The 144,179-nt window shown below is 38.7% G+C and overlaps 8 protein-coding genes and 1 non-coding gene across 14 annotated transcripts in view; 2 read left to right on the top strand and 7 right to left on the bottom strand.

Moving 5' to 3' along the window:
• The window catches only part of mttp (microsomal triglyceride transfer protein), an 18,556-nt gene extending 14,464 nt beyond the window's left edge, over positions 1–4,092 (bottom strand). The window contains exons 1-3 of the mRNA XM_059340742.1: positions 3,888–4,092; positions 2,229–2,413; positions 1,263–1,406 (exon numbers count right to left, since the gene is read on the bottom strand). Of these exons, the coding sequence (XP_059196725.1) occupies positions 1,263–1,406; positions 2,229–2,413; positions 3,888–3,948 (390 nt within the window). The 5' untranslated portion in view covers positions 3,949–4,092. The remainder of the gene's footprint in view (positions 1–1,262; positions 1,407–2,228; positions 2,414–3,887) is intronic.
• A 6,130-nt stretch (positions 4,093–10,222) lies between these two features.
• Positions 10,223–11,530, bottom strand: LOC131969660 (hydroperoxide isomerase ALOXE3-like). The gene is made up of 2 exons (XM_059330782.1): positions 11,044–11,530; positions 10,223–10,926 (listed from the first exon to the last, which is right to left on the bottom strand). The coding sequence occupies exons 1-2, from the start codon at positions 11,194–11,196 to the stop codon at positions 10,747–10,749; spliced, it is 333 nt and encodes a 110-aa protein (XP_059186765.1). The 5' UTR covers positions 11,197–11,530; the 3' UTR covers positions 10,223–10,746.
• An 8,361-nt stretch (positions 11,531–19,891) lies between these two features.
• Positions 19,892–35,464, bottom strand: LOC131977400 (tetraspanin-5). Of its 3 annotated transcripts, none has more exons than XM_059340700.1 (10): positions 35,031–35,463; positions 29,153–29,203; positions 27,389–27,535; positions 27,121–27,291; positions 26,877–27,002; positions 24,846–24,893; positions 24,113–24,229; positions 23,961–24,022; positions 21,791–21,843; positions 19,892–21,683 (listed from the first exon to the last, which is right to left on the bottom strand). In XM_059340700.1, exons 1-9 carry the CDS (start codon positions 35,112–35,114, stop codon positions 21,831–21,833), a joined length of 819 nt encoding a protein of 272 aa, XP_059196683.1. In that variant the 5' UTR covers positions 35,115–35,463; the 3' UTR covers positions 19,892–21,683; positions 21,791–21,830. The 3 variants fall into 3 exon arrangements, with proteins under 3 accessions (XP_059196683.1, XP_059196674.1, XP_059196664.1); XM_059340691.1 differs by having other exon boundaries at positions 19,892–21,664; positions 35,031–35,462; XM_059340681.1 differs by lacking the exons at positions 19,892–21,683; positions 21,791–21,843 and having other exon boundaries at positions 23,957–24,229; positions 35,031–35,464.
• Positions 35,465–37,545: 2,081 nt separating this feature from the next.
• acer2 (alkaline ceramidase 2) lies at positions 37,546–56,196 on the bottom strand. Its single transcript, XM_059340656.1, has 6 exons — positions 55,804–56,196; positions 55,287–55,401; positions 50,758–50,899; positions 50,068–50,205; positions 41,005–41,142; positions 37,546–39,322 (listed from the first exon to the last, which is right to left on the bottom strand). The coding sequence occupies exons 1-6, from the start codon at positions 55,915–55,917 to the stop codon at positions 39,136–39,138; spliced, it is 834 nt and encodes a 277-aa protein (XP_059196639.1). The 5' UTR covers positions 55,918–56,196; the 3' UTR covers positions 37,546–39,135.
• Positions 56,197–59,902: 3,706 nt separating this feature from the next.
• On the top strand, positions 59,903–64,877 carry rps6 (ribosomal protein S6). Its single transcript, XM_059340668.1, has 6 exons — positions 59,903–60,044; positions 60,665–60,796; positions 61,908–62,118; positions 62,660–62,806; positions 64,044–64,201; positions 64,620–64,877. The coding sequence occupies exons 1-6, from the start codon at positions 60,039–60,041 to the stop codon at positions 64,713–64,715; spliced, it is 750 nt and encodes a 249-aa protein (XP_059196651.1). The 5' UTR covers positions 59,903–60,038; the 3' UTR covers positions 64,716–64,877.
• A 779-nt stretch (positions 64,878–65,656) lies between these two features.
• On the bottom strand, positions 65,657–69,288 carry LOC131968401 (perilipin-2-like). Of its 4 annotated transcripts, none has more exons than XM_059329265.1 (7): positions 69,174–69,288; positions 68,999–69,034; positions 68,507–68,690; positions 67,606–67,688; positions 67,258–67,507; positions 67,030–67,166; positions 65,657–66,059 (listed from the first exon to the last, which is right to left on the bottom strand). In XM_059329265.1, the coding sequence occupies exons 2-7, from the start codon at positions 69,017–69,019 to the stop codon at positions 65,742–65,744; spliced, it is 993 nt and encodes a 330-aa protein (XP_059185248.1). In that variant the 5' UTR covers positions 69,020–69,034; positions 69,174–69,288; the 3' UTR covers positions 65,657–65,741. The 4 variants fall into 4 exon arrangements, with proteins under 4 accessions (XP_059185248.1, XP_059185261.1, XP_059185239.1 ...); XM_059329278.1 differs by having other exon boundaries at positions 68,999–69,029; positions 69,174–69,277; XM_059329256.1 differs by having other exon boundaries at positions 69,123–69,247.
• A 4,202-nt stretch (positions 69,289–73,490) lies between these two features.
• On the bottom strand, positions 73,491–73,572 carry trnas-aga (transfer RNA serine (anticodon AGA)). Its single transcript has one exon. It is a non-coding gene; the product is annotated as a tRNA-Ser (tRNA).
• Positions 73,573–74,733: 1,161 nt separating this feature from the next.
• Positions 74,734–133,150, top strand: LOC131977376 (nucleosome-remodeling factor subunit BPTF-like). The gene is made up of 36 exons (XM_059340644.1): positions 74,734–75,549; positions 77,943–78,765; positions 82,332–82,383; positions 82,600–82,768; positions 85,016–85,255; positions 86,187–86,396; positions 87,413–87,601; positions 89,255–89,418; positions 89,777–89,953; positions 90,432–90,613; positions 90,927–91,058; positions 91,838–91,967; positions 92,922–93,057; positions 94,689–94,991; positions 95,157–97,239; positions 100,526–100,650; positions 102,354–102,482; positions 102,712–102,862; positions 103,836–103,875; positions 104,254–104,479; positions 105,195–105,344; positions 109,055–109,185; positions 109,956–110,070; positions 110,318–110,535; positions 110,702–110,942; positions 111,602–111,885; positions 112,615–112,728; positions 113,499–113,660; positions 114,134–114,216; positions 118,934–119,159; positions 119,741–120,075; positions 121,169–121,342; positions 121,515–121,707; positions 122,363–122,447; positions 124,801–124,987; positions 129,902–133,150. Exons 1-36 carry the CDS (start codon positions 74,976–74,978, stop codon positions 129,936–129,938), a joined length of 8,970 nt encoding a protein of 2,989 aa, XP_059196627.1. The 5' UTR covers positions 74,734–74,975; the 3' UTR covers positions 129,939–133,150.
• Positions 133,151–136,505: 3,355 nt separating this feature from the next.
• Positions 136,506–144,179, bottom strand: part of LOC131977360 (UPF0450 protein C17orf58 homolog) — an 8,158-nt gene continuing 484 nt past the window's right edge. The window contains exons 2-5 of the mRNA XM_059340620.1: positions 143,166–143,828; positions 141,350–141,436; positions 139,095–139,286; positions 136,506–138,221 (exon numbers count right to left, since the gene is read on the bottom strand). Of these exons, the coding sequence (XP_059196603.1) occupies positions 138,034–138,221; positions 139,095–139,286; positions 141,350–141,436; positions 143,166–143,828 (1,130 nt within the window). The 3' untranslated portion in view covers positions 136,506–138,033. The remainder of the gene's footprint in view (positions 138,222–139,094; positions 139,287–141,349; positions 141,437–143,165; positions 143,829–144,179) is intronic.

Genomic DNA, 144,179 nt, shown 5'->3' with positions numbered 1-144,179 from the left:
CAGACTGAATGTAAAGATGGATGCCCCCTGGTGGCTGGCTGCAGGGCAGGTCATAAACCCCGCCCCCTTTCATGTCAGTGCAAGGGACGTGAGCCAAAATAAAACTCAATGTACACATAAAATCAATTTCTGAACATAATTTCCGTCATTTCAGGTAATTCTCATCATGCTTATGTATGCTAGTGTTCATTTTTCTGATAACTTTCCTTTTATGTAGGTGTTTGATGCTACAAAAACGGTGTAAGATCATGATTGACAGCTCGCATCATGCTCTGATTGGGTGTTTTAGGCAGGAACTCACTACCGAGGCTCACTACTGTGCAGACTCTGGCTCTAATGACCAGCAGACTGCAGCGGCCGTATCTGGGATATTTCGGCTTTTCTTTTGTACAGTAGGCAGAAGTGGAGACGCTCTCTCTGTCCATTATATATATACAGTCTATAGTCTGTGTACAACCAATAACATTACTATGTTGATTCTTCTTCATGCTTGACATGTTGGTCCCAATTCTTAATAAAGGGGTCTCAAATTGTATCCAAAATGTATTATTTTAATTAATTAACTTCCAACAATGGGACACCAGCCTCCTGCTTGAAAGACATTAAATGGGTTCCACTTTTCTTTTGAGATTACATTGCTTCATTTCCATTCAAAATGTTGTGGGATATCTATTATATTTATTACATGAAATGCTGCTCCTTGTTAGGATATGGTCAGATTTTACACATTACACCTTTAAACAACTATATTCACCATCTTACTAGCAGTTTTCTTTTACTATAAACTAATTTCATGTCTTCCTCTGAGACTTTAAATTTAACATCTGCCATTATTTTTTCTGTGGAGCATTATTGGATAGGATACAGTGATAAAAGTAACCTCAAACATCTGACAGTAAGTAAGACGACAGCGTGAACCTTATCCACCAACCTTCAGCCACTTTTACAGTCAGGCTTGTTCATTCATTCACTGACCCTCTGAACCAGCTGACCTTTGCACACACACACACACACACACACACACACACACACACACACACACACTAAGACACATCTGCCTGGGATTTCCCCTTCCAGCATCATCGCTAATCCTCTTAAGACTGTACATTGCTAGAAGTACACTACTGACTTTCTAACACTGCTTATGTAATCATAATATCCAGGAACTGTCGCCTTGAGTGATTATAAATGTAATTTTGATAGCATTTTAAAATGATGATTAAAAACCTTTTAACATAACAAGAAGTATTAAACATTCTTACCTTTCCATTTCTCAGATGCAACAAGAAAGGTTTAGTCAGAGCTGCTAGTTTGGTTTTCCCCAAAACGCTTTCTGTAGTGGCTCCATGGAGGACGTTCTTCTTCTCTGATCGGACGGACGCAGGCTCGATCCTCACATTTGAGATCTGTGAATGAGAGATGATTTAATGTGCGAATAAAGCCTGCACTACTCTTAGGCAACATTTTGCATTGTTAACACAGTTCACAATCACGTGCAATATTTCAATTTCAATTTGTTACACTGATATTACATATATACACGTATGTGTACCCATATTACCTATACCTATATATATTTCTTTTTTATTCTATTGTGCATATTCAAATCCTTTTCAATCAAGAATGAAGACTTTTATTTGATATTTTTTCTTTAATATTTCATCTGCTCGTTTTCAACTTAAAAATGTTATATTTGAATGTCATTTTATATATGTCTCTTTCCGATGCTTTTATGTTTTGTGTAAAGCACTTTGAATTGCCTTGTTGTTTAAAGGTGCTATACAAATATACTTGCCTTGCCTTGCCTTACTTATCTCTATTTTATTTTATTTACTCCAAATTATTTTACATTTTATATTTCTAATTGTACATATCTTTATTCCCCCCCCCCCCCCCCCCCCCCCCCCGATAAATAAAGTATTTCTGACACTGGTTCTGATTCTGACTTACTTATGTCGTAATAATGACTTAAATAATGAGTTCATCGCTTTTGAGAATGTTCCTCATTGTTTTGAGATACACTTTTTTCTGTACAAAGTCATTATATTTGATGCATTAAGTCATTATTTTTGAGAAAGTTTGTCATTATATGTCATTATGACTCACAGGATCTTTTTTCATCAACTTAGTGGAAATTGGCTTTCATAATTTGCATTCAGAAATATCCTGAGGATTATTCTAACTCTCGACATCACATCCTGTCTCAACAAGTGATCGGACCAACATACCGCCAGTTGAATGAGCTGGTCGTCTTTGCTGCTGGGACCTCTCCACACCAGGTTGACGTCCACATCACTCGAGATCCTATAGCCAGTACTGCCCCCTTTTGACCCTCTGGTCCTGTCCACCAGCACCTCAGTGCTGTAGCTGAATTTGTACAGCTGGTTGTTGTTCAGCCGGGGTCCAGCAGCACCTGAAGAAACAAAGGAAACACAGCTGGTGAGCAAACACGAGAGGAGGAACTGATCTGTTATAAGACTATTTTACTGCAGTGTGAAGATTCTGCAACATGCAACTTGCTGGCAAATGCATTTCTCTAACCAGTGGTTTAATTTCATCTATGAACCTTGTAAATATCAGCTTGTAGAAACCTAAATCATCACAGTGAGCATTCAGCTATCTTCATTTGTTCGTCACTGCATCCTCATGTCATAGTTGTAGGTTACTGTTATAAAAAACTCTTATTTTGTGGTGCATTCAAGCTCTAAAATCTTACATTTGAGTACTGAGAAATGCCTGTGTGATCAGAACTATAAACCCGGGAAACAAACAATAAGCTAACCTTGATAATATAGGAAGTATTATGTGATTTTGAAAGTTTCTTACAATAAAAAAAAGTTGTTGTTTGGAGCAAATTTGTAAATCTCAGATATCTGAGCTTCTCCGTGGCAAATGGGTGCATCGCATAAGTTAGTTTTGACAACAATACACAGTTTTAACTCCCTTGCCATCAACGATCATGTAACTTTGTGTTCACTGTGATGAATAACTTCAAAAGCTGTCTATCTCTTTAATTCAGGCCCTTTTTAATAATAAAGCATACTGAAACCTCCTGTTAAAAAAGGTATCATTTACTTGTGGCTATATAACCTCTCATCTGCTATTTTTAGACGTCAGGTGTTGGCAAATAAGAGCTACTTTACAAATTGCTCTTTCTCTTCTTTCATTTTTTGTTTCTTTTGCTGAATGAGTATGTGTGGATGGCATTGAGGTGATTCAATCAGCGGCCATTCAACAAGGTGTGTTCAACCTACAGGAGATAAAAGTCTCCTCTGCTCTATTAATGACGAGTCAGATGTGACATTAGGCCACGAGGGAGGGCAGACTGACGTGTCACTTGATTTCATCACCGGTCAATGAGCAGCTCAAATTCAACAAATAAAAGTTTGGTGGGTTTGTCAACAGCTGATGTGATTCTTAGAAAACGTCAGAAGCAAAATACCAGCAGAAATAATGTGCTTTTTGCTTCATGTTGTGTTTCATCTCCCTTGACTCCTTCACCTCTTTTCGATCAGTGATGTCACAAAGCAGTACTACGTGAAGCCACTCCATTGAATGAATAGTAGGCTGACACTATGGGCTCTGTAAGATCACACAGTGGGATTTACCTGACAATATTCATCCATTTTGGGGATTTTAAAGTATCTACAGCACAATAATATGAAGCTTGACACTTTAATGTTCAACTTTCTCTCTATGAAGAAGCATCCAATGTGTCCTTTTAAGCTACAAATAAACACATTTCTACTAACTGAGCCTGAAATAGACATTTCCTTACCCCAAATAGGTGAATTCAGCATTTATTAATTATTCTGCTGAAAGTTCCTGTTGGCCCTAAACATCACACACACTACCACAAACTCACAGAAATCAACCCATGAACTTACCTTTGTCAGAAGCTGAGACAGAGGAGACTGCACAAAGCAAGAACACAGATAGAGCTAACATTGTGTCCTCTCTCTGCAGCCAGAAGAACAGAAGAAGAGTCCGCGGCTGAAGTGGCACAAAAGGGCCAAAAAAGAAAGGAAGCAAGTATGAGCTTCTCCTATTATGTTTTATCTGAGGGGAGGGCAGACTCCAAACTCCACGCTCAAGTACTAAGTACGAGATAACCAGCAAATCATTAACCTGAGGAGCACTGATTTTACAGCAACTTCTGCCATTGACAGATGCTGCCAGGAGTCCCCTTTAAATACAGCGGGCAGCGTCTGCGTCTGCGCGCGGCCATGTGATCGATTGATCAGTAAAAATGGGATTATCTGATTGATTCATTTGATCAAGCGACCAGTCAGACTCGTCGTTTCTAGCAGGTGGCAACCCCCGAGTAGTCAACTCACAAGACTTCTTTTTATCTATAAATTAGCGCAAAAAGATCTTAATTTGCATAAAATAGCGTTTATATTTACCATGAGGTGGCAGAGAGACTTCCTCATGTTGGACACCTTTCACCTCATTTCTTCTTCTCGGGATGAACAGTCGCTACTGTGTCTTGGTTGGAGGAAAATGGGAAGTCTGTGAGTGAAACCAGCCCTCTGGCTCAAATTACAGCATCTCAGTGGAGCCAATTTCAGCAGAGGGTCACTCTGGGTGAAATACTGAATGTGGGATATTTTTAAACTAATAAATGACTTGCAGCATAACTTAAAAGTGCAACCTCAGTTTGCAACGTTAAAGTTGATTATAAAAAGGTGTTATCTGTGGGTTTTTTATGAGCAATTTCACTTGATAGCACCATTAATCACTCTTAGCAGCAGCTAGAGACTACTTCACACTTATTCTCCTGTTTTCATTCAGATTTAAAACACTTTATTATCACACTGTTGTGGGATTTTAAGGTTTATCAAGCAACCTTTACTTTAGTTAAAGTTAAAATGTTGTCCTTGAGCAGTTTCATGCCTCTTGACATCAGTGATGCTGCTGTTACGTTTACTTTTTTATTGATTAAGTCTTCTCATGTTAAAAAATCTTAAAGGCACAGTCCCAAAATCTAAAACACATATTTTTACTACTTCCTGTAGTGCTATTTTTAAGAGATTGTTTAATTTTGGAGATATCAGCTATAGACAGTGGTGGAAACGTTTTCAGATCCCTTACTTAATTAAAAGTACTAATAGCACACTGTGAAATTACTCCACTACAAGTAAAAGTCCTGCATTCAAAACTTAATTAAAGCAAAAGTACAAAAGTATCAGCATCAAAATGTAGTTAAAGTATAAAAAGTAAAAGTACTTATGCAGAATTACCTCACACAGATTGTCTTATGTATTCTAAATATATTATAAGATTATTTGTATTGATGCATTTATGTAAGCAGCATTTTAATTTTGTAAAGTTTTAAACTACTTATACTGTTATGAGGTTTGATTCAAATAAATGGCTAATCACTTGAAATTGATCATGTTTATTTATGTTAAATCTTGACCTGAAAAGTAACTAAAGCTGTCAGCTAAATGTAGTGAATACAGAACAATATTTACCTCAAAATGTGGTGGAGTAGAAGTAAAAAGTTACATAAATGGAAATACTCAAGTAAAGTACAAGTACTCCAAAATTGTACTTAAGTACAGTACTTGAGTAAATGTACTTAGTTACATTGCATCACTGCCTGCCTGTGCACTGCCTCATGGTTGTAAACCTCCACCAACCATTTACATCCACATTTGTCCAGACTCATGTGAAGCAATGACAGTAGAAAATATAAAAAAATGGATGTTGCTTCAAGAAGCTTTAAATTCTGAAATGAGGTTGCTTCCCACACATCTTCAACCGGACAGCTCAGAAGACCTGTACAGTCATGATAGTATTAGTGTCACCAATTCACCATCTGACCAAATTACTTTTGATCTTTTGGATATAAAATGCCAATATGGCCAAAGACACATTTTGTGAGGTTGCAGTATGAATGAATGCTTTATTTCCCCCCAAGGCTTATTTTTGCCTCTCCTGTACCATCTACATGTATACATTATATACATTACATTAACTGAATAATTCACATTGTTACAAAACACATGATACCTTAAACTGAAAAATCAAATGCAATCAAATTTCATTGTAATCCTTGATAATTTTAGACTTAAGTCTTGTCAGCCTGTTTCTATATTTTTTATAATTATCCTCCCTTTCCTTTGTTCGATGCTTTAAAAATTCCCTATATAGCTTGTTTTTCTTTTTACAAGCCTTCTCCAGTCCATGGTTTTCTACTCTTTTTAGAATTTTGTGTAAACTTTTTCACTGGACAATATCTGTCATAAAGTGTCAAAAACGTTTTCAAAAATGCATTGTAAGCATCATTGGGATCCTCCACATAAACTTCCTGCCAGTCGTGATTTGCCAGTAACCTTGACCTTTGGCCTCTGAGGACCTTTGACCTCTACTTTTAGATTTTTATCAAAATGCATGTGTTTATAAAATTGTAAATCAGATAACTGTAGCGGAGTAAGTGGAGTACAATCATTTATTATGAAATGTAGTAAATTAAAGGTGTAGTTAAGTCTTGGAAATGGAGATATAAGCCTTTTCTGGCGTCAGTCATCATGGGGAATGTCAACTCTCTGCCCAACAAGACTGATGAACTGGAGATACTGGTGAAGACTCAGAAAGAATACCATGAGTGTAGTCTCTTATCAAAAAAACATCAGTGGACAGCTCCTCTATTATCTAAAATCCTCACTTTGTATAGAGAGAGAGCAAAAACTGATCAGTGTTTACCAATTATTCCTAAACATTTAATCCAAATGGCTATAATTTAATGGTTTGATTCTGCAAACTGTCTTTTTAATTTAGAATTTCCTGTTTGGCTGTAGGAGCGAAGGATCTTTTGTATCTCTCCGTCCTGCAACGGAGAGATACAAAAGATCCTTCGCTCCTACAGCCATCAGGCTGTCTCATTCTAACAGAGTTACCAGATTAACTGAATTTTTTTTTAACAGCTCAGCACATAGTAAATACTTTTCATCACTGACGTCTTGAACAGAAGGAAAATTCAGATGGAAGCGTCACTGAAGACAGTACATGTGATTCTGACTGAGCACCAGTGGGGGTCAGTGTTCGTCTACTGCTGTCGATGGTTTCCAGTTTGTAGTTTCTGCAGGTGAATCTGAATCCAGAGCAGAGAACAGAAATAAAAGATCCCTTCAGCACTGATGTGTTTGAGTCTTCAGGTTTACATAATGTAATTCAGCACACAGACATCATCTCCGCTCTCCTTATCTGATGATGCCTTCACTGTCCTGAAGACAGTGATGTCTCCAACAATTAGGAAGCTGGTCTGCAGATAAGATAGTTCTGGATGTCAATGTCCATCTTCAGCCTGCCATCAGGAGCTGTTGCCGTAGTTCCCGAGCGGACCGAGTATCTCTCACAGATCATCCTTTACAGATAAAGTACCAGGAAGTATGTCATGACCTGTGACCGACTCAACATTTAACTACAAAAGCCTTTTAGTGCTGGAAAAACATGATGGCACTGGTCAAAAAGACACACTACTGCAGAACTGTTGTATATATTATCCCATAATAATACAAAAATAACACAATTGTTCATATATATTCTGAATGTACCAAACAATAAATGAAACAAAAGTGGAATACAATAGATTCAATTATTGAATTAACCCTCCTGTGGGTCAAATTGACCCATTTCAAAGTTTAAAAATCTAAAACGAAATAGTTGTTGTCAAGTATTTTTTCATAAAAAGAATAAAATTAAAAATGTAAAATAAAATAAAAAAGAAAAAATCAATGTCATGTAAAACCATTGTATTTTATATGTAGGTATTTCCAATGTACATAAAAAAGTTTTAACATGTATTTTTTCATGAAAAACGAGTGAACTATCCTCATTGGACCATGATCTGTGAGAGATAAAGAACACCATTGAACTAAATATTGATTGAAATGGTTAGTAATAGAGTTAATAATGAAATATAAACAATATTTATTGGGGGGTTGTGGTTTCTGACACTTTTTGATAATTAAACATGCCCCGGGTCAAACTGACCCATGAACATTATTGCTGTTTCTGAGAAACAAACATAACAGGAGGGTTAATTAGATGCAAAATTATACAAAATATATGTGCAGTGAAATGCTTAGATGCCCTTTCCTTCATTTAATGTGCAAATAACCCAAACGGATGAAGTATGAAACACAAAGAACAACATAAAGGGGCAAATATAAACTGTTTACAACAATAATAACAGTTAATGGGGGAGCATGCATTAATTCTATGTAATATGAGGTGATATGATAAACTTAACCACACGGTTGGTCAGCTAAGCATTATTCTCTTCAATAACAAATATCTGCATAATGAAAGGATGCTATTTTATTATTAAATGTGTATAAAAAATAAAACAACAGCTATTATTTCGCACTGCTTTAAAGCATTTTGTCATTAAACTGGAGAGCGAGTTGTGGGTGTGTTTTCCAGGATGGTTGATTACATCAGGGCGAACGAGTCTGCTGTTGTTTTCTAGAAAACAGCCGAAAGTTCCGCTGAGGTTTCTGGCCAAAGGTCAGATCTGAGGTTGTTAATCAGTCCCTGATAACACAGTACACACACACACACACACACACACACACACTTATCAAGGCAGAGTATCTTAATTGCAAATTATCAGTGTTTGTGTGTGTGTGTGTGTGTGTGTGTGTGTTTCTGTGATTGAGATTTATTTTTTAGGAGACAAACAGCAACGACTCCACCTCAGTAATCAACAGATGACTGTTAGAGAACTGAAAACAGTCTGAGACAAAACACACAAACAGCAGGAAGATGAAGCCTTCTGACGTCTAAAACTAAACTCATGTATTTACCTTTGTTATTTTATCAGCAACTTTTCAGAAACTCTGATGTATCTCAGGGTTTGTTTTAATCAGAATGATATTCTAGCTTTAGCTTTCAAGTTTTAGCCTCTTCTTTCATTAAGCTCAATTGTAAATAATGATAATTATAACAATAATAATAACAACAACAACAATAATAATAACTAGAAAATTTCCTCTGGGGAAATTCTGAAAGGGCCACGGAGGCTACTGCCGGTGTGTGTACACTATGATGAGATTCTTCAGAGATTTCAAACAATTAATACTAGTAATGTTATGATACTATATTATATACAAGGAGCACACCTACAACAAGCATTCCTTATCAAGTATTTATTTATACAGCAACCTCTGCCCTTTAACCTCAAAATGTGTGTGTGTGTGTGTGTGTGTGTGTGTGTGTGTGTGTGTGTGTGTGTGAAACATGTGTATCTGGAGGAGTGTGCGAGTGTGTAACTATGGATTGATAAAAAACTATATGACCTATCAAAACGTGGATTAATACACCGATACACAAGACTTTTGTCTACTGTTTAAAGTTTAAATGGAGTCTCTAGGTAAAATTAGCAGTCTGTGTTGAATGCGATGTTTTGGAATTTGACCAAGCGGTTAGCATAAGGTTTCATAAGGCTTATATGGTTTATGAATGTGACTATGATCTGTATTGGGTTGTATTAATGGATTATTCTTTACAGTAATTTCATCCACAAATGCTCCTCCTTTCAAAAGTTTATCCAGTGAACAGTAATAGGGTATAATTATGTTCTCTGAGCTTAATCAGATATAATAATAAAAATGTTTTCATAATTTATAACTGATAAATGGATTAACTAAAACCATGAGAGAAAAATACGCATTTTGAAAATACAATTTCAGACTCGAATCTCATAAATCAGATTTATTTCGTAAAACACTGAGAATCAGAATCTTTGTTTGTCAGTCTATTTAAAAGTACAGTTTGTAGGTAATGATGATAATAGCAATAATAATATCCAAGGCACTTATCATTACGTAGCCTGAGCCAATGCTTAACTTTGGTAAGGGGATGTGATCCCAGTTTACAGCAGACCTTAGTTACAGTTCAGGTTAAAAATGACCACACAGAGGAAGTATTACTAGACAGAAATTAATACACACAAATGAACCACACCCACATTATATCAGAGCAAACATTCAATAATATGAAGAATGACAACTGATTCAGTTTTAATCAAGAAATCAAAGAGTTCATTTTTTAATCATCATCAACAATATCCTAAATTAAGTTTTGGCACAGGGTTTAATTAGGGCTCTGCTATGATTATGAAATGACAAATCTGCCACATATCTTTTATATTCATATGCACAATGTGGACTTAGGCTGTCTGAGGAGTAGGGGTAAAAAAAAAAAAAAAAAAAGGTAAGTCAGTGTTGAGCAGAGACTATATATCGAGTTTTCTCAATCTAGCAACCTATGAGGCCCCCTAGAGGGCACTTCATCATATTTTATCTACCACAGAGGCATCCAAGAAGGCACTTTTGAACATGGGGACACAGGCTCACCTGGAGAACAAGCTGTAGCTTAAATAAAGGTTATTTATGCAACAGACATATTGATGTGTACTAGAAAAAATAATGGAGACAGAACAGAGTAATAATCTAAATAGGACAGACAAGTGCAAATTGATGCATTTTGTTCATGAGAGATATTTCTGTTTATATGATTCAATAAAGCAGCCTTATATGTATTTTAAATTTATTTTGATAAGATGTCCTGTATATTCATTGGCAAACTAAGAAGATCGACAGATCAGTGTAATAATCATGTTTAATCATTATGCACAGTAGTTTCTTTCCATTACGATATCAGCTAAAATCATCCAGTATTCCTTCTCAATTTTAGATTATGGCCGAGAGCTGAGGAGGTCACACCTTCTAATGTTCAAATGGCCACACTATTTTCTACATCTGCTGGATCCAAGTATGTGTATGGGATCTCCAGACTTTTATTTCTGGCTTTGATGTTTGTACTTAACACTTCAAGCTCTGCTTCAAAAACCTCGATCAGTTTGAGGGGAACCTCCTCACTGAAATGGTCCTGTGGGTACTGGCCGAGACGGACCTGGTGAGATTACAGAAATGTTCAAAGATCGTATTTTTGCTCTTTTGACGTATTATGAACTGAACACAACTTAAACATAAATGTTATGGATATTTTTATGAAGTGTTGGTCACTTACAAAGTCCGAGGACTGCTTGCTGAGAAGCCAAAAGACGGACAATCCGTAAGCTGTTGTGCTCTTGTTAGGTAATGTCTGCAGCATCTTGGCCTCGCTTGTTGTTCCCTTTGTGGTTGGTGGAGGATGTTGCAGAGAGGTGGGAGCGTTGGGCATCCAGCCACCATAGTCATACTGCAATTAATGAATGAGCAACATATGACTGATTAATGCTTTTAATGTCATGTTTATTACAGATTTTTGACCAGAGAAACTTGACACAGTTTTGAGCTGTATCTCAAAATAATCTTCAGGTTCACAGCTTTCAGATGATGTCCATCACGTTTATGTAAGATTTATTGTTGACCTGCTGTCTCCCCTTAAACATCCACTGCTCAGAATCCCCAATTCTCATTAAAAAGGAGTTTGAATGGTAAGAGCCAAACCACGTCAGTCTGAAATTAAGAATTTTATATTTCTTGTTAACTATTTCTTGTTATTTTATTGATGCTTCTTTTACAATTTTCTGACGCACTCGTTATTATTTACCGTTCCTTTCTCATTTTACCGTTCCAACTGTTATTTCCTGTCACTACCTTTCAAAGTTAAAGCACCCGTTTCATAAAGGACGGCACCTCTTCAAAATAACAGCATCACAACATTGTAAAACACCTAGATAATATACAAACATGAAAAACAAGCTATATAATACAAAAACAATAGGAACCTTGCTAAAGGTAATTGACAGTTGTGTTTAAAATAAATGGAAAAATGACATAGTGATTGGATTATTTAGGCTACTACTTTTTAATGCTATATTTTATACTCCACTTTAACAGTCTTATCATAACATGTATTATTATCAGTAGCAGCTCAAAACCAGATAATTTACTGTATTTTATAAAGCGATTAAATTAATATTGAGCAGAATTTAGTTCAGAGTTTTGGTCCGGCCCCTGCAACCTTCGTGGTATTGGTCATGTGGCTCCTTGCGAAAATTAATTGTCCACCCCTTGGGTAGTACATACAATTTGCCTAGCGCAATAAATTGGGCTCATACGTTAATGTCAGATCACAGACTTGGACTAGACGACTAAAACGGCATCCACTCATCTACAGGTATGCCTAAATACCAGGTTGAAATGATTTAATTCCCCATCACATTGGCAAAAAAATACGCAAATTCACAGTTTATATATTTTGTTTTATGTAAATACGTAATGATATGAGGAAACATGTTTGAAAATGTATATCTCTGTATACTGCCAAAACTTGACTACTTCAGCAATCACTCGTTCGTTTAAACAAGTGATGATCTGACACCTGACACCGAGCAATGTCTGTGTCAGTGAGCGAAAAAATGGTTTGCTTTTATGTTTAATATGTAACTTTCAGGTACAATTCCATATTAAACATACTTTTTTAAATTGTTCTTTTGTAATATATATTTTTTGAGACAGTGGATTTTAGGTCTTCATTAAATGTAAGCCATAATCATTATACTTAGAAGGAATTAAATAGATTTAACTTTTCTATGATATTCTAATTTATTGAGATGCACCTGTAATTATTATAACAATAACTATATTATTATATTTTGTAATGTAATTTAGATGCATTGTCTGTTTCTATGTGTCAGTCCTGTGATAGTCTGGAGACCTGTCCAGGGTGGACCTCGCCTCTCGCCCGATGTCAGCTGAGATTGGCTCCAGCCCGCCGCGACCCGAGTGCAGATAAACGGTTTAGGATATTGAAAGAATGAATTTAGACGCTTTGATACATGTGCGCATGCGCGAGTTGCTGGAACGCTCACTGGAATACCTGATGCTGTGACGTTTGAGTAATGTGACGTATATTTGGAATGTGACGTATGTGTGGAATGTGACGTAATTTACTTTGATCCTATTTTATACAGTATATGCTTTGATCTTGGAAACATGTGACGTACTATGGTGACATCAGACTTTATATATTAGATGGCTATAAATGCAGAGAGAGAGAATACAGAGAGAACTGAATTAATTTCAATATCTACTGAGACTACGAGGGACCACACTCCGAGGACACAGTTCGAAGAATCACCTCACAAGTTCACATTTTGAAGACTTCAAACCCAAACGGAAAGCAATATTATTCACAATGGATCAAGCCTTGATGACCATCAATATCACACGGGATTCTGTTCAGCCTATAGTGAACAAATATTTTGAGAGAATCTCCCCAACACAGTGGAGTCTGTTAGCTGCAGAGATCTTGGACTCAGACACAAGAGCTACACTGAGTGACATGCTGGCTGAAATTGTACAGTCAGTCTCTGCAGACATCCTGAAACTGATAATGTCAATGTTTCAGGACAACACTCCAGAGGATATATCTCCAGATGATCTCCCTACATATTTGGAGAATTTCAAACCTCAACTTGGAGACTCCCTCACTGATAGCTTTGCCTCTGCTCTTCAGTTAGCGCAAGAGAAATGTAGGAGTGCTGAAGAACTGACAGAACTGGTTGAGAGTGAAGTTACTGCAAAAGTACTCTCTGCTCTATCTCTGAGCACCAACACCTCTGTTTGGCCATCAGAGCCTGCCATTTTTGTTCATGGCTCTCTGTCCAAAACAGAATCTCTTCATGACATGGTGAGTCACACTTTCAAATGTCTAAAAAGACTTTTACGGAAGCTGAGCAGCCAGTGCCTGGGAATGTGTAGTTGGGAAAAAGCCTCTGAGAAATTACTAGAAAGAAGCTCTGAATCTCCCAAACCTATGCTAGTAATAGCAGAGGCAGAGAGATGTGATTCATCCCAGAGTGTAAAATCTAGAATCTCTGTCCCCTCTGCAACTCAAGCTGTGACTGACATCCTTCTCAAATGGTCTGGTGAGACACCAGAAATCGAACAAGAGGAGGAAGATCATCATTTTGCGGCATTAGATATTGTCGAGACGATAAATAATGACCTACATTACATAGAAGATGGACAATCTCCCTGCGGCAGTGAGAAAAGCACCTCTGTGAAGCCTCATTTTAACATGCGGTTAATCATTAGTAAGGTGAAAGACTTTTTTCAGTCTTCAGAAGTTCAGACTGTCAGCCAGAAAGTTAAAAACTATGGCTTTTTGAAGTTCGCTCAACGACAGTTCAAAAAAATGATGACAGAGCTGAGGACCGTATTCATGGAAGAAGAACAATACTTTGTTCATTTGTCATCGTATCCAGGGTCCCGGCCTCATTCTACACAAGATGAACATATCGACCAAACTTCTGATGAATCTTTGCCACAGTCTCCCAGGTCCAAATCTCAGTCCAGCCATCTAACCAACAAGAGGCCATTGCGTACTGTGACAAAGCAGCAGTCTTGTCAAATAGAGTTTGAGACCATCAAAGGTGATGTTGACGGCTTGTTTAACAACCTAACCCTGCTAGGAAATCCCTCAGGAGGAGACAGTAAAACTTTGGAAATTGCAAATTGCAAGGTCAGGAAGTTCTCAAAGGAACTGACTGATAAAATGTACGAGCAACTGATGGCTGGCCAGAGGTATCGGATTCCCAGGGTTCAAATAGGAAGATGTCTCTCTGACACTGTCATCTCTGTGGTCAGGAGGAGAGTGGATGCTAGTGGTTTCTACTTTGCTCCTGAAATTCTTTACGCCATCACAGAAGACATAGTGGGAAAGTTCTTGCAGCAGGTGCTTCTCTGGGTGGTAAAGGCAACACCAGAAGAAGCAATTCACAGCGACAAAGTATCTGGTGCAGTCAATGACATCCAGGACTTAGTGGCAAGAATGATGACCCCAGCACCAGAAGAAAACGAGGATAAGAAAGAGGCGTCCCCTGAAGCCACTTGCAGTCAGACTAAAACACTTTCATGTTCAAGTCAGACAAAAAGCACTGAGCTTTCGTCACGGAGAAGCTCAGGGTCGGCCAAACAGAAAATGTCACCTCGCAGCCAAAAATCAGAGACCAGCCGCAGTGATAGTGATCGCTCTCAGCATTTCAGGCACCATGTTGATAGTCGGGTTTTGACTGCATGCAAAAAGATGTCTTCACCAGTCCCTGACCAATCAGATGAGGTACTCTTGTCAACGAATACCTCATCAGAATCAAAGGGCTTCATCTCTGCTCTGCTCCAGAGGATTCTTATGAAAGCCCCTTGGAAGAGCAGAACCTCGGTGACGATGGCAGAGGTCCAGACTGTTGTCGAGCGTCTGTCAGAGAAGGTAGAGGAGGATGAGGACATGCCAAGATGTTCTGTCAGGACAACCCCAGAGGACATGAAAAACTTCAACAAGGTTGTGATGAAAGACCTTGAAAAGGCGTTTGGCTCCAAAAATGGAATACTGAAGGCTGCAACTGCATCGGACGATTCTTTTGATGAGGCTGTTTTGAGCAGTCTGCATGCCCGACTGCCTTCCCTCCAAATTCCAGCCCCGAAGTCCAAAGTTGCTCGTTTTTTTTCCACAGTTGGAAAAACTTTGGCCAAGCCCTTCCAGTGTTTCATGTGCTGCAGCTGCACTGACTAAATGAACATTACCGTCCCTTTTCCCTTTTCCCTTGCCCCTGCTTTTTTTTTTTACATACATACAGACATAGGGTTTACTCTGGGTGCTCCAGTTTCCTCCCACATTTCGATTAACAGTATAAAAAAACACGGAGTTACAGGGTTTAACACTGCCCTTGCAGCTATGGGTATAGTTTACATGTGGTTTTCTCTGGGTTGCTCCAGTTTGCCAGAATTTTGTGTCACAACAAAAAAAAAACTCCCAGAGGTGCAGTGTTAAAACTGTCTGCGCAGCGGTAGTCAGGTAAGATAACATCATTGTCCCTTTTCCCATGCCCCTGCTTCTTTTAACACCTCAAAGCATCCTGCATTCATCTTGATGGAAACAATTTAATAGGTTCAATATCACACCTTCCATCTCACCTGATTTAGGTCAGATGAGGTAGAGGATAGTGATTTTTACATTATTACAATACCTATAAAAATTCTTTCCTTCAAGATGATTGCCATTAAAGACCTTTCTCACAGTGGGCATTTGACATATAATAGCAGCTGTTCCATTTAGATGTGTTTGTAAGCCACATCTTAATCGAATATTTAATTTATAGTTGTACTGGTGTCAAAATGTCCGCTGTAAGAAACGTCAAGACATAGGGTTTACTCTGGGTGCTCCAGTTTCCTCCCACATTTCGATTAATAGCATAAAAAAACACAGAGGCACGGGGTTTAACACTGATTTACATGTGGTTTTCTCTGGGTCGCTCCAGTTTGCCAGAATTTTGTGTCACAACAAACAAAAAAGGTGCGGTGTTAAAACTGTGTCTGCGCAGTGGTAGTCAGGTGAGATAACATCACTGTCCCTTTTCCCCCGGCAGACAGAATCAGGGTCCAACAGACGACAGGAGGGCAGTTACCTGGAAGGGCTTGGGTGTGTTGAGCCTCCTTGAACACACTCTCAATCTCCCATTTGGCAGCAGTGAGCACACAGGCAGGTGTCACAGTAGGTTCCACCATGGTCTCCTCCTTCAGGCTCAAATGCTGAAGTCGAGAGAGTGTTCAGCCAGATGAGTGTGGTAGACAGGAAACGGATTGAAGCTGTCTAGTGAGGCTTGCTATGACCACCAGCTGCCTGATCATGTTTTGCAGCTTTTGGGCACATCAGCTGTTTTTCATTAGTTTTAGTTTTATTTTCAAATTCAGTTAGTTTTAATTAGTTTTTAGAGTGAGTTTGCTAGTTTTTATTAGTTTGTTTGTTTTGAAAATAATTGTATTAGTTTTAGTGTTAGTTAGTTAGTTGGCTAGTTGGTTAGTTAGTTAGTTTGTTGGTTGGTTTGTTGGTTAGTTAGTTAGTTTAGTTTAGTTAGGTAAACTAAGCTAATGAAATATAAACAAATCCTAAGTAACTCTGCCAGAGTTTCTCTTTTGAGTCACTTTTGCCGGTCCCAAGCCCGGATAAAGGAGGAGGGTTGGAATTGTTACATTAAAAGAAAAAACAAGAATCAACTAGAAAATTTCCTCTGGGGAAATTCTGAAAGTTCCACGGGGGCTACTGCTAGTACTGTGTACACTATGATGAGATTCTTCAGAGATTTCAAACTATGCCCTTTAACCTCAAAATGTGTGTGTGTGTGTGTGTGTGTGTGTGTGTAATTAAAATCACATAAAGTTACCTGTGTGTGTGTGTTACTGTGTGTAAATAAATTCCCGCAAGGCATTACGCAGTGTTTAGTCTGGGGAAACCTGAAATTAAAACTACCTTGTTACTTTAAGGTTAGGCCTAAATGTCTGGAACCTCCTAAAAGTGTAGTTCACAAGATTTAGAAGGTGTTGTCACGGTGACCTTAGGATATAAAATGGCATCACTTCATTATTTCATCCTATTAGACAAAGCATACGAATTCTTGAGCTATGGCCAAAGACATATTTTGTGAGATCGCAGTGACCTTGAATTCTAGTGAACGTTTGGGCCAAATTTGTAGAAATTCCCTCAAAGGGAGATTTTATGTTCAGAAGAACGGGACAAACACAATTTCCCTCAAACACACACAGAAAGCAACATTTAAATCAGCTTTAAAATGTGTTTAGAAAAATTAGAAGTCAACCAAAAAAACAAAGACAATACTTTGAAGTTAAAAAGTTTAACGAAATGAAAAAAAGAAAATGCAAACTGAGTAAAAACCAAAATGTCATTTATGTTGGGTTTTATAAATAAGAAAATTAAAAACAGGTGACAAGTTCTGGTCTCCCCCGTTCAGATTATTATTTAATTTCATAATTCTTTGAAAAACAATTATAGAATTGAGAAGTAAAAGAAAATCATTGTTGGAAGAAAAATAAAAGTTTTTTTCCTTTAATAACAAGCTTTTTAAATGTCTTTTAATGTGGATTTAAAGCAAAAGCACAGTGGAGTGACGCCGACACACCGTCCTCATCTTTGAACTCTTTCTGGTGCTGTTGAAGCTGAACGGGAACCTGCGGGCAGTTCTTCCAGCTCCACCGTTTCACTTGCATGACTCACAAACATGTCAAAACCTTTCATTTTGTTGTCCTAACCTCTCCACATCTTTCTAGCGGTGTACGGCTTAAAGCTTCCAAGTGGAAGCTCTGAGAGCAAGCTGTATTTACAGTAGTGTTCAATATAATAGCAGTCCAATGTGACTAACCAGATTAATCCAGGTTTTTAGTATATTTTGTATTGCTACATGGCAAACAAGGTACCAGTAGGTGCGGTCGATTCTCAGAAAACCAACAAGACCCAGCATTCGTGATATACAGCTCTTAAGGCTGTGCAATTGGGCAATTAGCTGAAAGGGGGGTGTTCAAAAAATAGCAGTGTCTGCTGTTGACTATACAAACTCAAAACTATTTTGTACAAACTTTTTTGTTTCTAGGATTTATCAATCCTGTGAATCACTAAACTAATATTTAGTTGTATGGCCACAGTTTTTTATAACTGCTTCACATCTGTGTGGCATGGAGTCAACCAACTTGTGGCACCTTTCAGCTGTTATTCCACTCCAAGATTCTTCCACAATTAATTTACATTTCTTGGTTTTGCTTCAGAAACAGCTTTTTTGATGTCACCCCACAAGTTCTCAATTGGATTAAGGTCCAGGGATTGGACTGGCCACTCCATAACATCAATGTTGTTGGTTTGGAACCAATATTTTGCTCGTTTACTAGTGTGTTTGGGGTCATTGTCTTGTTGAAACACCCATTTCAAGGGCATGTCCTCTTCAGCATAAGGCAACATGACCTCTTCAAGTATTTTGACATATGCAAACTGATCCATGATCCCTGGTATGTGATAAATAGGCCCAACACCATAGTAGAGAAACATGCCCATATCATGATGCTTGCATGACCATGCTTCACTGTCTTCACTGTGTACTGTGGCTTGAATTCAGAGTTTGGGGCTCGTCTCACAAACTGTCTGCGGCCCTTGGACCCAAAAAGAACAATTTTACTCTCATCAGTCCACAAAATGTTCCTCCATTTCTCTTTAGGCCAGTTGATGTGTTCTTTGGCAAATTGTAACCTCTTCTGCACATGCCTTTTTTTTTTTTTAGCAGAGGGACTTTGCGGGGGATTCTTGTAAATAGATTAGCTTCACACAGACGTCTTCTAACTGTCACAGCACATACAGGTAACTCCAGACTGTCTTTGATCATCCTGGAGCTGATCATTGGCTGAGCCGTTGCCATTCTGCTTATTCTTCCATCCATTTTGATGGTTGTCTTCCGTTTTTTGCCACGTGTCTCTGGTTTTGCTCTCCATTTTAAAGCATTGGAGATCATTTTAGCTGAACAGCCTATAATTGTTTGCACCTCCTTATAAGTTTTCTCCTCTCCAATCAACTTTTTAACCAAAGTACGCTGTTCTTCTGAACAATGTCTTGAACGACCCATTTTCCTCAGGCTTTCAAAGAGAAATGCATGTTCAACAAGTGCTGGCTTCATCATTAAATAGAGGCCACCTGATTCACACCTGTTTTTTCACTAAATTGATGACCTCACTGATTGAATGCCACACTGCTATATTTTTGAACACCCCCCTTTCAACTAATTGCCCAATTGCACAGCCTTAAGAGCGTGTATATCATGAATGCTGGGTCTTGTTGGTTTTCTGAGAATCTACTGCACCTACTGGTACCTTGTTTGCCATGTAGCAATAAAAAATATACTTAAAACCTGGATTACTCTGGTTAGTCACATTGGACTGCTAATATATTGAATACTACTGTATCTTTATTTATCTCCTATTTTAGTATTGATTAATGTGGCCAAATTCAATCAACTTTAACCTACAACCTTCTGTATTTACAGTCACTGCATCAGTTAATGAGGCTATGTACAGTATGTATAAACACAGACACAAGATTACAAAGACCCACATTTATTCAGATATATATTTACATCTTGTCACAATCCAGTTATTTACAAGAGGAGTACACATGAAACAAAAGTTATGATCAGGAGTATGTAGAAATTACAAATATGGCACTGAGTGGTAAGAAAGTGTGATCAGTCAACAACAATCATATGAAGCTTTTAGTGGAAAAAAAAGGATATTTGACCCCTGTTGCAGCGGTTACATTTATAATGCTGAGTTAAAAATGCAGAAATACTCTTTTTATATCTTTGTGTGAGGAAGTTGAGTTCATCAAGGCTGCAGAAGACTTGACTGCAAAGGAAAATCTCATATTGACATACTGCATGTCCATACGGCCTTTAAAACGTCTGCGTTCTACTTTCATGCTATGCAGTGATATGCTTCCAGGTAAAGAAAAGAAAAACAAGGTTCTCAAGTTTGCATTTAAAATAATGCTGGTGAGAGAGCCTGTGTGCTCCACTTTCAAGTACTGTATATGTATGCAGGCTATAAATCATTTCTAGCTTCAGTTAAGTGCAACCAAGCATGCCAGTCATTATGAGCATTGGAAATAGTTTTTATCCTCATTTTTCCAGTGAAAACTTAAAGATTAACAAATCTCACACACACACACACACACACACACACACACACACACACACACACGAAAAAAAGTAATTAGGCAGAATCCATCAAAAAAACACATTATAAAAAGAAACAGAGGAAAGTGACTGAATAAACACTGACAGTAAGGAAATGTGCAGGAAATTATACAACACTCATAATGCACTGAAAAAAAAATCCTGTTAAACTGTTTTTTGGAAATATATCTGAAATTTTGTGAGCACCATATGCAGTAGGTTTTTAAGGAAAAGTGCCCCCTCCAGTGGCTGCTGCTTGACTTAAATAACAGTCCGTCATGACAGAAATCTCTCTTATATGAAGATTAAAGTGCTTAAGGCTGAGTTTTGATTCGGATGCCATATCTTCTGCTTTCTTTTAGTATACTTACACGTTTTTTTTTAATGTCACTGCCAAAACTCTTAACAAACCAAGCCAACAACATCAATTATATTCCATCATGATACATGTTTTTATATCCACCTCAGCCCCACAAAACTCTGCATACAAACTGCATCTGTAGAATACAAGCATAATGTCACAGATGGAAATAAATCTATAGTGAATTCCCCGTCGCTTGAAGCAGACTCCATTAAACATTCAACAAAGTGCTAACCAGCCAATTCACCCTAAACTATAGTGACTATTTTACAAATATTTTTAAAATACTTAACATTAATGAAATACAGTTAGGAAAGCCAATGTCCTACCAGTAGACAAAAGGCATGCAGTGCATTTCCAGAATCACTTTAATCTTTGTACACAACCCTTCCATGCAGTGTTAAAAACTGCAGCTGTGAGAGATATAAAACCAACCTTTTCTGAATGAAGCACTACCTCTGATAGAACATCAAACCTACCAATTCATCAACAAGATCTTCACTTACAGACTTACAAACTAAAGCAACCTGAACTTATCCTTTGAGCCATTTCACCCTTAGCTGTTTATACTGTAAAGCACTTATACTGCATTTGTTTAATTGGTACTGTATGAGAGCTACAAAACATTTTAGAGGTTGCGCTTCATTCAGAAAAAGGGCCACAAATAACTCTAAAAATAACTCTACATTTACTATTTACATGTGAATGAGACTCTTTGTTTTGGACACATTAGCTGATTAATTTATTTCCCTTCACTGCGACGTCCAAACTGCAGAGTCCTGCAGAAAAGAAAGACCACTTCAGTGCAAAGACAATGCAGAAGGGGGAAAATCAATAGAATGAATCAATATAAATATAAATATTTATATGCCACAACATTAGCGATAAAATGTAATAGTGCTTACCTGGTACATCCTTCTTGCCTTTGGAGATTCTGTGGAGGTCTTAGGTAAACAAACTGCACAAAAACAAGAGGCAGATTTAGGAACAGATGCATTAAAATCAAGACATAAAACTCATAATTACACAAGACTCGCAGGCGGCGTCTTGTTGTGTAATTTACTTTGTGAGAGTGTCTGGCACAACTTCACCTTCTTCTGAAGTGCATGAACATTTAACAAGTATTTAACAATTTGGCAAATTCAATTGTAATCCACAGCACTATGAGATCATAACAACAAACCAAGAGATAATCCAAAACAGGAGGGATGATGGTTTCATAATTAGCTGTTATAGATACAAGTAGGGCTGGGCAATAATTCAATGCAATAATTGATCATCTTGAGTTTCCATCATATCATGCTAAAAACAAATATTGAGATATCGTGACACAAAATTACAGTCTAATTTGATACTAACAAGCGTTCGGGCTGGGTGATATGACAATATATAACCTGAACAATATAGAAATGCTTGTTGTTCATATTTTCAATAAATTTTGTACCGCAATGTAAAAAAAAAGTGGCCAAATTGTGTTACAGAACAGTAAACATTATTTGGAATATGCTTTCCGTTCTGATCCTTGCAAGAGGGGGCTGTAGTTTTTTCATATAGAGAATTTATTAACCAAATAACCAGAAAGCATTCTATATTATGATATATATCGTTATTGAGATAAGAAATTACCAATTTCGGGATAGAAGATTTTGCCCAGTGTTGCTGGAGTTTTGAGCCCTAAGGCTACACCTGAGGCCCAGTGGCATTAGGCTTAATGCTATCACCTTCATGCTCATATACTCACAATGAAAATGTAAAATGTTTGCGACCTTTTTAGTCCAACTATTTCAACTATCATTATCAGTAAACACAAAGTGCAGATGAGTATGGTGGTAATGTCATTACTTTGCAGGTATTTGGTGATAAAAAACAAGATATTGAACATTTCACTCAAAACACAAATATCAACCTCGTGCCCCAGAGAGATGTTCCCAACATTAACAATTAGATAGTACACTGCAACAAAGGGGTGTCTAAAAACAAGATAAAAACACTAAATCTGAGGGAAATTATCTTGCTGCATGGACAGATAATTTAACTTGACAAGATTTTTCAAATTAATATTGTTAAATCTAGAAATAAGCATGTTGAATGCTTTAAATAAGAAATAACTCTTAAAACAAGATAAATTATCTAACACTTCTAAATCTTATTTTTTTAAATCTTGTTAAGAAACAAATAATTTGCAGTGCAGTCTGCTCGGGCCAGTTCATCGCTGCTTGCAGCTTTAATTTATCTTGTTTTAAGAGTTAATTTCTTATTTTAAGCGTACAAGATGCTTATTTCTAGATTTAATAATCTTAATTTAAGAAATCTTGTCGAGTGAAATTATCTGCCCATGCAACAAGATCATTTCACTCAGATTTAGTGTTATTATCTGGTTTTAGACACACCTTTTTTGCAGTGTAAATTGCAGTGAAAAACCAGTGATTTGAACGAATTGGGAGCAGATTATTTCCTGTGAATATGAGTTACTTTTAATACAATTGTCCATGATTGCTAAAAATATTATACATTCATACATTACACATACTTAATAGAGTAAGTCGGTGTTTTCCTCTTCCTGAACCTTGGCCATTGTTCTACTAACTTTCTGTTTGTTTTAACTGCATACTTTTCTAATGCAGGACAAGGCTGTTTAACAGAGGAAAGGCTCTGTGAATATAGCTTGTGTTTAGGCCCCATTCATAAATAATAACTCAAACTTACAAAATAACAATTTAATTTAGTTTTATTCATAGAAATGAATTCTTGGATATGCTGAAGACAACTGCATATTATTTTTTAGAAGTTGTCTTACACCCTTGAAAATCAAGAAGGCCTCACATATGCCTGTGAAGTATTGGTGACCCCTGGAGAGTGCGGGGACCCCCAGGTTGAGAAAAAGTCAGTATGATCTGCTAACTCATCCAAGAGTTGTGCAGATATTTCACACAGGTGAACAATGTCAAACAAAGCGCCTGCATGTCTGGAGCTAAAAGTGATTTAATTTATCAGTTTTGCCACATCCTTACTGGTAAAGTATTGTTCTCAGTCTGAGTGAAAGTGTGCATGAATAAATAAACTGTTGCCACCTACCAACTCTCTCTCACAGCTTCAATGTCACTCACAAGATTCTGCGCTAAACAGATGCCAAAAATCTGTAACAAAAAAACAAAAAATGTCACATTATGTCCATTACAAGCTGACAGAGAGTGAATAAAAACTAAACCATCCTTATTCTTCCTCACCTGTAGTAATGCAATCCCAATAAATATGCCCGCCACAACTGTCAGGTTGTCTTGAAGCCACTTCTCAAACTGAGGAACACATCCTTTGATATAGATGAAGGTTCGCTGCTCAGAGTCCTGACAGAACACATAAAGCAGCGTTATAGCCGTGCAGATGAAATGTTTGGCTTTCACTCTGATTATCTTTTTAAAAGATTTAGTTTATTTGCAGTGCTTGGCGACATTGTTATTTTTAATGGGAGCACATGATTCTCCTCTCCATCTTGTGGTCTCCTCATCAGCCCTTCATAATAAAATCCCTCTGAAATAATGTTACCCGGTCGTTAACACACACTGTTTTTCTTCTCTCACACTCAAAAAACTAGCTCGCTCTGCCTTTTTCCTCACATTTAAAGTCAAGAAAACAAACACAGTCTTTTCCTTACATTATGCTTCCATGGAGTAAAGCCAAGGCTAATGATGGGGGAGGGCGGTTCAAGTCCCAGTGCATTGCTGCAGCATGAGTAATACCACACGGCCCCTAGTGCTGATGGGGAGCCAGCTGCTGTATTTTGGAGTTGGGGAACATACTGAAAGAGGAATATTGTGCCCAGGGTGGAGTACCTGATGACCTCATGCAGTCAAATAAACGTGCACAAGGCAAAATAAACCAGAGCAGCTCATCTTGCTGTTTCATAGCACTAACTTACTTTCAATTCCTGTTATTAACATATATTTCTGTTGAGCAGCTCACCGTTTTTGCTCGGATGTCGTAGCCACACTGAGTGTTGATGACGTCCTCCTGTGAAGAGAAGATGGTTCATGCTTATACATTTTTTATGAGGTAAAGACATTAAGAGATATATACTGTCATACACCGGGAAGACATAAAAGGCTTCTGCTGCGTGATGTCAGCCTGGACTTCATTTTTGGCGCTGCCAAGACTAATGTGCTGTACCATTATATATGTCCAGGAGAACACTGCTGTCCAGCGAGTTACTGGACTCTGTTTGGACTCCAGATGTGAAATGGACATCAGTGCTCCCATTGAACTAAACCTGCATGAATTTGATCAGATCAGAGCTGAAGACTTGAGATGCAAGACTTGGATTTGAGTCAGATTAGGTCACAAAACTGGGACTTTAGACGTGAGTGCTGTAAGACTTAACTCGTGTTTCGACTTGGTAAAATCCAGCGACAGGCAAGAAGCCTTTTATAGCCGCACAGGTTGAATATTTAATGACTGTGAACCGAAAAACATTACTAACACAACTGTGACAGTGAAAGTGAAAGTGTTTAAAGGATAAATCTAGCCTATCCTATATTTTTCTTTTTGTCAACAAATCCCATGAAAAAACAAAACCAGCAATCATCAATTTACTAACAAGTCCTGTTTGTGTAGCCAAAGCCTCACTGTTCTATTACACAAAGCTCCATTGTTTCCAGTATTGCACTAATGCATTATTTATTCCTGTTTGAGTTAAAGGTATAGACTGATGTTTTGAGTTATTTTTCCAAATGTTCCAGAACATTTTCAAACCCAGAGAAATTTGTGATTTTAACAAAACCAAGGTCTGTTTTATTTGGTCTGCTTTGTGCATGTGTAAGTGTTGTGGTCGTTTGCTAGAAGCCCTCATAAATTAACTTGTTATCCAGTTTAAGGCCATATTTTATGACATGCTTTTAAAACCTTGGTTACTTTTAGATCTATTTTTAAACCAGGTGAAGATTTCTAGTCAGCAGACATAAGTTAAGGTTAGCTGTCCCCCAAAAGGCATCAGAGAAACACTGATTTTAACGTGAAACTTCTTAATTCAGCGTCATTACCAGTTTTGATTAGCGGGCCCGTTTGTTTTCCAGGGGAGGAGACCTCTGTGGATGATTTGGCTCCCAGAAAAAAACCCTCCTGAACAACAAACACTGAAGGAACCCTCAGCAAGAGGAGCTGACTGTAGATGCCGCAGCTACTGTATGTTTGTGTTGTTTTTGGCACCGTGTCAACCATTTCCGTTGCTTCCTCTTTGATATGCGTTTAAGATCTGGCATGTGTTTGTTACAGAAACCAACACGCACTTCTAATGGGTGAGTCACACATTGGTTGTTTTTTTTATAGGAAAATCAGATTAATTGTGCCTTAAAGAACCTGTAATTAATTGCAACTAAATTATGCCTAAAAAGACTTAAAAACACCTCTGCACAGAACTCTATAGTGCTCTCACTGAGTCATGTGTTAAACTCCCATTTTATATTCATGCCAAGTGTTGCTCTCAGAGAGGATGACCCTTGTGGGACGGTACGTCTCTGGGTCAGCAAATAAAAAAATGCTCTTGTGCAACCTTCATTACAGTGAAGCACGGCTGTTTTCCTGAAGCACTGTCACTGATCTGCACGGACAGCAGCAGTTTGAGCATTTTTCTGCCAAAAAAAAGAGAGTCTCGGTCAAGAAAACTCCTCCCAGCCGCTCTCAGACTTTGCTTTGCTGGCAGAGTCTGAGGGGACTAAACACAGAGGCCTCGACGTCCTGTTGGAAGCCAGCCATGATGGTTGACAGCGTCAGCCAGCCTTCTGGAGGACGCAGATAACCAAGCTATGAGTCACAGGGAGGACCTTCACGATTTCCCCTCACACTAAAGCTTTCAACATGTTAGAAATTGACCAACTAACCCAACTTTAAGGCACAAAAAACACCAAATTGCACCCAAGGGCTTGTGTTTGAGCATAAATGGAAATGAACTGGCTGTGGATTAGAAAGTCTCATGTGTGGTAAGTTTTTGTGGCGACATACTGCTGGATCTTTGGTGCAGCAAGAAAAGGGCACTCCGCATTTCTCACGACTCGGGTTGGAATCAGTGCAGTTGAAGTAGATGTTCAAATTCCAGTCGTCCGCTCCAAAAGCTCCACAGCACTCCCACTGCAAGGTTAAACAGACACGAAAAACCCTCACGTATACGTCAGCAAAGTCCCACAGAGATGGTAAAAACAACACAGGAGTGAAATCAGCCCTTTGGATAAAGAAACACAGTGCTCACATATTCCTGGGTGAAGTCTATCAGGTTCTGCAGATCGATGTCGTCTCTGTAGGCCCGAATGTTGTTGTTAATGAAGAAGTTGAGCTGGTCCTTGATCCAATCTTTGAAGACAAAGGCCAGGACTCCTGCAGTCAGCTCCAGGAAGAAGATGATACCCAGGAACACGGAGAACTGAGACACATTTGACAAATATTATGATGAGACCAAGAAGATCAGAAAAAAAACGTAATTCTTATTTCTTCACAATGTGTTTGTCAAGGAAACGTACAAATTTGAGCAAGAAAGAGTTTTCTCGCAGTGCTCCGATGCAGCCAGCAAATCCGAGGATGAACATCACACCGCCGACCACCAAGAAGAGCCAGACCGGGTCAAAGCCCCCCAGGTCTGTGATGTGCGAGATGTTGGAGAGAACACCCTGGAAAAACACAGTGAGGGGTTACGTAACGTTACGATGATCACGTAATGGAATAGTACGACATTTTAGCTTATTCACGTTTTTGCCAAGAGCTGTTGAAAAGATCGATACCACTATCATCTGTACGGTAAATATGAAGCTGGAAGCACAATTTTACAAAGTCCAAAGTCATGTCTTTTTTTGTCTGATCAACAGTCTAAAACCCTCAAATATTGAATTTACAATTACATAAAAAGAGAAAAGTGCAGATCAACAAATGTGCAAACCCAGAACAAGAGAATATTTGGCAAGTAGTAGTTTTCAAGTAATAGTTCTACATTTGGAAATTAGGCTTCTTTTTCGTAAAGATGAGAACATGCCAGTCACACGTTTGTATGGTAAATATAAAGCTGGAACCAGCAGTCGGTTAGCTTAGCTTAGCACAAACACTGAAATCAGGAGGAAACTCGCCTGGTTCTGTCCAAAGATAACAAATCCACCTACCAGCATCATTGTGACTTACTCATACTTGGTTTTACACTTTTTGTACAGATTAAACAAATGATGTATGGCTTGTTAATCATGAGCTGGTGGGTAGTTTGGACAGAGCCGGCTGTTTCCGCGGCCTGCAGAATAATACCCTAATGAATTCAGAAAATGTGAGGAGGAAAAAATGTGTTCTGGTACTTCGCATATTTACAATAATGTTTCACTCCTTAGTGAACTGCCTTCTTGCTGGAAGTCTGGGAGCATTTTCTAATAAAGTATCTAGTTATCATTATGGACTTCCCAAGTGTTTCAGGAGTCTGTCAACACTGAAATAGGCAAATAAAAATAGCATGAATTTAGTAGGGAAGTGAAAATATCAAGCATTGATATTACTAACTAGGTATAAGTACATTAGATTTTCTTTATTTGAATGTCCGGCAGAAAAAGTCTGTCAATGGACAAATGTAGTTGATGACCTCTGATCTAAGTCTTTACAACACAGAAGCCTGTTCTCCAAATATTGCATTATTACTTGAAATATTTAAGATAATTATTCTCTGGTTCCAGCTTTGCACATGGGACTATTTGCAGTTTTCTTTATTTTATGTAATTGCAAACTGATTTTTTCAGAGGTTTTTGACTGCTGATCAGACAAAACAAGACATCTGAGGATCTCTTTGGGCTTCAGGAAATTGTGATGGACATTTGTATTCATCAACAATGAACTGAGTAATGAAGACAATAATCATCAGATTAATAAATACTGACACATGAAGGATGAGGCATAACCTAAGATATTATGATTTTTCAGTGAGAGGCAAGACAAACGAAAACTCTCTAGCCTGTCTGTCCCCCTTTTACACACGTCAGTACAGCGGCTGCACAATGAATGAATGTGTGAAGTGAATCAGATCTTTTCTTCTGTCCATTGTTCAGAGGGGCGTCCCACCGGAAAGCATGACATTCCTTTCTGATTCAGTAAAGCCACTGCTATTATATCATGCAGTGAGATGGGCGTAAACGACAGAAGACGACTGTAAATGATTTTGTTTTGTTTATGGATATTTTGCAGGTGCCCATGTGTGTAGAGATCCACATAATACATTGATACAACTGGGCGTCACGCAGAGAGATAAGCAGTAAAATCACCTTTTCGCTCCATGCCCACAGCCCGATGCCGAGGAACGCCACTCCAAGGAACTAACAGACACACAAAGAAGAGAGAGACAAGAGAGCGGGTTATTTCTGCTGCGACTGCAACATGTAGCCATCACACACAGAAGCATAGAAGAGAAACCACAGAGAGATTTTCCTGGCGGTGATCCATTAACTAAATATTTCTTGTGTCAGTCTGCAGTATCAGCAGGAGACTCCCACATGAGAAAGCATCTTCTAACAGCCTGAACGCATTATGACTGTACAAGTTTCCACCCACAGAGGAAAAGTTCAAAACCACATTTCAGGATCTGAGTCAAGCAGGCGGCATTGGAATTATAGCAGCCATTAAAAATGATAATGAATGTATTAATTTATAGTCATTGAAGTAATCAATTAAAACTCTCATCTGCTGGTTACACCTTCACGCATGCTTTTGTTTAACATCGTTATGTGAATATTTTACAATTTCTTATTATATTTTCTGGCTACTGGTCAAACTAAACCAATCAATCAAAAATTCTAATGATCTAAAGAAGCATTAGTAACTTCTTTTTAAGATTAGATTACATTAGATTCAACTTCATTGTCATTGCACAGTACAGTACAGGCACTTAGACAACGAAATGCAGTTTAGCATCTAAACAGTAAAGTGCATATGTATAGTAATATATTTAAATGCAATCTAAATAAATACAATAGGTTTTAGCAGCAGATAGCAGTAGGTAGTGCAAATATATTAGTATAAATAAAGAGCAGATGACAGTATATGAATAAATACATGGATAAATACAGTGCTCTTTTAAATTACTTCTTACAACCCAGTTTTATAGGTTTTTATGTAATGTTTCTTACTCTGTTTTATTCTATACTATCCTCTAGAGGTGCACTGCAAAAAAGCCAACTTGTATTTTTTGGCCTAAAGCAGTGATTAAAGTTGGTAAAACTTGGAAATATAAATTATTGAAATTTAGGGCAATAATGTAAGTTAGCACAACAAAGGAAGCTAGTTGTCTGCTCAGAAAAACGAGTTGGTGAGTTGTTGTTACTTATATCTTTAAGTTGTAGTTCAAAACAAGGGACAATAGTTCTGCTAACTCTTATTTCTTTGTTGCTAGCGGCTAACTGATGCTAGCGGCGCTGCTTGTTACAGCTACAAGAGTAGCCATTAGCGTATCAATGCTAACTCAAAATTATGGTCGCAACATTAGCTGACATTTCATAGCGGCGTTACAATCGTGCCAATTCAGCACATTGCAGAAGTTAGCAGAAGTAAGGATTAAAAGTTATTACAATTATAAGTTAGGAAATTTTGAGTTCACCCAACTTTTCTTTTTTGCAGTGTGGGAAGCACCACAGGCCCCACGATACGATTTTATCCCAATACTTGAGTCACGATACAATATTATTTTAAGCATTTTGCGATATGGTGAGTATTGAGATACGTTATATTGGGATTTAACTGTTTAACTTCATGTTCACAAAATTAAATTCAATCAAGAATAGTTTTGTCAAATAAGAGAAAATTATCAGTCTATTCATCTCGCTTCATTTTTTTATTTCTCCACAATGAGAGTCAAACCCACAGACTGACCAACAAAGTATTCTGTCAAACTGAACAGAACTGATATTAAACATGTATGGACGAACACAACTGCAGAATTTTCTCAAACTTTCCTCAACTTTAAGCTTCCCTGCTCTGAATTTTTTTTTGAATGAAATATAAAAAAGCCTAACTTTGCAGCGTTATTTCGACAACTTCCTGACACGATTTTAGATCTTCTAGTTTCACATGATATCAGTATCTCCAGTATATCCTAAAAGTAAGCCCGCTACAGCCTCCGGAAAACAAAAACTGGCCGTGTATCGATATAATATATCCATGGAAAATATATCGCGATACTATGCTGTATTGATTTTACCCCCACCTCTACTATTCTCTATAAAGTTGTCTTTTTACATTTTTATTCGGTTCTTATTACTAAATTACATGTATCTGTCTTGATCCTATGCTGTCTTTTATCGTGAGAATTGTTTTTCCAGGGCGTCCCGGTAGCTCACACCGGTAGAGCGCTAACCATGTATGCCGTGTGCTGCGGCGGAGCCGGGTTCGAATCTGGCCTGAGCTCCCTTTGCTGCATGTCTTCCCCTCTATCACACCCTTTCTATCTCTCACTATCAATAAAGCAACAAAAATCCCAAAAAAATAATCTTTAAAAAAAAAAAGAATTGTTTTCCAAGTTCTTATCTCTGCTCTGTTGCCCTTATGCCACCATTCTCCTTTGTGATTAACTGCTCTCTGTCAAATCACTTTGTAAGCTGTTGTTTTTAAAAGGTGCTATACCAATAAAGTTATTATAATTACACTGTAACAAATTGCTGTAAGAAAACAGCCAAATTGTGACAGTAACATACTTTTTTCAATTAAAAAAGGTAGTATACTGTAGAAAACAATGCACTCTGGGCAATATTTGTAGGTAGCTTGCCGTTTCCCATAAAATACTGTAATATACCATAAATAGCATTGCATTCTGGGAGTTATGGTAGAATCAACAGCGGTGAGGCTGAGAAAATACGGAAAGCTACTGTATTTCTAGAGGAGACATTCAGCCAACTCTGGTCTTTCCTTTCTTGGAACATCCATTTTAATCCTGCATTTCTTGAGCAAATCACAGGGTAAGTTGAACTATGTTTTATTTGTTAGATGATGTTTGCAGTATCAGTATTTTACTGTGAAATCAAGGAGATACAGGATTGTACTGTAATTCAGTATGTGGTTTTATCAAAGTAACATACTGTAAAGTAAATAACAGTAAGGGAACTGTAAAATTAACAGTAGAATGCTGGCAACCCTGCTGCCAGTATTCTGCTGTTAATTTACAAGACAATTGTTTACAGTGTATCTTTAGAAAACTGCTGTGAACCTCAAGAACTTTAACAAGACACACTAACAGGCTGAATCCTGCTGAGGGAATTATTCCTCCTAAAGAGATATAAAGCACTTTGCAGTTGAGCATGTGCAGTGGTTATTGGCGGAGCAGTCGCAGAGGAAGAAGGAGGAACAGATGCTTTTGACACAGACGACTTCCTGCGATGATATGTGGGGATGAGAGAGGTCACTGACACTCTGCAGAGCCTGACAGGTGGCCTTCCTCTTCATCACTCTGAGGTCACCGGAGGGCCACAAACTACTGGCTCCACTTACTTTCAAAAAGGGACAGACGACATATAATGACAGATGATATAACTCTGTCAACTAGTAAACATTGTTTATACTGTGATAGTTCCCCTTGGGAGATGAGTCAGTTGGCCTTTTGACAATGTTACAATGAACTGGACTCTCAACAAATACCAAATACAAAAACGTTGACTCTTGAATCTTGAGTATAAGCAAATAATAAAAAATTACCATTTAGGGGTTTCGGGGGCATATTTTAATGACATTTTGTAAAGGAGAATAAAGGTTCTTGTATGTTTTATTTAAGGCATCTTATTTTGACAGTCTTCTTGTAAGTTCTGTGGTGGATTCTGTTAACACACCGTGCTCTTATTTTGAAAGCTGCATGCGTTTAGCAACAGATACGGTACGATATGGCACACCCTTGGCAGATAGCAGTGGGTAGTGCAAATAGATTAGTATAAATAAAGAGCAGATGACAGTATATGAATAAATACATGGATAAATACATAAATACTTCTTACAACCCAGTTTTATAGACTGATTATATAACTCTGTCAACTAGTAAACATTGTTTATACTGTGATAGTTCCACTTGGGAGATGAGTCAGTCGGCCTTTTGACAATGAACTGGACTGCTGATTTGGATTTTCATATGATTTTTGCACCAAATTGTGAAATGTCAGGTATTTATATTAGTGGAGGAGCCATAAACTGACGTTCCCAGCTGGTTGTTTCATCCATGTGCGCGCTCATGTATCATTAATGCATGTTAGTAACACGGCAGATGGCCGCCCACCTAGAGCCCGGTAACGCTCGAGGTTTCTTACCGTTAGAGGGGAGTTTTTCTTTTCTCGTCTCTGTCGCCAAGTGTTTGCTCATGGGGGAATGTTAGGTCTTTGTAAACGAAAGCATTTCGTCTGGTCCGCATGAAAATGTCATGACATCTTTTCTGTTGTGATTTGGTGCTATGTAAATAAAAACTGACTCTCTGCAACTGCTTTTTTCATGCTGAATGGTTCATTTCCAAGAAATTCACAAGATTTGAAGCAGGATTCTTGGTCTCATAGTTGACAAAATTTGAACAATTTTAATTGACTAACAATATATTTCGTCAAGGACAGCCCTAATATTGTTATCTATACGAAATATTATAAATATTATAAATATTAACTTTCAACAATTGTGATGATTGATGATTGATTAATATGGAGCAACATTTCAAAACATTTTCTGGTTTCAGCTTCTCAGATGTGACAATTTACGGCTTTTTTGTTTTTGTTTCATCATGTAAATTGAAGATCTTTGGAAAGACAAAACAAGCAATTGGAAATGTCACATTGGAATACGTCCTGATGTTTAGACATCACATTAATCCAGAAAACAATTGATAGATTAAGCAATAAGAAAAGATGGTTAACTGCACCCAAATCAGTTTAAAGACATTCATGTCCAGCAGGTGTGACCAAGTAATTGTTTCACGAGTCACAAGTAACTCTCAGGTCTTTCCACTCATGTCCCAAGTCAAGACCTACAAGTCACAAGTTCTAAACTTTAATTTAGAGTCCTAAACTAGACTTTTCAAACAAATGTAATGCCTTTTTAACAGTCACAATGTCTCCTGCAGCTTGTTGGATGCTGTCAGATTGGATATATCCAAACAAAGTGAATCTGGGGAACTAAGTGTGGACTTGCTGGGAATAGTGTTAACAATAGTTGATTCAGGAAATTAAGAGGAATTAATTAATATGTGACATACTTTTTAAATAACATACTTTCTGTTCTTTGAGGTTGGGGAGAGGTACCAACAATTTTCAATTAAAAAGGTGCGAGTCGAAGTGAAATCGAGTCGAGTTGCTCATCTTTTATTCCATTTTGTCTGTCTGAGTCGACAGTCATTAAATGTGTGAGTCATGTGATTCATGTCCAGAGATCTGATGTTTAGTCTATAAAAGATCAGATAAAGGTGGAAAAAGCTCATCACAACTGCTCCAAAACCCAAATTATCTGGTTTGCTTTAATGTAAGACCTAGAGAAGCAGTACATTTCCACCACATTTAATCAATGATAGTTTCCTGTAAATTAAATTAGTAACTGGAGCTCTAATTCAAATCGCCAACTCCTCCTTTCAGATACTTTCACGCCTAGTATTAATGAATAAATGTTCCTTTAAAAGGCATATCACACTCTACTTCTCCAGAATAAACTGTGTCAAAAAATAGGCTCTATCTAAAAATGGAAACTGGCCCAAAAAAAAGGAACATCCAGATGTCTTTAATGGGGTTGCTGGTGTGTTTCAAAGAAAAGTGTTTGTCCCCCCTGTTGTTTCACTCAGCAGAGCTGCAGGATGATCAGGGATGAAGATACAGTTTGATCTGATTGTTATAGCAAAAAAAAAATTCAGATATGTAAACAAGTGATGCAGGAAAAGCCCTTCACACTGGCGCTGTGAACACAAAAACAAAAGCTGATAGGTGACAGTGAGCAAGTGCACAGAGGCAGTGAGCCTATTGCAGGGGGATGAAATCATCCATGTCTCCTGTTCGTGGAAATCAACAGGAAGAAAGAAAGAAAGAAAACGGCTTTCACGTAATTAGAGACAAAAGCTGCTGTTGATGGAGGATACAAAAACAAAAACATGTCCGAGTGTATTAATCTGAGGATAGCAGGCCCACAAAGCAAACAGGGACTTACCCAGAATATTATGTTGAATCCGAAGATGAAATACTTGATGCAGCAGCTCACTTCATGAGCCTTGAAATGCTTTCCTGACATCATTTGGATGGTTTTTGTTGGTTTCGCCCGCAGTGGGTAAACAGAATCACATCTATCCTCCTCTCATCTATCTTTGACAGCCTGGTGGTGGAAACACCTTCTTCTTTTTTATTCTTTAAGGCTCGACAAACGCGCCGTTATTGTTTCAGCGTGTGATAATAAACATCCTCTCCGTGTTTCCGCGGACAAAATGCGCAGTTGGAGTCGCAGAGGAGCGTCAAATCTATCGCAACCAGTAAAATATGTCAATTTATATTCCCGATTTGGAGCTAAAAAAGGTATAACGGTGAATTAAATCCACTGGAGTCAACCAGATTAAAACCGATGGTCTTCTATCTGACCCATAATCTAGACATGGCTGTAGTTTGATTGACATGTGTGGCAGCCAATGAGAGCCTTTGGTGATCACGGGAGGTGGGACTTCCTGTAGGAGAGGGCGTCAGTGCCCTCGTATGACCATGAAATCCAGTATGCCATGATATTTAATCACTTAGTATAATTTATTAATCGGTGACAAATTAATTTGGTTTATAATAGAAAATGCCATTAAAACATTTAACTTTATTAGACTATTGGGCTACGGGGACCAAATGTGTTTAATCTGAAATAAACCAATTTGAAATAGAATAATCATGTGAAAAAAACGAATAATAATAATTATAATTATTTTAGAATGAAACTGTTATTTAATCTATCTTTTTTTTTATAGATACATATTTTATTTACTTTTTTGTTTTTATTTTATTTTTATTTCACAATAATATTTTCCCCTATTTCATCACACAACCTGTTTGTCAATCAGGACTGACTAAAACTGAAATAATTTTCAATCTGTAATTATGAATTGTTAAATAATGATAGAATATTAATATTTGTTGTCTGTATTAATTCATTTCATTATGTTATCTATTGATATCATATTGAATCTATATAATAAAGATAATAATAGATATAATATTAAACACTTTTAAGATGTGAAATTGTGTCACATTACATTTTTATTAAGTGGTGCTCAGCAGGGACTTCATTGCACTTTTGTTTACATTCTCACATGGTGTTTAGTAAATCTCAAGCTTTTTTAATAAAATTAATATTATGGGACTTATGTTATCTTTCACAGCTTCTGTCATTTTTTCCAAGTAATCTCCGTCACCATGATATGCAGAATGAAGCCCAGAATAGAATTAAAGTGGAAGTGACTTCATATTTAAGTTTACACTGAAAAACCTGCAATCATTTATTTGATTCTAGCTTTAATAAAGGTTCATCACATTGGTGTCTCAGGGATCTGTAAATTTCTTTTGGAGGTTGTTCTTTTTCTCTTTCTTGTACTTTATTCACTGTCTTTGCACATGTTACTTGTTGTATGTATTTTAGAAGCACAATAAGTTTGCCTGTACTTATGTGTGCTTTATACTTAAACATAGGTGCATTGCTTTGTCTAACCGTCATGGTGCATATAGGGATCATGGACTATGTTTATATATGGTATTCATGTACTTTATATGGTGTCATTTGTCTACAGTATGCCCAAAAATCTGTAGATTTGTAAGCTGATCAGTGGAGGATGGTGGTGGTTCTGTATATAAATTAAATCACTTTATTCAATAAACAATTTTAATTTTCTTATAGTAAAAACTGACAGCAGAGGAAGAGGAAAGAAAGTCAATGAAGTAGATTTGGGAAAACTTTGCCCCCTGGTGGCACAAAGCATCGTCAGAAACAAAGCTACAAAATGTATAATTAACCATGACAAATATCTTTTTATGCATCCAACATGGTAATATATGTTTTTCGTAAAATAAACACCAGCAACGCCTTTGAGTATTGGCTTGATTTATTGCATAAAATAAAGTACTAATGTTCTAATCTATTACAAATATTTGTTTACAAAAACAGGATAAATTATGAAAATAAATATTTCTGTGCAGTTTGTCTGTATTGTCAATGCAGGCGGAGAAAAAGAAAAAGATTTATATACATGTCAGTCCATAAAAAAGGACTTAACTCATTCTTATGAGATAATAATCACACCTCATGCCAAGTCAAACATCACGATGCAGAGGGCAGCGTTTCACAGGCCGTCCCGTTCACACAAACTCCTTTAAATCTGAAGGGGATTCACACCAACAGTCCACGCTCGTGGATCTGATGTGTGGTTCAATATCATTTGCAGCACAATGAAAGTATTTTTGGGCACTACAACAACTTTGTTCACATTGTCAATAATACTGTCCCTAAAGTTTCTACTGAAGATAAAATAAATAAAAGAAAATACAAAAATCATGCAATATCAAAAAAAATCACTCACCCTTCAATTTTGGCTGCACTTCACTTAGAAAAATATAAACTGTTTTGGATAATTAAAAAAAAAAATACTCTCGAAAATAGTTGTTTTTTGACTTTTCTAAAATCACAATCCTTCATTCAGTTATTTTAGCCAGTTTGAGTTCCCAGAAGCCTCTGCAGGAGGACGGGAGTAAAATAATACTAGTTAATGCAGCCTGAGGCAGTTTTTCAAAAACAACATTAAAACAATGGTTTGTGGCGGGGAAAAAAAAAGCTTTGGTGATCCTTGTCTTTTCGAGTTAGTGTTTAGCTTTGCAACATCCAACATACTTCCCTTTTGTATTCTACATACAGGGTTCCTATTCATTTCTTTTGAATAAACACTGATAAATTCCATTAAATAGGTCAGAACTAATAAAACCTAATCCGTCACACAACTCTACCTGCTTAAACCTCAGCTACTTAGCACAATCATCACACTGCATTTCCCCTTTTAGAGCGAACAGTTTCAGGTATATCACACAAAGCACCTTCTTTAGCTTTTGTTTTCGTTTGATTAAGGCTTTTTGCACAGTTTCAATAATATCTAGCATGAAGTCTAAAATACTGAGTGTGGAATAAATAACCCTGAAGAGAAGTTTAAGTTGAGACATCTGGATGAAAAAAAAATCTGCAGTGAAATACTTAGCATTAAAAGCTGTACATTAGCAAACAAAGTGTTAGTACATAATTGTAATAATCATTGCATTGAGTCAAAGGCTTTGAGAACCATTCTTCATTTTGTGCAAAATGCATAATTATTTCTTTGAATTTTCAATCATATTTCGATTTCACATTCTGTGTTTTTTTTTGTACTTTAGGTTTTGGCCAATATCAAAGGGTACCTGTTCATTCACTAATATATGAATGATTTGCTTTCCTTTTTAAAATAACTGCATATTAAATTGTTAGTTATCAAAATATACATACAGGAGTATATTAAACACATTTATCATATACTTTTTTGAACAATCACAACGACATGCTGGAAAACAAAGTTAGTATGCTGATAACAAAAAAAAAGAAGCTTGCTGCATTTCTGGCATTTTAAATAAAACTTGCCTGTCCACAAAGAGGGCAGGTTAAACAGCCTGAACCCATTATGCATTTAAAACACATAAGGCTTTGTGTGTCTGTAACATCTTATGAACCAGCTTGTTGATTCATTGAGCATAGTTCGATTGGCTGAACAATATGAAGCTTTAATGCATTATGCATTATCACAGTTAATGAATCCAGTGCTTTATTGGTTTTAAATATGCTTTCATAATGGCCAGACTGCACCTATGAGATGCTATACTTGTGTTTATAAAGGCAATACAATGCTTTATAATGAGGTTTTCTGAGTTACTAGAAAATGTACAAAATCTCCTTTTAAAAGAAGAATACTAATACTGACATGATCTCAAATGTGAAGCCTGAGAGTATGTTTGGAACACTGTAAAGGTTTCTTGGCTCTGATGCTAAAAGTCTCCCTTTCATCGTTGTGTTCGACTCACTTATAACACCTTGTTGTTCATGACAGAGTTGCATGAACGCTGCTGTGTAATGAAACCAGATACGGACTGAAAGAGGAAAAGAGAAATCCTCATGTTTGGCCACAATGTGAATCACCTACATCGCCCGCTCACAGGAGCACAAGTGGCCTCATCCCGCTGCTGAAGCACGACCTGCTGAGCCGCACCCTCGGGTCTCCTTAAGTCACCTTGATGGCGGACTTCTTGTGGACGCAGAGGAAGGAGACGTAGGGCACGCCGATGAAGGCCCATTTCTCGTTGGGCCAGAACATGATGACGGGTCCTCGCTCCGGGGCCTCGGTCGCAACGTCAAAGTAGGCGAAGCAAACGCAACCCAAGTACGAAGCCAGACAAATGAGGATGTGCCTGCAAGAGCAAGAGGAGACTGAATGAACCAAACTGACTGAGAAATGGCTCCAAATACATCCAGGTGTTTGCATGTGCAGGATAACAACACAGTCATCAATAGTTACAGTCTGTTATTTGCAGAGGTGGAAATCCCCAGAAGCCCCACAATACGATATTATCCTGATAGTTACAATAGCTAATAGCCCCGCTGCCGTAACGTCGGTGATCTCGCTACGAGCCGGGGGACAGCGGAGCCGCCGAGAGACCTTTCGCTCTAAACTATTTAAAACACCATCTACAGCTAAAGAGAGTTTCGCGTCTGCTGCAGCCATGTTGGATCCGTAAGAAAACTACAAGCTTCCGTCTGCAGAGTAGTACGTGTCATCGTCTTGCCGTCCCTCCCCGTTCTGTGATTGGATCCCTAAAACAGGGATAAGAAACCTCTCTGGTTGCCAGACTGCCTGGAGGTTCGAAATGAAATTCGAGCGCGCAAGGCAGTATGAGTATACCCAGGCTAAGTGATGATATGATATTATTGTGATTTTAACCCTTTATCGGGCGAAGAACTATATTTGGTAACTTCAGTGGATATCAAAATGAGGTCCCCATGTCTCTCTGTTTGGTCGTAGAACCACATGGAATTCTTCCAGCTAATCAGCAAAGATCAGGCTACGTCATAGACAGTGACACCACGACATCTGAGAATATTTCAAGAAAAAAGTTGCAAATTTACTAGATTGAAGTGGCAAATCTACAAGAAAAAAAGTCGTAGATTTAAGAGATTTAAAGTGGCAAATCAGCGTGAAAAAAAGTTGTAGATTCACGAGAAAAAAGTTTAAAAAAGCAACTTTTTTCTCATAGATTCACCACTTTAAATCTCATAAATCTGCGAATTTTTTTCTCGTAGATTTGCCACTTAGATCTCGTAAACTTTTTTCTCAAAATTTACCCCCCTCCCCCGGGTCCGTATGTTGAACACATTCTGGCTGTATGTAATATCCTCCAATATTCTCTAGGGTTGAAATTTGGAATTTGCAAGTATTTCAATGAGTGCCCTGTTAAGGGTTAAGCATTTTCGATATGGTGAGTATTGCGATACAATACAGTGCGATTTAACCGTTTCACTGCATATTGTGTCAACAAAATTAAATTCAATCAAGAATTGTTTTGTCAAATATAAGAAAATTCTCAGTCTATTAATCTCACTTCAGTCTTTTTATTTCTCCACAGTGAAAGTCAAACCCACAGACTGACCAACAAAGTATTCAGTCAAACTGAACTGGACTGCAACACTTTCACAAACTTTCCTCAACTTGAAGCTTCACTGCTCTGAATTTTTTTAGTTTCAAATGATACCAGTATATCCAGTATATTCCTAAAATAACTACTACTACTACTACTACTACTACTGCCTTTTCCCCACCTCTAGTTATTTGAGTATTAAAAAATTTTGTGGTATTTTACATTTTTTATTTATTTATTTTTGTCCAGCAACATCCCTTATTCTTTCACGTTTCAGGATGAAAACCCTAATTTCTATGAAAAAGTTATCATGTTCTCACTTATTTAACATACATAAGACTCTACCACAAGTTTTAATAATCATATTTTCACTGTTTGAGTAGAGTACATACGTAGATTGTATAGCCGTATTAATACTCCAAACTATATTAACTCCTCTGAGTGGTCTCTGAGCTTACCAAGCGCAGTGTAGGTATGGAAAGTTGACAGATGACCACATCTCACAGAATATCCTGTCACTGATCCAGCAGAGCAGAGCCAGTGCCCACCAGATCCCTGAGACCAGTCCCAACTTGAACACACGTGGGTTTTCACACCTGCAACGACCAAACAGAGCCATGAGAAACATGTACAACTGTGAAAACACTCAAAAATTCACACAAACTTTTGAAAAGAACCAAAATCAAATTAATAATTAACATTTGATCTGTAACGCTGTTCATTCTTGCATATGACATTACCATCATCTAAGAGCATAAAAGTACACTTTTTTGTTCTTTTCCCCATTTGATATCATTCATAGCAACAGGAGATAAGCAGTTTAATGCAGGAAAACAGCATTTAACTCGAAATGAAAAATGATCTAACATGCAAAACATATTAACATTAATTTATCTGATGTGTTCATCTATTTTTCTGGGCACTGAAAATACAACACTGACATATAATCGCCTTGTCGAGTTGATATGGTGAGCTTGTTGGCAAACAGGTGCCTGTTTACACACCCAGCAGACGCTGAGCAATATTACAATCACGTGTGTTTCCATCACATGAATGTTAAGTCTCATATCAGTTTCCTTTGACCTCTTATTGGTCTCCAACAATCTGACTCTTAAGCTTCTTAATGCTCAATCATGTTCACCAGCTAATCCCCATCTGTGTCGTCATTTGGAGCAGGGCAGGTAGTGGGCAGTGTGTCTGCCGCTTAATAAAATAACTGCATATTAAATTGTCAGCTAACAAAATATATATACTAGGGTTGTCACGATACTAAAATTTTCAACTCGATACCGATACTCAGGAATTTAACAGAAATATTTTTATTAACAAGAAAAATGCAACGTGTAAAAATTAACAGAACCACAATATTTATAATAAAAACAGACGAAAAAAAAAGAAACTGCAACTATGATAACAAGCTTCAGGTCTGAGGTAGTGCAAAAAATAAATAAATACAATAAACAATGACAACTATAACAATATTTTGAGGCTGTATGCTGTGCTCGGGGGGTATCGATACTTTTGAAAATGAGTATCGTATCCGGATACAAAGTTTTAGTATCGATAAGTTTTTGAGTATCGATACTTTTGACAACCCTAATATATACACGTGAGTATATTAAAACACATGCATCATATACTTTCTTGAATAATCACAACAAAATGCTGGAAAACATAGTACACAGATAATCTAATAAAATAACTGCATACTATATTGTCTGCTGTGGCTAAAAAAATGAGCCTGGACAAATTAATTATTATTATAATTATTTGTTATGAGACGGTGAACAAAAATAGGGAGCTGAAAGATGTTTGAACACTTTGTAGGGCTGAGGTAAACTGCAAACATCATGCAGAAACATAATCCTCCACTCTCTTTTTCTTTTCAGTTCATGTCCATACAGGGTGTACATGGTGTCTTTCAGAGTACACTGAACTTTGTGTCCAGTTCTGGTTGTGCACAAATACTCCCAGCTGGTTCTGAGGTTTTGAAATTATTTTACAGCCTGTGTTGTCCACTCTAGCCAGGGTGCTTCTAAAGTTACAACAGAGATGTCCGCACCAGGATGTTAAATTCTAAGTTAGCACATTTATTTTTAGATAAGGGGATTATCTTCCCTTTCTTTTTGGGTGCTGACAGAACTGTGATCCAAGCACCAAGTCTCTGCACAACTATCTCATAAATGGACACACCATTGACCTAAAGAGGCATGTGCTAATCCAGAGCGCCTCTGATAAAAAACTATTCTTAGCCTTGTCCTCCTTAGACATACCAGTTACAGCCCTGCTACCGGCTGAGGCCAAAACAAAGACTGGGGCAAGGAAGCCTGACTGAAGCGTGCTGGTGACACAACTGTTTAGTCACTGTGACACAGTTTGTCACCTTCCCTTAAGACGGAGCTTTTGACGAAGTCATGTTGTTTTATATGCTTTAAACTTGAGTTACCATTGTTTCAAGGAGAAAGGAATGTTGGGATGAAACAAACTATTTCCAGTGAGCACAGCAACACACTAAGATCTAAATAAACAGGCAGCTGCAGAGGTCATGGAAAGAGTGTTATTTTAAAGTGAAGGAGCAGCCACGAGGTCTCTGTGACAAGAGAAAGATAATTTGCTATTCTAAAGCCCGCAGGAACTTTTTATCATCCTGCAGCTTGTTTGCAACCATGTTACTGTTATGACTTGCAAAATTCAGATGGAGGGCGGAATTATATACATCCGTACAGCTCAAAAATTGGAAATAGTGGACAGGGACTACACGGTGAACCGGCACACAGCAGGTATTGCCAGAAAATTTCAACTCATGTTGTATGTGATTCAAACACAATGAAGAAAAGTGAGTTTGAACTTGATTGCTTTGCCTGTTGTGGACACAAACTTCTTTACAAATGACTTTGTCCTCCAGACCTCCTACTACATAACAAGACAGATGAAGGTGAATCATATAATAGTCTAGAGGATTATAACTATTACGCATGTGGTCATGTCTACAACATTGGAACTAAAGTAGTATTAAATTACTTTTGTCTTGTTTTTGGCCGGATGAATAAAAGGTGCTTCATCATTACTGTTATTTATACAAACTAACTCTTCAGACATTATCAGGTTAGTTTGTTCTGTATCATTCCTGTTCTTAATGAATAACTCAGCTACTGTAGCACAACTAATGGACGTCCTCTACACAGAACAAGCTGTTCTTTCCAACTGGAAGTGACCTTGATCGGGGCTAACAGCAATAATGTAAAAAAAAGGGAAAAAAAGAAGAAAGAAAGCAAACAACAACAAATGCAATTTTAATTCAAATTTGTATATTGAGGCCCCATTGGCTCATTAGCTATAGTAGCTAACTTTAGCTTCGATTTTCTACCTTAACCACTCTAAGAGGTCTGGAAAAATGACATTATAAACTTGCATCATGGATACAAAACATGGTCAAATAAGTTTGTCACAGCACATTATAACTGCAACATTAGCTGCCTCAACTCCTCCACACTTAATGTAAGATAGGGGTTATGATCAGTGGTGGAAATTAACATTAATTTAATTTACTCAAGTACTGTATTTAAGTAAGATTTTGAGGTACCTGTACTATATAATTACTATGTAATTCTATACTTCTACTCCACTACATTTTGAGGCAAATATTGTACTAATTAGTCCACTTCATTTATCTGACAGCTGTAATTACTTTTCAGGTCGAGATTTAACATAAAAAAACATGATAAATGTTTTAAGCATGTTGATACGTTAAACCACATACAAGTATATTAAGTATTAGTATTAAGTTTTAATTAAGTATTAACATAATGCATCACTAATAATAATCCAATAATATATTAAGAATATATAAAACAATCTGAGTGGGGCCATTCTGCATAACGAGTATTTTTACTTTTGAGACTTTAAGTACATTTTGATGCCGATACTTTTGTACTTTAACTTGAGTTTTTAATGCAGGACTTTTACTTCTAATGGAGTGATCTCACAGTTTAGTATTCGTACTTTTACTTAAGTAAGGGCTCTGAAGACTTCTTTCACTACTGGTTATGATCCACATCTGCCGCCGTTTATCTGTGAGTCTTTGCTGTTGTTTTTTTAAACTATTTTTAAGTCCTAGTTTTTCCTGATTTGACTGATTGGAATATCTCTAAACAGCACAAATCATAGACGTTTGTGCCATGCTGGTCGTTGTTCCCTCAGAACCTGCCTCTGGTGCCCTCCGTCTGGAAAGCTGACGTAAGAAGTTGAAGCAATTACGTTTTTCTTCTTTCAAAACCTGTCCTCGCTATCTCGCTTTAAGTCAAGTAAGTCAATTAATGAACCAAACTGGAAAACTGTAACTGTAACTGTGTTACATAATTGGACCAGAGAGGCTGCAGGGAAAAAAAACGTGTTATGGATGCTCATCAGCAACAGGAAGTACAGAAATAGCCAGCCAACGATAGGACTTCCCAGAGGGAAATAGGCCATTAAATAGTCATCAATATTCTATTATACTGTTAAGTGTTTCAATCGATTATATTCATATGGGAACAAATCCAGAGTGTGCACCAGGGACAGACTAAGCCAGCGATGAGCTCTGTAACTGCCTTTACATACATAACCGCCATAAGTAAGCAACACCCCTCCCTGATAACAAACACACACTGACAAAGCCTTCACCGCTCAGCCGGATATCTGGAATACTGAGCCTATCAGCTCAAAGAGAAGTGTGTAAGATAAGAAATATGACATGAAAACCAGGACCTCTCCTCTCAGACAAGAGCGTTAGTGATTGTGGTGGAGAGTTTGAGTGTCGGGGGCAGAGATAAGTGAAGGAAAGGCCGTTCTGTCTATCTGGGGTGGAGCACTGCAGAGAGGCTTCTCTCACTCATGGGAAAAGAAAGGAAGAGGCGCCATAGGATCAGTCAAACAAAGCCTGATGTTTCTCAGAGACGCTGGACGTCTTTATGCATCGATTTTAATGATAGAAAAGTTTTAGCTTGCATGTTAGACATCACTTTCATCACATAGTTTTTACATGCATACGTTTGAAAAGACAGGAAACAAAAGGATCATTTTGAAGTAAAACTGAAAGTAAACATGGTAATAATCCCCCACTGCACTGGAAAAATGTGTTTGCGCACATCTGCATAATAGATCAAGATGAACCATGGACTCTGTCTGTAAACCATGACAGATGTTTACAGCAGATAGTTTGGGTAATGATTTTGCAGTTCATTTTGTTTTCTTTTCAAGATCCTTTTGCCAAGATTTGTTTTGCCTTAATGGGATGTCTCACAGCAGAGAAACAGAGCGAGAATGTTGAAGAGGAGAGATAGTAAGAGAGACAGATGCTGGCGGTATCGAGCCAGGGATTGCTCAATCACCGTATATGGTGCTGGCTACACAACAGCCTTGGTTGAACATTCAAGTTTTATTTCCAAATACGTTAAAATTATCTTTCGACCACTTCTGCTTATTGCCCCATCAGATCTCTTTTTAGAAATGTCACCATGTTTAAAGATGGGTATAATGTTGTAATTACAGATAGGAAATGATGACTAGCAGAGAAAAAGGGATGCCAGTTCTAGAAAGAAGAGGATTTATCCTTTACGCACTGACAAAATATGAGAACAAGTCTATTTTTTTTTATCCTGAGCAGATCACATTGATAGTATATCAATAGATAATAATAATAATATTTGCTGATACGTACATATGGCGTTATGTATATAAAAAGTGTACGAATGTATGCATTTGTCTGTACTTTGGGGCTAAATCTTTTCCAAGTTGTTTCTTTTTTTTATGTCAGTGGAGAGTTAAATATGAAGTAGGACTTAAGTCAAGGTCTATACAATGACAGATATATGTGAGAAATAATATTTCCCTCACTGTATCTGTTGTTTCAGTTTAAGTTTTAAAATAAATATCTGGAATACTACGGTCGAAGAATGGTTTCCTTCCATTATTTTTTTGAAAATTAACTTTGTGCAACACTTTCTGTCACGCTCATGTCTATAATGCATTATAATCCACTCATAGTACTGCACAATTATAGTCATAAGCACTCATAAATATTCATTATGCTTTAAAACAATAATCATAGCATTAAACAGCACATTATAATGACTTTTAAGGTCTCAAATCATAAATAATTGCTGTGTATTAAAGCAGTTTAATGCATTATAATCACTGTCATAATGCATTATAATGCGATGGTAGGGTTACAGTAACCCTAACCATATAACACATGATGAGTATGTTTATAATGCATTATAAACACCGTCAGTGAGTGACCAGCAATTATGAAGTATTATAATACTTGACCTTATGTGTGATTCTGTTATAAGTTATTATGAATATGTATGAATGTTTATAACAATAATTATTCGGGGCTACAAGCAGATTATAATACATTCTAACCATGTTTATAATGAATAATAGACATGGGCGTCACAAAAAAAGTATTACTGAACTTTGCTCTCATGCACAAACTAACTCTTCAGACATTTTCAGGTTTGTTTGTTTTGCATCATTCCTGTCTTTAATGAATAACTCAGCTACTGTAGCACAACTATCACCGGTTTTATTGGTTCTACACTACACTGGTTCTCCAATATTTGTTATGGACGTCCTCTACACAGAACAAGCTGTTCTTGTCCAATTTGAAGTGACCTGAATGGGGGCCAACAGCCGTACTGTAAAAAAAAAAAAGAAAAAAAAAGAAAAAAGAAGCAAACAACAACAAAATAGCCTTCCGTTTCGGAGGGCAAAAGTCCATCAGCCAGGGCCACAGGAATTCTCTCCCACTTAGCAGAACAAAAACAAGCTGCCTCAACTGATGACTGGCACTTTCAGTAATGTCAGGAATAACTAACAGGTTGAACAATGGATGACTTCAGGTTACAAGACTGACGGCGGTGAGTAAGGGATGTGGGAAACGGAAGCAGCAGCTCCACATTGTAGTGACGGAGGAAAGCAACACACGCACACAAAAGAGCACGAGAGGCTTGTTGTGTGTTTTCAGGAACATTCTTTCACATCATAGGGTCCTATAATTATCTTGGGACAGACAACATGTCATTAGAAAAGTACAAAAGGCCAAAGGTGACATGTTAATGTACTGTAGACTGCAGAAACTACATCTCAACACTGTTTGCCCTTTTGTCCTTTCAGCTACTTTACATTACAGCTGCTGATTCCACTCATATTCAGCTTTGAACCACTGACATGGTTACTGATATCTGCAGCTAAAAGTTAAAGCATAAGTGGAAATGTACGCATCAGGAAAATTAAAAATCGGTAACGCTTTATATTAAGGTCCTTGTAATAACCATTAACCATTAACAAGTAATAAGGCACTGTTCTCGCGTTAGATCCCTTTAGCTGCAAAAAGCATAGTTAACTGTTAACAAGTGCATAGTTAACTTATAATAGATGAGCAATAAAGTATGTAAGAGCAGATTTAATGTTGATTGTTGTGTGTATCATGGTCCAACTGTGATTGGCGGGTCCGCCTATATAGGTGGGAACCTTTTGGGGGCTCGTCAGGCGTTTTCCAACCGGAAGGGGAAAAACAGTTTTTGACCGCTACGCTATGCGCTTCCCTATACGCTTCGCTATACGTTACGCTGCGGTGCGCGGCGCTCGTTATGATGTATGTATAAGAGATAGGATGATTGACGCATGATATGTTAAATAAATGGAATTGTTTTGCATATAAACTAAAAATCAACTGGACTCTTATTCATCATTTTTGGCCAAGTAAAAGCGTGTCAATCAATTTTCCTGTTGAAATGCCTCAGTGGCTTAAAGCATTGGCTTAGCTTCTACAAAGTATATTTTAATATCAATAAGCAAACAAAAGATTAATAAAGGCATGGCAAAGACATAATGGGTGGGTTATGGGTGTTTGTAATGCTATTATGAAGAATTATAAGATACTCATGAGGCTTTTATTAATGTTCTTATTATACATCTCTTATAGCCTGCTATTAGCTGTATTATAATGCCATTATTAACACTTGTATAGGCTTATAAACACACAGTAATGGTAATAAGCATCTTGTAAGGACTTACAAGGGCCTTATTACTTGTTAATTAATCTTATTACAACGACCTTAATATAAAGCGTTACCTTAAAATCTTTCATAGAATTTTTTCAGGAAATATTTACAACTACTAACTGCCTGGTGTTTAACCTACATAGCAAAGGTTAGTTTGTTAACATAGGACCTGTTTAGAGTAAAAGAAGTAATGATGTTTAAATTTGATCCTATCATTACTGGTTATTTTGCAAATAAACCTAGTAACCCCCACCCCCGGAAATAAAATAAAAGAATAGATAAGAAAGAAGAAGCCTTTCTCTTGTTGTCTTTTTTATTTTAATGTTCTATTATTGTTTTTATTATTATTGTTTTATTTTACATCTTAAGTCTAACCTAAAGTTGGCTTTTGGACTCACTTAACCCCATCAACCCGTCATCAGTGACCAATTTTTAGTCATCCTACTGTATTGTATTGTACTGTATTGTGAAGCGTCCTTTCTTGAAAGATTATATAAATTTAAGTTATTATTAAGTAGGTTGTAAAAACTATATTCTTAAGGAGACAGACACACACACACTCACATTAATAAACCTGTAAAGTAATATACTGTTTGTTAATAAACTGTGTTCCTTGGACAATTTCCCTGTGCTCTGATATTTTTTTGTGTACTCCAAATCTTTTTCTTGGGAAGAAGGTTAGTATAGAGTCTTGTCCACTGGTTGCAAAAAGAAGTTTGATTATATAAAAGTATAATGAGAAAGTCTATGAGAAAATGAGCCAACTTCTCACTTGATTTATCACCTCAGCAGACACTTTCATAATGAGTTTATGGTCTCAGTCGCTTATTCCAAAACAGCATGACGTTCATTTTGTAAAGTATGCTCCCATTTAGAGTAAAATAGATGATAAAGCAGGGTATGCTTCAGGGCGTGTGTTTAACATCCCACACTGCCCACATTCAACATGTTTATGGCCTTGGCTCTCGCTTGCATTCTCTTATGTCTGACCGTAGCCTGATGTGTCTCTACCACGGTGCACTCTGTGTTTTCAACTTCTTTTCAGTTCAAAAACATTGAACTGCAAAATTTTGGACACATAAAATGTGTTGTTCAGCATTTGGTGGTGGAGATTCTTTAAGGAGTTGGCTGGCTGTTTGTTCATTTCTGATAACTCATTCCAACCAAGCTCCACCCTGTCATCCAATTATGGTCACTTCTGGCTCCAAAAAACAAGGTGGCGACAGTAAAGATGCCAATCTCAAGGCTTCGAATCCGTAGTCCACAAACCAATGGGTGAGGTCATGGTGACTATGTCCACTTCTTTTATACAGTCTATGAAGAAGATTCCCATCAGATGAGTACCTATATTCACCATTCGTCCCATAACAAAGCTACTTACTGATGTCATGATGCATAGTGTGATCAGAGTTGCACATTTACCTGCCCATACTCACCCATGCTGTTTTTCTTTGTAAAAACCCTTTCACTAACCTTTTGAGCTCAGTAATGAGCAGTGCGGTGCAGGGGATGCCCAGAGTCATTAGTGACAATGAGTTGACGACAGGTTTAACAAAGGCCAGCCCAGTGGTGATCCCTGACAAGATGCCGATGACCACTTTGAACCTTGACCTGAATTAAAAAGCAAAACAAGTCTGAACAACAAAAAAAACTGCATGGACAGTATTGTGAAACTCAGACAGAAAGCTCTTTCCAGAAAGCACAACAACACACAAACACTCAGACAGAAACGAGAATCACTCGGATACAAAGGGGGCGTTTTTAAGTGACAGCCTGAAGTGAAAGAGCAGCCATGACGGCTGTGTGACAATGGAAAGAGAAGTAAAGACATGTGATGCAGCTTTTCCTGGTGTCAGCTATCTCGGCCAGAGCTATTATTAAACTGGGAGTGATAGCAGTGGGGACACATCATGTGACAAAGCAGTGGCCAACAGTGAGCTGCACTAACACTGTGTCTACCAGAAATATGAGACATAAAGTGGCATTTGCCTTGTTGTGAAATTTAGTTCATGTGAGAATCTCAAAAGAAATCAAAGTGGGAACTAAAGTGATTTATTTTTGTTGTCCGTTTGCAAAAAAATGTCTGTTATTTTGTGTTAAATGACCACTGCCGCATCAGACACCTCCGGCTCCGTTTACACAAAGTCACACTAGTCAACATACCGATCCCTCCTGAACATCCTGGGGAGGTATCTCTTAGGAAACCACATGGCAATGGCACACATAAGCACCCATAAGATGGCCAGCTCGTCAAGCATCTGGCCGAGGAAGCTGAGGGTGGCGTGAAAATACGTCGATCCAATACCTGAAAGACAGAGACACAAATGGATTAATGAGAGCATGTCATGGTGTTTTCACACCTATAATGAAGTTTGTTTGCCCTGGTCCAAATCTGGGCTAAAATTCAAGTATTTTCCCTTTGGCTCGGTTTGTTTTTTAAACAGAGAAATATCCCAGAAGGCAATTCACACCTGGCTACAGGAGCTCAAACTTGTGGAGGGGAGCTGGTAGTTGGGTCAGATCAAGATCAATTTACATTCCCACCACCAGCTACGAACCTCTCCAACATTCGTTTGGGAGTGGACCAGGACCAACTCCTCTAAGGGTCTTGGTGAGGTCATTTTGGTCCCCACCTGAGTGTAATTACTGTGTTCACACCTGCCCAAATGAACCACAGTCCAATTTAACTGTACTAAAAACTGGTAAGGGGAAAAACATCCTTAAAAACCATTGAATGTGATCTGTGTTGGATATGTGGAAAGAAGAATAAAAGATTAATCATTCGGAAATACGCAGTTTGCGTCAGAAGCCCAAAACTTGTTGATATAAAACAGCTGATATGCTCCCATTTCCATTAAACAAATTGGCAAAGTAGCCAAAGTGATGAAAAACTGATAAAGCTACAAAGTTCACCTCTAAATGGGAACACTTCAAACTGAGTAAATGTGTAAAAAAAAAAATCATTACAGGCAGACGAGAGATTCATTTATCCCTTTTGGATATTTTAGAAATTTGATCTTAAATCCCCCTACCTCAAATTGTTTTTTACATAACTGCATTTTATTTATTTTAATTATTTTAACTTTATATAATTATCTAACCTCATCGTAAAATGTTATGGCAAGTTACATCATTTTTCAGACTTATCTCTTATCAATGATCTCTCGAGGTTGAATAAATCAATGACTGAAACAAGTTCATTTACTTAGAGTTATTTGGAAACCAACTTTACTGTTACTGGGAGTTTTGAAATTTTGTAGAAGGAAGGATCAGTCAGTGGCCCGTTTGTTATCATGGTCCAACAGACCTTCTGTTATCAGAATAATCTGTTTTCTTTACAGGAGATTCCTACAGTTCAACGAACTTTTGATCCAAAGCTGAGCGCTGCTCTCTGTCAGGAGTCACTAATCATGGCAACCTGTCAGAATGCCCATGTATCACTGGCAGTCAAGACAAAACATAAACCCACACCGCCTCAACCCTCTCATGGAAAAAGAGGTCAGACAATTATTTGATGAGTCATTTAGTCAATCTACAGAAAATAAATCTACAATTGTTTCTTTTTCTCTTCTTTTTACTTCAAATTTAGAAGAATGTACAGAAGGTTTGGGTAGCCCCCTTCCAGTTTATATATACATGTATATATGCCTATGCACGGAAAGAGATATTGATTTACTTGTTAGTTGGTTTTCACATTATCAGCAACTATTTCAATAATTAAAGGTCATCTTTGCTTTCAAAAATGAGGTTTCAACTTCTCATATAGAAATTTTAGCTGGTTTCTTCAGTCCTCTATGAAGAATATTTGGAGGTTTTAGACTGTTAGTTGGATTAAATGAGACACTTGAAGGCATTGTGTTGCTGACATTTTAAAGACGAAACTGTTAAAAAAAAAAAAATATATATATATATATATATATATATATATATATATATATATATATATATATTTACAAAAAATGAAAATTAGTTGTCAACCAATATGGTTTTGTTAATGACTGATGTTGATATATAATGGCATTATCATGTTTTTTGTTTTTGTTGCATCTGATAATTCAACAATATCATAATAATAGTACTCTTAAGAACAAAATTATACACAAAATTGCAGAACTTGTGCAAACATATTTACATTTACATAACACTGTAGTTGTTTGCCTTGTTACTGTTTGTTTAAAATGAGTGCACTGCAGACAGATCTACTTAAGCAAAGAAAATGTGTCACTTAAATAAATATCAACAGGTACTCAAAATAATTAACTTTGTAAAAGAAAATAATTGGAGTTTTAGTGCATAAATGTATTGGTTGCAGGCAATGCAGTCACCTGAACTATATGGATGTCTCAGTCTGAACACAGTTGAGGACAAAACTAAAGAAAAGCTGCTGAAGGCTGTTTTCATACTGGAACCTATAGGGTTGTTTTTCAGTTTAGGTCAAAGGTCGTCCTGACTGAGAGACAGTGGTAGAGGTGAAACCATGTAACCCCTTGTCAGCTGTGTAAGTTTTAACAGCCTCCAGATTCCTAACAATGGATGCAGTCAGAGCTCCGATAGGCTGCATATATATATACAGTCAGCATTTGAGGTATGGAGCGAGAAATAAATGAACAAATAAAGGAGGCTATTTTTATTTTGATCACTGGATTAGAAGGCAGGTGTCAGGACAGGGTTTGATAGGAGAAGTGGAACTACTCTGACATGATTAATCCTTTATCAGGCAAAGAACTATATTTGGTAACTTCAGGTAATATTTTGAGAAAAAAGTTGCAAATTTACTAGATTAAAGTTGCAAATCTACAAGAAAAAAAGTTGCGTTGAGATTTGAGATTGAGTTGAGATTTAAAGTGGCAACTCTACGCGAAAAAAGTCGCAGATTTACAAGAAAAAAGTGGGGAAAAAGCAACTTTTTTCTCCCAGATTCACCAGTTTAAATCTCATAAATCTATGCATTTTTTTCTCGTAGATTTGGCACTTTAATCTCGTAAACTTTTTTTCTCAAAATATTATTTTCGGATGTTTTTTTTTACACATTCTGGCTGTATGTAATATCCTCCAATATTCTCTAGGGTTGAAATTTGGAATTTGCAAGTATTTCAATGAGTGCCCTATTAAGGGTTAAAGTGGTGAATCTGGGTGAAAAAAGTAGCTTTTTTCCCCACTTTTTTCTCTTAAATCTGTGACTTTTTTTCTTGTAGATTTGCCACTTTAATCTAGTAAATTTGCAACTTTTTTCTCAAAATATTACCTGAAGTTACCAAATATAGTTCTTTGCCTGATAAAGGGTTAACACAAAGTGACACAGTCCAGAATGAGAATTAATGACCCACAGTTCAACTTCAGCTGTAAATCCTATTCAACAGTTATCATCCAGTAGAGAGACTTGTCAGGAACACTGGGAGGTCTGTCAGGTTATCTTTGCTGACAGTGCAACCAGAGTGTTTTCATAACAGCTGCAACAGAACAAGGCACTGTAATCTTCTTATTCTCTCTTTTTTTTTTTTTTACATACAGTAGAACCATTTAAGAGTGAAAAAAATCCTGTGTCAAATCAAATGAAATCCAGGCAATAGGCTTATTCATCGCACCAATGAATAAGCCTAGTCATAACCATTGCTATGGGGGTAAAATGATTCAGGACGACCGAAAGCTACAACGGAGGACAGCGACAGAGGCCACAGCTGAGGAAACCTACAACCTCACTGTGGTTTTGTTGCAGTTTAAGAATGTGGGCCGACACACACAACTCATACATTTTATACAATGTATAACTCATGTAATTGTGTATCCTCGGGCTGCAATTACAGATTATTCTCGTTATCCATTCATCTGCAGATCATTTTCTCAAAAAATTGCTTACTCTTTTAATGTATATTGTCAGACAATACTTTTAAATGCCTTTCAAAACATCCTGACGAAAACTGACACATTTAGCAGCTTGTTCTGTCAAACTAATGGTCAAATATTCTGTTAACTAGCACAAAAGATGAAGAAAATCAGCAACTATTCATATTCCGAGGCAAAATACTATTTCTCTTGTCTAGAAAAAAATCAAATCCATCACTTATGCCTAATTATGGGCACGTATCATATTCTTCTGAACTACATTTTATTCAGTGGTTATATTTTGCCTCTTATGTTATGCATTTTAAGTATTCTTTTTAATCTATTTTATTTTCCCATCTGATTTTACATTAAGTATGTCTTTCTATCCTTGTTTTAATGTCTGTTTATGTGATGTAATTTACCAATGGTAAAATATGCATGTCCTTTATGTCTCGCATATAAAGTGCCAGATAAATAATTGTAGTATTATTATTAATATTTAATATTGTCATAATTGAATTATTTTAGATGGTGTAACCAGTGACTTTTTGCTTTTTAAAATGCCAGAATTGTTAATTTTCTGATAAATGTATTACCCGGCTAATTGATTTAGCAGTAAGATACAATTAAGCAATAGATGCCGCAGATATAAAGTATGCTTTTAAACTAACTGGCATACAATAGGATTATGAAATACTAGCCTGACACGTTGCATATTGAACAGATAAAGTATTAGTTGTATGGTTTGTTAGTGGAGGGAAGTTGAAGTGAAGTTAAGGTGATGATCTCCCACACAGCTGAACAGAAACATGAAAGGTTAGAAGGTCACCACACAGTGTGTAGACATTAATGTCAGCCAGCCAACTTACCAACCACAACTAGTAGACTCCATATGAGGTAAATCCCACTGTTGAAATGTGTTGCATATTGGCGGAACAAGCACATTAATATGGGCGGCAAAACAAAAAACAAAATGTTGCTGATCTGAAATGATAAACAAAAGGAAAAAGCTATGAGCAAAAAATACATCGCAGCTGAACTGATCGTGCAGCTCAGTGACATCATGCTTGTCCAAAGTTGATCAGCCTCGCTGGTCTTTAGCAAAACTTGACAGCCAGTGAAAAAATGAACAAAAAAGGATAATTTGTAACCTGATGCTAGCAGTAAACATCATGATGCTGAAGCTGAAAAGCAGCCAAAACTGTTAAAGTCGATATAGCTTACAGCTAGCTATAGCTAACCTGAGAATCATATTAAACGCTCTCAGAAAGCAATGCAATAGAAAGAAAAACAAAGCCAGAGAGGCAATTAGCTGTGTGACTGTACTCTGTTATGCAAAAACAACCAAATAAAAAGCACACATTGTTAGCTAACGTTCAAACCGACCGTGTTGTAAAACTCAGCGATGCTGGGGTAAATTAGGTAATTGCCTTCACACCAGTCCACATCGGAGCTGCCAGCCTGCAACTGGTCCCAAAAAATCAGATTAACGTTACTCATGTCTGGACTAGTTGTTTCGGATGGACCGTGCAGAGCAGACAGCACTCCGCCGTCAGCTTTGAGGATAAAAGGGGAAAAAAAACACTGGAGGAAAGTCACTCTTTACTCTGCCGACTCGCTGCTCAGATGCTAGATATGAAGGCTTTGAGACCTGACACGACAACGTGATAAACTACAGAAATCGTCGCTGAGCTGCATTTTTAAAGCCTCTTTCCGTCCACAAAGCCTGCCGCTGGTCGTGACGCTCCGCTCTGTGTGCATTGACAGCTGCTCGCTCTGCAGCCAAAGAGTTCTGGAGCGCTGCGGGAGCGTGCACTGCTAACGACTTCCGTCTTCGCTTAAACGTGACCGCGGGAGCGCGCACAGCGTAAAGTGAATCATAACGACTTTTATGTTTTTATGTAATGTTCATATTTTTAAGAGCAAACTTAAGACTTATCTTTTAATTTGGCTTGTACTTGAACCATTTAAAAATATTTTTCCTTTTCATGCATCTTAGTGTTACAACATCTTCTCTTTTATTTATTTGCTATTATTTATTTGTCTATTTTTTTTTTTTTTTTATCATGCTTCACTTTTTAATTATTTATTTTTATTATTTTCATCATCATCACTTTTTTATCTAGATGTATTACTTTTTATCGTTATTTTTATTTATTTTATCTAATTAATTTCTAAGCTGCCTCCAGTGTTTCCTCACGTTGGACGTTGAGATGGTGCTTCCTCAGTTTGTGCTTGTTGGGGTGGAGGGTTGGGGATGGGCAGAGGGTTTTTGCTCGTTTTTAATACTATTATTATTTTTTCCTTTTTTATTTTTTATGTGAAGCACTTTGTGTTACATTTCTTTTGTATGAAAAGTGCTATACAAATAAAGTTTGATTGATTTACTTCAATGTACTGTTTAACAGCATTGTGGAGTTTAATAGTGGTGATTGATGATCTAAAGTGTATTGTTTATGAACGTTGAGAGTTAGTAAGGCCTTCATGTTTTAAAAAAATGCAGCAAAAGTGCCCTCTTGGAGGCCCCCATGTCAAATACAGGGTGATAAAATGCATTCTAAGTTGCCTTAAAGTTGTGAAAACATGATAAAGTGTCCTCTGGGGTCTCCTTAAAATCGGGAAAACATAGTGTAGTGTAATATAGGCTGACTTGCATGCTAAAAACCTTCTGCATGCTGCTGGTGACTTTTCCTTTTTCATGACTTTGCACCTCAGTGAGTCTGCTACTGGTTTAGAGCGATCAGTTTCAGAAATGTTCAAGGTTTTATCAATCAATCCCTCAATATTTCTGAGGGTGAACATTTTGATAATCTCAAGCATTTCAGACAATTAGCGCACAAGAGATCACCAATGTATTACTGTTTAAATAACACATAGCATAAATTACCTTCATGCTGACCTGACAAAATAAGGGAAAATTATTATTTAAAAATAATAAGTTGTATGAATAAGTTGTATGTTGAACAATTATTTTCACTACTCAATTTACTGTGTATTTCATTTATCTTAACTATATACTTCATAAAAATTAATGTAATTACTTCCATGTGATGGGACCTTTGGATGGGAAACAGGACACACATATTCTTCATATGTGCTTCTTCTATTTTATATTAATTTTTTTTTCATCAAAATTTTTTTTTATTTCTTTCATTAACTCGCATGAAATGTGATAAATATAGCTAATAAAAAATAGTAATATCTTCCATATAATGTGACTCAGTGACTCGATTAAATTACCATAGTGTATCAATACAAAGACCACAAATTACAAATTATAAGTTTAGCCTCATAATTATTCTTACAAATGATGTATAAATAATTCTGAATACATCATTTCTATTTTTGATTGTGATACTTAAAGTAGATGTAGCTAATAATACTTCTATGCTTTTACTTAATTTACTTAAATGCTAGAAACAATGTTTTTACACACAGGTGTGAGCCCTTTCCCGCATGTCTTCCCCTCTGTCTCTATCAATTAACCCTTAAAAAAATATCTTCAAAAAAAATAATAGAATAATAATGTTCATAAAAGGCTTTTCCACAGAAGATATTTTGACTTTCTAATTTTGCTGTACACTATTTATTTTTGTTACACTGAAATGTTCCCCATTGTGGGACAAATAAAGGAATATCTAATCTAATCTAATCGAATCTAATCGAATCTAATCTAATCTAATCTCATTTTATCTAATCTAAATTAAATGTGTGCATTATTTAAAAAAAGCCTATCTCATTGTGGTATTTAATGTATCAATTTTAATATTAATTTATCTATTCTATCACATCTTTTGCTTTCAGATTTGCATGTTTTTTTTTGCAAAGCCACGTCTGCTGTAAATTCTTGTCTTCAGTGTTACTCAAATTCACAAAGAGATGTTTTTTTCACACTGTTAAATGGATAAGTGTGTTCAGCAGCTGATTTTCTGCATGTTATAGTTGCCTATGACATGTAGGTGTGATGTGCTTTTTGTGGTCTTAAAGATGCTTTCTTAAGTGAACTGCTGAAGACTCAAAGTGGTGTGTAGTTGAAAGATGATTTGTCTTTTTCTCTGACTTCAGTTGGATGGTAATTATCTTTGAATCACAGCTCCATATCTACTCTCTGGCACCCTCTGGCTGACGCATGCTCATTGACTCAATAATCCCCTCATTTTGCTGATATTATATACCGCTGCATCTCAATACATTAGAATATCATGGAAAAGTCAATTTCCAGTAGTTCATTTCAAACAGCCCCAACCAAGTATTGACTGCATACAGATGGACATACTTTTCAGATGCCAATATTTCCATATTAAACATACTTTTTAAAATTGGTCTTTTGTAATATTACATTTTTTGAGACACTGAATTTTAGGTCTTCATTAAATGTAAGCCATAATCATTATAATAAGACATTAAATAAATTATTACATGTTACATTACATTATTACATTATTACATTCATTTATAATAATACATAATTCTGTGTGTAATGGACCTATATAATGTGTTATTTCCACTTTTTGAATTTAATTAATGACATGAATAAGATTTTCTATGATATTCTAATGTATTGGGATGCAGCTGTATGTACACTTATAACCTCTTAACTTTTAACCAGTATAATTAATTAGTTAATAAAACTTGCTTTCTTACTTGTAGTGTTGACTGTACATATTGTAATAAAATTATGTTAAACTGAGAACTTGGACGTGAGGATTTTCTGTTGGTGTCAGATCATTTAATTTTAAAGGTTTCCTCAATGCATTTCTATAACACTTCTTTGACAATTTGCCACATTCATAGGCATCAGATAAGAACCCAGCTAAGAAGAGCTAGAGGGAGATTGTTTGTCAGTTTAGTTTATCAGTGTTTTATTGTTGACACTAATATTGTTAACACTTTACTCTAAGGTGTCTACATAAGAGTGACATGAGAGTGTCATAAACATGACATGGGATGTGTCATGAACATTAATGACACTTTGAAGTAACATTAATGCTTATGATACTTGTCATGTCATGTTTCTGACAGGCTTGTGTGACTCTTATGTAGACACCTTCAAAATAAAGTGTTACCATATCTTGCTTAAGTCTCAAAAGCATGTTCAAAAAATTCCCAAAAAGTCATTTATTTATCTTAAGTTACATAATTTACACAAAGTGTTATTATTATGCCAATAGCCATCCTTTGTTACATCATTTTTTGAGTGAAATGATCAATAAATGTCATATGTTACACTTTTGGTTAAGTTTTTTGTGTTTCCTGCAAAACTTGAAAAAATTAGTTAGGCGATTATTTTAACAGGGTGACGATATGAGGTAAATCCCATTGTTGAAGTGTGTTGCATATTGGCGGAACAAGCACATTAATATGGGCGGCAAAACAAAAAAACATTATAATGTATAATATATAATATAACTGTATAAATATATAAACAGATAAGGACATTATTCTCAGTTCAGTTAATCAGCTTTTGGATGCTAAATTTATTTGATAACCTTCAGCTGGAGCCTGATTAGTAAACAACAGTTAACCAAATATCGCGAGAACATTTAGGGCCTATGTGAGACCACGGAGCGGATATCCGGCCTCTTTTCCGTGGCGGACCGTCGTAGGGCCGGTTTAGCAAAATGAAGGTACAATGTTTCCCAAACTCTAAATCTGTGTGGAAAGCTATTTTATTGGAAATACTTATGTATGGTTGATGCCATGATTCTGAACTTTAAAGCGGACTAGTTTGATGTAGCAGCCGCGGCTCGAACATTGAGGATGAGTTTTGATTATGATGAGAGCAACCGTTGATGATTCAGTCGGCAAGTGAGCAGTAGAAACATGGCGGCACACTGAGCGAAATGTGCCCCGAGTTAAACTCTCAGTTGGCTGCAATAAAGTGTCCAATCTTTTATATCTATATGTTAATATGTTATCCAGGTTGTCCGTTAAAACAGTTAGCCGTTAAACTTGTTGTGTTGATGCTATTAGGGTCCGAAGCTAACGTTAGCTAGCCGACAGAGAAGCTAACAGGCCTCTGAAGCCCTCTGATTTAACTTAAGCACAGTTGTGCTAACCATTTTTAACAGATTTTACCCTCATGTTTGGTCCCCACCTGTATCTCCAGCTGTGCCTTATATTTCACTGCTTCATGCTCACACACAGCTACCTGCTACACCTGCATGAGGACTTTTAGTAACCTGTCATGACCCATGTGGAGCTCAACTCCATGAACTAACAAGTAAATTGCAACTCTCTTTTTCAGCTGAACATCTCATTCCCCGCTACTGGCTGCCAGAAGCTGATTGAAGTTGATGATGAGCGCAAGCTGAGGACTTTCTATGAGAAGCGTATGGCCACTGAGGTGCCCGCTGACCCTCTGGGAGATGAGTGGAAGGTAGGCTAATGCTGTGATTATCTCTTTGTGTACACTTTGTTTGACTTAACTGAAAATGTGTATAGGTAAGATACCTAACATGGCACACCAGTAGACCCTTTTTGATTAGTCTGTAGTCATTAAGGGGGGACAGTGTGTTGCCAGATTAATTGTGGAGCTGCTTACCAGATGCGACCAGTGCCTGAAACCGTGGATGGTTGAACTGCAATGCTCTCTCATTGTCACATGTATACTAGTGTGCTTATGTCATTAAAGCTGCTGCTCTATCATGATCAATGGTGGATTGAAAAAGCATCACTCACTTAGTTCCTTTTTTGTCATGTGGATATAATGACCAAGTTGTCTAACTTTTGAAAATCATGTCACTTTACTCTAATGTAAGCCTTAAAACCATGAAAAGAGTACACTAGTGCCATATTACAATATCCTAAATCAAAGATGATGCCCTGTTTCATATCACAATATCAATAGATTGCCCAGCCCTATTTTAGACAATCTTAAGTCTTAAATCTTTGCAAGTCGCGTACAGTGGATTGCTCCCTCTGTATTGGCAGTGAGTTATTGTTCTGAGCGAAGAAGCATCGCAGGGGGTCTTGGAATGAGGGCAAGTTGGGCAGTTTAGTCCAACATTGGCAGTGATGCAGGCGTTTTATTGAAGCAAAAAGGGCAAGTTGAGCTAGAAGACAAGGCTTTTTATTTATTTTCTGACACTCCCGTGTTCGAGACTTGGCGTAGTGACCAAAATGAGATTGCGATTTCAAGCAGCCAAAGTAAGGTTACTCCATAGGGATGCTGTGTGAGTACCTCAGACATCTAGAGGGAGTTTGGAGTAGAGCGATTGCATATTCACAAATGGGTCAGTTGAGCTGGTTGAGCATCTAATCATGTTCAACTGATAAGTGGCCCAGGGGTAGACCAAAACCAACTGGAGGGGTGTATATGTTGTCTGGGCTGAGAACACGACATGCAGAGCTGGGGAGAGGGGACATCAAGAATACTTGGCCCGTGATTTAGCCTCGGATAAGCTTATACAAATGGATGGATATAAATTGTGTACCAGTTAAACTATGGAAAGCAGAGGAATAACTACTTGTTTTCTCTACCTCCACAGGGGTACATGGTGCGCATCAGCGGTGGCAACGACAAGCAGGGCTTCCCCATGAAGCAGGGGGTGCTGACCCACGGCCGTGTGCGCCTGCTGCTCAGCAAGGGCCACTCCTGCTACCGTCCCCGTAGGACTGGGGAGCGCAAGCGCAAGTCTGTGCGTGGTTGCATTGTTGATGCCAATCTCAGCGTTCTCAACTTGGTCATTGTCAAGAAAGGTAATGTGTTTAGTCTGGGAAACAGTAAATGAATCATCCGTGGTTAATATCTATTTAGAAATGTCTATGACTTGTAAATTTTGTTTAGCACACCAGTAGACCCTTTTTGATTAGTCTGTAGTCATTAAGGGGGGACAGCGTGTTGCCAGATTAACTGTGGAGCTGCTTACCAGATGCGACCAGTGCCTGAAACCGTGGATGGTTGAACTGCAATGCTCTCTCATTGTCTCATGTACACTCGTATCAGGACCATACTAGAGTTTATTTTATAACGATGACATTAAGCTGTAGGACTACATCTTTTACAAATGTGCATATGTGGCACTCTGGAAAAACCTTTTAAAGTGCAGCTAGTCACCAAGTTCATTTAGCTGCTTTGGGCTGCAGGCTACTCCCTCTTAAACACTTAGTGCCATTTTGGGATTTGGACTTGAAAGTACCATTTACTAAAATCAAAGAGATTGCAGTAAATTTGAAAGTGAACTTGGCTGTAATCAAGTTGATGGTTTGACTCATGTCCTTGTGATCTGGTAATTCTTAGGCGAGAAGGACATTCCCGGGCTGACCGACAGCACCGTCCCTCGCCGTCTTGGTCCCAAGAGGGCCAGCAAGATCCGCAAGCTCTTCAATCTGGCTAAGGAGGATGATGTGAGGCAGTATGTTGTGAGGAGACCCCTGACTAAAGAAGGTAAGACGAGAGCTGTCAGTTTTCACTTAAGCCTGCAAGTGTTCTTAATATCAATGACTGTAGATCCTAAGGGGGGGGTTAAAACCTAACCTAAACTCTAATCAGGGCCCACAAATGAAGAGTACAGAAGCCTTAACAGAAATCAACATAAGCCTGTATTTTATAGGTATATCTCCATACTAAGTAACTCTAAATGTTAAGTACCTCATGTTGGGTTAATTGGCAAAACATAATTAACAGATTCATGCACTATCATTGGTGATAAAAAAAATTAGAAGCCTCTTTACAAGAGATTTTTATTTCACAATCTGACTTAATCGGCTGCATACCTATTGAAATAAAATTTAAGTTTGCATTTATTGTTTCCTATAATACAGCTGAGCATATTGAGTTGTTTTTGGTGGACATGTTGCCCATCAGTCTGCAGTATAGAAACCCGAGTTAATCAGTCTTGGGTAATCCTGGTTTATATAAGCATGTTGTCCAACGGCAAGCATCTTTTGAAATGGTGCTTTACATTCAGAATGACCGATAAAATACATTTTACTTTTTTAGACATTCAGCGCTTCATGTTGGCAACTCACCGGCATCTATAATACATTTTGTATATGTTGTCTGGTCTGGGGAAGCTACATGTAATGCTGGGGAGAGGGGACATCAAGAATACTTTACTTGGCCTGCGATTTAGTCTCTGATAAGATTATAAAAAATGGATGGATATAAATTGTGTACCAGTTATACTATATGGGAAAGCAGAGGAATAACTACTTTTCTCTACCTCCACAAGGGTACATGGATAATTCTTGTTTACTACGGATTTAGACATTTTTTTATCATTTGTAAATTGTGTTATGGCACACCAGTAGACCCTTTTTGATTAGTCTGTAGTCATTAAGGGGGGACAGCGTGTTGCCAGATTAACTGTGGAGCTGCTTACCAGATGCGACCAGTGCCTGAATCCGTGGATGGTTGAACTGCAATGCTCTCTCATTGTCTCATGTACACTTGTATCAGGACCATACTATAGCTGTTTCTTTTATAATGACTAAATAAAGCTATAGGATTACATCTTTGACATATATGTATATGTGACACTCCAAAAAACCCTTTTTCAGTGTGCCAAAAAGTGCAGCTTGTCGCCCCGGCCATTTGGCTGCTTTGGGCTGCAGAGTTGGAGTAACCAACCCAACGCTCTTCACCTCACTGTCAATATTAACTAAATCTCACTCTTTGATAGGCAAGAAGCCCAGAACTAAGGCTCCCAGGATCCAGAGACTGGTGACGCCCCGTGTGCTGCAGCACAAGCGCCGTCGCATCTCTCTCAAGAGACAGCGCACCATGAAGAACAAGGAGGAGGCCTCTGAGTACGCCAAGCTGCTGGCCAAGAGGATGAAGGTAATTTTCTTTTGAGTATCAAAATTTTATTTTCAGGAATGTTTAACAGTGGTTGTCCTCTTCTTATTTAAGTTGTACAGTTATGTCTGACATGATGCTAATGATTTTATTTTACCATAAAAATAACAAATACAAGTCTAAAGTAAATGGCCATGTTTTTCATTACCAGTTAATTTATTACATTTTGAAGAATTGTCTTCAGCAGTAAACCACTGCATTAAATCACTTGTCAGTTTTTATTCTTAACACATTTTAACACAAACTGATACCAGAGTGGGAAATAATAATGGGCTTGTGAAATGTGTAATGTTGTGGAATCCCTTGTGATGTTACTGTGTATAAATGGGAGTCAACTTGTTTGCAAATTGCTTTTGGATTTGTTGAAACATTTTACTGACACATTTGTTCCTGCAAACAGGAGGCCAAGGAGAAGCGCCAGGAACAGATCGCCAAGAGGCGCCGCCTTTCTTCTCTGAGAGCATCCACATCCAAGTCAGAGTCCAGCCAAAAGTGAAATCACAAACTCAAATAAAGTCATGTTTTGCTGAAAAATTAACCTGTGTCATGTAATTGTTTTTAAGTACTTTGTGACCATAGACTAAAATATTTGTATGATTGCAGGGTTGCCAGTTGAATGATAGTGGGCAATTAAAAGGACTGAAATCAATGACAAAAAGCTAGATGTATTGTACTATATGCTGCAATGACTAAACCAGAGATATAGGTAAATGCACACAACCGGTTGCTACCAAAGAGTCTAAACACACCATTTGCGTAAATGCTGTTTTAAAATGGTAGATTAAATTGGTTTAAAGTTTATTAGAAAGTTGTTAATCAAGGTTTAACATTCTAACAGGCTGAAACTATAGTAATTGGTGCCAGCAGTGGGTTGTTTGTTTAAAAAGCTCAATCTTCAAAGTGAAGTTTCAAGCTACAAAATAGTTTAGCCAAACAAGTTCTGGGTTGCCCCAGTTTTGGCTTGGGCCACAAACAGATGGCCAAATCAGATTTCTTTTTGCTCGACTTTTTTCCTGAACTGACAGTGAGATTCCTTTTAATCCCACAATGGGGGAATTTCCAGTGTTGCAAAGGTTAAAGCAAAAATGTATGCATCAATAAAATAAGCAATATTAAGTATTTAAGCAAATGGGAACTGTAGACATTCAGTTGAAATTGAACTATTACATTTTGTATTGCACCTTATTGAATGTATTGATATTGCACATTCAAACCACATGAAATATTTTTTAGTCTTTCTGAGTGAACATGATTTTAAGACTCAATTGCTGGTTTCCAGTGACTTCAGTGGCCTCCATGTTTCCTTCTGTCTTTATTTTTGCATGGGGAGCACCTTAGAATTGTCCACTTAAATCAAATGGGAGCAATTAATCTGAACTGAGTACTTAATGTCCATATGTAGTAATTACAGGATGTCGGACTGAAAGAGAAAACATGTTTGAATGTTCAACATATTTTAATATTCAGTTTCTTTGGGACATAAGTTCAACACACAAACATCAAATAATTAGAGTCGTATAAATCAACGAACACATCCTTTAACCTTACACCCGTTATCGAACACAGGTGTTTTGGTTGACCGCCTCTTTCGGCAGATAGGCGTAGCTTGTGGGTTAACCTGGACCACACTGTTGTGAGGTCTAGAAGTATCTGCAGCGTTGAGACAACTTCTATCCTGATGAGACGGGTGGCGTTGAGGAGGTGGGCTCCCCAAGTTGTACATCTTGGAGATGAAGAAGAGCGCAGAGATGATTTGATGCTGCAGGTAGTGAGGCAGAGTCTGCCATCTGGTCTGAAAGTCCTGAATGAGACCTGAAGACCTGGACAAATTCTCCATGACCTGTTGAGAAAAGGACATAAAACGGTACTATTGTGCAAAAAAATAATTTATAGATATTTTTCTCTTGAGCAAAAATGACTTGAAATTTGTGCAATAGACTTTTTTCCCCACACACTTTGACATGTTGCAGTAGGAAAAGCACAAGTTAATTATGGAAATTCATAAGGACGAGCATACTGCAGCATTTTATCAGTAACCTGCTTTACCTACTCAAGTCCAAATGTCTGCTATGAAAAAGACCAATTATGTGTCCATCCAATTATCTGATTCAAAACAAAACCTGCTGAACTGATTTAACAACTTTTAATAAGGTCAAGGCAATTTTTACACTTGTTACTGTTACAGTAAACTTTTTTAAAAGTTTAATGACCTTAAAAGGGACATCTCAATCCAAAATTACTAATATTTTTCCCCCTCTTTCCTACAGTTCTATTTGTCAATGTTGATTGAAAGGAATCAAAAAATAAATTTCAGAGAAGCATTTATGGATAATGAATTAATGAATGTTGTAGAATTGTGTTATTTTATAATCAGTATTATAAATTTAATCTATTCTATTGATTTTTAGTCCTGCTTTATTTAACTTGTATTACTATTATGGCATGTAAGTCTTTTTAATGCATTACACAATACATTTTCATTCATTTTATGAATTTTCATTTTTCTCACATGTATTAATCTTGATATTGTTATGGGCTTGTCAGTCATCTGTGATGCACTTTGAACTGCACCCACCTGTATGACAGCGGCGCTACACACAAAGTTTGATTGATGAGTGATAGATAATCTCTTGGTCCAAAGACAGATTTTTTACCTTTGCAAAGAGGCAGGTTAACTTTTTCCGCGATTGCCAGTCCTTATGCAAACTAACCGGTTTTAACTTCACATTTAATGTACAGATATTACAGCGGCATCAATCCTCTCTGCAGGCAATGTCCCTCAATTGCTTTAAATTGTATTCACAGCTCACCTGAACACACTGCACCCTGGACCCGACCACCTGGTAGGTCCTCCTACACAGCTTGGCGGCTAGTGAAACCAGTCGTGCTGGGTAACTTGTCCTGAGTGCTGCCGCCTCAAAACCCTCCACTAAGTGAGCTTCTTTCTCTGAAAAGTCAGCAAGAAGACAAAGTGAAGGGTAAGTTTTCAAATGTGACTTCTTGCGGTTTCAAATGCAGCTCTACTTTACATTATGTACCTCTGTCTTCTTCGGTGGGAGGAAGCACTCGGTCCATCAGAGCCTCAGACATGATCAGAGCAGAATCCAGTCCCACACTGGCCACTCTCATGGCTCTCTCCACAACAGACCCATCAGCGTGGTTACCAACCGGCTGTATCCCGCCCGTCAGCCATGCGACTGTGTCCTCCACACAGTCCCTAGATCCTTTAGCTGCAGTGCTCACCACATCCTGGATCTGATGCATCTTGTTCTTGGCAGTAGCAACAATCTGGGTGAAACCAGAAGAGATGCAAGTAGCTCTTTTGTGCCTTTTGAGGAAAACTTGCAGTTCTCATTAAGATTCAAAAGAGGAAAAGAAAAAGTTACCTGCTCTGTGGGTGTGTGAACCACCGGGAAAGAAGTCTCCAGCCAGTCAAGACTTCTACATGCAACATGGTTTGCAACAAAAACTGTAGAAATATTCCAGACAGTGAAGCCATTACTGAAAAGACCTTACAAGCAGTGGCAGTTCTAGACCAATTTTACTATGGGGGCCAAGGAGGGGCCAGTGTTTAATCAGAGGGGCACATTAGCAAATTAAAAAATGGCAAAGATGATACTGAAGCATTTAAAGTCTTTATTTTAGCTCATTTAAACATCTCATTTAAGTATATTTGGAAGATACAAATACAATGATTTAATAATGAGACTGACCAACAGTAACAGTTTTTTTGTATGACAAGGACATTTCTCATTTTTGTGCACAATCACTTTTTTTATTTTGAAAGTGCAGTACAGTCAGAATTGTATATATATATATATATATATATATATATATATATATATAAGATCATTCTGTTCCTTTTGTGTACAATGAGATATTGTTTGAACAAAAAAAAGGTTAGAATTGTTCCATTGTTCATCGTTATAAATTGGTCATTTTATTATTAATTTGATGCAGGGGCCACAGCAGGGGCCAAAGGCTTCTTCACAGGGCCCTGTGTAGAACCGCCACTGCTTACAAGGATCAAATAATCAGTTATTGATGGGGCTGTGCAAAGATTTTAGAAAGCCTGCCCTTTAATAGAGCCCAAAAAGGCATTTTATATACAAGACAAAACATTTGATTCATTAACTATAGTCAAAAGACTGAAAATTAATCATCAGCAAGTTAGATCAAGTTAGATCACGTAAATCAAGTGCTTTAATTCAGAACCACATCCATAGCACGTTTTACGTAAAAGCAGGGAGTACAAGTACATTTACTCTTATTACTGACAGGACTCACTCTGAGGCTCCAGTTTAACAATGACAGGTGAAACTACAGCTGTCATGCTGCTCTCCATCATCTCACACACAGACCTCAGGCTGGGGTGGCTGCATTTAGTGGCAGTGTAGAAGACTGACAGCGTGGTGCAGGCTGAGTGAACCAGAGGCAGCTTGACCAGTCTGGCAGCTGCACTCTGCCCCTTCTGTAAGAAAAGAGCACAAACAAAAAGTGCATATACACAGTGAAATAAACTGGTAATTAACACACTATTGTTGTGTCATTTAAGTAATTTCTAAACAACAAATCCCCTTAAAGTCAGTACCATGAAGATTATTTACAGGATTTTTACATGTATACAAATTTGAACCTATCTGTCATCTGAAAAACTGTTAACTATCAAGTTTAAAAATAAGATTTTAGGAACTCACTTGGTACAAAATACATTAAAAGCCGTGTGAGTAAAAGTATGAAGGGTTAATCCACCTCGTCGAGGCGCGAGTATGTACTCACCTGGTTGTTGTTCATCGGCATGTTTCCAGGCCTACACTTTGATACAGAGGACGACAAAAAAGTTAATTACAATTTCTTCTTTTGTATCGGTGGGATATGCTGTTTAAGAAAATAAAACGCTCACTTTGCAAAGTGGTGCTTCACAAAACTGTCGTTCACATCAATTAGCGCTCACCTGAGCTGAGGACTAAAGGTCGTTGGATGTTCTCGCGGTGTTTACCGCAGATATGACTGAGATGATGGAACGGAAATATCCCAGTTCTACCAGAGCTCTTATTAGGGCCCGAGCAGGCAACGACCTGCGAGGTCCCTATTGTATTTTTCACTGTCTGAACATACCCCAAAACTCATGAAACTTTTTTATTTTTTATTTTTCATTTTTTTGTGCGGCCCAAATACGCTTCTGCGCATGCGCGGCCTATCCGTGCTTATCCGAAGCGCGGATAAACTGCGCATGCGCAGAAGCGTATTTCAGCCACGCATGCGCAGAAGCGTATTTGGGCCGCGCATGCGCAGAAACGCGGAAAATAATAATATAAAAAATAATAATAATACAATTAAAATAATAATAATAATAAATAAATACAAAAAATAATAATAAAAACTGAAAAAATTAAAATAATACAAAAATAAAAATAAAAATTTTTTTTTTTTTTAAAGAAGTAAAAATGACAGTGGTGGAAGAAGTATTCAGATCCTTTACTTCAGTAAAAGTACTAATACCACACTGTGAAATGACTCCACTCATTTTAACTACCTAATAAACTTTTAAGTGGTTTAATTTATTAAATGGGTAATAATTTAAAATGTATCATGTTTTTCATTTTAAATCTTGACCTGAGATGTAATTCAAGCTGTCAGCTAAATGTAGAGGAGTAAAAAGTACAATATTTGCCTCAAAATGTCGTGGAGTAGAAGTATAAAGTTACATAAAATGTACATAAAAATACCTCAAAATTTTACTTTAAGTCCAGTACTTGAGTAAATGTACATAGTTATTTTCCACCATTGCTACCTGCCTCTTCTCACTTATACATATCAGTTAAGAGTCCTCCTTCAGACACTGTATGAGGATTAAAGGGATAGTTTGTGCATTATTATACAAAACTTGGTACAATTATTGTCAATGCCCTCCTGAGGATAACCCTTTAAGGTTTTATTGATCGGCCCCTAGGTGGCACTGTGGTGGCAGTCTAATTTCATATTTGGTACCGTGGCCACACTATAACACTTAAGGCAATGAAATTCATAGGGGTGGTATAGACTGGCCCCTGTAACGCACACACCCCGACAGCAGCATGCCCCGACACGTGTCTACTGCGAGGGCCCGTTCAGTACTGCTTGCAGTCCTAGTTTTATTTTATTTTGTCGTCTGTGGTACGCTACTCAGCGGTGGAATGTAACTAATTACATTTACTAAAGTACTTTCACTTGAATATTTCAATTTCACGTAACTTTATACTTCTAATTCACTACATTTTGAGGCAAATAATGTACGTTTTACCATGATTTTACCCCACTACATTTAGCTGCCAGCTTGAGTTACTTTCCAGGTCAAGATTTAACATTAAAAACATGATCAATTTAAAAATGATTAGACACTTTAAAAAAAAATTAAAACTTATAACGGTGTATTCAATAGTTAAAATGAACCGTACCTTTACTAAATTAAAACGATGCTTACATAAATGCATTAATGCATTTATGTAAGCATCGTTTTGATGATTATAGTATTTGTATTAATTAATACAAATACTATAATCATATATTTGGAATCTATAAATCAATCTGAGTGGGGCCCTTATGCATAACAAGTACTTTCACTTTTGATACTTCAAGTGCATTTTGATGCTGATAATTGTATTTTTACTTAAGTAAGTTTTGAATGAAGGACTTTTACTTGTAGTGGAGTAATTTCACAGGGTGGTATTAGTACTTTTACTTTAGTAAGGGATCTGAGTACTTCTTCCATCACTGAATTTTATCCATTCACTCATTCTAATCATCATCATCTTAATAAGTTATGTCATGGTTCAGTTCTATAAGTGTATTCTGCATAATGCTTTATAGTTACCTGTATAATTTCACATTAATGCACATTTAGCAGAGACTTAAAGACTCTAGAACAAATAATGTGCTATTAAATAAAGCTCTTTAATTACTATGTCAATATTTGCAGTAACATTGACATTAAATCTTCTGTTTATTAATCAGAATATGCATTTTCTTCTGTGTTTATTTATGCCAGCCTGAAAGTTCCTCCTCCATGGAAACCCTAACAGAGAGCTGGGCCAAGTTGGTTTGCAGAAAGTTTTCAGCCCCACGTCCATTGTTGAGGACCGTTCAGACGGTGGCACCAGAGCAGAACACAAGGAGACAAAGAGGACACATCAGCTCCGCCACAACAGATCTGTCCAGTGGGATTACACAAAGTTTACTGTATCCTTCCAGTGCACAGTCACTAAGATACAGTATTTCAACCAATCTGTCACATTTTGTTGTTCATGTTGATGCAACTACCTGCATCCTTGCAAAATTTTATCTGGTGCATGCTCTTTTTTTTTTTTTACCTTGGGATTTCCTGTGTCTTGTTTATCACTAACAAGCATAAACAGCATAAATGCAAACTCTTTGTTGTGCAATGATTTGATTTATGAATCAAGCTGTTTCAAAATGAGGTCCTGCAGACCACCTACATCTACTCTTTCCTCCTTCCGTACCTAAAGGATCACTCCACCCAACATGTTGTTGTAAGTAACAGCTAGTTTTTGCCCCATCTCTAAAATAAAAGGGAAACCATACTCAGATGCTTAAAAAATCAGTTTTCCCTCCGTTACCTGTAGTTCTTCTATCTAGCAATACACTTGACATATCGCCGCAACTTGTGTCTGTCACATTGGGACACATTAAGTGGCAAGTCCGGAAAAAAATAATATTTTGCTTACAGATGGAGATATGGTGACAGACTCATATTTTTACCTGAAAAGTCTTTTTAGTTAAGTCACAGTGAATACAGTCAGCATAAAATGATGGAGAAGGAGAGTTTTTTCAAGAGTTTATATGTTACAAAAAATGTAAAAGCACTGGTATTCTGACATGCAAAAACTGGTATTCTGACATGCAAAAACTTCTTGCAATAATAATTGTACTTCACCAGCAACTTGTTTAACACAAAATGGGTGTAAACGTTTTTCCTTTTGTTTGCTTTCGAACTGGCTGCATGTTGCATATTCTGGAAAAAAAGGTGAAGTAAAAGTCAACAGTTTAAGAGATCACATACATCACATCAAAGATATGGTTTATAATGACCCGCAAGCCACAGAGTACTGAAGTTCTATCAGAAACAGAAACTGTTCAAAAGTTACCTGGGAAAGTAATTAAACCTAGATGCCTTCTTGTGTCTTTAGGTGAGTCTGGCTTTTGAGCTTGGAAAGATCCAGGTCAGCCTCCAAGAGCTCAATAAAATAAAGATTATGAAAAAAGGATGTCGGAAAATACTCCACTGAAATCACTGAGCTCTTTTAAAATGTGCATAATATTAAATGAATCATTGAGCATATCGTCTCCTCTCAACTTTCCACCCGTAGTGGTTTCAAGGTTGTAAACTTGTCCAAAGTTATATAATATTACAAGCCATTAGAGCTCAAGATGCTGTGTATAGGACATTAATTATTTATGTAATGTTTGTACTGAATTAGTTGCAGATGCCTTTGAACCATGTTAATGTATTCAATTTAACGAAAATCGGACCATTCAGATAATATGGTTTGCATGATAAATTGACTGTCAACCAGAATGAATCAAGAATGAATGACTTTTTCTGTCAGCTGTGACTCTGTACTGGATCTTTTTTATTACAGAAAAGGCTTTTTTATTAAAACAATTATAAGACTGTGAGAAAACCCCTAATAAAAGTGTGAGAACTTTTATTTTTTTAACGTGCTATCAAATACCTGTGAATTAATGTGGGGTGAATTGAAGTTAGTGGTGTTCAACATGACTTCTGATGACTTATACTGTACTTGTGTAAATATTATAATACATCATTGTTATTAGGTCATACATACATACCTGCGGACTGGCATGCATGAACATAGGGTAGTACACAATAAAACTGACCAATGACAAGGTTACAAGTATATGAGGGGAGCTTTATAATAATAATAATAATAATACATTCAATTTGTTGTAGGTACGCTTTTCTAGATACCCAAAGACGCAAATGAATTAGGACAAAAGAAGGGAGAAGAAGAACAGTTTGTCAGTGGTTGTAGGCAGATTTAAATACTATGTGAGTTTTGTCATTATCATGATAAAGAATGACCTACTGTTACTGCTACACTTTGAAGGGTTTTTGGTTGCTCGGAGCACTTAGCGTAGTAACCGTGGTTGTAGCGGCCCCAAAAATCATTGCTACCGTCAAATAGACAGGTGTTTATGGCGATTTTCCTTCACAAATCAAATATACTATCGAGACCAAAAAAAAAACTGACGTTGTCGGCAGGATTCGAACCTGCGCGGGGAGACCCCAATGGATTTCTAGTCCATCGCCTTAACCACTCGGCCACGACAACGGTACTATAAGGGTGTGAAAGTGACTTTATAAAGGAAACTGGAATATAAAGTTTGGCAAAAATGATTTCGTTATTCATTCGATATTCTACGATAATGTCAATAAAAATGGGAGTTTTAATAGCTTTGCAGGTTTAACAGTAGCTTGGTTTGTATGATGTCTATTGCTGAGCTAAGTAGCTTAGCCCAGAGCTTTTAAGTATCAAGCGAAACTTAAAAACAAAGCAAGCATGTGCAAAGACGAACGTCAAAAATGTAATTGATATGTTCATTAAGTCAGTACATAAGGGTAATATGTGATGCCAATTCCCCTAGTGGCTGGTTTCGCTAGTGCACCGACTGCTAGCGTATTCTTTGGATAACGCTATTTAATTGCGGGCTATAAATTAATATAATATAGTGCAGGGTTTAGCTCAACATCGATCTTCATATACATCAGTTAACCGAACTGGTTGCACTGACTGAAAATGTAGCAAGGATCCTTGGTAATAAATGAAAAGTAATTTCAAAGTTATGTAAAACACATTTGCATACTAAATTATTTGCAGCCGTTTCACACATTAACGTCACTTAAACATGAAAATACATGTGCTGTTAACTTTTATGAAGAGTTATTTCATGTAATAGAGCTGCATGTCGGGCCAATGCTTATCTTCTCGACTTTGCTTTGCTGTGACGACGATGGCGACATGGCCGAAAATTAACGATGGTTCACTGAATACACTCGACCCACCTGTGATTTAAAACACCCACCAGGACGACCCGGCGCTACTAAAGTACTACTGGCGGAAAGCGTTTGCATGGATAACTAATTTTATGAACTAGCACGGCAATTGCGTCTATTGTGGAATAGTGAGTCACGTGACCTCGCATCCACTCAGGCCTGCCAGTGTCAAGCTAGAGGATGAAATCCGCATTTTCCGGTTTAGTACAGTAAAATCGATAAAATAAATGCATTTAAAGTACAATACTTTACTTTGTAAATGGTTGACTCAAACACAGATGATTAGTATATTCTTGTTTGATGGTTGTGTTATGTCTGTACACCGTGCTATTTAATAATAATTTGTATTTTTCATTTTCGCTTTGCTTTTACTTTGAAGGAAATGGCACTTTACTTCCGCTAAAACAACGGCTAACCGCTGTTAGCTTAACGCAGCTCTGGGGCCTGCTGTGTTTTCAACGGAGGGAGAGCTGAAGAAAAATGGCGTCTGCAGGCGACCCAGAGCGGGACACCGGCCATTCAGCTTGAGCTTTCCGCCCTGAAATTGAGACCGGGGCTTGGTGGAGACTTCTCGGGAACCGTCACCAGACCCGTTGGTTTCTTTCCCCCCGCTTTTCTCCGGTGTGTGTGGCTTATTCAAGCACCGAGATTGAAGCGGAACAGCAGAGACTCTCTCCCACAATGAGGGGGAGAAGAGGAAGGCCGCCCAAACAAGCAGCCGAGATGCGGGAGGGTTCACCCGGGCCAGTCCGCGGCTCTCGGGGCAGCAGGAGTAGAGGGATGCGTGGACGGGGGAGAGGCAGGGGACGCGGCCGGGCACGGGGAGGAAGTGGCGGCATTTGCGGCACCAGCTCTGCGGAGGTGGATACAGATATCTCCGGCCGAGAGAACTTTCATTCGTCCCGGGGCCGCAGGAAAGTTGGAGCCTCCAGCACGGCGGCGGCCGCGGCATCGCGGGGCAGAGGAGGCAGAGGGAGAGGCAGGGGGTCGAGAGGCGGCCGCGGCGGCAGAGGCGGAGTGAGGCGGCCTCAAACCAAGGTGGTCTACGACGACAACAGCGACGAGGAGGATGATAATTTAAGCTACAGATCAGACGATGATGAACTCCTGAACGACAACCCTTCGTCGGATCTTGAAGAAGAGGAGGCCTTGGGAAACGACTCTGACTATTTGGAGGAACTACCAGATGATGATGATGCCAGCTACTGTACCGAGAGTAGTTTTAGGAGCCACAGCACGCTCGGTAGCACCCCAGGTACGTTCGTCTGCAAGTGCACGCACTTTAGCACAGCAGGTTTGCATTACTTTAAGTGTGCATTTTATTTTTTAGCTCAGTACAGAAAGCAAGACGCATTGTTCAAAATGGAGCTTGCACTCAGAAACGGGCCTTTGTTTACCGTGTGCCCTGCTTGCCACTCGTTTGCAGACCTGCTCCGTGCTTCAACCGGCTCTCGTGTTTTTGACTTTTTGTCGGATCAGCACATTTTTAGTTGTCTTTTGATGATGAAGAATTTATTCGTGCATCTTTTTAACCGGACTTTTTTTTCATGCGCGTTGTATCGGACTTGTTTTGCTACAAACGGAGGAAACGCGATGTATGGATTGATTTTTCTCTTTCCATTCATGTCATTCATTCAATATTTCTACTTTTGCAGATACAGCACAGTACCGTTTCTACTATGTAGAGTACTCTGCATCAAAACAAGTAGTTGTAAACATATTTATATAATATAATTTATAGTTTTTTAAGACTGTACTGATATGAAAAGACTGCCTGTGAAATAATAAAGTTAATTGTATTTTATTTACGCACAACCATTAGACTTTTGCACCTTATATAGCTCCAGTTCAGATTACATTATTTTGGGCTGCAAAATGCTGCTAAATGAGTTTGACAGACCTTTGTTTTGAAGAGAGGCGCTCTTTTTTTCCACTTGTTGCAAACGCCAACTCGTTACAATATTACGTGGTCCGCCGTTACCATAGCAACCGCCGTGTTTATCAGGTGTGCAAAAATTAGAGTCATCACGGCCCCACTTATGGACAGTCATGTTAATAAAGTGGTGTCTGCTGCAGGAAGAAAACAAAATAAATTGACATCACATATGTTCTGTAGAGCAATGCACTGGAGGCAGTGTGCCAGCCACTGGAAGTAATTCTGCACAGGGTTGGAAAATAGTGAAAGCGTGATCAAGACTTGGATGTTTCCTGCATTTTAATATATTTTTAGCAGATATGCTTGCCTTTTTTAATCTCTGTTGCATCACACTTGATCATTTCTTATTGGGAGTTTGTTTTAAAACAAAATGTTTTTTTGGAAAGAGACATTTTTAATGTAGATTATATTTCACCCTACAACACTTCAGTACACCCCGATCAGGTTTAGATGCCATTTAAGTAGTTCAGGGATTATTCACATACCTTCTCAACTTCCAATGGCTGCTTTTTGTAAAGACGTGAACATGGCAGCATTGTGCAGCTGAGTGTGAGGGGGGTCTTTCATAATACCAATGGTTTAAACATTATGGGTACTTTCACTGCCATGCAGACACACTGTATTCTTGCTTATTTCAAATACATTGCACATATGTCATTTATAGTGATGTTGAAAAACGAACCAGAGGCAGTCAACCCCTCTTTGACCCATTCACACCAGGCTGCTGTCACAGGTGAATCCCTGGTTGTCACCTTTTGTGAAGCAGCCACTTTCTGCATCTGTAGACCCACAGCTGTTTCTCTGTTTACACATCAAGGGTAAACCACAAATTTATACCAGAACTAATACAAATTATTATTATTATTATTATTACAGTTACAAACTTCCAGTTTGTCAGCAGTTACTCTCAGAACACTATTCTACTATTAATGGTGTAGTAATTTTAACATAAGTGAATAGTAACAGAACACTAATCCTGCTGTGATGAAAGAAACTTTTCTTCACCCTTTCTTAACAATGTCAAGTAGTGCTGGGGAAGATTTCAACCCTGTCAGGAGCAGACAGAGGGCAGGTTGAATGACCTGCACTGACCCAAACACATGAAAAACAAGTGTAGCCTTATTCCACATTATGGTGTTTAGAAATGGATCATGTTGGGATAATGTGCACAGACATCAAATGGAATATGCAGGTAAGCTGCACCCTAGCATTAATTACACATCAGAAAAAAAGATGGAGCCTTTAGCTTATTCTTGTCTTGGGACAAGAATGTGCTTGTCTGCCTTTTAATAATGTGACTTATTCTGTATCCCTCAGTAAATTAAATTACCACATGCATCAGCACTAGCTTGTGATTTTCCCCCAAATATAGTCATTCTTTTGATATTTTGTAGTATTCATAATTGTTTTCATCTATTTCCATTAGCGTATTGTTATTGTGTTCTTTTTATTAGAAAGAAATTAGATTACTGGTGGCAATTTGGGATGCCTCTGTCTTGGGGGATCCCCAAGTGCCACCAGGCAAATTGGAAGAGGGAATGTAATGTGTGTCCAGAGGTGTCCTCATCTTTGACAGCAAAATAAGACAGCAGTGCAATGAAGCATCAAGGATGCTAATACGTTCACTTTTCATTCTCCATATTTGCTCTTCTTTTTCTTTTTTATGCCAACCGTCTTCTCACCCCTGGCTCTTTTTCTTTCATTTCTTGCAGGCCGGAGAAGGAGTCGGGCGTTGCGGCCGCAGTCTCCCATCCTTGAGGCAAAGGACATTCCTGCCCTGGAGCTTCCCAAGTCCTCTGAGGACCTCCAGGTTCCTACCTCACAGCTCCTCAATGTGTCTGCAGTCTATGAGGTCCTCCGCAACTTTGGCACGGTGCTGCGGCTTTCGCCATTCCGCTTTGAGGATTTCTGTGCAGCGGTGGTCAGCCTGGAGCAGTGCACGCTGCTGGCAGAGACCCACATCTCCCTGCTAAAAGCTATTCTCAGAGAGGAGGACACTTCCAACACCACTTTTGGTCCCACTGACGTGAAGGACTCCGTCAACTCCACTCTGTATTTTGTTGATGGTATGACCTGGCCGGAGGTGGTGCGGGCGTACTGTGAGAGTGACCCGGAGTACCGGCACATTCTGCCTTTCCAGGAGTGTGAGGATTTCCCATATGAACCATTGGAGAGCAAAATCAAAGTTCTCCAGTTTTTGGTGGACCAGTTCTTGGCAACCAACATTGCCCGGGAGGAGCTTATGTCGGAGGGTGTTGTTGCTTACGATGACCATTGCAGAGTATGCCATCGCCTTGGTGACCTGCTGTGCTGTGAGACATGCTCAGCTGTTTACCATCTGGAGTGTGTGAAGCCGCCTTTGCAGGAAGTGCCGGAGGACGAGTGGCAGTGCGAGGTGTGTGTGGCGCATAAGGTACCCGGTGTGGCAGACTGCATCCCGGAAGTGCAGAAGAGCAAACCATTCATTCGACAACTGCCAGTCGGTTATGACCGACACAACCGCAAATACTGGTTCCTTAACCGCCGCATTGTCGTGTAAGTTCACCATGTTTTATTTGTGCCAATCTTATTTCACAGAATTCTTTATTCTTGAAAAAGTTATTAGTCAAAGTCCTGAAATATGTAAACATTAACAAAACAGTTGGTGAAGACTGACAGTGTGAAACATGTTTATCTGATTGTTATTCAATCCTTATGGTCTCTCAGATTTTTTTTTTTCAAGGGTCTTCAGCAAAATAATAGCATAATTACATTACAATACCAACACAAAACCAACAACTCACACATTCACCCAAATTTCTACAATTTCATGTTTTCAAAGATTAGAAAGAGAGTATTTGGCAGTGAGAGTAATAAGCAAGCTTTAAAGCAGTTAAATCAGCTCCAAAGCAGAGTCTGCAAAGTTGTCACATAATTTGGTGTCAAAGAACGTGTTCATGAATGTCACAAACCATCTGCATGTACAGTTATAAACCACCCCATACAGAGGAGAGATGGAGCCAGTAACCCTGTCATTTCCCTTTTTGCACATTGCTGTTTTGTAATTTTTAATGATGCATATACTTTAGCTGCTGTCTATGCAGCTGAGGTTCCTCAGTAACTGGGTATTTGTATATGTATTTGCACCCAGCCAACGCTTTACACAGAACCTTTCTTTAAAACCGTCCGGGTTGTCAGGCATCCTGGAAAAGCTGGAAATCTAGACACTAGTTTTCCAGTCATGGAAATACCTGGAAACTAATTTAAAATGACCAAATATCAAATATGTTTCTTGGAAATTGGTTAGCATGAAAAAGGCATCATAAAATGACTGAGAAAAACTGAGAAAAAATTTAGTTGACGAAGACCAAAACAGCTGATTAGTTGACTAATCAGATACGAGAGGACAGTCCTGCATATATCCTGAGTCACATTTTCAAAAATAATGCTTATCATATGTCATTTGGTCTTTGAGATTTATTTCAGCATTACATTGCTATACAGCATAATAAAACCATACAAGTGCTTATAATTTCCAACAAAAAGAGGAGTCAGACAATCCATTGTGCAGTTAGCAGTGATAGGTGAAACTGTCACCTTCATCTTAAACCCTACGTCATATAAAACAGGGGAATAAACTGGGGTTAAATGCGTCGATACTAGGCCTACTGGTTAATTATTTGACCTTTTGTGAGTAAGTGTCGCCTTGTGTTTTCAAGAAAACCTTCCTGGAAAGGTCCTGGGAGATTATTTCTTTTAAAGACTTGGAGTCCTGCCCATGTTCGCCCACCCCCGTCATTCATGAGTAAATTTTGTCACAAGCTGAATTCTTGAGCATCACAAAGACTAATTTTTGCACCATAAATTCATACACATTATTGCTACACATTATTGCTTAATAATGTATTAAGTAATTGTTTATAACTATATAATACATCAAATTAGATTTTATTCCCAGAGAGTCGCCTGGTGTTCAAAGCCAGGCTGTGTCCATTTCAGCCTCATCCCAGGACTGCAGAGGGATAATCAGTGACCTGCTTTGACCCAGTCAAATTGACCGTCAGTTTGAAAAGCATAGATCAGTACTTAGGCAAACATGCATACCTTACAGTTGTTTGATGACAATGGAGTTGCAATGCATTATATATATATGCTACTACAGGTCTAAAGCCAGAGTTACAGTTAGAAGCTCCCATATGCTACAGGAATGTGCAGGAAGACATTTTGTCACTGCTGTACTTTTATTCCCAGTGACAGAAAGTGCTGAGTGCCTAGGTGCCAAGTTAAGCATACCCCAAGGTGAGGGCCTCACATGAGTACAGATCTGCACAGAGGTTGGACCTGCTGTTTAATAAACCAAGAATAATTGCATCCGTCCATAGGGCTTTAACATAACCTCCGCAGTATTGGCCCCATACGTTAGCAAATTATGTTGGTATTGAGCAGTCACAGATGGTGTGTGTGCTGGGTCAGCAGCAGCAGAAGGCCTGCTACATAAACCATAAAAGAGCATGGATCACATGGACAATATAAGATTTAAAACGAAAGGCGGCCCGAGGTTTGTCATCGCAGCATTTCACCCTTTTTCTCTTCTTTTTCTTCTTCGTCCTGCTCTCCAAATTGGCCCCCAGCAGGTGCTCCGTTACTGATCTCCACTCTCCCTTCAGAGGCTGTGTGTGTTTGTGCATATAAGTAGTGTGCACAGAGGAAAGTTTGTGCGACTGGATGTACGTGCAATGAATGATGTGCACAGAAGTAAGGTGTGTGTGTGTGCACTAGTGCCTCCAGTGAAGTGCTGAATAGACATTACTGTTACACAGCCTCAGGTTCCACAGCGGTGCCTCGGCATGGACCACGCTGAGCAAAAAAGATGTCAAATATTCCCCTCTGTAGCTGCTGCGATGTAAACTCTAAAAAATGTCTTTGCCAGTATTTCTTCTTATTGTATTGGGTCATGCAGAAGCTTTGCCCAGTGTCCTACAGGCACACGCAATTTAATGGGAAACTCAGGGAGAGCTTATGTTTTCACAGATTACTGAAATTCTCAGTGCTTTAATAATTTAGAGTAAAATAGGCCCAAGCAGTTATTTACTGTTACTGTTTATCAGCAGTGGATGTTTTTTTCCATATCTAACACTTACATTCAACAAGTAACAGTTAAATACAACAAGTAGCTTTCAAAGAAATTGATCATTCCCTTCAGCACCATGGACAGCCAACATTTCTAAGATGCTCTGAACAGCTCGTGCACTTGCTCTGAAGTGTTATTTTGGGAAACACTTGACATTTTAAGTAGAATTCCTCTTAAAAAATATCCATAACCTCTGAGTTCAGTTATTGGGAAATTGTTGCTAAGAGGCCTGTGAGACGCAATCCAGCCCTGTGACCCTTTGACAAATGTTTTAAATCTGCAACATGCTCATACACTTTATTTCTAATATTTTCAGCCTTTTGTCCTTTCCATAAAAGTTGCCTCCTTGTCATTTTCCATACTTCTAAGTAAGTCTGGTAGAGTGAGTTGAGGCTTTGAAGAATTTTGCACACTACAAAATAGACTGTGACTTTTTGAATTGTTCTTCAAAGGATTTATTGTTCGGCATTTTTCAAAAACACCTTGGATGTTTTTTCTGTTGTTTACACACAATCCATGTCATTGTGATTGTGTATTTGTGTTTATTTAGAGTTTCATAAATATAGCAGGATTGTACCACAATAGAGTGATACAAATAGGCATTACATTTTTTTTTAGGTTCACTATTTTAATGATAATCAGTCAAGCAGGGTGGGCATGAAATTACTACTCGCAAGACAAATAAATGGTTGCATCTGATTGATTTATATCTTATTTATATTCATACATTTATCTGTCAGGGAGAACACATAAATAGAAATCTTACGATGAAGTCGAATGGCTAATCTGCAGTCCCTTAAATTCGGTTGGAAAAATTAAAAGATGTTTGCTGATGAGACCCATAAAGCCACATTACAGCATACAGGAACCAAGCATATATAGAGCATATATCTTTCAGTTTTATCATAATTATTTTCCTGTTTTTCTTCTTGTCACTGTTGTGTCTCCTAATTTTTCCCCTCCTGTCTGCTCTCTCATGTCTCCCCTACAGTGAGGAGGATGGTGAGCAGGAGGACAAAGCCATCTGGTACTACAGCACCAAGGTAAATGCAGCTCATCATTTTCTCTTACTGGGTGTTTTTGCTTCTCACACAATCAAATTGAATTATTTTGTTTATTTTCTATATACTTACTATAGTTATGCTATGTGTCACAATCGTGCTCCTTCTTTGAATTGGCAAAATGCATCCAAGCATTCAGTGTTTTTTTGGCAGTGCAGTGGCAAATCTTTTATTGAACTTGAACACTGTTCTTCGCAGGTCCAGCTAGCTGAGCTCATAGATTGTTTGGATAAGGAGTACTGGGAGGCCGACTTGTATGCAGCGCTTGAGGAGATAAGGGACGAGGTGCACGCGCATATGGACATCACTGAGGACCTAACCAATAAGGCCCGAGGCAGCAACAAGTGTTTCCTCACTGCCGCCAATGGTAAAGACTTCTGCATTGCTTCTCAATGTAAAAACAATTTTTTGTCTGAGTCTGAAAGGCATTGTTTCGGTGAGTTTAATCATGGAATCAGTGGAAAAAGGATCTCTTTAAACCTATTTTTTTCCGTCTTTCTATCTCTGTCTTCCAACTCCTCTGCCTGCTTTCCCCCCAGTACTCATGAATGCCACCCAGTCATAGATGGCTGGCCCATAGGAATCAACCAGCTATAATGTAACCTTACTCTGCTCCCAGTTTGGCCAGTATCCAGCACTCTAGCTTCCCCTCGTCCGTTCCTTTCTGTCTGTAGGGTGTCCACCAAATCCATCTGTATGTTTCATGCCTGCTGTGTCAGTGAAAATGAGCACGTCATATGTAAAGCATTCAGACTGCTGTGCATTGGAACAAATCATGGCTTAAATAATGCAGCTGTATGTGCTATTAACTTTTGATAAAACAGCTAGAGTGAAAACTAGCTCTTCTATGAAGCTCCTGCTCTGCACAGATCAGTTACAAATTCTGTCAACTTGAAACTTTTTACCCCCAGGAAATATATTCAGGCATATCAAAAAAACTACATGCTACTTGAAAGAATGACTACAGTTTTGTCAAACTTTTTTAAACTGGTGGCAGCTTTCTTCCAGTGTGTAATGTATTTGTTTTCCTTGTGCACAGTACCAGCTAGCTCAGCAACTCTGCTGCTGTGGTTAATATATTGGGCAGCTGTTTTCACAAAAAAAATCCATTAAACAGCATTAAAATCCTTAACCTTAAGAAATTATTAAAAAAGTGCCATCATGTGCAAAACAGATTTTTAACTTAAATTTCTGTAATTTTTCAGCTCCGTTTTTATAGTTTCTTTTCATAATATTCTATTTCATCCAACTTGGTGACGATTGTGAAACTGAAGATATATTCTGTCATCCAGTGTTACTATTCCTCTCTCCGCAAACGTCATACTTCAACAAGCAAGTGTTTCGTGATTTGCGTGTTAGTGAAACAAAAGCCTCAAGATTTGCATACTGCACTGTCTGCTCTGCTTAATGCAACATTTCCTATTTGATTGAGACAGACACAAAGATAATGTGTAAAACATGTTGCAGCACAGACCAACACAATTCATTGTTTCCTCTTTCGGAATTGGAACTTTTGTCTGTTTTTATCACATGTCTTTCCGGTTTCTTTATGCTGTCCTTCCTGCACAGTGCAGATGGAGGCTTTGTGCACTATTGCTCAGCTTATATTAAATCTGTAAAGGTACAGATGAGTCATACTCCAGTAAAGGAGTTTACAGTCTTCCACTGTGTATCAGTGATGGGACTGTCACTGCTGTTACACATTCATTATAATACTGTAGTGATCAATATAAAACACATCATAATGCCATTGTGCTAACTGACCACACTGCTCCTACTCGTAATTTTTTTTTTTTTTACATTTTACATGCGAATCATGTATTGTCAATCATGTAACTGCCTACTGCTGCTACCGTTTGTTTGTGATTTATTTATTTAAATATTCTCACACAAAACATCATATTAGGAAGTGAGATATGGTACCAGGGTTAAAATAGCTCCAAACAAATCATAACAATATCTGCTATAAATTGCTAATATTTTTAGATTTTGTAAGGATTCAGAGTCATAAAGCCCAAGAAGATAGACATAAGAACAATAAATAAATAAAAAATTAAGCTACTTTTGAAAATATTATAAAAAAATAGGCTACAAATTAAAATAAAAAAAAGTTAAGCTACTTGCTGCTGCTATTTATGAAGTACAAACAAAGAAGTCTGTTGATAGTTAATTCTGTGTCTTTTTGTTTCTGGTGTAAATACAAAGTTCAAGCACGTCAATGTGGCCTCCGAAGACACGCCTTCTTTGTTTTCATTTTCATTTGTTTGGTCGTCTTTATTACCTGAAACCTTGATGCAACCTTAATGAACCTCTGATGCTGTTGTCCTACTTTTCCTCCACAACTAATTTCTGCCTAATTCAACAATAATCTGTCTTTTCTGTATTTTGTGGTTTATTCATCACCGTGGAATAACAACTTATAATAGTGCTATTTTCTCTGGGTTTTATAGAGAGTGTTATCTTCTGAAATGATGACTTTAAAAACACAGCACATGTGTCCTGTTGTTGATCAGATCCCAGAGTGTGATTTTATGATAATATCATACTGTTTAATGAGCTCAGCCTTTCATTCATTTTGTCTTACAACTATTGCCTTTTTGTTCCTGTTATGCAGAAGAGATCCTGGAGCGATTGCGGGCCAAGAAGGAGGAGGAGCTGGAGGAAGTGAAGAGACGGGCTGCTGAGGAGGCCCAGAAAGCGCGGCTGGAGAAGGAGAAGAAGGAGGTGGATGTGGAGAAGGACGATGAAGAGGCCAAGCTGAGGGACGAGGGGCAACAGGAGGGCAAGGTCAAAGATCTGGCAGAAGAGGAGGTGCTAAAAGAGGAGGTCATGGAAGAGAAAAAGGACGTTGGAGGTGAGTGAAGTGTTCTGAATAACATGATCATATATGTAGCCCACAGTAATGATAATAGTGGGATAAAAACCTTGTACTTTCTGGCCTGAAAAGGCTTTCTCTGGATCTGAGTATCTCCACTCTATTCTGTTTTTGTCCCTTGGAAAAAAGGACATCATCACAATGGTGTAATTAGTTATTGATTGAAGAATCAATTCCATTGTTATTTGGCTCTTAGACCAATCAGAAATGCTGTGCTCTTTTTCAAGACTCAAGCGACGAGTTTGCCACTCACAAAGAACACATTTTAATTTATAGCTGTGTCTTGCTGGATATGTATTATCTGCTGCAATAAAGAGACACTTTTTACAGAATAATTAGGCCTTTATTGCATGGGCAGGAGAACAAAGTCTGCCCTTGAGGGTATAATTAAATGAGTATAATGAAAATGTTTATTTGTCTTCCCCTAAATGTATCATTACATTAATCTTAAAAAGCTGATGTAAATAACCCCAGAAATTAGAATGGAAATGCTTCTCTCTATTGTCTCCAAGTTAGAGCTGGGTGATATGACAATGTCATTTGCCAAAGTTATAGAAAATGTCTAAAATATATCTGTCCTACGGGCAACACTTTACATTCTGATTCTTGCCACTGGAGCAAAGCTGGAGTTGACAAATTTAAAATACTGAGCATTTTTTGAGACAAGTATCTATTTCACACTGGAGTAAACAAAAAAAGGCTTTACCATGTGGTTATTTCATACAAACTATTTATTCATTGAATTGGTGGAAAACATGCTAAATTGTGAAATACATTGTTATTGATATATGGAATGACTTGTATCTGCATAGAAGCTTTTTGGCCATATCACCCAGTCCTACTCGAGGTTATTTATGCATTATAAAATACAATCCATGATATTTACAACATTGCTGCTGTTCATCTGTAGTTGTTGAAGCTCCACCCACTGGCCAAGAACACAGTAGTGGCAGTAGCACCTCAGACGGACCTATTCTTCCAGCTCTAGCTGCTCCAACACAAACCATCCCCACCACCGTGAGCTATAGCGTGGCCTCGGAGGCCCCAAAGCCCCCGGCCTCCACCCTAAAGGCCCTGATAGAGGGAGGTTCCCATATGGACGTCTCGAACAACACCAAAGGTATACAAGGACGTTTCAGGGTGAAGTTAACCTCATTAAGCCTTTTCGGGGGGATCTGCTTTGCTGCCAACGTCTGCATCTTCACAGGACAGTGCAATGAACCTCAAACCTGTTTGTTCTGCCTGATACCCACAGTGCTTTGGCGTTCCTCCTAACCATTTCTCAGCCTGCCTCTTTGCATGTGGTGCTCATTCCATCTGCCGGCTTTTGTTTTCAGTTGTCCAGTTTTTATGTCTTGAAACCTCGCTTGGACCACTTTCAGCCATTTTGCACTTGAACCCTTAATTTCACCTGCAAGCTTTTTTTCGCCAAAGAACTGACAAGCTGATTTCGTCGATTGATTTGCAATCAGATGGCATTGTCACCGCACACAGGACGTAGCATGACTCGCACCGAGCCTCGGTCAACTGGGGACCGATTCACATTGCCTGGAACAATAGTTCTTATGTAAAGATTTTTTTCTGCAGCTTGCTTGTAATCGATACCTCTGAGGAGATGGCTTTCTGTTTAGGTGGTGCCTTTGTTCAGTGATGATCTGCACATATTTATCCTTGATAATAACAACTTCACCATTCATTTTTGTGGTAAGTGTAGTCATGTATGCCTTGCCGGAGCCTTGCCTTGCCTGGACTGGTCACCCATTGCTTTCATGTGACCCCTTCCCTCCATTTGAACTGGTTGTTTGGTGCATGCATTATGCATGCCTTATCAGTAGGGGGAGCCACAGACTTAACTATTTCAGAACTATCACAAGAAAAAATGCTGTTTTCATTAAGACTGAGCTTCTCCCTGTGCAGAATATACTATTTATTGATCATTGTTGACAGCTTTGATGAAACAATTTGTCTTGGTGTTTCTAATTCAGTTATTTCGGCTTGGGCTAGCACCTTGCTGGAACTCTTAAACTGAAAGATGTCTCAGATAATGACTGATGACAGCAAGAACAATGCAATCGAGACAAGTTAGTCCTGATTATGTTTACAATCGACTCTCTTTGTGATTTTCTGTCCGTGTAGCAGAAAACCCATCATCAGATTCTGTCCCTGTCAGCGGAGATGGCGTCCCCAGCCTGAGCCAGTCAACCCAGGCCAGCGAGGAGAACAGTAACAGCAGCATGGGAGCTGGGGTCCCTCCAAGAGGTCCTGAACCTCCAGACCTGGCTGACAAGTCCTCCCAGTCGTCCCTGGCCAGCTTTGATGACACAGGTCTGACAAAACAATGCCTCCATAATAACGTCTTATTTTGTTGTAATATCACATATGATGATTGTGCCAATAACTGTCCTCTATGTCATACTAGTGACCTACACATCCTGCAGCTTTAACCCTCTCCATTCTAAGCTACCAGACTATTATGCTAAGTTATTATTAGGGCCACGGAGCAATCGCACCGAGCACTGGCCCCTACAGCTATTGCTGTAGTTACTATTGTTATACTGTGGATTTTTTCTTCTTCCTCTTCCGGACACAATTTCGTCCCGCTACAACTCCAAGAGTTGCATTACAAATTATATATCAAAACGTGCGGTTTGATCGGGATCGGTGTGCTATTACTTTTCTCTAGGGAATATGAATTTTGCCCAAAACTTCTCAAAATTTTGCATTGAAGTGAATGGGACGGGCGTAAAAAAAATAGCAAAAAAGAACAGTAATTGGAGGTTTTCAAACGTCTACTTCTCCGGCATAATTTCACCTAGAGACTCCATTTAAACTTTAAACAGTAGACACAAGTCTTGTGTATCGGTGTATTAATCCACGTTTCGATAGGTCATATAGTTTTTTATCAATCCCTGTTCAATGACCATGAACATTTTTGGACAAATTCTGAGATTAGAGTCAGAGTGTGTGTGATGTCATCGCTCAGAGTGTAGAGGGAGAGGTAAAACTGTCAAAAAATAAATTTGAAAACTGCGCTCCAGGCCGCAAAATCCACTCTACAGAAATAATTTATACATAGAAATGTAGGAAAATTTGTCTTCTCCCTCACAATCCTCTGGTAAAGCTGTCAGAGTTATAGTTTGGGCGTAGGACGCACAGATGCGCCACCAACACCCACCAACAGCCCCATTGGCTCTGCTCAGATTGCCTTTGATCCTTTGATGTGATTACAGTTACAGATACACTCACACATGCGCGTGTAATTGCGCACACTCCTCCAGATACGCATGCTTTACACACACACACACACACACACACACACACACACACACACTTTGAGGTTAAAGGGCATAGGTTGCTGTATAAATAAATACTTGAAAAGGAATGTTTGTTGTAGGTGTGCTGCTTGTATAGAATATAGTATCATAACATTACTAGTATTAATTGCTTGAAATCTCTGAAGAATCTCATCATAGTGTACATACACCGGCAGTAGCCCCCGTGGCCCTTTCAGAATTTCCCCAGAGGAAATTTTCTAGTTATTATTATTATTATTATTATTATTATTATTATTATTGCTAGAATAGCAACTTTTTCTGCAGGATTCTCCACCATTGGATCATGCATTCACCATCCAAAGGGATGTGCACAAGTCTGCATTTGTACAACAGCCAATAGGAACGCCCTCTCTCTGGCCAATCGCAGGTCTTCTCAACGTTTTACGTCACAGACTAGATTTTCTAAAGCCTGAACACAGAGCCAAAAGGAGGTGCAGAAGTTGAGTTTTCTCTCAGAGCATTTGAATTACAAAATGCTGAAAGATTGTTATATAATTTTTGCCCAATAATGCAGAAAAAAACTGCCTAAGCCAGCTTTAATTGGCCTTAATAAAGACGGGCAGCAAAATTTTAAATTGTATTTTCTCTGTATAATAAAAGCAGTTCCTCTGACTTTGACTGAACCTGGCTTTGGGTTTTTCAGGGGAAAGTAAAGACGGTGAAATGGGTCTTGGCAGTAAGAAATCTGCAGCCACTCGCATGGTGACCCGGCTGAGGAACCCTGAGAGCAAACTTAGCCAAATGAAGAACCAACAGGTGGCTGCTGCTGTTCACGAAGCCAACAAGGGCTTCAGGGAGGGCAAAGAGGTGAGAAGGACGGATAGTTATGTTTTTTACTCTTTCAGACAATAAATGAATAACCATAAAGATGCACCGAGTAGGCCATTGTATTTAAGCAGATGAGGTTAATGGCCTTTGGGAAAACATTATCCCTACAGAACTTGTTTCATAGTTGGTCTTCATTTAGTATGAGGACTCTAGCATTGGCATGGTGCCACTGAGTAAGAGCAAATAAACCATGAACTGCATGAAACTATGAACATCTATAATGAGCATGCTTATTTTATTCAGAGCAAGTTGTACATTGTATTTCAGGTTGGAATATGAACTTTAAGTTTTCAATATATCTAAATAACTTGTGTATCTTTTTTCACTATATCTACAGGTACTAGTAGTAAATGCACAGGGTGACATCACTCGTGTCAGCACGCGAGGCAAAGATGTGGTGATGAAGGGGACACTGAACCAATACTTCAAGCTCGGCCAGGAAGGAAAATACCGCGTTTATCATAACCAGTTCAGTTCCAATACTGTGGCCCTCAACAAGCACCAGCACAGAGAGGCAAGTAGCAACTTTTACCAGTTCTTTTGCCTTTTGAATGTTCAATAATGAAATGTCTCCAAGGGTTTGTACCAAGTTCTGTTTTCCATGTTCAGAATATACTTTGAATATACTTCTTGATTTTCAACACAAACTGTTGTTTCATCAACACAATAACTTATGTGAACCAAATTCTTATTTTTTTCTACATTTGAAATTCGTCGCACGTTTGTTGTCTCTTTGGTGTTTCACACCTTATGTGGAGCAGATCGGGTCAGAGTTAGAAAAAACTGACGCTTTGGTACACTGTGTAATGAGGGCGACCATTTATTTATTGCCAAAATCTTTGGCAATCATACTTTATAGAAACAATTTAGATGTGATGATAAAGGCTACTTGGGTTTGGGTACCTTGAAGGTGCCTGAAAAGTTCCAGGATTTTATTCTAATAAACATGTATGAACCCTAACTAAAACCTACTTTATTTGTGTTTTCATCAGGACCATGACAAGAGGCGGCATCTCTCCCACAAGTTCTGCATGACACCAGCAGGAGAGTTTAAGTGGAACGGTTCTATTCATGGCTCTAAGTTTCTGACCATCTCCACACTGAGACTCACCATCATCCAGCTGGAGAACAATGTCCCAGCGCCGTTCATGCACCCGAACTGGGCCTCACACAGGTACAGACTTAGGAACTGTATTATCTAAATCATGTCTTACTATTTTGATATTTGTGTAGCTTGTTATGTGTTTCTTTTTATAACCATACAAAATATTCAGTGGGAATTGGTTTTAGTATTTTAGGTTGTCAGTTGTGTTGGTGCCTTTCAGAGATTAAATCATCTTATCTGTATATAATAAAAGAATGAAGGTGCTTCTTCCTAAAATAAAAGCACAACATGACCAGACAGAAAACTTGTAGCCTAAAAATTGAAATTGAGAGAGAGAAGAGAGAAATTTAAAATGTTTGATGTTTCTTTGCTTGTTTTTCAGGACCAACTGGATCAAAGCGGTTCAGATGTGCAGTAAAGCCAGAGAGTTTGCTCTGGCTTTGGCCATCCTGGAGTGTGCCATCAAACCTGTGGCTATGCTGCCAGTCTGGAAGGACTCACTGGGCCATACCAGGTACACACAGTATATATACCTTGTGTGTGTGTGTGTGTGTGTGTGTGTGTGTGTTAACTGTATGTAGTGTATATATACTACACATGTTCATGAACAAAATAATAGCTATCGGATCCATCCACAAATTCAGTTTAAAAGCTACACACTCAAAAAAAAAAAAAAAAAAACCTCAAACATGCATTCACCATACACACAGGGGGTGTGTGGTCAGTTGAGGAGGCAGAAGCGATCAAAACCAGATCAGATCAAAAGGCCCACCCTCACTGTGAGGCATAATATTTAGACTGCAAGTCCACTACCAGTGCCACCCACCTCTGCCTCAACTAATGCTTCAACACCACGACGCCCCTTTAAAGAAGCGATTGTCCAACATTTCACAAGGTTAGGATCAGAATGTGTGTATGTGTGTGACTGCGCAAAGTGAGTGAAGAGAGAGAGAGCTTTTCAGCAACTTCAAAGAACAAGTTTGTGTGTTTTGTGTTTTATTTTCTGTTCCAAGAGCAACTATCATCTTCTCCTCTATAGTCAGGGCTTTAATCAAAGCTTTCCAATTGTTTAGTTACTGATTTATTTCCAAATGGCTCAATAGATGGGGGTTATAAAAGTATATGTGTGGTTGTTGTGAAGTGACTAATCACCTCATACAGCAGGGTTTTCTATGATCACAAAACATCACAATAAAGGTTCTTTAAAATAACTGTAGAATAAAAATGAATAATATACAATTTAAGATCAGCAGGTTGTACTGGAAGTTAATAACAATAAGAAAACATTTTCAGGTTAAACCGCATGACATCTATGGAGCGTGAGGAGAAGGAGAAAGTGAAGAAGAGGGAGAAGAAGCTGGAGGACGAGGAGACGATGCAGCAGGCCACCTGGGTCAAGTACACCTTTCCAATTAAACACCAGGTAGGTCACATACAAGCTCACATATCTTAGCTTTTCAATCATTATCTCAACCCTGGCAAAAGATTAATTTGATATGCCAGCAGTTAAATATTCTATCTCTATTTATCCACTCAACACATGTATACATACAAAGCATGTCAGCTTGAGATTGGACCACCCTTATAAGAGGTCTGCTCTGCCCTTGTTATTTAACTGCCTGGCATTTTTTCTTGTCATCACAATCTTAGTTTATGCACAAGACAAAATAATACACTCCATATGTAAATTGTGCAGCACATGACACACAGAAACTGGGGTGTCCAGGATTGCTTCCACCACAGTTTTGAAGCTAAATGTGAGACAACAGGCTTGCTTTGATAAGATATTGCCACCCTAAGGCTACATTTACACAAAATCAGGTTTTGCTGTGATTAGCACAAGGTTGTGCTGCCTTGTGTGCTTCAAGTGTCACTTGAATGACCCTTTAATCCCCCTAATCCAGGAGGTGGCATCAAAAAGCAGTGTGCCAACCGCCAATAAACAGCGAATGAGAAGAATAATTTGTCTCCACCCCCGAACCACACATTGAAAGTTTCACTATTACACATTACACTATTACCGTACTTACAATAGGTCATTTCTCAGTATTTATTTCTAGTGTAGAGTGAGACTTTACTGCCTGGAAACTGAGGCATTGCTGTGGGAAACTGCTGTGTATGTTGTGCCTGAGTAATCATCAAGGGCTCTTTGATGCAGCAAGTTGAACTCTGCTGTGAGTCATTTCCTTCAGCAATTAGTGATCAGTCTGTGAATTACCGCTAAACTTTTAATCTCTCTTCATACCTTTGCTCTGCCCTCTCCCGCCTCTTTTTTCTGTCTCCTAATTTGCTTTTCACCGTTTAAACCTTTCATCTCTTTTTGTTTCTTTATCCCTCATTTCCTCATTCCTCTTCTGCGTTCTTGTCTTATTTGAAGGTGTGGAAGCAGAAAGGAGAGGAGTATCGCGTTACGGGCTATGGGGGCTGGAGTTGGATCAGTAGGACTTATGTGCAGCGGTTTGTCCCCAGGCTTCCCGGCAACACCAACGCCAACTACCGCAAAGAACTGGAAGGTCTGGAAGGGGAGACTTTGGGGCCTAAAATGTGGTTTTCTGTAATTTAGAGTCTCTTTGAATCTGGGAGTGAATTGGTCTCTCGTTCAATCTCAACGATGCCATTGTGAGGGTTGGAATTCTACCTCTCTTTTGATATGCCCGTAAAATCCACAAGCTAATCAAAGACCTCACAAATAGTTTGGATTCTTGTTTATTAATACTGATGGTTTATTTTTTTGTTTATCCTTTTACCATACTAATTATTTCAAAACTGCAGTGTCAAAAATAAATTCTAAAGCTAGAGACCACATAATGATCTTAATAATCTTTATCAAGTTCTTTTTTTGTTGTTAATAATCATTGAAGCACAGTATGGATTTTTCTCAGTCGATACTGATAAAAGACAATTACCTTTTTTCTAATAGTGGATACTGATAACATTTTTTTTAAATATTTTGTATTTTAAAAAAAGGGTTTATAACCTGTAGTTTATGAACACCTGAAAGTAAAAGTTTATGAGATCTAGTGAACAAAGATCTAATCTATGAAAGCATAGTGAATGGGGGCTGCGATGCGAATTACCATTTGGCCAAACAAATCCATGCAGCGATAATGTTGGCTATATAACTCTTGCTAGTGTAACCTTAAATAACACAGAAACGCTATCTTTCCATCCAGTTTAAAAAAGTTTTGTTTTTACTGTTTTCAATGGATCAAACTGATGTGGAAGAAAGGCCTTAAATCTCCACTTAGCATGCTAATCGTGAGATAGCACATTACGCAGTATGCTACACTAAAAGTACATTAACATGAACCCAATTAGCTGATATACCATATTGCATGTAAGTATCTCATATCAAATTACTATGGGCATTAAGTGGCATGAATGTCATCCCTATAAGAAGTGAATAAAGCTAAATTTCCGCTTAGCATGCTAATCGCAAATAACAGAATTTGCACATTACATTCAGACCTGTACAACGTCTGCAACTCAATAAAACACTTTCTTTTCATAAGGTACCACACCATCCAGCACATACACATTGAACATTGATATTCGCTGGAAACTATTAGAATATTATTGGAAAATCGAACCTTGGAGCGCACTTTAAAACTCTGAAAGATAGGTAGGCTAAATAGACTTACAGATGAGATGAGTCAGGCGTGGAAGTCCAGAGTGAATTGGGTTTTCTGACCAGGTGTAGGCCTATCACACAATGGGGCGGAGCTCCCCTAAAAAGGCGTCCGCTCGGAAACCAATGCTGCAACACATCCTACGTAAATAATGATATTTTGAAAAATGAATTCAAAAATCTTCAAAATCGAGGATGCACACCTTCGTGCCATGCACAAGCCACATACGAAATCTTAGGTCAGTCTGACTAACGGTCAGCGAGATATGCCCTAGACACACATCCATACACACAGATGCTTCTTGCTTTTATAGATAGATAATTGCATATAGTGGAATAATACATGATAATATACATTTTCCATTATGGTCTGATATATATCTCATGCATCCCTATTAATAATTGAGGAATTGTGTTTCAAAACAGCCTGATTAGTAGCAAATTTAGGTAGTTCTAGATGCATGTTTTCAAACTAATCCGAAAAGTAAATCCTCACTGTCATTGTGTTTTCCAAAGATGCTAAACTTGGAAAGAAATGTACCCTGTTGGACTTGAGTCGACGTCCAAGTGTAGCTGCACCAGAAGGTCAGGGAGCTGCTGTCCTAAGCAGTGAGGCAAAACATCAAGACTCCTCCGGCCTCTCCAAGCCTGCAGAGGATCACCAGAGGTCTGTTGAAGATTTGGATTCCAATGAGAGGATGGAAGAGGAAAAGAAAGAAGGGGTGGAGGAAAAGGAGAAGTCTGAGGAGTTATCAGCAGGTGAATCACCTACGAAGATGGAGGTGGACGCCGCAGACTCACGATCAGATGAAGAGCAAAGTATGCATGAGTTCCTAATAGCATTGTATTAAATAGTATGTGGTGTATGGGTTGTGTAATTGCACAATTCCTCCCCAAGCTTTTTCAGCCTCATTGGCAGAGATTTTAATGTATAACACCTATATATCCATAACAGATTAAAATCTGAGTTTGTTTTCTTTCCAGGGTCCAGTATTCAGGAGGAAAAGCCCTCTGTGAAGGAGGAGCAGACAGACGGCCCTTCAAAACCCTTTAACTACGATGTAGTGGATGTCAGCAAGGGCTTCCTCACCCGCATTGCCTACAAGAAGGTCAAGTCCTCTAAGCTGGACAGCCTGCTCGAGCGACGAGTTAAGCAGCACACTATTGAAGAGAGGCAGAGGCAGCAGGTGTCTGCCTCCAACCCTCAGACTCCTGCACCAGTTTCATCGAACCCCGCTGCTCTCAGCACTCCAGTGCGTCCACGATCACCACTCAAACCCCATACTCTCGCTCCGGCACAGCTTGCATTGGGCAAAGCTGTGAAAGTGGAAGAGAAATCTTCCACAACAGAAACTCCAGGTCCAGGAAAAGTTGGAGGGCGAGAGGTTGAAGGCGAGAGTCAGACTGAACTCTCTAAAACTCAAAATGAGATTGTCACTCCTCCTCTTCCTTCTTCTGTTCCGGACTCCACACCCAAAGACAATTGCAGTACAGGTACACAAAACCAAACCACCTCCATGCCCCAGGTGTTGGAGGCAGACTTGGTGGAAAGGACTACGGGGCCAAAAGAAATTAATACAGACAGTTCAGGGCAACAGGGCGTCACACTGCCTGGTGTACATGAAACAACAGCAGGGGGAATTAACAGCTCTTTAGAGCGAAAAACAGCCAGCGTACCATCAGATGTTACAAAGGCTGCACATATTGAAAATGTAGGGTCTGAGGTGCCCAACTTGAAAACGGACTCTCTAAGGACCTCTACAAGTGTTTTTGACCAAATAAGCAGTCAAAACACATCTCCTTCTAAAGGTATTCAGCAAAACCTGGAAACTTTAAGCTCAGCGCATTTGGGTACAGAGGAAAATGGCATGGGGCCAGAGGAGAACCTAGGAAATATAAAAGGTAGAACCGAAGGCGATAGCACTCCCGAGTCAGTTTCTCCTCTCCCTCAGGTAAATGGTAATGATGGCTTGGAGAGTGAGGGCATGTTGAGTAACTCTGTAATGAGCTCAAATAATGGTTTGCACACCACCAGTCCGCAGGTGAACAGCATTGGTAAGGTTGAAGAACAAGGGCTGGCTGTCTCTTTGAAGGACAGCACACAACAAAAGCCTTTAGTAAACGGAGATTTGGCTCCTGTAAATGATTGTACAGAGGCTGGGGGCAAGGAACCAAGTCTAGCTTTTAAGGTAGAGGTAGAGACAAAGACAACGCTGTCAGACCAGGACTACAAACCTCCACTGAAGATGACGAGGCTGGAGAACAACATTGACGCACTTGGAGCTAATATTCAGAGCACGCTACAGCACAGAGGCACGTCACCGTTTCAGTCTGCGGAGACCAAACCCAGTCCTGCGATCAAGATCATCAGGATGGCGCCGTCTCCGATACCTTCGGCGGAAGAGTCCAGTCTGAGCGACGACTTTGCAGAGGAGAATAGCAACAGCGGGACAACCGAAGCACTCAAAACTATCATCACACAGGTAACTACAACCTCCACAACCAGCACGACAGTAGTTTCCACGGAGATGAGGATATCCAACTTGCCGTTGACTGCATCTGGAGTGGTTACGAAGCCCGCGACATCGACAACAGAAAACAGTGCCGTGTCCACCCTTACTACCATGACCAAAACAACTGTGACCAAAATCTGTTCTGCTGGGCTCGACGGCCAGTCGGAGGACAGCCAGAGTGAAATGATGACACAAGAACAGAAGATGGCGCTTTCAGCCTCTTTCAGTAAGTCAACGACTGACACCAGTGGTAGAACCTCGGTGTGTTCTGTCGCTGTGAGCCTGGAGGACTCATTGTTAACGAAGGGCCGCGTTCGCCTTCTCAAGTTCTCGCGCACCAAGAAGACGCGCTCGGACACCGCCCTTCCTTCTTACCGCAAGTTTGTCACCAAGAGCAACCGCAAGAGTATTTTTGTACTGCCACATGATGACTTGAAGGTGCTGGCAAGGCGAGGCGGATTCCGCGAGGTTTCCATTTTTACCTACAATGCCAAACCAGCGCCGGACATCTGGCCATATCCTTCACCCAGGCCCACGTTTGGCATCACCTGGAGGTAGGTTCTCTCTCTTTGTTTATTTTTCTTAAAAACTCAGACTTTTTAATGGAGCTGGGGATTATGATCAAAATCTTCTATTGAAATGTATCATTCCACATCTCTTGACGCGATATGTTCACTCGCCGGCCACTTTATTAAGTGTGTACCTAATGAAGTGGTGGTGTGGTCTTCTGCTGCTGTAGCCCATCTGCTTCAAGGTTGGATGAGCTGTGTGTTCAGATAAGGTCTTCTGCAGACCTTGGTTGTAACAACTGGTTATTTGAGTTACTGTTGCCTTTCTATCATCTCCAACCACCATTCTCCTCTGACCTCTGGCATCAACAAGAGAACTGCCGCTTACTGGATATTTTCCCTTTTTCGGCCATTCTCTGTAAACCCTAGAGATGGTTCAGCATTAAGAATTAAGTAGATCAGTAGTTTGTGAAATACTCAGACCAACAACCATGCCCCGTTCAACGTCACTTAAATCTCCTTTCTTCCCCATTCTGATTGCTTTGAACTTCATGAAAAATATTGCATGTTTTCTGGACAGACATAGCTAAGATAGAAAGTATTATATAGTTTGGACGTTATGTTTATAGCTTCATATCGCTTGTTACGTCCACTGACAAAACCCAGCCAGCAGACAATAACTTGACAATCATAAAATCAACAAAGTCAAAAGTGAAGTGACCAATTATGCTTTATTTTAAGACCAACAAAAGAAAGACACACTAAGGTGGGGGAGGATGGGACAAATGATTTTGCCAAAAGAAAGTTGAAACAAATATAACAAAAGAAGGCCTATCTAAACTAGCTGTGAAGTAAAACAAACCAACAAAAGGCCTAACTAACTTCTCTACAAAAAAGGAGGGAGGAGGAGGAGAGGCAGAAACACACACACAAACAACGACCATGAAGCAAAAGTCTTCACTCTCTTTGTCCCCCTTGTGGTAACTTTACACATAAATATTCAACATATTTACTGACAAAGTCACTAGTTAAGTAGCCTTTATCTTTGGTGAAATTGGTGCATTTGATCCAGCTCAGCTGTTTCAGTAATCAGTGGGGAGCACTTTGTAGCAGGGAGCGACTAATGTTTTGTAATGTCTTGTAATAGTAGTATAACTGATACCTAAAACATCAGAGGAAACCAATGCAAATACAGAGAACTTGCAATGATGATGGCACGAACATTGACACTGTGGTTCTTGTACACTTAACCAAACAAAACTTGATTCCAAATGGAGTGAAGGAAGTTTCCATACAGAAACACAACGACAAATAAAAACACTGTTTTAATCAGTCAGATGTGACTCCCCAAAAAATATTCATTAAAATCCTGCAAGTGCAGCGTTCCAAATTTAATTTTTATTGAAACTTATGGCTTGACTAGGTTTCTATTATATCCCTACTTTATAAATGGCCACTTCAGAGTAAAACTTAATCATAAGACACTCCCCTGTGTTTCTGGTAAAACTACCCAGAGAAAGTGTGTCCAGTCTTGGAAAGATTTTTTTTTTCTGCCACCCATTCATTTAAGATTTGTATGCATTCAACATCACAGTACAGTTAATCTGTACAAACGGATTACTGCATATGAATGCAGAATCTGGAGGCAACAGGACAAGACAAAATATTGGCACTTTGCCCCCGGAGCCTAAATTGTCATCAAACCAAAACCTATGGCTTGGGAAGGATTATCCATATTTAATCTATATTTTCACTTTCATTTCTGCATATTGGGGACATAATATGGCCTGTGTAGCTTTGTGCTTTTATAGAATTATACACCGTTTAATCACCTCTTTAAAAGCTGTAGTTGTTTAAAATGTACAGCTGTGATGCTTAAAAAGAGAAAATCAGAAAGGATAAGAGTGATAATTTGTTCCTTCAGCATCCACCTTTAAACCCTCCCCCTGGTTTTGTCAAAGTGCCATGTCCTGTTGATTTGTTGTGCATTACCTCTCCCTCCCTGTCTGCTGTTTGTGGCTCTGGCCCTGGGCGATGTTGAGGCTCTGTGCCTGGTGTCACACAGGTTATTTTAACCAGACCTCAGTGTTCCGACGCAGTCATGAATCATCTGGCGAACAAGTGTCAGGATGTTCACTTGGTGCAGTGACCCAGCCCTGCAAACCAGGGATGTTTTCCTGTCTGTGGTCACACATGGGAATATCTACTAAAACCCCATATATACACACACACACACACACACACACACACACACACACACACACACATACACAAACACACACACACACACACACACACACACACAGGGCCTTGTGATGATGTTTTTGGAGATGTTCAAGATGTTTTAAACAAGCGCCAAGTTAGTTGTCTGAACAGCAACCACGGCTAAAATGATGGACGGAAGGAATATTTCTTCCAAGAAATAATTTTCGTTAATGGATGACGTCCTGTCATCCAATTCAACACCCAGAGCAGTTTGTTACACCCAAAAATGTTTATTTAATTAAAAACAGCCAAATGAAATATGCTTCAACACTTCAACTTTGACTTTTGTAAGATTAAACTGTTGTTTTTGGCCTTTTAGAAGTCAGAGATAATATCTTTCACTCAGCCAAATTATGAAATAATGTGTTAAAAAGGGAAGCCAGTCGTCCTTTCATAGAAAACATCACCAAAAACATCAGTCTGGTTCTACTCTGCCTCTTCATGTTCCCATGATCGTCCTGCAATGTGTTTTCTGTAACACTGAGCGAGGGACTGGCGCTCAGTCGCCCTGCACTTTAATGAAATGCATGACACCAGGCCAGAGGGGAACGAATTCTTTCTGACAGTGGTGTTTGCATTCAAGTTTATTTTCTGTGTAAACTTGAATGCAACCAACACATTTCCATTTTCTAAAGATTTCTTTTGGTATACAGTCATGGAAAAAAATATTAGACCATTGTTTTCTTCAATTTCTTGTTAATTTTCATGCCTGGTGCAACTAAAGGTACATTTGGACAAATATAATGATAACAACAAAAATATAATAATAATAATAGCTCATAAGAGTTTAATTTAAGAGCTGATATCTAGCCATTTTCCATGGTTTTCCTGATAGTAACCAAAATCATTATCAAGAAAACCATGGAAAATGGAAAGAAAGCAAGGAGAAAACAAGGGTGGTCTAATAATTTTTTACATGACTGTAGATTCAGATTCAAGATGTATAGCCATTTGTCATGTTATGTGTAGGTGCAAAGTTGTAAACGGCACAATAACAATAATGAGACTAATGTTTGCATGCAATAATGTATATGGCGAGTACTTAAACTTCTGCGTTGTGTTCTAGGTATCGCCTGCAGACGGTGAAGTCTCTGGCTGGTGTTAGCCTGATGTTGAGGCTCCTGTGGGCCTCTCTGAGATGGGACGACATGGCTGTCAAACCATCCGCTGCTGTCGGCACCACACGTACAGGTAGAACCCCGTACACTCCTACACTACAACCTCCTCCAGATAAAGATCCTTCAGCGTGGGATAATAGGGGGAAAATCATCAAACTTGAGTTTGGGTTGTGATGGAATTAATCAGGGCTGTACCGAGTAGTTTAAAGCTACATTGACATTTAGATTCTAAATCACATTTTGTTTTGTTTGTTTGCATGTCTGTTTATTCTGTTTAACCCTTTATCAGGCAAAGAACTATATTTGGTAACTTAAGGTAATATTTCGAGAAAAAAGTTGCAAATTTACTAGATTAAAGTGGCAAATCTACAAGAAAAAAAGTCGCAGATTTAAGAGATTTAACGTGGCAAATCTGCGCGAAAAAAGTCGCAGATTTACATGCAAAAAGTGGGAAAAAAACAACTTTTTCTCCCAGATTCACCACTTTATATCTCATAAATCTGCGCATTTTTTTCTCGTAGATTTGCCACTTTAATTTCGTAAACTTTTTTCTCAAAATATTATTTTCGTATGTTTTTTTTTTTTTTTTTACACATTCTGGCAGTATGTAATATCCTCCAATATTCTCTAGGGTTGAAATTTGGAATTTGCAAGTATTTCAATGAGTGCCCTATTAAGGGTTAAAGTGGTGAATCTGGGGGGAAAAAAGTTGCTTTTTCCCCAATTTTTTCTCGTAAATCTGCAACTTTTTTCACGCAGATTTGCCACTTTAAATCTCTTAAATCTGCAACTTTTTGTCTTGTAGATTTGCCACTTTAATCCAGTAAATTTGCAACTTTTTTCTCGAAATATTACCTGAAGTTACCAAATATAGTTCTTTGCCTGATAAAGGGTTAAACCTGGTATTTCCTGTGCAGTTGCAGATAAAGATCTTGGTATTATTCAGTTTGTATAATTAGATTCCAGTGGTGGCTGCTTAGGATTGTTACTCACTCTTTCAATAACCGAAGTATGTAAAGTCAAAATTAAGAAGAAAAAAAAGACTATCATTCACAATTCACAACATGTATTTTATCCAAGAAAATATTCTGCTTCAATCGATTTGTCGGTGTTTAGCCTTTCTAAAACTGCTCCTCTGCTGGCTGTGCACAAATGTGATGGTCTAGCAGCAATCTAGCAGCACCATAAATCAACAGCTACTTTAGCTCTGACTCTAATATTTTAATAATAGTCATTAGAAAACAACAAAAAAACACTTTATGTATCTGCAGTTGCTTGGTGCTCGTTGCTCCATCAAGACATCATCATTTTCATAATGGAAGCTGCTTTAGTTGTGATTAATCACTTTATACAAATTGGGGATTTTGTTTGAGGGTTTCTAAAATATGGCAGACATTCAAATGTTTGAAAGCAAGAACATTTTGTTCGCAACAGCTCTAATATCTATGTACCATTATCTAATTTCCTGTGTGATCCCTATATTATTGTTCTGCTTTATTTATACGCATATTCCTACCTACTGTGAATGATTCATGCAGCAACAAAAATCGATCCACTCAAACATGCTGTTCAAAACTCTAACTTCCTGTTTTGGCTTGGATTATCCTCCTTACGCCCATGTTGGCCCAGAGGAACATGCAAAATGCTTGTGTGAGAGAAACACAGCCCTCAGTGGGTGTCACTGTGTTTATGTTGGAGTGCATTTCCTTTCCATCTTCTCGGGCTCTCCTCCTCACCACCGTACCAACCCAGCCCTATCCCCACTCATTGCTACAGAGACATCCGATACTGAAATCACCACCACCGAGATCATCAAGCGCCGCGACGTTGGACCCTATGGCATTCGCTCAGAGTACTGCATCCGCAAAATCATCTGCCCCCTTGGAGTGCCCGAAACTCCCAAAGGTTAGATGCACTTTTTTTTATACCTGACAGTGAGTTAAAATACCAGAGAACAAAGACAATCAAAGCTCTGGATGAAAGAGACAAAATCATGATTGTAGTTGACAGAAAAAGCATGAACTCTGTGATTTGTGCCTATTTCTATCCTTTGTTAACATTGCTCCTTTTTTCTTTTGTAACCTTTAAAAATTAGACACGATAACACTGATCTCTTATTGATCCACCACCCCAGAAACCCACACCCCTCAGAGGAAAGGGCTGCGCTCCAGTGCCTTGCGCCCAAAGAAGCCAGAGCCCGCTAAGCAGACGGGCCCAGTGGTGATCGAGACCTGGGTGGCTGAGGAGGAGCTGGACCTCTGGGAGATCAGAGCCTTCTCAGAGAGGTCAGAGGGTCATGGGTCAATGCATCTACACACACCTGCCATGGAGCGTCAGATACTATCAGTCCAAATGTTCTCATTGCTCTGCTAGGGCTAAATTGCGTTGCCCTACCAAACTTGTGTGAGTTTGGTAGGGCTTTCGGCACATGATAAAAATGTTTGAAATAATCACATCTAAATTATATGATTTATGGAAAGATTGTCTGTTGGGATGGCCGTTTGGAAGAAACCTGCCAACTTGATAATACATAACATTAATGATCAATTAATTGATTTATTGCTGCATGCATATATGGGCAAAATAATATATTTATACATATATATTATGTATATTATTACATTGGCTTATTCACGTACAGCCGCAGAACTGAACGCTCGGCCGTGTTTCAGTTCAATGAGTACAGATACACAGTCATAGATAAAATTAAAATTAAAAAATACAGAGATCAATTAAACATTTTTAAAGACCATTAATCAATCATTGATTAATTATTCCTGTCCCTAATTGTCCGGTATTTTAAAATGACTAAAAAGTATGTATATGTGTTTGCTGTGTTTGAGGAAGCTCCCATTTAATGGAAACCAGTGGTTATTGGCTGATATTTGTTCAAAATAGTTTGATTGGTGGTCAGTTAGAAGAGCTGATCATATTACACATGAGACAATTCCTCTTCACATCGATAAAATTACTTCACCAGCCTGGCAGTTGTACCAGGTGTCTAAAAAACCCAATAAATTTGCATGTGTGTGTCGGAGCATGGATGCTGGAGCACAGAGGCAGATTTTCATTCAGCCAATAATGTTGTCAATAAATAAATAATGCTACACAATAAAAAGAAGGCTTCAAATAGACTCCATGTCCAGTGTTGGCCAGTGCTGCCTCCAGCGATCAGTGATTCAACACAAAAATCCTGTTCAGAGCACCCTTATCTGTGTTGTAAGCATTAGTGTCTTTTTTTTTTTTTTTTTTTTACAGGGTGGAAAAAGAGAAAGCTCAGGCAGCAGAGCAGGCCAAGGTGAGTGTGGTCTTTCCTCTTAATGTTTGATTTCATCAAAGACAGATATATCGAAATAGTAAATAATAGAAATAATGCACACTAACCTTCTTAAATATGACACAATTGAGGCTTACGCCTTACTTTTATGGGAGGAAAAATTGCACATGTAGCAATTAGCAAAAAAAACAACATTATTTGATTACTGGGATTTACACACTATTTGTTGAGCAGTGAGTGGCCACATTATACCATCAGTGAAGGTAGTGGTCTAGTTTTCAGACAGCTAACCCCTAAACATCCCAGTGTATACCACTTTAACAGCTCATTTCCATTCAGCTGATTGTATGTATTGGGTTCCTTTGTTAATGTAGTAACTGACTTATTTTACCATCTTAGAAACGTCTGGAGCAGAAACCAGGCTCAGTCAACGCCGCCCCAACAGGAACTCCCACAACACCCGTCACCACTCCCAAAGTCATTGTGGGCTCACTCTCAGGCCAGGGCACCCCCAGCACCAAGGTGGTGCTGTCCACTAAGATGGGCACCCCCGTCACATTCCAGCAGAACAAAAACTTCCAGCAGTCGTTTGCCACCTGGGTCAAGCAGGGTCAAAGCACACAAGGTAATTTAGAGAGGAGAATAACTAATGGCCAGCTTACTTTCCTCTTTTGGGACAGAGCATGTTGGAATAAATCATTATACATGTGTTCACAAGAGAGGCACCATTCTCTCCACATAATCTATAATCGTTTTACCAGACATCGTACTGACTCACTGCAGCTGTGCTCGTTTAGACACAAAAGGTGAGTTGGTAGTTGGCTGTAATGAACTAGAACTAGACTATGAATGTTTGACTCATTACAATGAACTTGTTTTAATTGTTTAAAAAAAGAGCATCTTTGAGATTTTCTTGTGCTAGTTGTCTACGCCGTATTGCTTTCCAACGAGCAGGTCAAACAAACTTCCTATGAATCCAACACAACATATTTTTTTTAGTTTAAAGCTTTCTCTGAATGTATTAATTTCCTTTTTCATATATATTGTGTTTTGGTTATTGATCAAATTGTTAAGTGGTGATATTACTAGTCAATATGACTCCAGCTGACTCAAGACACAAAATTACCAAAATAAAAGACGTAAAATTACAGCAGCAAAAAACTCAAAATTACCAAAAAAAGATGCAAAATGGACCAGAAAACAACATAAAAATAATGTAAAAAAAGACAAAAAATGACCAAAAAACGATATAAACCCAAAATTAGGCTTTGTTAAAAGTGGTGATATTACTGGATTTACAGTATTTTTTATTTACATTTTTTGTTTGTTTGCTGTATTAGGAACGGGCACAGAGACCACCGTGGCCACGTCTGGCGGGCACACCTTCCAGATTACAGGAACCTCAATGGGTGGAAAGGTTGTGACCACCAAGCTTCCTCTGCCGGCCAACAGCAAGATCGTCACAGTCAACGTGCCAACTTCACAAGGAGGTACACCGGGCTTTCATAAGTCACGCCTCGGAGGCGGACAGAAGGCACAAGTTACATTTATTCAGTGTAGACATTCCTTCTTTCCATTCACCACCATTTCAGGATGTGTTTTCATTGCTGCACCTCGGACCCACAGCTGAGACGTTTCAAATGTGTCAAAGGAGCCAAATTAGATCTGGCTCATTAATTGAATGCCATTGTAAGCAGTTCAGTGTGCCAACCACGCACCCGGCGCTCGAGAAGCACTGAGCCTGTCTTCACTAATTTTTAATGTTGTTGGTGCCAGCGACCGCAGGCCCAAATATTTTGAAGTCTACAAATTAGACACAAATTAGACATTCCTCTGTCCTTGATTGCCACTGTCGGGGAGCCAAGCACACAAGTAGAAGGTCGTTTTTAAAGGCCCTCATCAAAGACGAACTATGGAGCTCAAGTGTTCAGCTCTATTAACTGGCCTGTTGCCTCTCCAAATCATTCACACAGTTGTCACAGTTAGTTTTACCATGGTGCTAATGCCGCCGTGTTTTTCGTTACATGCTTCAAATTAAGCACTTAAATTAGCCCTTTTCCAGACCTCAGAATTATCGCCCACATCCCCAATTTGTTCAGTGGCTCCCTGTTAGCTTTATTTTGCTGTCTCAGTTCAGCCTTTAGTGATGCTAAAGGTTTACCCTGAACCACGGGGTCTTATTAACTAAAGCGTAACTATCTAAATTAAAGAATAAGATAAAAGAAAAGCAGCTGTAACCATTATTTCTCAAATTACAGTGAAAAATGTGTAATGTCAAAGTTATTGCTGATGAATGAACCAACAGAGAATAATCACCCACTCTTTAGGCTCATTGTTTTGGTTTTCCGGCCTCCAACCTAACTATTTTGGGTCATTCTCTCTGCTCTCATAGTGTTGTTTTTTAGTTGCAGGGGCTTTCAACAAAAAATGCTAAAGAAAAAAAAAAAAAAAAGCCCACAGCTCATTACCTGCTCAGCAAAAATCAGCAGGCTAGCAAATTTAGTGTCTAGCTGTTGAACGTAATGGAGCAGTTGTAGCTAAAGAGACAAATATTTCTCTCAGGAGTTGGTGGAGACCAAAAATGGAGCTAAAAATGGATATTGGAAATTGGGCTTACATTAATTTGGAGGGCAAATGGACTCCAAATTAAAGCATAGGTGCCTACCACTTTCTGAGCACAAGAGTGGTAGCGGCATTAACTTTGTCTGTAGGTAACAACACAACTAAGTAGGAAATAACAATAATAACCACAATTAAAAGTGGCAAATTTAAAAAAGTAAAAAAAAGAACATTTAACTTTGTTGCTTACTTACTTACTTATGGAAGAAGTGTGACTACGAAGGTAGAAAGACCAACTCAACAAAATCTGCGGAGGACAAAATCAGGCAGGGAAAACCTTTCACTTCTGTGGTATAAAGCCTTACAGAGGACAAAACAAAGCCAGGTAGCAGCCGGTTTGTGGTGCAGTGGTGGCAAGTTTTTTTTCATCACCCATCAGAGGTTGGTTCGCCAGAGAAGCTAGCCAGAGCAAATGCAACAAACTGGCTCTTCAGTCCCCCTGTGGTGCCCACTATGAGCTAATCTCGTGAGTCAGCAGCTCAGTTTGGTGTGGCACATCATGTCTGACTGTCGGCATGGCAATCTAAAAGAAAGCTGTCATTTTGGTTGGATGGTTTCTGGGACGGTGGACTTGTGTAGTCTGAGGTTCTAAATCCAGACGGATTCAGGATTGCACTATCTTCAGTTAGGTGCTTTTTTAACTTTTTTCAAATGTCAATATTGACACCGCGGATGAGGCGATGGTTTGTACTGAGCACCAGCTGGTCTGTCTGTGGTCCTGTCAAATTATGGTATGATGGATATTGCTCAACACCCAGTGGAGGTGGTCTGTCATGTTGACATGCTCCATTAAAGATGTTGGCGGCTCTCGTGTGGTTTATATAGGACAGATTCAGCATTCACAAAATCAATTACCCGATCTAAAGTGTGACATTTTAAGTTGAAAGTTTGCTTTAGTGGAAAAACACAAAAACATTGGATAGGAAAGGTTATTCTGGAAATTATAGAACGCTTTAGACTCTATCCACATTTAAGGTTGCAACATTGTGAAATTTCCAAGGGAAAAAAACACAATATACGGTATTATTATTATTATTAATATTACTGCTACTACTGCTTCGTTACGATGATCCTTAAAGAATAAACACAGTAGGGTTTTTTTTAGTTGAACCAACTTTTTTTTAAATTAACTGGAAGTGTAAAAAGTCTTTTGAATGTATTTTTTTTCGCAATCATAGATTAGCAAAGCTGTACGGTATAACCATTCATTTTCATATGAGGGTAAAGTGTGACACAGTAATGCACCAGAACTCTTATTTCCATTACTCCAAACAATTTTGAAATCTTTTAACAATTCAAAACTTTCAAACATGATGCAATGATTATTCCACTTAAAATAGCATCTCAGAATACATTAAATGTATCATTAAATAAAAACGTGTATAAATAAAACATTGCATTCACCAGATAAAAAGAATGATATTCACCAAGGATACAAAGAAAGTGATTTTTCTTGACTTTGAAGTCACCATGAAGGAGAAACTAAGTTCAGGTGGAGTGTAACCATTTAATGGACATGTGTATTTATCCAGCATGACTGTTGGGCGCCTTGTTTGTTTTGGAAGGGCTTAAGGAAGTTAGGCAGGAAAACAAGTTTACCCTGAGGTCTCCTTCCCAGACAGGTAGCCCTCTATAGCGGGATTCCATTTTTCTTTTTTTCCCTCCGTCTTTTTGAATAAACGTGGACCTCTCAACTCACTGGAGTCCCAACTCCCCGACCTCTCCAAACAGCCAGCCCATAGAAAAGCGTGTTTGATGTGTGCTACCAGAGCAGCTCCCCTGGTCTTACGACCGGGTTTAACGTCCCTGTTTGAAGAGGGAAACCCTTGATGTATAGGTTTACCTGCTCGGTTGCGGTTGAAAAACCGCAGCAAGAAGGCAGCAGAGGAAAAAGAGCGACACTCTCATGGTTTCCATTTCTGCCATCAGCTTCACGTGAGCTCATTAAGGCACAGAGCCCAGCGAACAAATATGAAACGCTCCCTTTGTCAGATTATAGTTAAAAAAGTTGCGTCTGTATTCATGCATAATTTATGAGGGGGTTCAGGTATGTTGGGGGAAACCCAACTAAGCTTTCAGTGAGCCTTTGAAGATTTTGTTTACCTGCTCGACTAATATTTACCATTGCTGTGATCAAAAAGCTGGCCATCGAGCAAGCAGAGAAGCCCACAAATAATGTATTGAGTTGCATCAATGCAGGACTTCTGTGCAGCCGCTCGCTTGTGACACGCAAACGTGAAGCCACCGCTTCACATCAGTAATTGTATTAGGAATGTTTGAGCTTTTTATAATTTGTTCTTAGATGGGTTTGATAGAGAAAAAGGCAGGTATTTCACAAATAAATACCATTGATCTCTAAAAATATAAGCTTACTAGCAATCTTATAAGGACACAACTAAAACTGTATCTTTAAACCACACATATTAGTCCTGCCGATTTCTTTTCACTTCAAACCTGCACAAACTGTCCCTTAGCTCTTGCTTAAAACAACTTGTAGAGTATATCCTTCTCTCTTCTTTCCACTACGCCTCTCTGCTCTCTTCTCATGTGTTCACCCCTTCTGTTTATCTTTTCTCTGCAGGTGTGGTTCAGCAGAAAGTTTTGGGTATCATCCCCTCCAGCACAGCAGGCGGTGCACAGACCTACACCACATTCCAGCCCCGCACCACCACGCTCAACATCAGGCCCAATACCCCCGGCTCCCAGCAACAGGTACATCTAACTTCTCCCTGCACTGAAGTATCCAGAGATTTCTTTAATCCTTTGTTTGTTCATCCTTAATGTGATCACAACTGTAGTCTGTACAATTTCTGCTTTGCTTTTTTCCTTTAAGATTCAAGAAAGCTTCGTCTATCACATGACGGAAAATTATCTTAGGTTAGGAACTCCTAAACATAAAAACACGAACCAATAAAAGATTAATATAAAATTACAAAAGCGAACAATAACTACAGTAACAACTTCTATTCTATTCTATTATTAGTTGTCGATGCTGTTTTTTTTTATATATCACAGCAGATAACGGATCTACTTTTTCTATGCATTATTTTATACCATAAAATATAATGTTTTTTTGTGTATATATATAATTCCATATTGTCACAAAGTTGCAGTTTTTAAAAATCAGGTTCTAGACATGCTTCTTTGTACGTCACCAGGGTAGATCTGGAACAGGAACAAATCTGTAAAGCTGTGTTTCTCCATAAAGAATCGTGGAAAACCACCACTTTAAATCATGTGTTTAGAGATGTGTTCATAAATGTCGTGGAAATGAGTAGCTCAGCATGAAAAAGGCATTTACAAAATGACTAATAGAGTAAAGAAACCTTAGTTGGCCAAGACCAAAAGGACCAGTGAGTCAATTAATCAGCTACAGGGCAGCTCTAACTTTGACCTCTCCTTTTTGTCAGTTTCTGACCATTTAGGCAGAAGATGCTGGCTTTGAAACAATTATTGATGTCTTCATGAAAATGTCTTTCTAGGTTCTGGCAGCTGGTGGTCAGATCCGTCCAGGAATGACAGTGATCCGAACACCGATCCAGCAGACGGGACAAATGGGAAAGACGATACTCCGCACACCCCTCGTGGTCCAGCAAGGTAACAGACTCTTCGTGAGAGTTTGAATACTTTTCAGTTGCACAGATAGCAAGTTACCTTCAAAGTTTAGAAACAAGCCAAAGTGCAACTCTGTGTTATGCCCTCTCTGTGAGTCAGCTTGTGGGTATGTGTAGGTGTATGTGTGTTAGCCTCTTGCTAAAAGTCAGTAACACCTTATGAGCAGACTAGAGACCCTTGTTGTCTAGTTAAACCTTGTTAAATATTGTTATACACCTTTCTCTTCCAGGTCAGGGTGGACAGCAAGTAGTGACGCAGATCATCCGTGGCCAGGCGGTTTCCACAGCGATATCTGGAGCCAGCCCTGTAGCCACAGTCACTGGTCAGGGAGCAGCCAGCCCCACCGCGGCTGGACAGGCAGCAGGCCAAATGCCACCCGGCACCCTACGGACGCAGGGGCAGGGCCAGGTTAAACTCACCCTGGCACAGCTCACCCAGCTCGCACAGGTCAGTGAGGGAGACTCCAGTATGTTCTGTGTCACACTGTGCAGCATTTTGAAACAACACTTCCCAAACAGAGATTCAATTTGATTTAAAAGAAAGGATATAGCACCAAAGATTTATGACATTTGTCTGTACAAATTGGGCCTCACCTCCCTCTCTTCTCTCGTAGAAGCAACAGGCTGCGTCAGGTGTGGATCGGCAGGCTGGTGTCGGTGGTACCCAACAGGCTCTGACCGTGATGGTTCAGGGTCAGGGCCAGACCACCGGTCAGCTGCAGCTTATACCTCACGGGGTCACAGTCATCCCAGGACCCGGTCAGCAGCTCATGCAGGCGGCGCTGCCCAACGGCCAGGTGCAGCGCTTCCTCTTCACCCCCTTAGCCTCAGCAGCAACACCCACGACCAGCACAGGTATGATGAGAAACCAGCATGGATCACTGGACAGATACACTACTGGTCAAAAGTTTTAGAACACACCAACTTTTCCAGAACTGAATTGAAAATGATGCAGTTTAATGTCTCAGTGTACTCTGAAATGAATGCACATTTGCAACATTTAAAATTCTTTATTGAGCATGATAGTGTTTTGAAAGTAAAAAAAAGATTCAAAATCACATTTTATGTTGGACTAAAGGACTAAAAAAAGACACAAAATGACTTAAAAAAGACACAAAATGACCAAAAAAGACACAAAAGACACAAAATGACTTTCAAAGACATGAAAAGAATTCAAAAATGGACAAAATAGCCCAAGACTCTGTAGAGTTAAGTTGTTAACCCATTTCTTGTTCCCTGAAAAGGGCCTTCTTGTATAATTCTGAAATGTACATTATTTTTCAGTTTTTGTTAACCTTACCTTTTTTTATTTACCTCTGGCAGTTCACCACTTACCTTTGTACCCTTTCAAGCTGTTCATTTGACTTGAACTGCTTGAATTTCAATAAAAAACTGGAAAAATTGGGGTGTTCTAAAACTTTTGACCGGTAGTGTATGCATATTAGGCAAACTCTATTGGGTGATTTGCAGTAAATGAGGGTGACATTTTCATTACCCCCTCTCTCTCACTGCAGCCACAGCAGTTCCCAGCCAGCCCAACTCCACCGCCACCAAAACCCCAGCACAGCCCGCCCAGCAGGCTGCCGCCCCCGTCCAGGCAGGGGCGACCCCCTTGGCCACCACGGGCACCCCTTCGTCAGCCACCCCACAGGGCCAGTTACCCCCTCAGACACAGGCTCACATGCCCATCCAGTCTCCCACCTCGCTGCAGGTGAAGACACAGGGAGGAACCACCCAGCTGCAGCTGCAGCAGACGCCCCAGCTCATCAGCATGTCTGGGCTGCAGCAGCAGGTTCAGGTATGATTTGCCATGTTTGCATTCATGTATTTTTATCAGCGTTTTGAAGTATTGCACTAGAAAAGATGTATGGAAATGACAGAAATCAATGAATCCTTCTATGTTGTTCAGAAACTTGTTTTTTTGCTGAAAAGAGTTGATGCATAAATGGAATATAAAGCGATTTTGACAAATACATTCTGACATAGCAAACATTAAACTCACATGATTAACAGTTCTTTCCGCTGTCTGCATCCTCCCAGGTTATATATTAATTTGTCTTTGTCTCCAGAACATTTAAAACTTGTCTAATTGAACCAAATTCCTGTCTTTATTTTTCTGTTGTGCGTGGGTTAGATAACCAAGAAGATGTGTTTTGTTTCTGGATTTACAAACTACTTCTTCTGTTCTGTTTACTGATGACAACCAGGCATAAAGCTTAGCAGACAGTGTCAACTTCTCTCAGTTATAGTTTGCTTATTAGCTTACAAACCAGCTGATGAAAACGTGCCATAATTTGCATGTCTTTATTGCGACTTTTCAATGCTTTACCTAAAGTCGGTTTACACTTGATTGAAAAGAAGACTAGCATTGGTACTGATACATTAGCCATAGCCCAAAACAGTGAAGTCAGATGACCTTGAACAACTCAGGTGAAGCTACACTGCTGATTTATTATATAAATGCATAAACACAACTGTTTTTCTCACATTTTGTTAAATTTGTGCATCCCCTGTGTTGTGACTGCAGGTGTTGGCGCAGCTGCAGGCCCAGCAGGGTGGAGGCTCTCTGCCACAGCACATCAAACTGCAGCTTCCTATCCAGATACAACAGACTGGGACCACCTCAGCTCAGGGAGGACAGGTAGTGCAGCAAGCCTCACCCCTTGCTTGTCTGTTCATTCTGTTTCAACACTGTATTTCTGCACAGTTGCAGATAAAAAAAATAGGTCACACTAATATTATTAGTATTACACTATTGTTGTGGCATTAGATTCCAATGGGGGGATCCAACTTTTTTTTGACCAAAACATTTCCAATAACCCAAGTCCAAAATCAATTCAAGTCAAAATTTAGTGAAACAATATTATTGTCTCTATTTTCAAAATCCACAACATGGTTTCATCTAAATATTCTGCATTAGTCCATATCTGTTTGCCTTTCAAAACAAAATTTTCACTGTAGTCAAAATACAGTTTGCTCTACCTCTTGCCCTACACAAAGGGAGGCGTGCACCTGTGTTAAAAGGCCAATATAACGGCTATCTAAAGTATTCATATTGACAAAACTAGTGAGTTATATTCATTAAAGAAGTTTAATTTATTAAAAAACACTCTTATTTAATGAATAACTTCATTTCAATTCAGGCTTTTGCCCGATTTATTTAAAAAAAATGTTCAGGCTGATGATGTGAAATGTGACAACAGACATTCAAATTCATTTAAAAAAAAATGTAGAAAAAATAAATATTTGGTACAGCCTCACCAAATTATAAAGCCCTGCTTGCTAAAGGGTTTTGAGCCTTGTAAAATTTAAGGAAAGCAAATGTGAAAATTTAGAAATTTCCTTGCTATTGCTTTACATAGTCCTCGTAGTCTAGTTTATTAACCTTATCGCACTTTGCTGTCTGCACAGATCGGGAACGTAGTGACCATCCAGGCAGCTTCTGTACAGGAGCAGCTGCAGAGGATCCAGCAGCTCCGAGAACAGCAACAACAAAAGAAGAGGCAAGCCGCAGAGGCCAAGAGAGAGCAAGCCCTTAACGCAGCCAGTCAGAGCGACATCATTCAGAAACAGGTGTGTGTGTGTCTGTGTGTGTGTTAGCGTGCTCAGGCACCCACCGTAGTCAGGTCATCCATCTCAGTCAGAGGCTGGCTCTCTCCCTGCCATCAGTACATAAACAGTCCCCATCCTCCAACACTCCACTGAGGCTGGGTTTATTTTTGCAGCTAGTGCCCTGTCTCTGTTTGTAGGGCTTAATGCCGCCACTACTATGTATGTGTGTGTCTGTGTGTATTTGGCACACTATACGGCCTGCTCACATTAAATAATAATCTGTTTCTATAGATATTTGTAGTACAAGTCAAACATCACTGAAGTCACAAAATTCAGATTGTATTCATTTAACATTTTTGCTAATGATTTATGTATGTTCTTAAGTTGTCTTCTTTTATTGCTTCACTTTGGCCATTTCCTCTCAAACTATAAATATCTCTTCTGTTGTTAAAAATGTGGCTCGTTCTGAGGTCTCCGTGCGTCGTGTGTTTCAGGTGGTGATGAAACAAAACGCTGTGATCGAACACCTGAAGCAGAAGAAAACGATGACGCCTGCAGAGAGAGAAGAGAATCAGAGGTTTGTGACTAAAATATGTCACTGTGTGTGTGTGAATTGATTTTCTCAACAGTAAATGCACTTTGATAACAACATAAACAACATGGAAATGAAAACTATAGCCACACAGAAATCCTGTTTAGGGTCGTTATGTGCAGGACATTTCCTCTCTTACATGTTTGTGTTCTGATCATATGGATCTCACTGTGGCAGTCTGTACACTCTCCTCTCCCCGTTTGAATGTTGTCCAAACACTGAGTTGGGAGTTACTACACAGCGTGAGAACTTTTGGGTGTGTAACCACCGACAGCTGCTTGTACTCACTGTGACCCAACAAGCAAGAACACAAAGACAAACCAGTGTTGCACAATTAAGTCACAGGTCAAGGATCTTCCAACCCTGCATCAGTTTGTAGAGATGTAGTGAATTTACACTTATATATATAACAGTTTTCAGTAGTTACAGTCATGGAAAAAATTATAAGACCACCTTGTTTTCTTCAATTTCGTGTTTATTTTAATGCCTGGTACAACTAAAGGTACATTTGTTTGGACAAATTTAATGATAACATCAAAAATATCTCATAAGAGTTTAATTTAAGAGCTCATATGTAGCCATTTTCTATGGTTTTCTTGATATTGATTTGGGTTATTATTTGTTGGGTTATTACCAGTTGTACCAGCCATTAAAATTAAACATTGGTCTAATATTTTTCTTCATGACTGTATGTCCTGAGTGCGAGGTACTATACTGACTTTCTTAAAAACCCACAGTGTCAAGATGTTTGTTTGACTCCTTTTACATCGGAAAGGTGAAAGGAGGAGTCACTATAAAAACAGAATCTGTAAAATAAAAGTAAAAGTCGTGGGATGTTTAGAAAGGCTTCCCTCCTGTTTTATATGCTGTACATAGATTATATTCTGACCTACAGTTAACCTTGACAACCATGTGTTTATGTCCACAGACGGTGTGTCAACACTGTTCCCATTCACACAAACCTGAAATACCAAACCCAGACTAGCGTGACATCACTACAGCAGCTCTGTCTGTTGTCTGTCTCTCCGCTTATTTTTCATCCCTTTTTTCCATTTCTTCATGTCATCCTTTTCTCTCACTTTTCCTTCAAAACACGACTGTTAGTAACAATCTTGAGCACTGACATCAGCTCTTGCGTGCGTCTCTGTGTCCTTTTTCATTAGTCTCCTCCACTTTCACGCTGCATTTGCAGTGTGTACTTCAGCGTAGGAACCTCCTGGCCCATCTCTGACCTCAGCAGCCATGGACGTGCGTTATTCACACAAACGTGCACTGAACGGAGCATCGTGAACGTGAAACAGCCATTTTCGATCTAAGCTGTGAATGGTAGCGAACACAAGTGAACATAGTGGGGACACAGAGCCATAAATTATCTTGTAACATACTGACATTTAAGTTTTATAGTACCTCAGCTTTTTTTTCTTCTTCACAGCTAAATATTTCTTGCCCTCTTTTTTTAATTTTCAGGAAGTAAGTAACATAGTTATTGCTATGTTTTTATACAAACTTCAGTATGTATAAAATATATATATATATATATATTTTTTTTTTTTTTTTTGCCCATGTATTTATTTTTTTATACATACTGAAGTTTGTTTCAAAATAAAAGAGTCCGTTATCACACATACACACAGCAAAAGCCTGTTTTGATAACGGACTCTTTTATTTTGAAACGACAAAATGAGACTTCCTGTGGATCGTTGAACTAACTCACGTGAGATTAAACTGTAAAGATAATGTCAAGGAGTTCAATGTTTTTGCACCAAAGAGGCATGAGGTTAGTTTTCACAGTAATCTTGCATGTTTAAATGGTTTTGGATCAAATTAAACCTAGTAATTCATGCTAGCAAGGTTTGATACAGTAAGCTAGTTTTGCTCTAATTAATACTCTTGTATTTCTGTGAATTTTATAATTGTTATTGCAACTTCCAGTTTGCAAACTGTAGCTTTATCCAACTTAATTCTCAGCTTATTCACGTACGACCGCAGAACTGAACGCTGGGCAGTGTTTCAGTTCAGTGAGTACTGATACACAGTCAAAGATTAAAATTAAAAAATACACAGATTGATTAAAAATTCCATGTGATCACCAAATTCTTAAGGACCATCATTGATTCAGTATTCCCATCCCTATTCCACACACATGGCCATTAATCCCCACATGCATTTTAATTTGCTTACATGTGTGTGTATGACCTTTCTTCCTCCTTTCTCCATGTTTACAAGAGCAGTGTGGCTTCCCAGTCGTCATCTATCTGTCCATCTCTCACTATACCACTCTTCCAACCCTCAGCTCCACTCCCATGCTACTGAAGCACAAAGTCTCGTACAAATAAACACTGGACAATGTAATACCACTAGAACATCTGCGGGACACGTGGCTCAGTAACACGACTGCTTGGTTCTCACAGGCATGATGACACAACAGCATCGCTTTTAGGAAGCAGCCATATTGGGTTCAGTACCCGGTTGTATAAACTACCTTCGAGTTCAATTCTAAGGCTTTCATGATAATTAGTTACTTTCATAATATAGCACAAACACTTAAGTTGCCATGCTTATGCTTTACTTACATCATCATCATCCTCATTATATTCCAATTTGCTAGCTCCTACAAAATTGACAACAAAGAAAATATCAAAAGAAAAACAAACTGAACTGCACAGAAGATGAGAATGTGGAAAGCTAAAGCAAATAATCCAAAGTAAAATTTGAACTCCGCTTTAATAAATTTGCAGAAGCAGAAGATGTGGTGAGAAGAAACGAACAAAATCAATTAGAGAAATCTTGCTGTGAAACCAATCGTTGATCAAGTAAGAACGAATATGGAAATATTACTCTCTGTAAGAGATATGATTCATGTTAATGCTATGAGACATAAAACTGTAATGCATAATGCATAATCAGTGATCAATTAATGGTCGTTAAGAATTTGGTCGATCATGTGGTATTTTTTAATTTTATCTATGACTGTGTATCAGTCCTCACTGAACTGAAACACTGCCGTGCATTCAGTTCTGCGGCTGTACATGAATAAGCCAATGAGCTGAGAATTTAGTTGGATAAAGCTACAGTTTGCAAACTGAAAGTTGCAATAACAATTATAAAACACACAGAAATACAGAGTATTAATTTGAGCAAAACTAGCTTACTGTATCAGACCTTGCTAGCATGAATTACTAGGTTTAATTTGATCCAAAACATTCAAACACAAAACACATTTAAATATGAAAGATTACTGTGAAAACTAACCTCATGCGTCTTCGGGGGCTAAAACATAAAACATTGAACTCCTTGAAGTTATCTTTACAGTTTAACCTAATGGGAGTTAGTTTAACAATCCACAGGAAGTCTCTTTTTGTCGTTTCAAAATAAAAGCGTCCGCTATCAAAAAAGGGTTTTGCTGGGTATATATATATATTTTGCCCATGTATTCATGGTTTATGCATACTGAAGTTTGTATAAAAACATAGCAATTAATCATTAATGGATCGTTAACGTTACAGATAATCGAGTTGGCAGGTCCAAACGCCCATCCCTACTTGTGCACCACGATTGGAAAGTCCCACACACAAAAAAAACGTAAAGGTGATCAACACTTGCAGGATCGCAGGCAAGGCATGCATCCACCTAGTCTGGAGTTCTGGTTCAAGTTTTAGATATTTTGAAGACTGCTGGTTAAATTTATACCCTATAAGTTGTGCAACGCTCAGAGTCCAGAGGGTTGGTCTTGTCCCGAAAAATACATCTTGGTATCTCCTCTTCAGTTACCGTAAATTCAGCCATTGTTTTATGTTCCACAAATGAATTTACTTTTAAGAGACTGGTATTGGTCCCCTAAAATGATAGGAGGAGATTTGGAAGGACCTTCTAGCAACATATAAGGAAACTTAAGTATTTATGCACAAAAACGTTGAGATCAAAGAGGTTTCCTTTACAACATTCAAAGGAAATCCTTATGTTGACTTGATACAACTATTTTGGAGGAAAATGTAATGGCAACCATAGTCTAGTATCATATTTGATACTTCACAGCAGAGACAGGAAAGACTTGGAGACAGGTCGGGATGGGATACAAGAAAAGCCCAGAACCTCAGTCAAACCCTGGACTTTGTAGTTACAGAGCTCACACAACCGAGCCACCAGAATGCCTCCAGGACCTGTTGAGAGAAATGCTTTCATTGTTCATTGACACGCACTGCCATTTCTTACATGTGGAAAGTTCAGTGGTCATTTTTTTTAAAGCAGCCAAGAGCCGTGCAGGTTGTACTCTCAGAAACATTGAAGCATTGTTTGGATCAATGCTCCACTCCTGCCCACTGGTGTGTCAGAGGGATAACTTTCTTCCTCTGTGACTCTGACTGTACTGACTCTGAATTCAAGATTCAGATATGTGATAATCCTTTCCCTCCCTGCTCTTTTATCCCTCTCTCTCAGCAGGAGTATTATGTGTATTTTATGCCTTAAGAAAAACCCAGAATAGGCCACAGCCCTATTTCACATGAGTCCTCATTAGATTCAGTGGGGCTTTTCCTTAAGCTGTGTTTTCAGGCAAGACTGTACATTTTTCATTAAAGGGGCTATACATCCTTAATATACAGCACTTCACTATTCTATACAATGTGCATTCATGACCCAAAAGGATATAAGTCTTTAATGAAGTCCTTTCCCATCTCCCTTTCTCCTGTCTGTGGCTGTCCAGGATGATCGTATGCAACCAGGTGATGAAGTTCATCCTGGACCGGATAGACAAGGATGAGAGGCAGGCGGCCAAGAGAAGAAAGAAGGAGGAGGTGGTGGAGGCAAAGAGGAGGTTGGCCAATGCCAGCAAGCTCTCCTCGCTCCTTTACCGGCACAAAGAGAGCCTCAAGATGGAGATCCTGAAGAAGCGGGCACTTCTTGACAAGGAGCTGCAGCTAGAGGCCCAGGTACGAAGGAAAAATAACAGAAATATAAGGAAGAAATCTGAGTTATTTTCAAATATTATCCAACATAGATTTTGTAGTTCCTCGGTGTTGGAATGAACTTCCAAACTCCATTCGATCTGCTGAGTCCTTATCAATCTTTAAGCAGAGACTGAAAATCCAGCTCTTTACTGAACACCTTCACACTTGATCTACATAAATGACAACGATAAATAGATAAAATAAAACAAACTGTTCGCACTGACCACTAGTGTGACCTAGAAGCACTTACGTCCTAATGGACTCAAACTTGGCACTTACTCTTGTGTTGTTTCTTGGCTTCATCATTGCTTGTGTTGTATTAATTCTTAAATGTATGTCGCTTTGGATAAAAGCGTCCGCTAAATGACATTTTAGAATTGTAGAATTTTCAAAACAGCATAAGAAGTTAGAAAATGGTCTCTAAACTGCATAAAAACTTTCACACTCAGTACAAAGTTGAAGAGGTTAGATTCAAAGGATTGAAAACATCTTTATCCCTTGATTTCAACTCATAAAGGATGAAAAACTTTACTGATTTTAAACCACTCCGTTACACTCCTCAGGAGGAGCTAAAGAGGGACCTTTTACGGATGCGGAGGGAGAAGGAGAAGGAGCGCGCTCAGGCTGCAGCTCAGCAGGCTGCCCAGGCCGCCGCCGCTGCTGCCGCTGCCCACAACCAGCAGCAACACACTCTGGCACACACGCACAGCATCACGTCTCAACACCACCTCACCACAGGCGTCACCTCCACACACAAGAGGAAACGGGACGAGGAGAGGGAGCCTGCACCGACGGCCAAGTCCAAGAAGAAGAAGATGATCTCGACAACGAGCACCAAGGAGAGCAAAAAGGACACCAAGCTCTACTGCATCTGCAAGACGCCATACGACGAGACCAAGTATGATGATGCTCTCTGGAGTACTCTCAAATTTAAATACCAAATTATCAAGGGGGTAGGCATAGAATTAGTAGGCACAATAAAACACTTTTACATTAAGAATTCCTCCAAAAAATAACAATCCGATGGCCCAGTTGATCGTCAACCTTTGTAGGAACTCAGAAAGTTCAGTACTACTTATAGTTTCTGGACCATTGGGAGGTACAAACTGAGGAGCTGGGACTTTGGGAGGCAGGAACCAAAACTGGAACAACATTTCTGCAGTTGACATGCAGGTTGAAGGAATACTTCAAGGACCATTTGTATATCAATTACTCACTCTGTGTTAACCATGAATTCTTCAGGAAAACTTTGTTTTTCTTTCACGCCTCCATGAATCCCAAAACAAAGAAAATTCTTGATCTGAAACACTTCCACATAGTGTCTAATGCTTGCACACAATACTCAAGATGATTAGATGCAAGCCTGCAAAAGCTTTGTTCATACTCTTGCGAGACACTGCAGGGGTGTTTTAAATAGTGCGATTTTAGCAAAATGCATGTGTTTAGGAAGAAGTGAGCATACAACTGCATAAATTACTTAACTGCTTGATTTGGTTCAGAATTTGTAAAGGATTGTTTTGATGTATTTTTGCTGTTTTCAAACTCAGCCCTCGTTTACCTCAAATCATCAAGTATGACTCGGTTTTTGAATTCTTTGTTCACTGTGAGGGCAAGTGAGAGATCAGTATTTTTCTGCAAGAAATCAAGGTAACACAGGGTGAGAAATTGATGTACAAATGGCCATGTTGCAAGTATTTCAGTTGCAGAAATACAGTTCCAGTTGTGGTCCATGACTCCCACAAAGTCCCAGCTCTGCAGTTTGAACTTTCCACGCCTATCACGCAAACAAAGAAGTCATTTTCTAATGTATTATCTAATTTGCCTAATCTATGCGGTTCTTTGGAACTTTAACATGAGAAAGACAGCATGATCTTTTAAATGTTACTCATGACAATATTTTTAAAACCATGATAAAATTAGGAATATTTATTGACGTAACCATTTAGTTACCCCTGTAAAATGTTTGTGACAGCACTTGTTTCTCTCTAAAGGTTCTACATTGGCTGCGACTTGTGTACCAACTGGTATCACGGAGACTGTGTGGGCATCACAGAGAAGGAGGCCAAGAAGATGGATGACTACATCTGTGTGGAGTGTAAAAGGGGCCAGGAGGGCCCCACAGAGGAGCTGTACTGCATCTGTCAGACGCCATACGACGAGTCCCAGTAAGGAGCTGCAGGAGTGTGTTTGTGTGTTTGTAGCAATAGTATGAAAACGTAGTGTTGTGGGTTTTTGCTTTGGTATGCTAACCTGACTGCATCTCACCACCATCTGTCCTTCACAATTTGTTCATTAATAAATCTACATCCTCAGTAAAAGTATGTCTTGCCTTCTCAGGTTCTATATCGGCTGTGACCGGTGTCAGAACTGGTACCACGGTCGCTGCGTGGGCATCCTGCAGAGCGAGGCCAACCATATCGATGAGTACGTGTGTCCGCAATGTCAGTCGACGGAGGACGCCATGACGGTGTTCACGCCGCTTACTGACAAGGACTACGAGGGCCTGCGGAGAATCCTTCGTTCATTACAGGTGAGCAGCTTTAAGCACACATGCTTAAAGTTTAAAATGTAGGCGTGACAGTCAGATCAGATCATTTAACCTCCATGGCATCTCAGGTCTAAAATAGTTGAGTAAGAGAGAAACAATGAGTGCTCTGGTACTTTTTTGTATCATACATTGGTAAAAGTTAACCCTATATACACAGAACTCATTCACTCTCCACTACATCATTGCACATTTACTGTAGAGGGACATGATTCTCAGCAGCAGCACTGTAGAGGTAGTTTTATTACAAGCGATAGAGCGAACACTAACACAGCTCCTCGTCGCCCCACTACAGTGTAAGAGCAGCAAACAAAAGTCCTCTGTGTCCTTCTTATCTGATGGGTTCGGCTCCCCAGAGCGCGCCTTGGACAGCTGCCTGGCCGCAGCATTTTTTTTCTAGCTTCCCTTTCTTTTCTCTCCCCTCCTCCTACCTCTTCTCTCATTTTCTCCTCCTCCTCTCTCTGTGTGCGTATGAGAGAGGTAAAAGTGTGTAGGAAAGTAAGACAGAACATCTGTGTTGACCCACCTGCTTTCAGTGTCATTTTCATGGTGCTGTTTGTTTTTCTTCAATGGTTTCAGCTTTCTCAAGTGTCTTGTCTTTCTCTGTATCTCTGTCTCTCCGCCCCTCCCTCCTCTGCAGGCACATAAGATGGCGTGGCCGTTCCTGGAGCCAGTGGACACAAACGACGCCCCGGACTACTACAGGGTTATCAAGGAACCAATGGGTGAGTGGAGGAAATGTGTGAAAGCACAATACTGACAAAAAGAGGGAATTAACCTGCTGCCCTGTTTGGGGCGACAGTTTCAGCGGACCAAAACATTTTCTTTGCTTTATGCCTTTGAGTGTCTGTGTTTGTGCACATATTAAATGTTCTCCAGTCTTATCACTGACCTGCTCAGGGAGCCTTTTCCCCACTGTTTCCTGTTGATAGTCTGCTGGAATTAAATGCATGTCAATTAGGAAAATCTAGATATTAAATCAAATCTGAAGGACCATTCAAATGTTGCATGCTTTTAGCTCAGTTACAAACAATTGCCATTCAGGGTGGTTTTTGAAGCTCTTGAGGCTGATTCATTTGCTTTTCCTGCCTTGGTTTTCATTTACTGTCGCCTCCATTATTTGTCTGTACTATTGCTGCAGGTTAATTCTGTTGAAAGTACAGATTTTTATTTGTTTATTCATTTATTTATTTTTAGCTTGTCAGTATTTTGTAGTTTTTGTGGGTGAAACCCATAAACACAGTATTGTAAGCCGTAAACAAAGTATGCAATAATTTGCTAATCCTTTGCAACATATATTCAATTAGTCAAAAAGTGTACAAATACACTATATTGTAAGTTCAAACTGATCTGTGTTTGTAAATATACAATGTAAATACAGAATTTCATTTTACACAGCGTCCCAACTTTTTTAAATTCAGGGTTGTAATACGTACTGCAACTGCATGGGCATATATATGCTGCGCAAAGGATTGTGGGTCAAAAGAAGCATGCTGGCTCGCAAACTGCAAAATGCAGCTGGATGTAGTAGGACACTGTGAGGCATATTGCATTAGACAAATCATATATAAGGACAAAGTTGTGTGACAGTTTGTTATCTGATGCGTTGATTTAGTTTTGCTGTTGATCAATGCAGCACCAGATTTCTTCACTTCATCTTTATTTTTGGTTTACACGTTCACAGTGCAGGCACATGATAAAAGACATGTTTTAGAAATGATAGGTGACACGAGTTAACCAGTGATTGATATACAAATGGTCATTTTGCAAGTGAAGTATTCCTTTTATATAAAAGCGGTCGTCCAGGCTTTATTTATTTTCTGAATGCTGAGCTCTTAAAACTTGAAACATCATATCTTTTGTGGATTGGCTTTACTAATGTCCACATACTTTTACTGTTGCACTTTGTGGCTCTGTTATGTAGGAAAATATAAAAATTGTGACATGTGACTCAGCAGATTACCAAGACTGGGATTGGGAGCAATCCCCTTTCGGAAGATAAAATTGCCTCAGTGGTGCTGTTTTCATATTATAATTGCTTTAGGTTACTGGAAGCGACACCCAGTCTCTATATCTGAAACATTAAGACCCAGCCACCAGGAGGCCAGCAGGGAGGAAGCCCTCCAACTTAGATCAAACCGGCCATGTAAATGGGGACTTACGTCAGCAGGGCCTTTTTGAACTTCCACACAAACAAACCGTTAATGAGCTGGTCCGGGTCTGCCGGGCTCCCTGTGGAAAGGGACCAGCCCCACACTTACAGCTCCTGTTGGCCCCGTCCTGGAAACTCTAGTCCTCTGCTCTCCCTTTCACCGCAAGAAAAAGACCTTGTTGGTTTTCAAAAAAAAATGAACATTTGGCTGGTGTAGCTGCAGCCGTTGGTAGTTTTTGGAGGGTTTTGAGATGAAATCTGATGACGGAGAAGAAGGAGGTCTTTGATATTGACCAAGAGGCTTGTAAGCTGCTGGCCAGCTGGGTGGGGGTTACAGAGGTTAAGAGTGGGATGTGTTTGTTTAAAACTCAGCCCAAAGGACGCCTTGCAGAGCAAACCACCGGCAGCAGATTATATGAAGCCTCGGCTGTTGCCAGTTAGTTTTCTCACTAACTCAATCTTTTTCTTTATCTTGATTTAACCAGGTTAGTAACACTGAAAGTTGTTTTTATGGGAGATCAAGACCTGGAAGCATTAATTTGACACTCAGATAATGACGTTCTCCTCAGGAATGACAAATCGGTCAGATCTCCGTAACTGATCTGGAACTCTGACTGGATCGAGGTTAAAGCTGGCTGAAGTTTAGGATTTTTGCTGTCAAATATAAAGTGATGAACTGTGTATCCCAGGAAACATATTTGAACGTCTGTCAAACACATGACACATAAGCTGCAATTACTTTGAAGCAGGCTTGCTGATCTGTGGAACAAAGTCCATTCGAAAAGCTTTTTTTCTGCTGCTCCCGCATATGTGATGTTTGTCTCTGGCTCAAGTTCAACACTTAATAAGTATGTTTTTTTTATTTTCTTACATACTGTACATTCAATTGTTAACCAAATATATATTTTTTAATCCCCTTTTCTTAGACCTTTCCACTATGGAGGAGAGGATACAGAAGCGCAAGTACATCAAGCTGACAGAGTTCGTAGCGGACATGACCAAAATCTTCGACAATTGCCGCTACTACAATCCCAGTGACTCGCCCTTCTACCAGTGTGCCGAGGTTCTGGAGACCTTCTTTGTCCAGAAACTCAAAGGGTTCAAAGCCAGCAGGTAAGACTGGGATAAAGACGATTAAATCCGCACAGATGAGGAAAAAGAAACACAAAAAATGTCAGCAGGTGACTTTGAGAGAAGGCAGGCAGTGTAAGCCCCTGGGTCAGAGAACGTAGGGTCCTTTAGAAAGTCATTAGCAGCTCCAGCTGTGCTGCTAACTCTGACCTCTGACCTCCTTGGAGGTTGGGTGGATACACACTTTCTCCAGTGAGAGCAGTTAATATTGTCACTTGACACTTGTGGAGTTCATTGACACCTTTTTATTGATTTCCTGGGTCACCGTCTTGTGCTTCCTCCAAACATTTAACCCTCTGAGCCCCGAGCAGTTTCAGGGCTGTTCTCCCGTCGCATTTTACTCACTGCAGCCTCGTTTCTCTCTGCAGTAGACCCGTTTTCATTGTCACACATGATTACGCACGGTTGCTGAAGAAATCAGAGTAGGCTTAACCCTCGTCTTATGTTGCAGGTCCAATTGACCCATTTCAAAGTTTAAAAATCTAAAAAAAAAAAAAAGTTTAACGTATTTTTTCATTAAAAAACATTAATTTAAATGTAAAATTTAATTTAATAAAAAAAGTAAAGTCATGTAAAACCATTGTATTTTCTATGTAGGTTTTTCCAATGTACATAAAAAAAGTTTTAACATGCATTTTTTTAATGAAAAAAGAGTGAATCACCCCCATTGAACCATGATCTGTGAGAAGAAAAGAACACCATTGCACTAAATATTAATTGAGATGGTTAGTAATGGAGTTATTAATGAAATATAAACAATGTTTATTGGAATGTTTTTAGTTTCTGACACATTTGGATGATTAAACATGCCCCGGGTTATTGCTGTTCCTGAAAAAACGGACATAACAGGAGGGTTAATACACGAGAAAACTTTAATCACATTGAGAGTTATAATCTGTTTTGAAGACGTGGGCTGCCTAAACCGAAAAGGCACTTATAAAAGTCCTCATCTTTATACATATACATAATTATTTTATACATTTACATGTACATTTTTTTCTATTTGCCTGTCCCCAAGTGACAAGTTATAATATTGAGACAGAATTTCACCAGTCAAATAAATAAAAACTCCTGTGAGAAAGTAGTCTTTTTTGCCAGATAGTTTTCTCCACCATCACATTGTTCCTGTTGGCGGCCTGTTGTTTTTGTTTTTTTGTAACACGTATGCATGTTTGTATATTTGTATAAACACACTATTTACATCTTTACAATTTTTGCTTAAACTTGTCTTGCCCTCTCCTCTCTGCTCTGTGTAAACAGCCTGCAGTCAGGCAGGATCTGTTTAGAGAAAACTTTATTTTTGGCTTAATTTGAAATAAAATATGAAAATAAATAAAATATAAAAACTAAAAATATAATATAAAAATATAAAATATTTTTCTTCCCGGTGTTAGTCACACATGAGCAGTTCAAGGACCGTCGGAAATTGTATAAATCAGTCATTTCTGTTTTTACAGTTACTTGCTACGATAAGTGGTGTCATTTTAAAGAAAATATACCTTTTTAAATCCACCGGTAGGTTTTGGGGTTCAAAGGGTTAAAAGTCCTGTTACTTTGTTTTGTTTGTTTGTTTTGGGTCATGACTGATTGCTCATACAACACACAGCATAAAACACTGACACAGTTAAATACAGTATAACATTATAAGAATGATAAACTGTATTTATATGTATAATATTTTCTACTATTTTAAAGTCTGACTGGTTTAGGGCTCTGCGATGCTGCATGCCTTTCCCTCCCCTTCAGACCATTTCCCTGCTGACTGTTCTGTATGAGCTTTCACTCACTCCCTTGATCCTCTACAGTTTCATGTTGATGGTATCTTCATTCAACCTTCAGTCAGATTCTTCCACCCACAAAAACATACCTGCTTCCGCTCTCATCATGTAATGACGGCACATATTCTGCTTTGTTGTTTTTAGTGGAGTTATGTAATGTTACGATTTGAGCTCTCAACCTTCCCTTTACAAGGAAAAGTAAATTAATCCATTGAGGCCTAAAACGCCTGTAAAATCTCTGGGTGATTTTAAAATATGCTCCTAAAACCTGAAGTTTTTCTGGAAATTCAACAGAAGTGTCAACGCTTCTACTAAATAATAGATTTTTCAGCTTCTCTAGCAGATAGAAATGAAATTCAAAAAGTATTTGAGAGCTTATACAAATACTACAAAACAACGTATGTGATTTCCAGGCTTCAATGGGTTAATACCAAAAAGGCTCAATCCAAGCCAAATAAAAAGCGAATTTTTTACTATTTCATCAAACAATTTGTGGGGAAATAAAATGATTCTACTAAATTGCTGTTTAAGATGAGAACCAAAGCTCTTTATCAAGTAAGCAGTTTATAAATCCAATTAAAGAAACATATAACTCTTCTTTATGGCCTAAATACTCTCAGCAGCATTTAGGCAGCTAATAACTTCACTATCTGGTTGTGCCTTTGAAATCACCTCATTGCTCCCTCTTGATGTGACTGCTTCAGCTGGATGCACACTACGAGATTAGAGCAACAGGTTGATTTTATATTTACATACTTTAAGCGACTTTGAGTACCTTTTTAAAAGCACTATAAAATGTAATGTATTATTATTATTATTATTACATACTGTACTTGTCATTTCTTGCACCTTTGCTGTACTTGAAAGGGAAAATTTGCCACTTTTTTATGTGGATCTCCAATCAGTGTTGCTGGTAAATGTAGTCTATAAAATCCTGTGTGTACTATCTTGACTAAGATAACAGTGCCGACCTCAGTATCAATATTTGGATTAAATCATCAACGATCCTATATTATCAATGCATTGTGATAATATAGATACATGTTATTTAAGATCCGCTTTTATTTAAAATTCCTGCTTTATATTTCTTCTTTTTATTAAGGAGAATACTTTTTTTTTTTTTTTTTAATTTAGAGATATATTCTTGTCCTGGTTATGGAGTCTTGTCCCAAAGTATATTTTTATGTTTGTTTGGAACAAACATGATTCCTAAACAGCCGAGTGAGCAAATAAAATATGCTGTCACGTTATAAGTGACAGCTAGCTGGTCAATGATATGACAGCGAGTATTAATTACAACATCACACACATTTATTTTTATAAGACTAAAAATTAAGATTTCCTTTATAAGTCCCACAACGGGGACATTTTTTAAGAGTTACAGCAGCAAATTGGATAGCAAAAAACAATAAATAGTAAACAGCAGTATAAACTAGAAATATAAGAAATGAAGAAAAAAATATAAAGTATTAACAATGTACAATATAAACAAGTACAAATATAAAAAAAAAAAAAAAATTTAAACGCATTTTTAAAACAAATGTCCAGTTGAAGTGTTGAACAAGTTAACGTGAACGGCACAGCAATAGCAAGTTAAAATAACCTCAGAGAAAGAAATAAACCAACAATAAAATAAAGATAGTTGCTCAAAGAGTTGGCTGCAGAAACATTTAATGCAACCCCCGTCTACCAATAGGAATCCAAGCTGAAGTAGCTTGTAGTTCTTCCTTTTCTCAACCACGTCACTGTCGAGTCAAACGACGGTGCTGGATGCAGGAAGAACGGTAGATTTTGCAGCTTTTTTTGATTAATTTAGCACGCAGTGAGGATTTTTTTTTTCTTCCTTTGACTACATTTACCATAAACACTGGAATAGACATCCACATAAAAGGTGTAAAATGTATTATTTATTTTAAATATTGACTAAAGAAGAACAAGCTGAATATTTCGTGGTGAGCCTTCAGGGAGTTTCTACGATCATTTTCAATGATACATCAGTTCAGTGAGTCTTGTGGTTTGCATCCAGCTATGTGCCTAAATCAGTGATGTGCTTCACCCGCGTATATTTACACCATCCATTCCCTCTCTATCTCTCTCTCTCTCTCTCTCTCTCTCTCTCTCTCTTTTGCAGATTGTGATGTCAAACTCCTGGGTGCCTGGGTCACTCTTAAAACAAACAAAAACACAAATTTGCTATCCCGGACGTTGCTGTTTTTACTTGTTTGAAACAGCGTTAAAAACGTTGTAAGGAAGTGCATATATAAGCCACACTGTAGGTGTGATTCCTTTTTTTATTTTAGAAGTAAAGGAAAGAAAAAAAAAGTTTCTACTGTCTAATAATGGCAGCCATGTTGGTAACACAAAGCATTCAAGGGAAATTGTATTTTCTTAGACTTCTTGCAACAGATGACTGATATTTTGTTTATGTTTGAGTTGAATATAAGACAAAATATGAACTTTGTCACTCTCGTTCTTGAGATTTAGTTTTGAAAAAAACAAAAAGCTATTGATTTTGATTGTAAAATCTGACTTCTGTTCACACACACAAACAGACCGATAACTTATCTTTTAATTTGACAGAACTGTTGTTCATTGTATTGGTCATTACATGCTGCAGCAGAACATTTTACCTCATTTCTTAGAGTTTTAAAAAGCATGCAACATTTCTTAGTTTCTTTTTATTGGCTGTACCCATGTATAATGTTATTTTATGTGCATATTATATCTTTTTGTGAAGGACTATTTTCATGTTCTAAAGGAAATAATGGTAGGATCTGTAAAGATAGATTGGAGAAAAATTTAGTTTTGCTTCCCTGTTCTAAATATGGCAAGCTCGACAGTCTCCAGTTTAAAAAAAAAAGAGTCCTTGTACATACACTGCTGGGCCGACGTCACATCACACATCTGGGTAACATTTCACCAACATGGCTGCTTGGTCTATGTCAAAGTGTCTGACCCACTGGCATCCAATTCATGTTTTTGTTCTGTTTGTTTTTTGTTTTTTTGTATTTCCCCCTAGTGCATATTTTTGTCATATTGTAAAGCTTTTAATAAAAAAAGGAAACAACACAAAGTTTTCCAACTGTTTTCTTCCTCCTCTCTTTGCCCATCTCTGTAGGTCTCATAACAACAAACTACAATCAGCAGCATCTTAGCTTCCTCCTAAAATCCGAGTGTCAAAAAGACAAGCCTCATGGTTTCCTCTGAATGATTAAGCCCTGCGGTCCGAGTCGGGCTTCATTTGAACCTGAGCCCTCTCTGAAGGAGAGCTCGCTCCCGGCTGAAAAACAGCTCGCACTGCTGTCAAAGCGCCCAACCTCCAACACCTCCACTGCAGTGCTAAGAGGAGAGAGAAGCCCCTTTTATCCAAAGTGTTACTGGGACGAAACGGCAAAGAAGTCCCACCTTCAGACGGGGGGGGGGGCAGGGCGGCCACGGACTCCCTACCAGTGCATCCCGTCCCGGAGAAGAAAGATCCAAACGGGAAACACTGATGAAGTTTTTTAAGTTGGCTGGTTGAATGTTCAGTGACAGTCTGACGCAGCAGCAGCAGTGGACTCTTAAAAAAAAAAAAAAACAAGAGTTGTGTTCGTTCTGTAGCTGATCACTATTTTTGTGTATCCTTATATAACAAAGTGTCAGCTTTGATCTTCCCACCCAGAGGTGCAACTTTCATTTCATCCTGTCAAACAAACATCCCACTAAAGCCTCGTCCCTGCCTCGGAGTTATATGTCCATGAGGTGAATGAAAAAAACAAAAACAAACTGAAGATAACCCCACTGAAGCCTGTCAATGACTACGTTTACACACACACTATTATTCTAAATTTGATACGGGTCATGTTAGCAACATATTCTGTTAGGATGTTATGAAGTAAACCTTATTCCAAAAGGGGCATTTACCGATTAACACATGGGATGTGTCGATATTCAGATTTTTGTAGCTTTCTTTGGACATTTTGAATATGCGTCTCAAGTGAGGTTGTTCTCGCAGTTTACAAAACGCAGCCTCCTGCCTGTTCAGGTTTAGCTCTGTGTGTTGCAATAGTAATACTCAAACCAGCCTGCCAGCAGTTTGCTAGGGTGGGCTAGAGATGCATGCATCCATTTTAAATATGAAAGACTTGGATATTTGCCGTCTTTCAAGAAGGTTGTTGAAGAAATTTGTCTCAAAACCAGAAGAATCTGCCGAGCTCATGATTAATTTGCTTTTGCAGATGTTTCTGTTCCTTCTCCCATTCAGACACAAACTTTGATCCAATATGGGTCCAGTGTAACTTTGTAATTATGTGACTGCGTGTCCTATTTCTCACCTCAAAGGTTTTCAGAAACATATTTAAGTGACTGTTTCAGACCATTCTGCCATTATTTCCCTGCTTAAAAACGGACCAAGCATCAACCCAACCCAATACATTTCACTGCTCTGATTGGTTGTTGGTGTATCAAGAGGCAGTTGGTTCTGCACCTGTTGATAACGCCCCTTGGAAATTGAAAATCACCTGAGAGAATCTAGGCTAATATGCATTTGGGGAGGGGGGCAGTTTTTGCACAGTCAAACAACAAGTCAGCCACCGGTGGAACAATTTGGGAAGATTATTTTTGATGCAAAGAAGAAAAATCAGCGGCTACAACCACTTTTCCATATTTTTCCATGAATACTTGGGCATTGACCCAAGTATTCATGGCTGCATGCAGATTAGATTATTTATTTTCATTCGCCAATTTATAATCTTTTTCGGAATCAGGGCAAAAACAGGAATATTTTGTGCATGTAAACGTAGTCAAATTTCCCATCCATTTTGTGCGGCGGTGTCACCTTTCACACCAAACTCCACTGCACCCAGTTGTTTTTCCTGCACCCACCAGTTGTGTGTAGCTCTGCACGAAGCATGAAACATCCACTTTACATTCAGTATTTCCCCGTTCCCCGGTTCCCCATCACAGTAGCCTGATACTGAGAAGCTTGATTTGTGATAGAAGCTAAATTTCTGAAAAATGGTTGAGGTGAATTTTTCTGTCGGATTAACAACACACATGGGCGTCGACATCGCTCGTTCAAGTAATTCAAGAGGTCTTATTTTCGTCCGTCGTGTTAATTTCCAGAGGGAAACACCCAGGACAGAACATCCCACCCACCACATCCTGCCCCTCTTCTGACCTTTTTTCCATTTTGTGCTCTTCTGAAATGCAAGTGAAGAATGTTAACTAGCTCTGTGCTCCTTCAAACTTTACCTTTTTTGAAGGACAAGAAGCGAGACTGTTTGGCCTTCAGGGAAGGCGAAACTTGTCCGATGCTTGACTAAAACACATGTACTGTACCTCCCTCCATACACTCGTTGTCTCGTCAAAAGCTCTGTTTCTGTCAATGGCTGAGTCTGTTAGTCTCTCTCCTCTTATCTATCAGCCTCTTCTTCCAACATATTTCATTGAAGTTGACAGGTTGGCTCACATATGTCTCTCAACTCGCCCTCAAAGCATGGTTAAGTAATTGGATAATGGACTTTTCCACTCAGCATCAACTCAGTTATGTTGCGGTCTGCGGCAGCATGTCTGGGAGCAAACTTTGAGTGGGGACTGGGGAGTCTTTGTACCGTGGGGTTTGTATGAAAATTTTATAGCTGCATTTTTAGCATATTTGGGAGCATTTTTGTAATGTGTTATCAGTTTTGTAGGAGGGGAGCAGTCATGAGACACAGTTGTCTTTAAGTTGTTAAAAAGCTGTTTTAAATTAGACAAAGTTTTGCTTTCAATCAGTTTTTGTGTGTATTTGAAGAGTTGAGAGATAATGTAGCTACTGTCTTCTTTACTGTGTGTCTATCACACAAATGTCCCTCACTTTGTGATCTGATGATGACGTGTTTCATCCACTGTTTGCAATCTCTATTGTATATTATGGCTGTCCAAATATGTAGAGATGAAAGATTTTTAGAGCAGTAGAAACTTTTATTTTTCACTCTGTCAACCAGCAATTAAGCCCGCCTGTATATTTTAACTGTCTATTTTTTTCTCTTTAATTGAAGTGAACTCTACATTTTAGGTGAAATTGCCCTTTATATTAAAAAATGCTGCATATTGTGAGCATAAAGGTTTTGAACGGGGTAGAGTGACACAGTTAACTGTAAAGAGTTTTTCTTTTTTGTAAGAAACCAACCAGTTCAACATAACTTCTATATTGACATTGCATTTCTTGTATTATTTATTCATATCGATGAAAAGTTCTCAGTTTTTTTTAGTAATGTTGAGGAAACGTAACTGCAGATAAAAAGTACTCTATGTTTTTAACTGATTGTGGCAACTCCGAAGAGATTCTCTTTTGTACTTGATAGGACATTTCATCCTAGATAATAAAGTAATGTTTTTGACACCAGTTTTTAAAAGAGTTGTGTTTTGATTGTCTCTACTTGTTACAAACACACTGGAGAGCAGTTTATCTTACCTCAACAATGTCTGTATAAATTTGTTACTGTGCATTGTATTAATATTAAACTCTTTCACATTAAAATAACCTTTATAAATCACCCTTCATGAGCAGATCTTACAAAGTGCTTCAATTCAGTACACTATATTAATGAGGAGCCTGCTGTGGCAATAATACATCAAAATAAAGCTTAGAACCTGCAGTTAATAAAACTTGGATTAGTTAAAAATAAAAAAGAAGAATAGAAATAACATCTGTTTATGTTAAGTGAGGTGTATAATTGGACATCACCTGCAGAGCACTGATAGGAGACTCCTTTAAACTGACGTATTAAAGAGCGTCCCTGTGGCTTGGGGGTTTAGACCCCTACCATGAATAGCGACCTTATTCAAGTCCTGCCAGGAACTCTTGTTGTATCTCTGTCTGTCTCATTTACTGTCTTTACCTTTTAGAAAAGTGTCAAAAAATAACTTAAGCAGGGTGTTCTCATTCATTGCTGATAGGTAAACCTGCAAATACGAATGTATTAATTATTCATTCTGAATCGTAGATATCCCATATAATTGAGAGCCAGGAGGCACAGCTTATTACAACATATTTATTATTAGGCAACGTCCTCTAGTGGCCTCAAGGGCCAAGGAAGAGGTGAGGCTAGGTAGTATAAAGACTGACAAAGCCTGTTTAGGATGGATCAAACAAACACAGGACTTTGGCCCAGGAGACTGTTGTTTGTATCTGCTGTGAAACCAAAAGTCAACATTTTGATTTTAGGTTAACTTTTAAATTACCTTCTATGCGTGATTTGTCATTGCATCCAGTAGTTACGTGTGAAAGTAGTCATTCTAAACCAAACCCTGAGCTTTTTCTTAACCTTAACCAAGTTGTTTTGGCGCCTAACCCTAACCAGGTAGTTCAATTTTTCAGCGTTGTCCATGCGTTTAAAAGAGTGACCCTGTGACAGTTTCAAATCGTTTAACAGAACGTCATATTCCATCAAGCCGTGTTTCCATTAAAGTTACATCAAATTTTTAAGCTAAATCTTTTTAAATGTCGCATTAAAGAAAATGTGAATTAGGGGCATTTCTATCAACTGGTTTAGAGTGAATAAACAAAGCTGCATGGACGCTCTTTCGTCAGAAGATGGCATTGTAATGTACTGCTGCGGGCTAATCTGTCAGTAAACAGTAGAAGAAGAAGAGATTGAGCAAGAGAAAAAAGAAAAAAAGTTTCCTAAGTCAGACAACTTTGGCCACCCATGAGAGAAAGTCTTCAGGAATTGGGTTCAGTTGGGCAACTTATAATTATTCTTTCATATCAGCTGGTCTTGACCGGCAGAGCAGAAACAGCTGATCAATCATGCGAGTTAAATGTTCACTATGTCAGAAAAAACCTTCCCATCTCCTGTTTAGCGCATTAACTATTTTCCGAAAAAGACAAAAACTACCTCAAGCGAGCATAAAAATGTTTATCCTCATTTTTGAAAGTTATCGAATTCGATGTTTCCATCAAGCTTATCTCATGCGAATCCTCAAAATATGCATAGAAATCTGTTGACACAACTTCAGATATCATACTGATAATGAGAATACATTGCACAGAGACTGGGATCAGCTGAGGCCTACAGCTCATTTTCCCCCTGGGGCTCCTTAGTGAGTTAATCCGACCCTTCACGACAAGTTCAATCGTTTTCTTAACTCTTGTCAATTATCTGGAAAAGAGTGAGTACTTGTGAGCGCTGAACGACAAGGTCATGACCCCAAACACTCTGATACAAACTCTTCCTGTGATCAAATTACCATCACGACACATAAAAGCCACCTCCGAGGTTGACCTTGCACTCTGCTCTCACACCCTCCTCTCCCACCTCCACCCTCAAACCGCTAAATGAATCCAGAGGCTTGCATGGACGCTGTGAGCACTGCAGATGGCCACAAGCCCCAAGTGGTTTCAATCCACCACCCTCATCCCTCTCTCTCACTCCCCCCTTGTGGCTTGGGGGCTATCACACAGGAAGCGACTTATCGAGATATTCCCACCTCCCTCTCCTCTCCTCTCCTCTCCTCTCCTCTCCTCTCCTCTCCTCTCTTCTCTTCTCTTCTCTTCTCTTCTCTTCTCTTCTCTTCTCTTCTCTTCTCTTCTCTTCTCTTCTCTTCTCTTCTCTTCTCTTCTCTTCTCTTCTCTTCTCTTCTCTTCTCTTCTCTTCTCTTCTCCTCTCCTCTCCTCTCCTCTCCTCTCCTCTCCTCTCTCTCCCCCACACTTTCTCTCCCACCTCCTCCTCCTTTACATCCTCTGCGATGAGGAATGTCCTCCCGCTGCGATAGTAGCCAAGATGTGGAGCAGGCTCCTGTTTCCTGCCCGCCTGCATCTGTTCCCTCCAGCGCTGATCCCAGATAGAGGCTTCCTCGAGCCTGGGAACTGACCGGCCGAGCTGACAGACGGACAGAGGGGGAGAAAAGAGGCTTAGCCCTGCCTGCCTCCACGTCCAAGTTCCCAAGTCAGTCTCTCTTCCCGGAGGCCAGACGGAGACTCTGGTTGTTAAACTCTAATTAGAGTGTCTTACTTTGGGGGCTCCTTCTCATGCAATCACTGGGAATGATAATGAGGATCAATGTTTCAGTCAGTGGGCAGATGCATGTGATAGCATGAGTGGAGGGTTTGTTTTAAAGACAAATAAATTCCTCACAGGGTCGTTGAGTACAAAACAAATACACATTTTTATTGGGTTCATGTATAGTAAAGCAATGTAAGCGTTCAGTGCAAGTTTTCCCTTTTATGAGCTCAGGGTCGTGCTACAATCAAGCCAGGGATTTATGATTAAATAGGACGCTATCCCTTTAGAAAGACAGACCCAACACCCCCTTTCCTGCTTCAATAACCTTCCTGTGTCATTTTACATAACCTTCTTTATTTCCCTCGCTTCTCTGATTCTGCCAGAATACATTAAATACCCCCCTTTCTTAAAGCTTCGGCCCTCCCAGAGGAGGACGCGTTTGTGTGTAAGCAAGAAAACAAGAACCATCACAAATTGGAGTTGTGACAGAGACACTTTTCAGAGTCATGTGTCCAGGTGCAGAGAGGATCAGATTCCTGCGATTAGATTTATGGCTTAGTCCCTACAACAACACACCCCTCCTCATTCAGCAAGGCCCCTTTTGATGTCCCAGTCTACTCAGGCAGATATTTCATCGTGGACACATAATTAAAGTTAGAAAAATAAGCCGCTCTCATGACAAGCAAAGGTCCTGTGCTCCTTTTCCCCTTTATCTCCCCCCTCCTTCTCCTTCTCCTCCTCCCCCACCGGGGTTTGTCGCTGCTTTTTCAGGCCCTTCATTCCCTCCCTTTGGTCCTTGTAACAATAATTGTGCATTTCCTGCTCACCAATAACAACCACAGTGACAACATGCATGGGACTGAATGTTACAAAACAATATTATTCAGTGAAGTACAGCCTTTTGCTTTCATATGAATTTAAAAGCATCATCCATTCATCAAAGGTATCAACATGATTAAAATGTTGTGAGATCCAAGGTTCATACATGTCCTAAAATGTACAAAGTAACTGCCATTATTTTGAAAAGCTAGTATGTTTGTACTGAAAATAAGTTTATCTCCAATATCGTGTAAAAGTTTTTGTTTTTTTATGGTAGCATGCCTTGAAAAGCTACTGCGACAGCTGGAAAAAACAATATTTAACCAATAATCTAATCTATATGCATGTTCATATGTGTGGTCAAATTATAATGATAATAAAGAGGCTGGATCTTACTGTTTCTCTCTCAGCTCAAATATTGTCTCATTAAACACACATAAATAAAACAGAAACACTACTGGTGAAAGATGATAAAATAAACCCATTCTTTGAGCCAAATTTCCCTTTAAAGGTACTATATGAAACAACTGACATGAAATAATTTGTCCTTGAATGTGTTAAGAGATTACTATGTAACCCAAAAACCGAGACTTTCCCTGACTTTGCTTATCACGGCCTGTGGACTGTTTGTTATGTACATTTCTGCAAGTAAAATCAACAGTATGTGACTTTCACTGTGTGCAGATTAGCTAACGTTCGCTTGAGAAGGAAGTTATGTGTCTTTCATTATTTGTTGTCGATATAATGGAGTTTTTTTTAATCATATGGCTGTACATGAATGTCGTACCACTATCTCTACATTCTCTAAAAGTAGTTCAAATAGAAATGGAGTCCTCTTACGTCAACAAACAACCAGCACCTGCCATAAAGTACGTTGACCAAACCAACATTGGGGGGAAACTCGGGATAGCATCAGCAGGGCGTTCATTTAGTGATCTTCGTTTAGTTTTGTGGATCAAATCGAGCCTGAGATGGCATTCTTCCTATTGGACAGGTAAGATTACAATGCCCAGGGTGCTAGCTCATGTCGATTTTCTGAAAGTTGCACATAGTACCTTTAAAAGTGAGCTAATATTATACCTTTTTGACATTTTGAATGGACTTCATGAACCAGCCATGAATGAATGAGGAGTTTGAGTGGATTTGCTGTTTTAAGAAAATAAAAGTTGTTTGATGCCCCAAATGTCACAAAATGACCGTCAAAAAATCTGTTTAATTGAAGCTGCTTGTGTTTTCTATCAAAGACACCACAAGTCAGAACTTCAGGAACTTTACAAAGGAGTAAAAAAAAAGGCGAACCAGGATTAGGATACATCGTAGCAGTCCATATGAAAATAAATCCATGCCTTCCTTCTGAGAAATGTCTTCTGTCTTGCACAATACTGAGGGGTTAGTTATGATCAGTTTTGGTAGCTGCAATGTCTCTTCCCCTGCAGCAGGGGGCGATAGTCTTATCGTTGGTTCACCTACACCTGGCGCGGGTGGCCTCCAGTGCTTTCTGGTGCCTCCGTTTGTTGAATCTCTTAACGTAGTTGTTGCTTCGCAGGAGGCCGTCTCCAGGCTTCAGTTTACCCCCCAGAAGGTTTAGGAGGTCACTGGGAAGGTGGCGCCTCCGGTGGTAGATCTGACCCATTACAATGTATCTGGTCCCTTGAGAATGAATAGGGGAAATGTTGAAGTGACACAATCGAGCACTTTTCATGATTGCACTGAAAGTAAATGTTACTAATTTTGCTAATCTCAGGAGAACATGATTCACGCATCACAAACCATATGTCCCATTATATATATATATGACTTGAGCAGTGGTGGAAAAAGTATTCAGATCCCTTACTTAAGTAAAAGTACTAATACCACACTGTGAAATTACGCCACGACAACTAAAAGTCCTGCATTCAAAACTTACTGAAGTAAAAGTACAAAAGTATCAGCATCAAAATGTACTTAAAGTATCAAGAGTAAAAGTACTCATTATGCAGAATGGACCCACTCAGATTGTTATTTATGTTCTGAATATATTGTCGGATTATTATTATTATTGATGCATTTATGTAAATAGAGTTTTCATTTATTAAAGAAAGGGCTCATTTTAACTAATTCATACAATGCTACGAAGTTTACTTATATATAAAAAAATCTAATCTCTTTAAATTGATCATGTTTTTATGTTCTTGTTGTATAATCTTGACCTGAAAAGTAACTAAAGCTGTCAGCAAAATATTTTAGTATTTGGCTCAAAATGTAGTGGGTAGAAGTTTAAAGTTACATAAAATGGAAATACTCAAGTAAAGTACAAGTACCTCAAAATTGTATTTAAGTTCAGTACTTGAATAAATGTACTTGGTTACACTCCACCACTGGACTTGAGTATCGATTAAAGGTTATTTTTTTATACTTTAATAAATAAAGTGATATAGTTAATAGGGGCATTTTCACAGTAACAATAGTTTTGAGGGTTTTTTGTAAACAAGACATATTTCCTTTTTGTTTTATGAGGCTTTTGAGCGACTCTGTTGCACTCACCAAGTTTGATGTCAGGGCAGGGCTTGCTGCACTTGTAGGTGTCCAGGACCAGAAGGCGAACCTTGAAGAAAAAGCTGTCTGGCGTCACGTAGAGACGACTCATCTTGTAGAAGCCGTCACTGCTCACCATCAGTGTAATGAGGCGTATTCCTTTACGCACCACATCGATGTCGTGAACAATCCCATTGACAGCTGTTAAAGGGGAAAACAAACGTCACAAAATATGTCATAAAATACATAACTAAATACCCCCACTTTCGAAACGGCGGTTGCTAACAAGTGCCTAAATGAGACGACGGTGGTTGTTGGGGACATTAAACTTCATCACGCTGGACCTGGACGGGAACTCTCTCTCTAGTCCACCTTATAGCCTCTAGTCATGTTTTCTGTGCTCTTGCAAACTCTTGTAGACTTTAGATTGGAATTGTTACTAGGCTACAGTTTCGCTAGCTTGTCAAAACTGCTGGTTAGCTTGTCTGAGACTGCCTGAAGCATAACAGTAGTGACGTTTAAGTCATGCGACTGTGGTGTAGGTTGCTATAGCATAAGGTTAGCTTTTTTACTTTTGTTGGCTGCATTAATGCTTTAGGCATCATAACAATTGTGTTCATTTGCAACTTATGTTCTGCAATGATCCAAAATCCAAAACAAAAATCCCAAAGTTGAATTCTCAAGAGACCCCATGGTGATGCTAACTTCAAGTTGGCCTACAAAAATACGTACCGGTAATTTTGTTTGCTCTCTATTGTTTCCTTCTGATTATTATATTTCTCAAAATGTCAAACTAGCCATTAGGCTACAACTATTCATACAGTAGTTTATTATCAAAACTCTCATTTCAAGCAGTAGATATTAGCTGAATTTTAGTTAATTACTACCACCACAAAGCAAGGGATGTGCCCACAATGTTCAGGGATGTCAATTATTATTGTTCCAATCAGTATACATATACCAAGTATACATAAATCAAGGCTTCTCAAGCTATTTATTATAGGTGGGGGAGAAAATTGATACAGCATAGTATCGCAATTATTTACAAAATATTTTGCATGGCAATATTCTATCAATTCATGGACGCCAAGTATCGATATTTAGTATTCTGGCGGCCGTCAGTATTTTCGTCAGTGGTTGTTTTTGTTTTCTCCTGAGGCCGTATCGACTCACTTTTAGGAAAATACTAGAAATACTAGCATGGTATCATATGAAACTAGAAGATCTAAGGAATCTATAGGCATCATGTGCGTCAGGATATGATGTCAGGATCGTGTCGGGAATTTGTCGAAATAACGCTGCAAAGTTATTTTTTTTATGTTTGATTCAAAAAAAATTCAGAACAGTGAAACTTAAAGCTGAGGAAAGCTTGAGAAAATGTTGCAATTGTTGTCATCCATACTAGTGCGAGCGGATAAGCTCATATATGGAAGGTATTGTGCATTTTATGACTAATACATGAAACTTTCTCCATGGTTTCCATAGACCATGAAGTTTAATTTCAGACGTTGAGTCATTTCAGATTTGACAGTCATAAAATTCCATGTAACAAGTACAAGTCTCTACCTTTATACCTGAAAAAATACCCATATACTTGTAGGGTTAAGAGCCCCCCTTGCCAAATTGAGGCTTTAAACTAAAACCATTTTACAGGACTGTGTCTGAGGCGGCAAAAGTATCTTTATTAGAACAAAGTTGCAATTTTGGCAAAGATATTCATGGTTATAATGCAGAGTGATGGGGCAAAAAATTGGAAAATGCAATACTGAGGTCACCAACCTCTCAAGTTCACCAGAGGTCAAATACAAACTGCCTCCATGTCTAAAATACAACCTTTGGGTATGGAGATTATATGCTGAAACTTTCATGCTTTAGTCATAAAATGCACATGTTTGCTATCAGTTCAGTTCAGTTTGACTGAATACTTTGTTGGTCAGTCTGTAGGTTTGACTCTCATTGTGGAGAAATAAAAAGATTGAAGTGAGATGAATAGACTGAGAATTTTCTTTTATTTGACAAAACAATTCTTTATAGAATTTAATTTTTTGGATGCAAAATGCAGTTAAACAGTTAAATCGTAATATATTGTATCGCAATACTCACCATATCGCAAAATGCTTAAAATCGCAACAATATCGTGACTCAAGTATCGATGCAAAATTGTAACGTGGGGCCTCTGCTGATTCACACCTCTACTATTTATGTATTTTATTGTTGCTTGTACGTTTGACAAACTATGTTTTCGTCTCTTGCTGGTTACATACCAAACTCACTGTAGCAGTAATACTCTCTCTCCTCCTTCTCCTTCCTGCACTCGCTCATGCAGAAGGCGTCATGTGTGAAGTCCGACTCTACGGAGAAAAAGACAAGCAGAAGACAGGGACGGAGGGATGAGAAAAAGAGAAAGGGACTGTGTCTGCTGCTGTGCCCGTGCGGAGCCAGACTCTCATTCCAGCATCATTAGAAAAGGACAAGGTTGTCATTACAAAACCCAGGCGTCGCATTCCTCCACATGGGACGGGAGGAGGCGGCGTGTGTGCGATGGGATCACATCATGTAACATTTTCCATCTTAATTACAATATCAGGACCTTCTCACTTGCTCTGCATCCGTCAGCCTATCAGCCAGATTTGAGGGATGTGGTTGTAATTAGTAGTGGGGGTTGGTCACTAACTACCAGGTTCAAATCATTGCTGTCATTATCAGTCTATGAGTGAACTCTATGAACTCTGTGTCAGTTTATATTATATTAAAATCTATGTATTTTTAAGTATTTTATGAATTAGAGGGTAGAGAGCAAAGCCTGCACCCCGGGGCAGCCATCTAAGTTTTATTTGTATTAGACAGATATGAGAACAGTGAATCAAAATTTAGGAGCTTTAGTATGAACGAGTTACTGCTGCTAGATCAAAATGTGTTACCACCATCTCCGGTCTTCCCTATTTGGTAGCCTCTACTAGACGAGACGAGTAAAGAGTTACAGGAAATGTGAGAACATGACATGCAGTAAAGGTCACCAAACGGACTCAAATCTGAGACACTACGATGACATGGTCAATATATTAAACCCACCAGGATGAACCAACAAATTTGGCTTTTGAGCGCCTTATTTTTCCTTTTTGTTCAAAAGGCCTTTTTCTTTCTTCTCTTTATTTTTCTTGTTGCTGTTTCTGTCATCACTGAAATATTTCAGGTACACCCTGTGTTTTTATTTCTCTTATTATTTACTTATTTTGTCATTTTATTTGGATTTTTGGTTAATATTTCTGTCTTACTTTTTTGGTAGAGCCCTGACTATGTACAATATTGATATATATCCGACAAGATATCGGTGCTTGTTATGTCTGTTGCAAAAAAAAAAAGGAAATAAAATGTTAATCATAAAAAAAAAATTCATAGTGTTTTCACAATTGAGGTCATAGGTAGTTTGGCTTATTTTGTGATAAAAGTGCCTTTACCCTTGCAGGAAATGTATTTAGCATGATTGGAAAGTGAAATCCATATGCAGTTCTTTTCATTTAGAGACTAATCCAAAAATGTTTTATTTGGAATGAGTGATTTTTCTTTGCATATGGTTGTGTGATATCAGATTTTCCCCAAGTGTTGAATTAGGGCTGATTGGGCTAGATACTGATGTCTAAAACAACAATTTGTCAGAAAAGAATTTTTTTCCCCCCAAAAAATAGCTGAACTATTTTGTCTTGGTCTGACTGCAAACCATGTAGCCAACATAAAACGTATGTGACATCAGATAAATGTTGGCCACTGCTCTCTGGCCACTGTGAATGTCATCTTATTTGCTGATATGCTAATTGCAATCAGGAAGGGGAATATTGGCCGATACAGATGTTTGGCTGATATAATGGTGCATCCCTACATTTTTAAAAAATTGTATTACTGTGAATAAATTTACTGTGATATTAAGCATAATAAAGTACCCCAGAACTTTGACATATTTCACTCTTTTTAGATAATCCCAAAAGAAAACATTTTAAGACAAAAACAGCTCAATAAAGTAACATTTAAAGATGGTGAATATGTGAACAACTCTGTACTAATACTGAGGTCAGCCTCCCATACCTCGCCTCAGGATGTCAAAGTGATACAGCAGGCTGGAGGAGCGCCGGTTCAAAACGACAGGCGGGCGGCTGTTGTTCCGGGTCGCAGCACCGATACCTGACTGATACAGACTGGACTTCCCCGGCCGGTTCTCCTCTTGATCCAGCCGGCGGTTGGGGGGATCTCTGCGCGGCGAGGGGGCTGGTTGGTGTGGCTGAGCCTGGGGCTGCGTGTGGGGTGCGCCCCTGGGTTTGGAGTTGGGGTGTCCGTCTGGTTCACCCTGCTGAGGAGGACTGGCGTTGGACTGGATGTCCTGGTTGGTTTTCTGCACGGTGCGGTTGGTGACAGCAGCTGTAGCTCCTGTCAGCGGGGTTTTGGGAAGCAAACCAGCAGCTTCTCCTCTGGTTTTCTCGCTGTTGTGCTCCACCAGACGGTCGCTCTTGTGGCCCTTTTTGCTCTTGTTGTGGGGGCCATGGTGGCGAGGGATGGGGGCCAGATCACTGTGCTTTGGCCAAACAGCAGAGGGGAGAGGATGGAGTGTGAATTTGGACTCGCTGGTCTTGCTGCTCTTCTCCAGAAGCTCGTTGATGGGCAGGGAGGGCTCTTTAATCACCATCCGGGTCTGGTTGCTCGGAGCTGGATCCACAAAGGTGGTTTGACCCTTTTCTATCAGGGTGTACAGCTCTGCATCGACAAAACAAAAAGTTATTTGTTCTTAGATATTTCCTTTCATTTGATACAGTGTGTTAATGTTGTGTCTTCTCCTACAGTACATAACTGTGGATGGCCCTTGAGAACTATTTTATGGTTCATAGGATCTTTTTTCTTCAGCTAAATTAATAAAGTATGACTAATTTGTGTTAGAACTTTAGCTGGAGTTTTATCAGTATCTTTCATCGTGGGAAGCTGACACTTAATTCTACAATATGAGACTTTTTGAACTCAGCATGAGTGGGTGGAAAATGTCTAATCTGATAAGAATCAACAGCTCAGATAATAGCTTTTAAAACGAACAAAATTGTCCCCAGTCCATCA

The sequence above is a fragment of the Centropristis striata genome, chromosome 1 (genome assembly GCF_030273125.1).
Source record: "Centropristis striata isolate RG_2023a ecotype Rhode Island chromosome 1, C.striata_1.0, whole genome shotgun sequence".
Taxonomy (NCBI): domain Eukaryota; kingdom Metazoa; phylum Chordata; class Actinopteri; order Perciformes; family Serranidae; genus Centropristis; species Centropristis striata.
This window is presented reverse-complemented; position numbering and strand designations above follow the sequence as displayed.

Bases quoted from the DNA above. Each gene is read 5' to 3' on its own strand.
- LOC131969660 (XM_059330782.1), bottom strand. From the start codon at position 11,196: ATGCCCAACGCTCCCACCTCTCTGCAACATCCTCCACCAACCACAAAG. The intron at 10,927-11,043 runs GTAAGTGACCAA...TAATCTCACCAG, and splicing joins GCAAGCAGTCCTCGGACTTT to GTCCGTCTCGGCCAGTACCC.
- LOC131977400 (XM_059340681.1), bottom strand. From the start codon at position 35,114: ATGATGTCAGGAAAGCATTTCAAGGCTCATGAAGTGAGCTGCTGCATC. The intron at 24,894-26,876 runs GTATGTCGCCAC...TTCTCTTCACAG, and splicing joins GCTGCACCAAAGATCCAGCA to GAGGACGTCATCAACACTCA. The intron at 24,230-24,845 runs GTGAGCTGCTCA...GTGTTCTGTCAG, and splicing joins ACGACATCCGAGCAAAAACG to GACTCTGAGCAGCGAACCTT.
- acer2 (XM_059340656.1), bottom strand. From the start codon at position 55,917: ATGAGTAACGTTAATCTGATTTTTTGGGACCAGTTGCAGGCTGGCAGC. The intron at 50,206-50,757 runs GTATGTTGACTA...TTTTTAATTCAG, and splicing joins AGGATGTTCAGGAGGGATCG to GTCAAGGTTCAAAGTGGTCA. The intron at 39,323-41,004 runs GTAAGCTCAGAG...TTGCTCTTGCAG, and splicing joins CCATACCTACACTGCGCTTG to GCACATCCTCATTTGTCTGG.
- rps6 (XM_059340668.1), top strand. The intron at 60,797-61,907 runs GTAGGCTAATGC...CTACCTCCACAG, and splicing joins CTCTGGGAGATGAGTGGAAG to GGGTACATGGTGCGCATCAG. The intron at 64,202-64,619 runs GTAATTTTCTTT...TCCTGCAAACAG, and splicing joins TGCTGGCCAAGAGGATGAAG to GAGGCCAAGGAGAAGCGCCA.
- LOC131968401 (XM_059329265.1), bottom strand. From the start codon at position 69,019: ATGCCGATGAACAACAACCAG. The intron at 68,691-68,998 runs GTGAGTACATAC...CTTTTCTTACAG, and splicing joins TGCCGATGAACAACAACCAG to AAGGGGCAGAGTGCAGCTGC. The intron at 67,689-68,506 runs GTGAGTCCTGTC...ATATTTCTACAG, and splicing joins TGTTAAACTGGAGCCTCAGA to TTTTTGTTGCAAACCATGTT.
- LOC131977376 (XM_059340644.1), top strand. From the start codon at position 74,976: ATGAGGGGGAGAAGAGGAAGGCCGCCCAAACAAGCAGCCGAGATGCGG. The intron at 100,651-102,353 runs GTAGAACCCCGT...TCATTGCTACAG, and splicing joins TGTCGGCACCACACGTACAG to AGACATCCGATACTGAAATC. The intron at 110,071-110,317 runs GTAACAGACTCT...TTTCTCTTCCAG, and splicing joins ACCCCTCGTGGTCCAGCAAG to GTCAGGGTGGACAGCAAGTA.